Source organism: Hyperoodon ampullatus (assembly GCF_949752795.1).
Source record: "Hyperoodon ampullatus genome assembly, chromosome: 3".
NCBI classification, from domain to species: Eukaryota; Metazoa; Chordata; class Mammalia; order Artiodactyla; family Ziphiidae; genus Hyperoodon; species Hyperoodon ampullatus.
In genome coordinates, this window is record NC_136916.1 from 101657538 (window position 1) to 101801716 (window position 144179).

The 144179-nt window shown below is 37.5% G+C and overlaps 1 protein-coding gene across 1 annotated transcript; it reads left to right on the top strand.

The window, feature by feature from the left end:
- Positions 1-6867: 6867 nt before the first annotated feature.
- On the top strand, positions 6868-111142 carry AQR (aquarius intron-binding spliceosomal factor; the record flags this gene model as incomplete). Its single annotated transcript, XM_079700477.1, has 35 exons — positions 6868-6942; positions 9382-9438; positions 11753-11793; positions 18190-18225; positions 22071-22191; positions 24212-24352; positions 26059-26127; positions 27184-27284; positions 29667-29743; positions 33161-33225; positions 34357-34473; positions 36221-36334; positions 38043-38146; positions 44193-44295; positions 47074-47194; positions 50054-50199; positions 53533-53707; positions 57216-57383; positions 58743-58912; positions 62169-62410; positions 64851-64997; positions 65784-65853; positions 68351-68461; positions 71460-71569; positions 83567-83702; positions 85861-86070; positions 87892-88029; positions 92173-92244; positions 93608-93795; positions 94503-94674; positions 96847-97017; positions 99847-99932; positions 104519-104693; positions 107998-108111; positions 110824-111142. 35 exons carry the CDS (start codon positions 6868-6870, stop codon positions 111136-111138), a joined length of 4458 nt encoding a protein of 1485 aa, XP_079556603.1. The 3' UTR covers positions 111139-111142.
- Between the last annotated feature and the right edge of the window lie 33037 nt (positions 111143-144179).

A 144179-nucleotide genomic window follows, 5' to 3' on the forward strand; every position in this document is an offset into this window, starting at 1 on the left:
CACTCTCAACATTCTCCCAGCATGACCTGCTTTTATGGCTTTATCTGTGCTATGACTATACTAGAAATATTGTCCCTGATGTTTTTGATTATCAAAATCTTATCTACCTTTCAAGATTCATCATATGATCTCTCAGCAGAAACTCTACAAGCCAGAAGGGAGTGGCAGGACATAATTAAAGTGATGAAGGAGAGAAACCTGCAACCAAGATTACCCAGCAAGGATCTCATTCAGATTTGATGGAGAAATTAAAACGTTTACAGACAAGCAAAAGCTGAGAGAGTTCAGCACCACCAAACCAGCTTTACAACAAATGCTAAAGGAACTTCTCTAGGCAAGAAACACAACAGAAGGACTATACCTACAATAACAAACCCAAAGCCATTAAGGAAATGGGAATAGGAACATACATATCAATAATTACCTTAAATGTAAATGGACTAAATGCTCCCACCAAAAGACACAGAGTGGCTGAATGGATACAAAAACAAGACCCATATATATGCTGTCTACAAGAGACCCACTTCAGACCTAGAGACACATACAGATTGAAAGTAAGGGGATGGAAAAAGATATTCCATGCAAATGGAAATCAAAAGAAAGCTGGAGTAGCAATTCTTATATCAGACAAAATAGACTTTAAAATAAAGACTATTAGAAGAGACCAAGAAGGACACTACATAACGATAAAGGGATCGATCCAAGAAGAAGATATAACAATTGTAAATATTTATGCACCCAACATAGGAGCACCTCAATACATAAGGCAAATACTAACAGCCATAAAAGGGGAAATTGACAGTAACACAATCATAGTAGGGGACTTTAACACCCCTCTTTCACCAATGGACAGATCATCCAAAATGAAAATAAATAAGGAAACACAAGCTTTAAATGATACATTAAACAAGATGGACTTAATTGATATTTATAGGACATTCCACCCAAAAACAACAGAATACACATTTTTCTCAAGTGCTCATGGAACATTCTCCAGGATAGATCATATCTTGGGTCACAAATCAAGCCTTGGTAAATTTAAGAAAATTGAAATTGTATCAAGTATCTTTTCCGACCACAATGCTATGAGACTAGACATCAATTACAGGAAAAGATCTGTAAAAAATACAAACACATGGAGGCTAAACAATACACTACTCAATAACGAAGTGATCACTGAAGAAATCAAAGAGGAAATTAAGAAATACTTAGAAACAAATGACAATGGAGACACGACGACCCAAAACCTATGGGACGCAGCAAAAGCAGTTCTAAGGGGGAAGTTTATAGCAATACAATCCCACCTTAAGAAACAGGAAACATTTCGAGTAAACAACCTGACCCTGCACCTAAAGCAATTAGAGAAAGAAGAACAAAAAACCCCCAAAGTTAGCAGAAGGAAAGAAATCATAAAGATCAGATCAGAAATAAATGAAAAAGAAATGAAGGAAACGATAGCAAAGATCAACCAAACTAAAAGCTGGTTCTTTGAGAAGATAAACAAAATTGACAAACCATTAGCCAGACTCATCAAGAAAAGAAGGGAGAAGACTCAAATCAGTAGAATTAGAAATGAAAAAGGAGAAGTAACAACTGACACTGCAGAAATACAAAAGATCATGAGAGATTACTATAAGCAACTCTATGCCAATAAAATGGACAACCTGGAAGAAATGGACAAATTCTTAGAAATGCACAACCTACCAAGACTGACTCAGGAAGAAATAGAAAATATGAATAGACCAATCACAAGCACTGAAATTGAAACTGTGATTAAAAATCTTCCATCAAACAAAAGCCCAGGACCAGATGGCTTCACAGGCGAATTCTATCAAACATTTAGAGAAGAGCTAACACCCATCCTTCTCAAACTCTTCCAAACAATATCAGAGGAAGGAACACTCCCAAACTCATTCTACAAGGCCACCATCACCTTGATACCAAAACCAGGCAAGGAAGTCACAAAGAAAGAAAACTACAGGCCAATATCACTGATGAACATAGATGCAAAAATCCTCAACAAAATACTAGCAAACAGAATCCAACAGCACATTAAAAGGATCATACACCATGATCAAGTGGGGTTTATTCCAGGAATGCAAGGATTCTTCAATATACGCAAATCAATCAATGTGATACACCATATTAACAAGTTGAAGGAGAAAAACCATATGATCATCTCAATAGATGCAGAGAAAGCTTTCGACAAAATTCAACACCCATTTATGATAAAAACCCTGCAGAAAGTAGGCATAGAGGGAACTTTCCTCAACATAATAAAGGCCATATATGACAAACCCACAGCCAACATTGTCCTCAATGGTGAAAAACTGAAACCATTTCCACTAAGATCAGGAACAAGACAAGGCTGCCCACTCTCACCACTCTTATTCAACATAGTTTTGGAAGTTTTAGCCACAGCAATCAGAGAAGAAAAGGAAATAAAAGGAATCCAAATTGGAAAAGAAGAAGTAAAGCTGTCACTGTTTGCAGATGACATGATACTATACATAGAGAATCCTAAAGATGCTACCGAAAAACTACTAGAGCTAATCAATGAATTTGGTAAAGTAGCAGGATACAAAATTAATGCATAGAAATCTCTGGCATTCCTGTACACTAATGATGAAAAATCTGAAAATGAAATCAAGAAAACACTCCCATTTACCATTGCAACAAAAAGAATAAAATATCTAGGAATAAACCTACCTAAGGAGACAAAAGACCTGTATGCAGAAAATTATAAGACACTGATGAAAGAAATTAAAGATGATATAAATAGATGGAGAGATATACCATGCTCCTGGATTGGAAGAATCAATATTGTGAAAATGACTCTACTACCCAAAGCAATCTACAGATTCAATGCAATCCCTATCAAACTACCACTGGCATTTTTCACAGAAGTAGAACAAAAAATTTCAAAATTTGTTTGGAAAAACAAAAGACCCCGAATAGCCAAAGCAATCTTGAGAACGAAAAACGGAGCTGGAGGAATCAGGCTGCCTGACTTCAGACTATACTACAAAGCTACAGTAATTAAGACAGTGTGGTACTGGCATAAAAACAGAAAGATAGATCAGTGGATCAGGATAGAAAGCCCAGAGATAAACCCACGCACATATGGCCAACTTATCTTTGATAAAGGAGGCAGGAATGTACAGTGGAGAAAGGACAGCCTCTTCAATAAGTGGTGCTGGGAAAACTGGACAGGGACATGTAAAAGTATGAGATTAGATCACTCCCTAACACCATACACAAAAATAAGCTCAAAATGGATTAAAGACCTAAATGTAAGGCCAGAAACTATCAAACTCTTAGAGGAAAACATAGGTAGAACACTCTATGACATAAATCACAGCAAGATCCTTTTGGACCCACCTCCTAGAGAAATGGAACTAAAAACAAAGATAAACAAATGGGACCTAATGAAACTTCAAAGCTTTTGCACAGCAAAGGAAACCATAAACAAGACCAAAAGACAACCCTCAGAATGGGAGAAAATATTTGCAAATGAAGCAACTGACAAAGGATTAATCTCCAAAATTTATAAACAGCTCATGCAGCTCAATAGCAAAAAAACAAACAACCCAATCCAAAAATGGGCAGAAGACTTAAATAGGCATTTCTCCAAAGAAGATATACAGACTGCCAACAAACACATGAAAGAATGCTCAACATCATTAATCATTAGAGAAATGCAAATCAAAACTACAATGAGATATCATCTCACACCAGTCAGAATGGCCATCATCAAGAAATCTAGAAACAATAAATGCTGGAGAGGGTGTGGAGAAAAGGGAACACTCTTGCACTGCTGGTGGGAATGTGAATTGGTACAGCCACTATGGAGAACAGTATGGAGGTTCCTTAAAAAACTAAAAATAGAACTACCATATGACCCAGCAATCCCACTACTAGGCATATACCCTGAGAAAACCATAATTCAAAAAGAGACATGTACCAAAATGTTCATTGCAGTTCTATTCACAATAGCCCGGAGCTGGAAACAACCTAAGTGTCCATCATCGGATGAATGGATAAAGAAGATGTGGCACATATATACAATGGAATATTACTCAGCCATAAAAAGAAACGAAACTGAGCTATTTGTAATGAGGTGGATAGACCTAGAGTCTGTCATACAGAGTGAAGTAAGTCAGAAAGAGAAAGACAAATACCGTATGCTAACACATATATATGGAATTAAAAAAAAAAAATGTCATGAAGAACCTAGGGGTAAAACGGGAATAAAGACACAGACCTACTTGAGAATGGACTTGAGGATATGGGGAAGGGGAAGGGTAAGCTGTGACAAAGGGAAAGAGAGGCATGGACATATATACACTACCAAACGTAAGGTAGATAGCTAGTGGGAAGCAGCCGCAGAGCACAGGGAGATCAGCTCGGTGCTTTGTGACCGCCTGGAGGGGTGGGATGGGGAGGGTGGGAGGGAGGGAGATGCATGAGGGAGGGGATGTGGGAACAGATGTATATGTATGACTGATTCACTTTGTTATAAAGCAGAAACTAATAAAAAAAATAAAAAATAAATAAAAAATAAATAAAATAAAAAAGATTCATCATAAAAGCTATTCAGAAAATCTTATTTTACCTCTTGTTGTATAGACTCCATTTGTAAATAAAGTGTAATTAGATACTTTATGCATTCAAAATCTGTTGCATTTAAAATTAGGATCATGCGGGGCCTCCCTGGTGGCGCAGTGGTTGAGAGTCCGCCTGCCGATGCAGGGGATACGGGTTCGTGCCCCGGTCTGGGAGGATCCCATATGCCGCGGAGCGGCTGGGCCCGTGAGCCATGGCTGCTGAGCCTGCGCATCCGGAGCCTGTGCTCCGCAACGGGAGAGGCCACAACAGTGAGAGGCCCGCGTACAGCAAAAAAAAAAAAAAAAAAAAAAAAAACAAATAAAATTAGGATCATGCAAATTTTCATCTTTAGCTCTATAAATAAAATTTATACAATAGCAAGTAGAAGGAAAAAAGGATTCCACATTTAATTTCTATATCTACAGACACTTTTTTGTTTTTCCTTCGCAACTGTTTATTTTCAAACGGGCTATAGATGTTACAAAATTCAAAAGTTTCAAAAGGGTGTAAAATGTAAAATAAGACTTCCCTTGCTCCTGTTCTCCCCTCCCCCAGTTCCTCCTCCCTAGAGGCAACCATGTTACCTGTTTCTTGCCTGTGTTCATCCAGGGAAAGTTTACTAGAGGTACATGTTTAATTTATATATGGATTTGGGAGTGGTAGAGGTATGCATTCAAACTCAGTAATAAGAAAACATGCAATTCAATTTAAAAATGGGCAAACAATTTGAATAGAGGCTTCCACAAAGAAGATATATGGATGGCAAATAAGCACATGAACAGACATTCAACATCATTAGTCATTAGGGAAATACAAATTAAAGCTACAGTGAGATATACCACATAACTATTAAAATGGCTAAAATTAAAAAGACTGACCATATCAAGTGTGGGTAAGAAGGAAGAAAAACTGGAACTCTTATATACTACTGGTGTGAATATAAAATGGTACAACTACTTTGGAAAACAGTCAGTTTCTTAAAAATTTAAACATACACATACCATTTGATCCAGCTATTCCTCTCCTAGGTAGTTACTTAAGAGAAAGGGAAACACATGTCTACATTAAGACATATATACACGAATGCTCTTAGCAGCATTATTTGTAGTGGTCAAAAACTGGAAACAATTTAATGTTCATCCATAGATGAGCAGATTAACAAACTATGGTATGTCCGTAAAATAGAATACTACTCAACAATAAAAAGGCACCAACTATTAATACATGCATCAACATGGATGAATCGCAAAATCATTATGTTGAGTGAAAGAAGAAAAAATGTACATACTGTATTATTTTCATATTTATAAAATTCTATAAAAAAGGATACTAATCTATATATCTATAGCGACAGAAAGCAGATCAGTGATTGCCTGAGAATGGGTGGGTAGAAATGGGATAGGGATGGATTGCAAAAGGGACTAGGAAAATTTTAGAGACATTGGATATGCTTATTATTATGACTTTGGTGATGGTTTCACATATGTATGACTATTTAAAAAAATAAAATTTTACACCCTATGTGCAGTTCATTATATGTTAATTTATATTTCCATGAATGTTAAAAAACAGTTAAAATCGGGGCTTCCCTGGTGGCGCAGTGGTTGAGAGTCCGCCTGCCGATGCAGGGGACACAGGTTCGTGCCCCGGTCCGGGAAGATCCCACATGCCGCAGAGCAGCTGGGCCCGTGAGCCATGGCCGCTGAGCCTGCGCGTCCGGAGCCTGTGCTCCACAACGGGAGAGGCCACAACAGTGAGTAGGCCCGCGTACCATTAAAAAAAAAAAAAAAAAACAGTTAAAATCAAGCCTCGCATTCCCCGTTTAGTTTTTTTTTCACTAATACTTTTTATAGGGTTGAAAGAAACTCCGAGTCTCCCTCTCCCTCCCCGACCCTACCACAAGAAAACCTTAACCAACACCGTCTACCTGGTCACTGAGACATCAATCCCGTCTCCCTGGGTGTTTTCTCTCAGCTTCCCGCTGGGGGGCAGGAGCGGTGAGGGCGAAGCCCTTGCCTCTCTAGCTCAGAGCCAGCGCTTGCATGCACTTCCGGCCCCGTTCTGTTCCGCTTCTCGAAGGATGTACAAGCCGCGGATCGCGTTCCCTGTGGTCTGTAAACGTTGAGGATATTCTGCTCCGCGGGTTTTTGCATCTCGGAGTTAGGCAGCCGCAGTCGCTTCTTAGGGGGAAGTGTATCGGGTTCACCGCTGCTCGGAGCGGTCCTTTTTTTCCCACTGGAGCGGAAGGAGAGTGCTGCCATGACGGCCCCTGCTCAGCCCAAGAAAATCGTGGCCCCTACGGTATCCCAGATCAACGCGGAGTTCGTGACTCAGGTGCGCTTGGGCGAGTCTGGTGTGTGTGAAGGGGTGAGGACGCTGAAGCCCTGAGGCCAGGAGGTGGGATTTTTCTTGGGAACGGGAGCACCGAGGAGGCATTCGTTTGTCAATTCATACACTCAAGTCTTTTTACTAAAGAGTACGTGCTGTGTGCCAGCAACTGTGCTAGCTGTCGGGGAGACCGTGGTGAAAGAGGCTCTGCCCCGAGGAGTTCATGTTCCAGGGGAGACAGACACATGAAAAGCGAGCTTTGCTATGTTAGAGTTCGTCGCAGGAGCGACGGATTCACAGAAGGAACACCCCAGTCACGTGAGACTGTCAAGACGTTATCATAGCAGAGGTGATACTGAACTGAGGGTCGAAGGAGGGATAGGCTTATTCTTAGCCTTAGAGTAACCTAGATCTTTGAAAGGAATGGTGAGGATCTGACAAGACACCTGCTCCAAATACATGCATCTACGAAGAGAGCAATCCCGTGGTCAGAGAGCGTTCATTTAAAACCTGTTTATTGTGTTGCATGGTGAACCGCGGTTGGCTTTGAATAGGGAAACATAGCCCTGTACCGCTGAGCAACTTTCCTCTAATCCTTATTTGTTGCTTTGAGTGTTGGATAAGAGTGCAAGTAGCTCTATGCAGAGCTAATTACTCACTTGCTTCTTTCTTCTCTGTGCCCTGTTTCAGAAGATTTGCCAAGGCAGAAGCATAAGAGTCATTTTGAATCCTTAAAGAGTTCTAATTGCCCTTAGGATAATGACCATGGAATCATTCACCTTGTTTTGTGATCTGGCCCATGCGTATATCCAGTTTCCTCTCTTTTTTCTCCTTTTCTAACAATGTTTAGCCATACTGAACTGCATTTATTTGTGCCATGCAATCTTCCACCTCCTGGCACCTCCTTTCAACATTGTTCCCTCTACTTCATTTTTTCCCCTACCTTTTCTTATGTGGTTAATTCATTGTCATCCGTCTACATTAATTTGGAGAGGTTTTTCTGGACAAGTTAGACTAGAACTCCCTTTTCCCATATGCTTGAATTTTTGTGGTAAAAGTTATTAGTTTCCTCCCCTCAGGGGTCTTACATTTTAGAGGGATGAGTGAGACAAATGAACAGGGTAGTTTCAGACAGTGATTATTGCTATCAGGAAAATGAAACGTCATTGTGGCAGACTGGGTCGGGTTTATGAAGAGCAGTCAGGAGAGTCCTGACTAAGACCCGAATGAGCTAAGACCTGAATGCAAAAGCTAAGACCTGAATGCAAAAAAGGAGCCAGTCTGGGGAAGAGCAGGGAAACAGTCCAGGGAGTAGCAAGTGGAAATGCCTTATGGTGTGTATGTAAAGAAGCCAGGAGAGCAAACTTAAGAAGTAAGAGGGAGAATGGTATGAGATGAGGGCAGAGAGTATGTAGGGATCCTACCATTTCCCTGCTCCTCCTCCTCCATTATTTCTGAGCACCTGGCACACCTGACCAGAGAAGGGGCTTTTTAATTATTATTGAATGAGTGAGATGTAGAGGTTAAAATTTAGTTTTAAGAAGATCAAATATCTGAACTCTGTGATCTCACTTTCTTTAATGATGGTTAGCATTTTTTAGCAGTAACGTATTTTTAAATTAAGGTATGTACATTGTTTTTTTAAAGACATAATGCTATTGCCACTTAATAGACTACAGTATAGTGTAAATTATAACTTTTATATGTACTGGGAAACCAAAAAATTCATGTGACTTGCTTTATTGAGGTAGTCGCTTTATTGTGGTGGTCTGGAACCAAACCTGCAGTATCTCTGAGGTATCCCTGTATATGTATTTAAATTCACATTTTTCAGGTAAAACCTGCTTTGCTGAAATATAACATACTGACTCTTTTATTCTCGGTAATAACCCACTGATAAACTACAATTTTTTTTTAGGTTTTGTTTAGGTGTGCCTGAGTGTATACTAATCACTTAAAGATTATTGTTTTGCAAATCAACATTCCTGAGGATTTTGAATCTGTTTTTTAGTACTGGCTCACCTGTTAACTAATTGTAGTCTTGGGCAGCTCATTTAATCTTTCTAGACTTGGGTTTCGTTAGCTCTATGCTGAAGATGTTTGACTGTGGTTATTAACTTCACCCTATTGTTTCCATAGGAGCAGTTTAAAAAGTATGCTTTGTTCTTTTTAAATCATAGTGGCAGGGTGCCATGCAGGGCATTACTGGCATTCAGTGGATTGGGCCCAAAGATGCTAACTGGTCTGCAAGCCCATATAGTCCCCTTAATAGGTAAATTACTCTATCTAGTCCCCTTAATAGGTAAATTACTCTATCGCCTCGCCCTGCGCCAGTAGTGCCCTGTTAGGAAACAGCTTGTCACTGAATGATCTCAGTCTGTTAGTGGTATGAATCTACAGTGGTATGAATCTATGACTTACTGTTTATACTGTTTACTTTTGCAGTTAGCATGTAAATACTGGGCTCCCCATATCAAGAAAAAATCACCTTTTGATATAAAGGTAAGTATTTTTGGTTTGCAACGTCCCTTTTGAATAGGTATGCTCTTTGTATCTTTTTCAAGAGCTAATTCGACAGAAGCTCTTCATAATTTTTTTAAAAGTTAAAATGAATGGTTTTCTAAACTAACAATTACTCATAATAGAAAATTTGGAAAATACAGAAGCTACACATAAGAAAATAAAAATAACTACCCAGAGATAACCTCTACTATCAGTTGTTTTATTTCCTTTAAGCTTTTTAAAAAATGTGTGGGGATTTTCCTGTTTATAGATTCTTAGATTGTTCTGATTTATCATTATTAGGTGATCATGTAATGAATATCTTTGTAAATACACATCAGTTTTCCTACAGTTTTTTAGACAGTTCATGTAGGATAAAATCTATTGTTTTCTCTTTTATTTTTAGGTTTATGAACTGATATAAAGATCTGTAATAATGGTGGAAGAGGTGGGAGTTGTTTAGAGAATTAGATGACTGAGGGCCAGTCATATTCAATTAGGGAAGGGACTTAGGATTCAGGTGACACAATTTAGAATAAACGAAAGGCAGAATTCCTAATGGAGGATTAATTCTCATTGACATAGGTTCTTAAAGAGAGGTCTTATAGAGCTAACATACACGTGCCATTTAACAAGTAGTGAAGACTCGCTTTAAGTTTGCCATTGTAAATTGGATTGTGATACTCTAGGCACTCTTATTAAAACTGAACTTAATCCCAAATTTCTCACATTATTTGAGCTTAAACGTTTTATTTATAAATATATTTTTGTTTTGCCAGCAATCCCATTTTATTCATCAGGAGGATATTCACAAACTTGACATACATTAATTACTCTTAATTATCAGCCAGGTTGCTTTATCTTACTATATGCTGTTTGTGTATGTTTGTGTTTGTATATGTTGGGTCTGGGGGTTCCTAGGGTCATTTTTCATTAATAACAAAAATATCTTTATGACACTACTAGATTGAGTTGAACTTAATTAGATCAAGGTTTTTAGAGATTAAATTTATATTCAGATCATTTTAGTTAACACTAGATGAAGCTATGTATAAGTTGGTATTTAAAGAAGATTATACCCTTCATTTTATTATTTAATTTGGATTTTGATAAACAGGAAAGCAATGACAAAATTTCATACAAATTCAAGACTTGCTTGCCTCATTGTCTTTCCCCCTTTACCACCCACAAACATTTATTTGAGAAGTATACTTTGAGCAGTTAAAAGACATAGTTGCCATAAAATAATATTATATTATACCATGTTAAACTACTTGATAATTTTAGAGTTTTTTTTTTAACTACTCTTGTCACTAGCACTACTATTACTTCTGCTACTGATAACTATTATTAAAGGCTTGCCATGTGCCAGGACCTGTACTGAATTCTTTACATGTGTTGTCTTATAGCAACCCCATGGGGTACTTCTTATTATTAGATCCTTTTTGTATACTGGGAAACTGAGCCTTAGAGCAGTCATGCATTTGCAAAGGTTGTAGTCTCCAGCAGTAAAGGTGGATGGTTTGAACCAGGCTTCCAACCCCAGAACCTGAATTCTTATGTATTATACCATCCTACCCACCCTAACCCAAGTAAGTGGAAATTCTGAGGTTTTATCATATGTGCTTGGAAGACAGGATGTAATGATTAGCATTTGCTTCTGTTATGTCTTTTCACTTTCAGTTTACTTTTTGGTTTTTGAAAGCACTTTGTTAAAACTCTTAGGTGGAGCCTGATAACATTTATATACTTTGTTAAGTTTTAAAAAATATCCTGATCTTGTGAATTTTTATTTTCCCTAGAAATGAAATAAATACATCATTTTATTTTTATTTATTATTATTTTTTTTTTGCGTTACGTGGGCTTCTCACTGCTGTGGCCTCTCCCGTTGTGGAGCACAGGCTCCAGACGCACAGGCTCAGCGGCCATGGCTCACGGGCCCAGCCGCTCCGCGGCATGTGGGATATTCCCGGACCGGGGCACGAACCCATGTCCCCTGCATCGGCAGGCGGACTCTCAACCACTGCGCCACCAGGGAAGCCCAATACATCATTTTAATAATTATTTCTAGAATTATTTTTATTTAGATATATTTTATTATTTATTTTTTTCTACTACTTTGCTTTCTGTTATTTTACATTTTGAGGGATATAATGGGATTATAAAAAATCTCAAGTATTATTTCAATAGCAGTGATATTTGATAGCTTTCCTAAACCACCTTGTTTTGTGTAATCTCAGTAATTGAAAACTCTCAATTTAGAGTCTGAAAAAAAGTTATTTGAGATATTAAACATTTTTATATTTTTAACAGGTGATTGAAGATATATATGAGAAAGAAATTGTCAAGTCAAGGTAGGAATGAGTTTAATTTTCATACATAGGAAGTAGATGGGACTAACTTGGATCTCATCTGAACTTCTAAACTAAGTGTAATCATAAACTTGGAACTTTCCTTCCTTTTTCTGATTTGGTCATCAAGGAGATGGTGACTAGAAAAGCTATATCTAGCTGCTGAAGATGCATAAGATATTTTTTTGCCTTTTAATTTTTGGCTCAGATTAGAGGGATTAAGTTCTTTAGGGTTTATTTTGTTTTTGAAGGAACGTGAGGAAGAGTAAATATGGAGATTTAAAAATTTCAGTTCAACTAATACTAATTTTCTTATTTTCTGATAAATCTTTTTGAAAGCTTATTTAAAAATTGGAAAAGTAAAATATACATGATAATAATTAAATACAAAATAATAAAATATGCATTTTGTACATAATGTATAAACTATATATATAATAAAAAATAAAAATTATTTTGAACAGTACCCAGAAAGGGTAAGTTTCAGTACATCTTCTTCCCTGTCCCTTAACCCTTAGTTTCTTTATTTATGTATACATCTGTTCCAGTTCTCTACCCCTTTGATTTTTTTTTTTTTTTTTTTTTTTGCGGTATGCGGGCTTTTCACTGCTGTGGCCTCTCCCGTTGCGGAGCACAGGCTCCGGACGCGCAGGCTCAGCGGCCATGGCTCACGGGCCTAGCCTCTCCGCAGCACGTGGGATCTTCCCGGACCGGGGCACGAACCCGTGTCCCCTGAGTCGGCAGGCGGACTGTCAACCACTGCGCCGCCAGGGAAGCCCCCCTTTGATTGTTTTTTTAAACAGCAAAGAGTTTATACTCTACATACCATTCTGCATCATGACTTTTTTTTTTTAAACAATGTGTCTTGGGCATATTTCCATATCTGCACCTGTAGATATATATGCCCAATGAGTATTTTAAAAGGTAACTAACCGTTTTAATATGAAATAGAAACATTTGTGTTATGAATGTCATAGACCTTATAAAATCTCAGATTTTATTTTTTTCATGTGTTTGAGTCTTAGGAGGTAAATTTTACTAAATATTGTAAAGGCAGTGTCAAAATAAGAGGCCAGTCGTTTTTTTAAAAAATTTATTTATTTATTTATTTATTTATGTTTGGCTGCATTGGGTCTTCGTTGCTGCGTGCAGGCTTTCTCCAGTTGCGGCGAGCAGGGGCTACTCTCCGTTGCAGTGCTCAGGCTTCTGATTGCGGTGGCTTCTCTTGTTGTGGAGCACCGGCTCCAGGCGCGCAGGCTTCAGAAGTTGTGGCGTGTGGGCTCAGTAGTTGTGGCTCGCAGGCTCTAGAGCGCAGGCTCAGTCGTTGTGGCGCACAGGCTTAGTTGCTCTGCGGCATGTGGGATCTTCCCAGATCAGTGCTCGAACCTGTGTCCCCTGCATTGGCAGGCAGATTGTCAACCACCGGACCACCAGGGAAGTCCCTGTGCAAACTATTTTAAGAAACAAGTTTTCGGGCAAAATGAAGACAAGAAGAATCTAAGAATGCAAACAACATAAGAAAAGCACTTAAAAATAAAAGACTATTTTACTGACATTGATGATTAATGTCAGCACGTGGGATCTTCCCAGACTAGGGCTCGAACCCGTGCCCCTGCATTGGCAGGCAGATTCTTAACCACGGCGCCACCAGGGAAGTCCCCTAGTTGTTTTGTTTTAGCAGTCGATTCTTGAGCCTGTAGAAGTAGGTAGGGCCAAAGACCATGTTAAGGTTTGTTTGTTTGTTTGTTTCTTTGTTTTAAATTTGAAGAGAAATAGGAAACGAGTGAAGCATGATGGTAGTATTTTTAAATTTTGGAGGGAGCAAGAGGCAGGAAATTTGGAGAGAGCAAGAGGCAGGTAAATATTGTTGTAGTCAGATTGAAGATAATGATGGCACGGACTAGCATGGAAAGTCAAGATAGAGAGGAGTTACCAATCTGAGAGATAGAAGTGGTTGGATGTGGTGAATGCAGGAAGGGAGGAATCAAGGATGGCTCCAAAATTTTTGGCAAAGGTTGTCAGGTGATTAGGTGCCATTGCTGACTTTTGCTGTTGTTGGTGGTGGGATTGGGTGTAGATCACTAGTCACTTTTAGAAATGTTGAATTCTAGCCACTGAAGAGCTATAGAGAGAGATGTAGAATATGCAGTTGGGTATTTAGGTGTAGAGTTCTGAAGAGAGGACTGGGTTGAGCCTACTTTGTATCAACCACCACTTCAATGCTAAGGGTGCATCAGTGAACATGGCAGATGAAGCCTCTACTCATGAAGCTGTGTTCTAATTCTTATCTAGACAGACAAAATATATACATATATATATATATATATATATATATATATATATATATACAGTATCAGCAGGTAGTAAGTGCTATGAATTAAAGTGGGATTAGGGTATAGCGACAGGACTGCTATTTTAGTTTGATGATCAGGCAAAGATCCTCTCTTAGAGTAAAGTAAGTCAGAAAGAGAAAAACAAATATCGTACATTAACACATATATGTGCAATCTAGAAAAATGGTGCAGATGAACGTATTTGCAAAGCAGAAACAGACACACACACGTAGAGAACAAACGTACGGACACCAAGGGGAGAAAGCAGGGGTGGGATGAATTGGGAGATTGGGATTGACATATATACACTACTGTTTATAAAATAGATAACTAATGAGAGCAGAATGTGTAGTACAAGGAGCTCTACTCAGTGCTCTGGTGACCTAAATGGGAAGGAAATCCAAAAAGAAGGGGATATATGTATATGTATAGCTGATTCACTTTACTGTACAGCAGAAACTAACACACATTGTAAAGCAACTATACTCTAATAAAAGAAGAAAAATTTGAGCAGATATGTAACAAATGACTTGTTGGTGTGAGTGTGGGTATGGAGGAAATTGCCTGAGGAAAGTTAACTGAAGATGAGTGGTTAGATAAATTCTAGGACCCTTTTTTATTATATATTAAGGATAAACCAATCTGGAATTTACCTTGAACCTTCAGAACTAGTTCTCTGCCTCTTTGTAGAACAGGGTTTCACTCCAATGATTGCTTAGTGTTTGGGGGGTATTTAATTAAGCCTTTGCTACTAATATTGCTTCCTTGAATATAATTTTTATATAATTAACAACTAAAAGCTGCTGGTGATTTTTAAGTTACATAGACTTGGCTAAGTCATTTTTAATTGCTGAAAGTAGTAACAGTCGTTGGCGGGCCTCCCTGAGTCTTATCACGGCACTCTTAACAGCCATATTCTCATCTTGTACATATTTAAACACTTGAATAAAAGTGAACTGATTGCATCTTGCCCCCAAATCTCTAAGTTCAAAAAGTTAAATAATGCACCTGTGTAGCACAAAAACTGTAGTGTATATTTTAAAATTTTAATGACCTTTTTTTTTTAGACTAGTGCCTTGTGGAAGCTGTTTTGCAGAGTTATATGCTCGTAGCTTCTTCATTATTGGGGAATGGCTTAATGTAAGATTTATTAACTTGTTTGTAGGCTATCAAAATAGGCAGTTTATAGCCATAAGGCACTCTTAATATGATACATTAAGGTTCTTATAATATACATTTTTTTGTACATCATCCCTGTTTCCCTAGAAGGCATCTGGGAATTAAATCAATCAGTTCTTATATTCTTATGGTATAAATGATCACTTCTAGAATCTCAAAATTAGATAGATCTTAAAATACCATATTGTTCAATCCCCATTGTAGTATATTACACAAAAGATTCATATTTGCTATCCTTACCATTATCAGATTTGGTGAATTTGTCTTAATGCATTTTATCTGTTTGATTTTAAAATATTAAAAGTAACAGTAATTGTCATTTCTGGAGTGCTTACTATGTGCCAGATTCTGATCTCAGCACATTGTATATAGCAGTGTATTTATCCTCACAACAATTCTGTGATAGTTACTGTTATCCTCATTTTATGGATGCTGAAACTGAGGTATAGAGAGATTAAGTAACTAGCCCAAGATATTTTACCATAGATACAGACAGCGCCAGGTTGTTAAATCCTTGTTCTCTTGCTCTTATCCAATACTCTGTTCTTAAATAGGACAGGGTCCATTTGCCCTTTAGGACTCTCTTAACCCACACACTTTGGTATGATGATTAATCCATCCAAGTGATTTTTATACTGAAAGAAAAAAAGGGATGGCTTTTAGAGCAATTTACTTTTGCCAGTGTTTATATTTCTTTTTATTAAAAATGTTTAAACCTCTTTACTATGAAATTAACAGAAAGCACATAAAATGTACAGAAACATTTAGCCTTCTGAATTTTTACCACCACTGAGGTAAAAAAACCAACCTTTTAGCATCCCACAAACCCTTATGTGCCCTTTGCTTTACCATTTAAATATGTAAGTATGCAAACGTGAACACTATAGTTTAGTTTTGCTTGGTTTTCAACTTTAAATAAATGGAAACACATGGTATGTACTATTTTATGGCTGGCTTCCTTTGTTCACAATTATTATTTGATTTTTTAATCATCTATTTAACAATAAATCTGGAGTAGGTAGTTCAGAAGTTCATAATGTGAGGATCTTTGTCAACCTTTTAACAAACTTTCTGGCTTTCCCTATGTGGTTGCAAAGGGGCTGCCACAGCTCCAGACCTCATGTTTTCACATATCCCAAGAGAGATAGCAGAGGGCAATTATAGCAGCAAAAAAAAACCCCTTTACCTACCCCTCCCCACTCTTTTTTTTTCCAATCAAATTTAATCATCTAGTTAACAATACAGTTAATAGACCCGATGTATTGTATATAAATTATACAGCTTTGGGAGGATTTAATGAAATGCATGTTAAACCCTTGACCAGAGTCAGGCTTTACAAAGCATGCTCTCAGTAAATATTGGTAACTTAATAAAATAACCATCCCCAAATCCTTTATTTATATTTCTCATTATTTCTTATAACTTTTCATCCTTATCTTTAAAGATTTTCTGGTATAATATCTAGTCTCTAGACCCATTTTTGTATCTTATATGTATACCTTTAGTTAAGTTCTTTATCTGTCTCAGAAAGTTTACTAGCAGAAGTGTAAAACCCCCAATTTAATGAATACTGCCAAGATTGCTATAAGAGAAATTGAGTGTTTTTGCATTATCTTGACCCATCAAAACTGATTTTTCACTTTTCCAGTCATCCATAGGAAAAAAAAATTGACCACTTCATCTCTTTTGTACATGAGGAAACTGGGTCCCAGGGTGTTTAAAGATGTTGCCAAGGTAACGCTAAATCATGACTAGAATACTGATCTATCTCGCGAGCCAAGATTTTCTTTCTTTCATCAATGAGGTCCTATATGTGGCTGAAGAAATTAAGGGTGCAGGTATTTGCATAGCAGGCCCTGAATTCTGTTGTCCAACACACATATAAAGTGAAATGCCTGCAGCTGGAGATCTAGAGTGTACCACAGAAGCTCTTGTATCCTCTCAGTGGCTTGGCTGGCTGTAGAAGCCAGTGCCTTGGCAGTGTTCTGTCTTTGTGCAATTGCACAATTAAATCCTTCATTTCATTCTCACTAAAGTTCTGACATTGCTTGCTCAGTGAAACTAAGAGATCAGAAATCAGTGGAATAGGATTTTGACAGGATAATGGTCTCTTGGGGTATTATAAATTTATAATGCATACTCATTTTCAAAGCTGGAGGCTAATATCCAGTGGCATGGTTCTGGTCTGGCTACTTTATTTTCAATATGCAAAATGATAAAACTAAATTAGTGGATGTTTGAACCTACCTTTGGAAGGATACCCTGTAACTACTGCATCATTTATCCATATAAAACAAAACACTCTGATTTTTAAAGTATATAAAGAGATATCTGATATTCCCTCCACAATTTTCTAATATTTTAAACTTAATGTCAGGGCTACAGAAGCCTGATTCCCATGTTTGTGATATAGATACATGTGTCCCTTGTGCTTATAGGAGGGCATGACTTCAGCAGAATGTTTTCATTTGATTATTAAATGGAAGAATGTTAGTCAGTGCTTAAGAAATTGAGACAGGCTAGCTTTTGGCAGTTGTGATCTAATATTATGAATATTGATGAGCACTTGTGTTTTGATTAAAATTACTTGGCTTATTAATCTATGTGTTGTATCCTTGTATGTCATGGTGCTGATTGTGTTTGTTATATGGGTAGGATATAAGTAACTCTTCTTAGACAGTTTTTAAAAATAAAATAAACTATATGAAACAAAATACAAACAAAAAATAAAAAGAAAATTTGCTTTTTTCAATGCATAAATAAATATAATTATTCTGATATGTGAGTCAATATTAAAACAAGATTCCAAAATACATCTTCATTAGTAACTCAGATATGTTTACTTTCTCTATTTAAATATTTTTACTATTTATTTTTCTATTTTTAGATTTGCCATCAGAAAGATAATGCTCTTGGAATTTAGGTGAGTTTAAAGGCTTTACTTTGATGAAGTTAAAGATGACAGTGTGACTTAACTTTTAGCTAAGTTTTCTGTACATTTCTGTGAGTGGATAAGAAAATAATTATAAATTTTAAAAGATTTATATTTTTGTGATTGGCTTATTTTGGAATACGTGTATGATAGCCTTTGTTTTCAAAGATGATGTTCCATTATTAGTGTAACTTGTATTTTGAGTTGTTTTTCACTAATTAAGATAGTGTGTGCTGAGCAATTTCTGAACTCTTCTTTGGTTCCTCTAGTGATAATGGGAGTAAGTTGGAATGCATTCTGTAGCCATTTTTTCCTTCCAGGCTAACTTTTTATTACTAAGCCAGCATTGTTCTGACCTAAGCCACTGATAAATATTTCAGACAGAAGAGAATATATAATTTTTAGGTTACAATTTAGATTATATGACAGCCAGGTGTGGCCAGTAGGCTGGATGTAAAAGCCAAGGTTGCTGTTGATGATAGTAGTATCTGCCACTTATTGAACCTTGTGCTAGGCACATTGATAAACATTTTACATACAGAGCACTCACAGAAACCCTGCAAAGTCAGTATTATACTCTCCACTTAGTGAAGGAAGAAACTGAGGTCAGAGCAGTTATTTGTTAAAGAAAATCCATTTAAGTAATTGGCAGAGCTGGGATGCCAATGTCTGATGTCAAAGCTCATGGTTTTTCCACTTCTCCACACTTCTTGAGGTCTAGTCTGCATCAGAAGTCAGTCTCTATTAACAACTGTTTCTCCCTACATACACTGATATGATCTTCACAAAAAATGTCATGATGTAGGTGTTCTTATTATTTTTATGGAGAGAAATTGAAGTTTATAGCTATGAATTAACTTGTAAGTAGACTCCTACTGTATCCTAAGGACTGTATTGTCACTGAATACTTGATCTCATTTAATCCTCATAATAATCCCAGTAAGAGCTTCCTTATTTTATAGAGAGCACTGAGGCTAGAAATTGGGTCCATCTGGCCCTTAGATTAATATGCCCGTTTCATCATATCATGCCATCTTTCAGAAGAAAAGTAAATAAAAATCAAGAGGATGCTGATATATGATTAGGATAAAACCAGAATTCTATGGTCCTGGCAAATATCAGATACCAAGAGAATTGCAGGAACTGAAGGAGAAAGCAGCAGAACATATTGAAGGCACCAGTGACAGTGAAAGATTTTTAATAACTGAAAAAGGGGGTTGTTACCTTCCAGGAACTTTTATGTATAATAATTTCTGAGTGAGAATGCCGTTTTCTCTGTGCCAGCCTCCAGACAATGAGTCTCAAGTTTGTAGTAGAGATAATTGATGGTCTCTTGCTAGAGTGGAAAGTGAGATGGCATGGAGGAGGTGCCTGGGTACAGGAGAGTGAACTGAATCTTTGATGAAATGCATCAGAGGAACATGTTATTATATAGATTACATTTGCTGTGATTGCCAAAATAGAATCAAGGAATTATTGAACAGTCCTTAAGTTGGGTTTAAAGAGATGTAGTTTGGAGTCAGGTGTGTATCATCTGTATATCATGGAGATAACTGCATCATCTTGGGCAAATCATTGACTCTAATATTCTCAGATTCATCATCTGAAAAATGTAAAGAATAGGTTTGCAGTTTGCTGTGTAGTCAGATAATACCCAAGACATTACTGTTAAAAACTGTGGCAAGCCAGTGATATCTGTGGGGCATCTGGCAGGAACAAATATAAAGATACTCTGAAAGGATATGTATTCCAACTATACTGCAAAAAAAATCCTATAGCTAAAACCCTGGTAAAGATGAGTTCAAACTCCCAATTACAAAGCACATTAAAGCAAGATTTAGTTGAAACAATAAAGAATAGAATTAGATATCCCCCAGAAAATCCCAGGTAATTATATAATTGATACACACTGTCAAATCATGTTTAAAATTATTATGGGCATAAAAAACCAAATAGAATATGTGAACAAGAAACAGGACACTAAATATGGACAGTTTGGGGAAAAATGAAAATAAAAATCATTGAAATTAGAAAACTCAATGGGCAAATTAAGTAGATTAGACACAACTAAAGAGGGAATTAGTGAATGGGGATTTAGATCTGAGGAAAGTAACAAATAATAGCAAAGAGAAATAGAGGTGGAAAGTATACAAGGCAATTAAGAGATCTAGATGCTAGAATGAGAAGATCCATTAGGAGTTTCAGAAGACATTTAGAGAGAATGAGGGAGTGTCATTTTAGAAGAGATGATGGTTAAGAATTTTCTGCAGTTGAAACATGAGTCTTTTAGATTCAGGAAGTATATACAGCAAATGGTGAACAGAGCAACAGTGACATAGTAAAGATCTTAAAATCTGCTGGAGAGAAAAAGATTACTCAAAGAGGAAGAAGAACAAATTGATTGTAGACTTCTCAATTGTAATGATAGAGAAGATAGTAGTATGAGACTAGTACATAGAAAAAAAGTAGGAATCTCAACCTAGAAAGAATTCTATCACCAGGTAAACTGCCATGAAATGAAGAGATTTCACACAGATTCACACTAACAGACTTGGTAATGGAAGTTCTAAAGGGCATAATTCAGGAAAAAATTTAAGCTTGTAAGAAAAGAATGATATGAAGTTTCATGCATTTTATTTATGAAAGAGTAGTCTCTAACTTGGAGCCTTTTAGCCATTGTTTAGGATAAAATACTATTTATCAGTTTCCTAGGCTCTTGCAAATTAAGCAAGAATGATGGCTAAAGATAGACCCATAGAAATACCAACGTAAGCAGACCTTTGAAGCATAAGAGAAAGTAGAAAAATTATATGCTATAGCAGAATCTAAAATGCATAACTGTGTGTGTGTGCATGTATGAGCACGTGCACTTGTAACCCATTGAAAAGTAATACGTGTGGAGTGATTTAAAATTGGAACAAAAGTTCCTTTTTTTTTTTTTTTTTTTTTGCGGTACGCGGGCCTCTCACTGTTGTGGCCTCTCCTGTTGCGGAGCACAGGCTCCGGATGCGCAGGCTCAGCAGCCATGGCTCACGGGCCTAGCCGCTCTGTGGCATGCGGGATCTTCCCGGACCAGGGCAGGAACCCGTATCTCCTGCATCGGCAGGCGGACTCTCAACCACTGCGCCACCAGGGAAGCCCCAAGTCCTTCTTTTTTGCATTAGTACTTGAGAGTATTTTACAACCCCGTACAGTAATTGATGTTTATAATTACTCTGAATAAGAAACGGCTAAGCTTTGTTTTAGAAATCAGAAATACTTACTTTGTTTAGGAATATTTTCACCAAAGTCTCAGAATAATAATTTTGGCATCTTGAGGGGGAAATGCCAGTTACCTTGAAAACTGACTTATGTTGAATACCTTGTAAATTAAGTAACAAATCCTCTTTTTGATTAAGTCTCTTAGTTTCCAGAAATCATTTGGTCCTGATGTGAGTTCATGTTAATTTCTCAGATACATTTATCTGTGAAGCTGCCCATCATACCATTTCATTTTAGAGCTGATATTTGTCAGATATTTTTATTTTTTACTCCACGAAATGCCCTAGATAAGGGACTATCCAGTGCTCTAATGGTGATAATTATATATGTCAATAACCTTTGAGGTCTCCCTCTTTGAAAGTATAAGGCTGTCATTCTCCACAGCCACATTTGCTACATATGTTTGTAGTTGGTAGCACTGACCTACATTATAGGTAAATTTGTGAAGGATTCTCAAACTATAAGTATAGATTTTCAAAAAGTTATAAATAATTAAGCTTTTTCAGGGGAGTGATATATTACAAAGAAGTGGTGGTAACTAATGAAATATTCTATGACTTTTCATTCTTCCACAGCCAGTATCTTGAAAATTACCTCTGGATGAATTATTCTCCAGAAGTGTCCAGCAAAGCCTATTTAATGTCAATCTGCTGTATGGTGAATGAGAAGTTCAGAGAAAATGTCCCTGCATGGGAGGTAACAGATTTAAATTACTTCATAGCTTTCTTACTTTGGTCACTTAAGCCATTACGAAGTAGCAGACTTTTTGCCAATAATAAGTAATGTTTTTAGAACAGAACTTTATCCAATAATAAATTAAATTTTGAGAAAAAGAATGGATGTATGAAAAATAATATAAGATTTCTTTCGGTTTCAATACTTTCTTTAAGCTAATTTACTGTGAATTGAAAAATTATGAATGTGGAGTTATTTTTCTGCTTTGAACTTAAAACAGAGTGGCATGAGTTATAAAGACTTTTACATCAGATAAAGTAAAATTTATATTAAGTAGCACAAATAGATAATGCTCAAATGAGATAATATTTTTCAGTGCCTTGTTTCACAGCAGGGAGTATATATTTGTAGTTTTATGTGAATAGTGTTTCCAAAGTCGAGACAGATATATTGTAATTTCAATTTTCTCTTTGTCTCTGATTTGGGATCTGTTTTCCCTTTTTGACATTTCTAATTGACTGACATTTTCTCTTTGTGCTACAGTAGTAGAGGCTTGATCAGCTAGTAGAGGTCCAAAATCTTGGCTTTCTTTGGCCACCATGAAATGGTCAGCTCATCGAAAGAGTTTCTTCCCCTCCAGTCAGACTTTTTTAAATGAAGGAAAGGCATGGATATTTGACATCTTTTTTGAGGGGATAGTCTCCAAAATGAAAAGGTGTTAACATTCTTTAAGATAAAACCATAGACACTTCACTCAAATATTCAATAAGTGACTACCATCGTATGGCAGATTAGAACCCAGAGTAAACTAAGGGCCTTGTGTCTTATTGAGACATCTTAGGGATTTCTTGAAGTTGCTTCGAACTACCAAAGGAAGGGAAAGGGAAGGCAGAGAATGACTTGATCAGTTTGCATGTTATAAAGACCACTTTGGTGATTAGAGCTTGAAACAGAGAAAAGATAGTACAGATAAAGAGAAGAAGTTACACACAGATTTGGAAAATAGAATTGATGGGACCTGATAACTGAAGTAGCTTTAGCGGGGAGAGGTATTATTTCCAATAACCTTCCAGGCTTGGGCAACTGAATGTAAAAGATGAGAGTGCCATTTATCAAGATAGGTAGAAGAGGGTTGAGGAATACTTTGGAGGGTACAAAATTATTGAATTGAGTTTTGGACTTACTGAGTTTAAATTGCTTTTGGAATATCTCGGTGAAATTGTCTAGTAGACAAAGGAATCTAAGGGTCTAGAGAAACCTGGACTGAAAATGTGTATTTAGAATCATTAGCATATGGTAGTTGAAGTAATGGGAGGGGGAAAAGAAGAATGAGGCTAGAACCCTAGGAACACTGGTCTGTAAAGTGACAAAGGAGGAGGAGCCTTCAGCACATTGAAAGGGGGTTGAGTGTTGGTAAGAGTCCTTTGGGCTTGACAGCTGTAACAACTTAAGGGAGTGCTGTGGGTGGAAACCTGTTGTAGAGAAGTAAGTGAAAACAGCTAGTGCAGGCCACACATTTGGAGCACATGCCTATGAAAGAAGGGAGAGGTAACAGAAAGAAACTAGGTGGGGAGGTAGATCACAGAGAGGCTTGAACATATTTACATTATTTACCTTTTTTTTTTTTAACATTATATGTTAAGAGTAAAGAGACAATATAAAGGAAAGGCTGTCTTTGAGATTAGAGTGGGAAGACTTTAGTTTTTGCTAAAGGTGTTGTTTCTTTTGTTTAAATTAGAAGAGTTAAAACACTTTAGATCTTTAATAAGAAAACAAAGCCTAAGCTAATTACCAGCCTAATCCTTGAAGAAAAAATAAAGGAATTGAAGCCATTATTTTATTAGCTGAACGTTTGTGCAACTCTCACATAGTCCTGCCAGAAACCTATATTTGACTTGCTACCGTTAATAAGAAAGCAAATAATCTTTTTGTAATTATTAGGTATTGTTAATGGACTACTAAAAAGTCTACCAGTGTTTGCTTAAAGGAGGAAAAGAGGTGAGCAAGCCATTTCAAAATGAATTTTTATTTTTCTTTTCAGACTTTTAAGAAGAAGCCAGATGACTTCCCATTCTTTTTCAAGTGTATCTTGAAAGCGGCATTAGCTGAAACTGATGGTGAATTTTCACTCCATGAACAGACAGTCTTATTGCTTTTTCTTGATCATTGCTTCAATAGTTTGGTAATTTTACTTTATCTTTTGGGGAAACGTTCAAGTTTTCTTGTTCTTTTCAGTTGAATGTAGATGAGATTACCTCTGTAGCCAACTCTTCATAGTAGTGGGGAATGAGGATAATGCTAACAGCTTGATTTCAGCCCCTTCTCAGTAAAATCTTTTTATAAGATCTGTTTGCTTTTTAATAGATTTAGACTTGATCCCTCCTTTTCTCTATCTAGCCTCTAAGTAAAATGATAATAAAAACTGAAGTTCTCCAGACGTAGAGCAACAAAGAGTCTAATATGAACACTGAGTAATGAGATCTGTGTGTGTAAGCTATACACAAAAACATGGTTTCATTACTTCTCAGGCATACTTCATGCATAAGCTGGCAGGTCAGCAGGAGAGTTATGTTTTTAGTTGACTGTTTAGGGGTGGTTATGGATGATCTTTGAAAGTCTCTTGGGTTGTGTATGACACTTTTCATTCTTCATAGGATTATCTTCTGAAAAATAAATATTTACCATAATTACTATTTCGTTCGTGCTTCTCTCCTGTGGTTATCTGAAGGTATATACCTATTTATTTAAAGATAGGTGCTTCTGAATTGATAGTGCATTTAGACCCATACAGGAGAATGCACGGGGTTTTTTCTTTCCCTGAAAACAGTCTTGGTAGATGGATGATTATTATCTATTTCCATGTAGTACCTCACATGGATCTTGTAAAGACATAAGAAAAAGATTTATGATATGTCACTATTATCTCTTTAACATTTATTAAATTTAAAAAAGCAAATATAAATAGATGTGATTCCTTGTCAGCAATTGAACAAAACCAAGATTTAATTAGTATTAGTAGATTGGTGCTAGGTTTAATTAACTTAAAAGCTAGCTTATTATTGAAATACTTTGTTTTTTTCAGCTTACCATCAGTTCTCATTATTTGAGGTAGCTACGCTCTATAAAGTAGCTGCGAACACTGAATTAGCTATAACTGAACCATTGCTCTTGGGGAAGATACAGGGTTAGGTTTATGCAAGCCTCCGGTCACAACAAACTGATCAGCGTCTAACTGTTTTATGTGTTTCTGTTTAAAGTCACCTTACGTAATATATGTTGTTGATTCATTAACATTGAACTCGTGGTCAACAGTGCTGTAACTTAGAATAAACCTTATCTAACACACATATTTCCTCTGTAAGGCACATCGCAGCCTTCTAATGCCCAGGAACACTGGACGACACTTCAGTCCTGTGCTTGGGGCCATTTTAAATAGCAAAATCACCAACAAAAAACACAATAATGTGAAAAAGTAGCACTAAATAGACCAAAAAAATATGCTAGTGTATAATATGAGAGCTGAAGCAAGAAGGCAGAGCATCACCTTGTCCAGCCTCAGCTGGAAATGTGTGTGTTGGGCAGCTCACATTTTTCTCTGCTCTGTGCTGACAATGAATGACAGCAAAAGCATCAGGAATATTGAACTGGGGATTACAAATACATTTTTTCAAGTGGATGAATTCACAAATGTGGAATCTACAAATAATGAGGCTTGACTGTATCTTTTTTAAAAAGTATTGAACTTCTTAATAATAAAATATCATTAATTTGAAAGTACTGATAGCATGTTTTCCCCCAAGACTTAAAAAGACAGTACGCGCTTTATGTAAAGACTTAGGTTAAAGTGCTGGTGTGTTTATAAACTTGGTTTCTTCATGCTTTAAACAGGAAGTAGACTTGATACGGAGTCAAGTACAGCAGCTTATCTCCCTCCCAATGTGGATGGGCTTACAGCCTGTAAGTATCTAATTTCAGAAACTTACATATATTTATGAGTGGAACATGTGGTTTTAGACTGTGTAGCTTTAATACGGATATAAAATGGTAGCTAAAAATCCCCTTTCCTGCTTACAAAATTTGTCTAATTTACTATGCATTAACTTATCATAGATGTAGTTTTTTCCGTTTTAAAGTTTTTATATGTAAGCTAGCATACGTTTCACCTGATTTCATTATTGTAAGGTGAAATAAGGTAATATCTATTGTGCTCAGAGAGGAGTTAATTTAGTAAAATATTATTACTCGTATATATGTCTTTGGATGAGACTAAATACAGACTTGAATTTTTTATTTTCCTTGATTGGAATGTACATACAGCTATAGGAGAAGATCAGAATTATGTTTAGTATTAGCAACTTCATTTTTCTCATCAAATTCTCGTTGGATAATATGTGCCAGTATCAAATTAACAGATCTTAGGGAATAAAGTTAAAACTATCAAATTTCAGTATAATACTGTATTCAGAATTCCATTTCCTGCTCTTGGGTGATTTTGTAGACGCCCAGATATGCAAGCTCATTCATAGGTACCAGTTGATGAAGGTGAAAACAGGCACGTATAAATAATTAATACTAAGTTAAAAATAGATAAGTGTGGTAAGAAAGAATGTGGTGGTGTGGACATTTCCTTATTGTGGTAGCTGTTTTATGTTCATTGTTTCAGACCCTTTTTTTGAACTTTAATGCTCCTAAATGTTAATGCTCATATTTTTCAAATTGAAGTCCTTAATTTTAGAAATAAGAAAAAAATTTATTATTGAGCTTAAAATCTTGACTAGAAAAGGCAGTTTCTTTTGTCTTATTTTTTTCTATTAACAAGTGTCAGAATTGAACAGTTCTTTAAAATATAGGTATTTGTTTCTTAGTTTTCAGGTTTTGTCATGTTGCTTTCTGGTTTTATCCCATTGCTCTATATTATATCCATACATTAGAAAACTACCTAATAGTTGATCTAATCTTTATCCTTGTAAGCTTTGGGGTTACTGATGATTTAATGTCACATCACTCTTTCAGGCACGATTGGAATTAGAATTAAAAAAGACACCTAAACTAAGAAAATTCTGGAACTTGATTAAAAAGAATGATGAAAAGATGGATCCAGAAGCAAGAGAACAGTATGTTGCCAAAGCTTTGTTCCATGTTGGTTTCTTATGCTGGGTTGTGAGTCTTAGATATTGCTGACTTGATTTGTTTTTTCCTTTACATACTGCTGAACCAAATAAATGATTAAGAAGCACTTAAACTGTCATAGGAATATTTTTCTCAAAGGTCCAAGGGAGAAGCCAAAACTTCACCACGTTTTTCTCCTTTCCCTTATCTCTGCTCCAGTCATAAGTGTATCACTGGGTCTTCCCCTTGCTTGTTGTCCATCATAGTCTCTGTCATGGATGGTTCTCAATTTTCTCCACAATCTGCAGGCTATCATTCCAACTTATCTTTCTTTTTCTTACTCCTGCACTCTTAACAATGACTAATACACTCCATTTTATACACAGTTCATTCATTCCATAAATATTGAGTGTTTATTATTTTGCTGAGTACTATTATAGGTATAGGGGTTGTGGCAGAGAAGAAAATGGAAAGTAATTCCTGCTCTTGTGGAGCTTACATTCTAGTTGGGGAAGGCAGCAAATAACAGATGAATTATATGGTATATTATATGGTGGTCCATGCTAAGGAGAAAAATAAGTATAACGATTAAGGAAGCAGATGAGGGTTGCAGGGTATTTTCATAGTAATTATTACCAATTGGATAAAAGTCTAGTAGCAAGCATTTATTTCATCAAACAAAGTGCTGTTAGTATGACATGGGAAGAATCTGTATACTCTAAGAGATTTATTCCTCTCTCTCTTTGAGGCTAGCTGGTCAAATGTGCTCTTGCCTTATTTACTCTCTGACTCTTCCAGCAGTGATCCTTTTTCTTTCTTCATCTTTAAGTGCTCTTTTCCACTCACTGTTTTTTCCCTCTGCTTATATGCTTGGGACTCGCTTCCCTTGGGCCTATGATAACTTCTTCTGACTGTATTTTTTCCTCCACTTAGGAGAGTAGTCTGTATACACCTGTAGATAGTAATTGAAGTCATGAGTATGAGTGAGATTATGTAGTGAGTATGTAACCTATGAAAAGAGGGTTGAGGACAAAAAGAAGTGAAGCTTGGAGTTATGCTGGTGATTACTGAAAATGAGAAGAACTGAAAAAAGCTGGATATCAGAGAAACAAGTTTGGGAGTAAGGAAGCGAGAGCTATAAGGACAGGATATTAGGGTCAGAATAGGAATATCCTTTCATTAACTTCGAACTCCAGTCTCATCTCTTCCATGGTATCTTTCTAACCAATAGCCTCTTGATTGGGCTAATTACATGATATCTTTGCATTATTTGACTACTTCCAAAAATTTTAAACTGTCTCTTGCCGTTACCTCAATATGATTTAATTCCAAATCGATAGACTATTCGTTGTTTTGTAAACATTCCTTCCCTAACTACCCTTTCCACTCTACTCCACTTAATTGAAGGGTAACCTTCTAAATGCTCTTCCACACCAACTACTTTAGGCCACAGTGCTTTCTTCTTCTGAACTCCTAAAACAGACTGTGTGTCTTAACATCAGGTATTTTCATAATGATTAGACTATGTATAGTTGTTCAGAGTATAGGTTCTACAATCAGACTTAACTAGGTTTCACACTCACCTGCCATGTAACTTTGGGCACGTTACTGCACCTCCTTGAGCCTCAGTGTGAAATCAAGACAATAGTACCTGTTTCGTAGGACTGTCGTCAGTATGGGACTATTTTGTATGATGTACTTAACACAGCTCACATCCTGGCACAGTAAGTGCTCAGTTAATGTCAGCCAGTTTTATTAATTGGTGGCTTGTGCTATTAATTATATTTTATGACTTGTCATTTCAAGTATATTTTAGTCATTCTCCTCCTTTTTATTTCCACCAGGACTGGCATAATCAGTTGTAGCCATCCAGTACCTTATGATTGTTTTTTGATTAGTTGGTACATAGTGCATCTTAAATTAGTAATGAGTAAAAAGTTGTTTTTTAAATTAACATTTAATTTTTATACATCATAATACTCTTATGTTTAATAGTTTAAACATAGTAAAGTATGTAATTGCTTATCTCATTTTAACTACATACTTAAATGTTAGATATTTTATGTTTCAAGAGCAGACTGTAAATGAAATTTTGAAAACTTCTAGTCCTGACCTTTAAATCACAAGTGAAAACTTTTACAGTAAGAAGATAGAGATGGTTTCTTGGCTGGTTTATTAGGCCAGTAATGAGGCTCTTCTTTTCTTCATGTACTGCTGTATTTACATTCAAAGAAGAAGCTATGTGTTTAAATTATGGTCCTGATTTCAGAGAGAAAAGTAACATTTTGAACAGTGTAAGAAAGGCTGTTCAGCATTTAAATTTTACTTTTGAAATAATTATTTCTCAAAAATAATTTGGTCACTGTTTGTTTTCTCTCTGATTTTAGAGCCTATCAAGAAAGAAGATTTCTTTCACAACTCATCCAGAAGTTTATCTCTGTGCTGAAATCAGTTCCACTTTCTGGTAACTGTCTTCCTCTTCTCAGCTCATTTGTGAAGTTACCATTTAGATGCCCGTATAGTATTTACTAATCTTTAGTCTAAAAACTGCTCTCAGAGTGATTTTAAATTATATTGACAAGAGGTTACGTCCTTCCCTTGTCAAATAAGTTACCAGTCTGAGTATCGTGGCTGCCTTAGAAATTCATGTATTTAAGGGCACCAGCATGGTTATTAAAAATGTTCATTTATTTATTTTTGGAGCTTGCTTATAAGCCACAGGTCCTGAACCAGGTTCTGGGACATGGTGAACAAGACACTCACAGACCCTATCTACATGGCATTTACAGTTTGCTGAGTAGTGCTTTCAAGCAATATCAAATATTGTTAGGAGGGGAAGAGGAGAATTATTTTGAGATATGAGCTACAAGATGAGATGGGTAGGATTTTCCTCCATCGTGGCCTCCATTTATTGATGAAACAAATATAAATATATGCTATGTAGAGTATAAATTTCAAAATATATCATAATTTTACTATATATAGATAGATGTGTGTGTGTGTGTGTGTGTGAGTGAGTGTGAGACCTATGTACTAGGAAGAGCTAATTACATTATTCTGGGTTCACAAGATCTTTATAAGCATTTATATATGCTATGTATGATATGTCATTGGTTGTTAATATTTTATTTTCTAACTGGAATATAATCTAAGAACAATGCTGTAGGTGTACCATATTTATATGCACCAGAGATTATAGCATATATATGAATCAGATTGTAGCTTTGTTTAAACTGAAATACAACAATTATTTACTTATAAATGTTGCCGCCCTCCCCCCCAGTAATAGTTTACAACCGAAAATCACACCTGTAATTCAGTGATGAGTAGATACTAATGCTATAAATGCTAATTTATGGTACCTGATTTGGGGCATAATATCAGTATTACTACCAGCATCAGTATAAAGAAAAAATTGTCATATGCTTGTAATCTATGTCACTTAATATTTGTGTATTTAAATATTTCAGTTAAGAACCTTAAACCTGGAAAGAGGACTTAGGTTTGGTTTCCTTGGCACAAATAGTAATAATGAGGACCAGTAATGTCTGTAACAATTAGGGTCATAAAAATTGATGTCATCTTGGGAATTCCTTCATGGTCCAGTGTGTAGGACTCAGTGCTTTCACTGCCGTGGGCCTGGGTTTGATCCCTGGTCGGGGAGCTAAGATCCCACAAGCCACGCAGCGTGGCCAAAAAAAAAAAAAATTGATGTCACATACAAAGGTTTGAAAGTCAAGTAAATACAACAATATAGGACCTGCAGTGATTTTAACATCCTATAAACTACTAACTGTTGCCATTGTCATAATATATTGTCAGAAAACAAAATTTCTTAGATTGATCTTGAGCTTTAATCAAAATTTGTTAACTTTCTGGCAAAGGAACCAACAAGGTGATGAAAATAGTGTGCCAGTTCAGAGAGGGCATAAAAACAGATAGAATATATAGTTAGGAAACAGAAAACTAATTTATAAAAGAGTAAAATAGATTGTGTGTAGTTTCATTTTACAGGATCATTACAGACAACCTGTCCATATCAGTTGTTATAAAGGAAATCTGTGTAGGATGGTCTGAGATGTCAGGACTGCTATCAGAAGAAAGGAAAAATACACAATACACATAAAAAGCAAACAATAAGGATATATTGATGTCTGAAACTGAAATAACAGGGCTTCAGCTCTGAAGAATTATGCCTAGTAGGGCCACTTAGTGTAAAAATATGCTGTTTTATCCACCAGAACTCAGAAATTGAGTACCAAGCATCACGTTCTAATTTTAAATAGGCCATTGCCAGTAATTTTCTCAAGCAATAAATAAAAATACAAATACAGCTCTTGTTCACTTTTAAAATTTTGGACAAAATTATTTTCCTTTGACAGTAATAAGGAACAAAAGATACAACAGAGGACCGATTTGAATGGATTTAATTTAAAAGTCGCTCCTTTGGACATATATACACTACCAAACGTAAGGTAGATAGCTAGTGGGAAGCAGCCGCATAGCACAGGGAGATCAGCTCGGTGCTTTGTGACCGCCTGGAGGGGTGGGATAGGGAGGGTGGGAGGGAGATGCAAAAGGGAGGGGATATGGGAACATATGTATATGTATAACTGATTAAATTTGTTATAAAGCAGAAAAAATAAAAAAATAAAAATAAAAAAATAAAAGTCGCTCCTTTAAATTCTTTAGTTTTAGTGGCTGTGTGACCTAGACTATGTCTCAGAAAACCTGGATTCCAGTTGTAACCAGCCATTACTTTGTTCTATACTTTTATCAAGTCATTTTCCTCTGGTCCTCAGTTTCTTACCTGGAAAATGAAGAGCTAGTACAGATGTTCTCTGAGGTCTTTTCCAGCTGTGAAATTCTATAGTTATGTTATTTTAGGGTTTGGATTATGGGCATGTGTTAGTTACAAAAGTATTCATATTTCTTTCTTCACATAAAGCCTTCTATTTTCCTGTATGCTACAAGTAAAAGAGTGGATTTATTTAAGCATTTGTAGGATGCCTTCTACAGGTCTAGCACTGGTTTATTTGCTGCTGGGAGTCCTTAGCGTGGGGACCCTGAAATTATCTCCTTTGCAATTGAAACAGTCTTGTCAGGTTGGTTTCAGCTGGTAAAATAGCAGAACATTTTCTGACATTAGAAAAAAAAGACATTTGTAATCTGAAAGCATGTCATGTCACAAAGTTGTAATTCTTTTAAAAACAAAAATGTTTTTAAAAATAGTACATTAATGCTCATGAATAACACAAGATAGTGATTTTAAAAATATTTTATTGCTCTGTGTCATTGACATTTTAATGTCAAAGTTAATACATGTACAGTGAAAAGTCATAAAAATTGTCCCTTTAATTAGTTTGTTTTGTATCTTCCCCACCCATTTTCTGTGCATTTTAAAGATACATATATATATATCTTTGTGTGTATATAGGTACACATACATGTATGTGTTTATGCATATGAAAGAAGTTCTAGATGTTTAATATGTGAAGAAAATAAGGAAAGTAGGTCAATAACTGAGATAAAACTGCCTTTCTAGTTTTTCTATTCAAGTTTTTTCAACATCTAATCACTTGGTACAGATTTTTAAAAATTAACACTTTAAAAATATTTTTGCACGTCTGATTTTTAAAATGTGTCTCTCATCTAAGGTACATTTTTCATTTTCTCATATTTACAGAGCTTACTGTAAGGGTAAGGCCTGCCCTTTTTGAAATATATGTGAGGTCTGTGCTCTGAACTATAGTTAGTCCAATCCTGATGAATGAGACAAATAACCTTGTTTAAATAACTAAATAACTGCCAATTTTAAGATATAGTACCATAAAACGCCCTAAGTAAGAAAGTTTTAACATGTTTTCTCTGTTATGTCTAGAACCTGTCACTATGGACAAAGTTCATTACTGTGAAAGATTTATTGAACTTATGATTGATCTAGAGGTAAGAAGTGTGCAGTGACTTTTCTGTTACATAATCATTAAGGAGGCTAAGATTAAGCCTATGACTATATATGAAATATTTCTTTATCACCTCAAACTGGCCTTAGTTTGTTTGTACCTATTTCAAAATGTCTCATAGAGAAGAAAGTCAAAAGTGATTGACCCTTGAAGTTTTCAGATGACTGTCAAATGGCTGCATTTGTATAAAAAACATTATTTAGTATAGTTATTAAACATGAGTCCAGCAATGGCAATTTATTTTGTGTCATATTTAATACCCCTACGTAGAGTTTTAAAAAGGGCTGAAGTTATAGATTTATGGCCATCTCTTTAATAATCTCACTTTTCTAAATGTGCCTAATATTATTGATGAAGAAAGATATAGCTGCTTGCTATAGTCAATTTTTAAAATTAAGATTTTTAAAAAAGATTTCATGCTACTAGGTACAAGATTTTGATACAAAGTTCAGATGCAGAGTTGGTATAGTTCAGATTGAATTCATTTCCTTTCCTTTCCTCTCCCTCTTTAATGCAGGAAATTGAAAGAAAATCCTTTCTGTTCGTTCCTTATCAGGAGAGCTAGGGTGTTTTCTAGACATGAGGATTAGAGTATTGGACTAGCAGTCATTCATGAGATCTTCATTGAGATTCCAGCTCTGCCAGTAACTATAATCTGACGATCTCAGTAACCTCCCCTTTAACATGAGGGTATTTGACTAGATTAGTGGTTTCCAAACTGTGATTGTCATAGTTTCTCAGTATTGTCTTTCTGACTGTCATAGAATGATATGGGAAGAGGAAACTGAGAAAGGGATCTCCATTTAGGGTTTTCCACTCCCTTTTCCCCATTTTTAAACCTGCACACAATACATATTGGGATTTCATATAGGATTTTGTTTGAAAACTGGTGGCCAGGGTATCTGAGATTTCTTCCAGTGCTGGATTTTATTTAGAAACATTACCACTGAATTTATTTACAGCATGGACCAGACCCTTTACTTTGTGCAGAGTGTCTTTTGGGGGGCTGAGGGTACTTTGTATGTGATTAATACTTCTGCACTATGTATCAGTAGACTTCACCTGTAGCTGGGAGAGCATGCAGACTTATTGCTGTGGGGATTATTTTCTCTAGGCCCTACTCCCCACAAGACGCTGGTTTAATACCATCCTGGATGACTCCCACCTTTTGGTTCACTGTTACCTTTCCAATCTTGTTCGTAGAGAAGAGGATGGCCATCTTTTCTCCCAGGTGAGCACTGGTGGATCTGCACATATTTATTGTTTTCATTTCTAAGTCAATCTTTTCTTTCTTTGCCATGCACCTGGGAGTACTGGGGCATGGTACAATGTATATTTTGCTAAATACTGAATTGAATGATGTAAATTCCTAATTAGTCATTTTAAAGTAAAACCAAGTCTTAATATACAAAATGGATGCCTTCTTGTATAGGTGGCCTATACTAATTTTATATTATAGCCTTTTTTTGTCTTCTGAATATTCATTTTATTAATGTAAACAGTAAAACAAGCATTATTAAATTTGAGGGGATTAGGTAATTTAAATAAACGTTTTGTTAATCATATGTGATTTTATTATTGGACTAAATTATGTGTGATGTAGTCCCACATACTCATATATATTTTGATTCTATGTCAGTAACCACTGTGGACTATAATAGATGATAAGCATTAATTTCAAGTGAAATATGCCTTAATATCATGGCTCTCTTTGCATAAGACGAGGGTGACAGAGGCAGTTGATAGTGTGGAAGTACATATACACTTAGACTGCTGCCTTGAGTTGGAAGGCAAGTGAACTTTGTTTACTGCCTTGGGTAGGAAGACACACTATTAAGGTTTCCCATTTCCTGTAATGTCATCCAGAAGAAAAGTCTTCTAACAAACTTCTCACACTCGCCTTTCAGATCACAGCTGGAGATAAAATTTTCGTGTGTGTATTTGCACACTGTCCTAAGAATTCTTTTATCTTGTATCTGTGAGCATTCCTTTTTTTCCTATTCTCTTACTAAATTTTACCCAGTGATTTGTTGCATATATTAAAGTACATTAAAATCCTAATATCTGGGGGGGAGGGATAAATTGGGAGATTGGGGTTGACACATAGACACTACTATATATAAAATGGATAACTAATAAGAACCTACTATATAGCGCAGGGAACTCTACTCAATACTCTGTAATGGTCTGTATGGGAAAAGAATCTAAAAAACAATATATATATGTATATGTATAACTGATTCACTTTGCTGTACAGCAGAAACTAGCACAACATTGTAAATCAACTATACACCAATAAAAATTAATTTAAAAAATCCTAACATCTGATCTGCCATAGATTAGAATTAAGAATAATAAAAATTTGGGGCGAATGCAGCCCCAGATTCTGTTGATTCTGTTGATACTGCCAGCACAGGGGGAAAGCAGGCCTTCTTAAAGCACCAGGAACTAAGCCAAAGAAAGCTTGATGGCCATGGAGACCGAAGAGAGGAATGAATAGCTTAGCTTTTCCCACCTTGCTGTTTTTTCTAATAGAAGCATAGAGAAGAGTATCTGTAATTGTGAATTGCAAAACCCTCATCAGAAAATTTTAAGTGGCATAAGACCTCAGGAGTTCCCTCTAATGGTATAGTTCTATGTAGACAGATTTTTTTTTCCATTAAAATGATTGACTTCCTTTGATTAGTTCCTTAATGTCTCTTTAGTATTGGGATTGCAGTTGAAGTTCTTTCCTGTAGAAGTAGACCATGTGTATGAGATAGACTTTAACAGTTTGTTCACAAGGCATATACTTTATGCTCACATAAATAAAACACGTTTGTATATGTGCTGAAATGTTTGTTGCAATGTTTACATTCCAAAGCTTTTCAGTACCTCTAAGAAGGTATGTGGACTTGTTTATTATTTTTGATACTGTCTATTTTTGCTTTCTTGTTCTCATGTTTACACAGTTTATTAATTTAAATGTATCCTTTCAGCTTTTGGACATGCTTAAGTTCTATACTGGTTTTGAGATTAATGATCAGACTGGAAATGCTCTGACAGAGAATGAGATGACTACGATTCACTATGATAGAATTACTTCTCTACAGGTAATTGAAATGCATGATAGCCTTTGCGTCTGCTCCATGAAGTTGAGTCATAAATAATTTAGGTTTTATATAGTACAAATAGGAAAGGTACTAATTTGATAGTCTGTTCATCTTGAATTTTTAAAATATTGCTAATTATGATGGATTCATGAAAAATAATGCTTTCTTTTATAGTTCTCAATCTTGAGACTCAGTATATATTGATATTTGACACTCAAAAAATATTAGTTACTGGGCCAGTTTAGTGTGTTTAAGTATCAGTTTTATTTTATGAAAGAGTATTTCAACTTGACAAAGTTGAAAGTGTAAGTGCTTTGTACATTTTAAAGATAAACACAGGTAATGGGACTGAAATTTACCAATGCAACTCAGATATGCCCCCAAAGTACCTTTGTTTCTATTACTGAGCTCATTTTGCTCTTGAACTCAGTTTTTTCTGGTGGCAGCTTCTATTTCTCAATTTAAAGTAATTCAGTTCTTTACATTTTCAAGAGTCTCTTTTTGGGTAAAGACTCAGCCAAACTTAAGTTCAAATTGTCTTTCATAATCAGCTCAGACATGTTTTCCTGCTTTTCTCAGAACATCAGTGTTTTTGTCCTTCTGCTTCTGCCCTTGAAGTGACCACAGCGGGTGTGGTGTGTGGCTGTTCTCTTGGCCACCAGCAAGGCACAATGACTGCTCCCTTGGAGCTTGGTTGTCAGCCTACTGACAAGGCCCCAGCCATTGTTCTTTTTTTTTTTTTTTTTTTTTGTGGTACGCAGGCCTCTCACCGTTGTGGCCTCTCCCGTTGCAGAGCACAGGCTCAGCGGCCATGGCTCACGGGCCCAGCCGCTCCGCGGCATGTGGGATCTTCCCGAACCGGGGCACGATCCCATGTCCCCTGCATCGGCAGGTGGACTCTCAACCACTGCGCCACCAGGGAAGCTCCCCAGCCCTTGTTCTTGATGGTGCTGGAGTCCTCCTGGGAGCTGACTTGCCTCCATTTCCTAGCTCAGGCAGCTCACTTTCAGGCTTGGTTTCAGGGTCATTTTGCCATTGCCTGTAGTTGTTTCATGGCAGGCTCATCGATAACCTTGGCAACTTTCTGTGTCATCCAGTACAGAGCACATGAAAACTTGTGGATCTTCCCAGTGCTACATGAGCATTATGGAGGACTAAGAATGTTATTTCACACACACTTAATCAAATCAGCATAATGCTGCTCTTTCTGTTTCCTTGCAGCTTACCCCACGTTGGTTAGAGGTGTTACCTTGCAAGGTTCTCTCTTTCCAGAGTTCCAAAGTAAAGCAGGGCACAAGCACACTATGCTGTAGGCCTCTCCCTTGAGATACATCTTCACTGGGAGTTGCCCTTGAGACTTTCTTATAGTTTTGTTAGGCCAATTCTTGATCATAAAGTGTTTTGTTTTGTTCTTTCTCTTCTCCTGTCAGTGAACCTGGCCTTCCTGGCTATTTTCTTTTATATTCAAAATACAGTTTTAGAAATCAAAAACTGAACATTGATTCTTTCTGCTCTCTGGCTAGAACAATTCTGTTTTTTTTCCCATTGTATCTAATGCTTTTGAATAAGGCAGAGGTCACATATGAGAAGCATATAAGAAAGAGAATTGCATTAATTAAAAATAATTTTTTTCCATTATGCAGTATATAAGTTGTAATTTATTATATAAATATGTAGGCATTAATAAATTAATTCTCTTCTTTTCTAGAGAGCTGCTTTTGCACATTTCCCTGAACTCTATGATTTTGCCCTCTCAAATGTTGCAGAAGTAGATACTCGGGAATCCTTGATCAAGTTTTTTGGACCTCTTAGGTAAGGCAATATGAAAGGACAACTGAATTTTAATTTTCTTTTTTGGTTTTAGTTATTTTTGCACTACTTTAGGTGATGTTACTTGTTACACTACTGTTTATTGACAACTAGAACTAGTGCTTCTCTCTAGCATTTGTTTTCTTTGAGTCACTTAAATATAATTATACATCTTCTCTTTATTTTGGTAAAATTTTTATTTTTCGTAACATATATTTTTCCTAGATCTCAAATTTTTTTAGAGTAGAATATAAGCTGGCATCCCATCAGTCGTAAACAACATACAACAGAAACCAGTAAATGTTCATCCTATGTGATATTAGAGGTTAGGCATAAGAAAATTTTTGCATGTTTAAAATTTATTAAATTATAATGTTCTCTGGCATCTCTGTGAGTATACTTTTTTGAAAATAGCAGTAATAGCATACATTTATTTACTTTGTGATAGATACTCTACTAGTATGTAAATAAGTTATTCTCAAAATATTCATGTGAGAGGAGTAGGTACCATTTTACATACAAGGTAGTCGAGGCACAGAAGAGTTGGGTACTTTGCCTAAGTCACACAGCAAGTAAGTGACAAAGATAGGATTTTTTTTTTAATACATTTATTTATTTATTTATTTTATCTTTGGCTTCGTTGGGTCTTCGTTGTTGCGTGCGGGCTTTCTCTAGTTGCTTCGAGTGAGGGCTACTCTTTATTGGAGTGCACAGGCTTCTCACTGCGGTTGCTTCTCGTCACGGAGCATGGGCTCTAGACGCACGGGCTTCAGTAGTTGTGCCACACGGGCTCAGTAGTTGTGGTGCCTGGGCTTAGTTGCTCCGCGGCATGTGGGATCTTCCCGGACCAGGGCTGGAACCCGTGTCCCCTGCATTGGTGGGCGGATTCTTTTTTTTTTTTTTTTTTTTTGCAGTACGTGGGCCTCTCACTGTCGTGGCCTCTCCCATTGCGGAGCACAGGCTCCGGATGCGCAGGCTCAGTGGCCACGGCTCACGGGCCTAGCCACTCCGTGGCATGTGGGATCTTCCCGGACCGGGGCGTGAACCCGTGTCCCCTGCATCGGCAGGCGGACTCTCAACCACTGCGCCACCAGGGAAGCCCCATGGCAGGCGGGTTCTTAAGCACTGTGCCAACAGGGAAGCCCCAAAGATAGGATTTGAACCTAGGTAGTCTGACTTCTGAGCCCTAATTTTTTTTTTTTTTGAGGTATGATTGACATAAAACATTATATTAGTTTCAGGTGTATAACACAATGATTTAATATTTGTATTTATTGTGAAATTGATCACCACGAGTCTAGGTAGCATTTATCTCCATATATATAGAACTTCTTGGTCTTGTGGTGAGAACATGTAAGATCTACTTTCTTTGCAACTTGCAAATATGCAATACACTATTACTAATTACAGTCACCATGCTGTACAATTACATACCCATGACTTATTTATTTTATAACTGGAAGTTTGTACATTTTGATCTCCTTTATCATTTCACCCACCTTTGCCTTGGGCAACCACCAATCTGTTCCCTGTTTCTGTGAGCTTGGTTTTTTTTGGGGGGGGGTTGTTTTAAAATTCCACGTATAAGTGACTCATTAAATTCCACATATAAGTGACCCATACAGTATTTGTCTTTCTCTTTCTGACTTATTTCACTTAGCATAATGGCCTTAGGGTCCATCCATGTTGTTGCAAATGGCAAGATTTCATTCTTTTTTATTCTGAGCCCTAACTTTTGACCACTGTGCTCTGTTATCTCCTCATTTTCCTTAACTCTGGGGAGAATTTATGTGTAGTTAATTGGCTATTTAAACTGAAACAAACTGAGATTGGGTTGGTCATTCATTTTCTTATGAGGATATGTAATATAATATAATATAATATTATAATAACACACAGGTCTACTTCTTTTAAATAATGGCATTGAGTTCTGTTGAACAGGTCTACCATACTATTTTTTAATCATTCATTTTTAATCATTCACCTGTTGATGGATCTTTAATTTTTAAATTTTTGACTATAACAAACAATTAGGCAATGAACATTCTTTTTACTTCTGTTTTAAAAATTTTAGTACTGATTCCCAGAAGCAGAATGGCTGACTCAAAGGGGTTATGTGTTTGAATTTTGTTATATATTGCTAAATTATCTTCCAAAAAAATGCCAATTATACACTTACATCAGTAGTGTTTGAAGATTTATTTCTCTCCTTCCAACACTAGGTAAATTAGTTTTTCATTTTTGCCAGTCCAAGGACAAAAAAATTCTCATTGTTTTACTTGCATTCTGTGATTATATGTTACTTTCTGGTTGTTATCCTTTGCTATTTTGTATTCCATTGTTTGTCATTTTACTGATTTTTTTAAGTAAGGAACCTTTATTCTGGATATTATTATTTTGTCTAGTTCTGTTGCAATTATTTTGTCTCAGTTTCTCCCTTTTAACTTTGTTTATGGTACATTTTGTTATTACAGATGTTTTAATTTTTTTTTTTTTTTTTTTTTTTTTTTTTGCGGTACGCGGGCCTCTCACTGTTGTGGTCTCTCCCGTTGCGGAGCACAGGCTCCGGACGTGCAGGCTCAGCGGCCATGGCTCACGGGCCCAGCAGCTCCGCGGCATGTGGGATCTTCCCGGACCGGGGCACGAACCCGTGTCCCCTGCATCGGCAGGCGGACTCGCTACCACTGCGCCACCAGGGAAGCCCTGTTTTAAATTTTTAAACACATCTTTCAATCTTCTTTTTAATAAAAATAACAAATGTTTTATTTTATTTTATTTTATTTTATTTATTTATTTATTTTTGCGGTACGCAGGCCTCTCACTGTTGTGGCCTCTCCCGTTGCGGAGCACAGGCTCCAGACGTGCAGGCTCAGCAGCCATGGCTCACGGGCCTAGCCACTCCGCGGCATGTGGGATCATCCTGAAGCGGGGCACGAACCTGTGTCCCCTGCATCGGCAGGCAGACTCTCAACCACTGCACCACCAGGGAAGCCCACAAATGTTTTATTTAGAAGGCCTTCTTCACCAAAAGATTACAAAAATATTATATTTTTTAAGCACTTTTGTAGATTTTTTTTCTTACATTTAACAGCTGTATAGTCTGTCCAGGGAATTTATTTTTGTCCATAGAGCTCCTTTATACTCTTACAAATCATTGAGGATCACAAAGAACTTTTTTAATGTGGATTATAGCCATTATGTTTACTACATTAGAAATTAAAAGTAGAGGAATTTTAAATATTTAATTTATTTTAAAAATCAAGTAAAAATCCATTGTATATTTCATACATATTGTTAATGAAAAATATATACTCCATAATGAAAAAAAAATACATGGTGAGAAGGGTAGCATTGTTTTACAGTTTTGCAAATCTTTTTTAATGTCTGGCTTAATGAAAGACAGTTGGATTTGCAGATCTGCTGTTGGTTTCAGTTTGTTTTAAGATGTTATTTTGCCTGAAGTAAATGAAGAAAATCCACTCTTACACAGAGGGAAGTTTATTTTAAAAGCTTTTTCAAGTAATTAGGAATATTATTCTTTGATACATATCAAAACTTGACAGTTGATAGATTTCTTGAAAGTTAGTTTCATTGTGGTATCTGAAACCATGTTAAGGAAGTCTGTGCAATTAAAGTGAATTGATTTTAAAAATGGAGAGATACACCTTGTTCATGGATGAGAGGACTCAGTTAAGGTGTGGATTCTGCCCAAATGGATCTATAGATATAATTCAGTTCCAGTCAGAGTCCCAGCAGGATATGTTATAGAAACTGACAAGCTTATTCTAAAACTAATATGGAAAGGCAAAGGAACTAGAATAATCAAGACCATTTTGAAAAAGAAAAAAGTTGGAGAATTTCCACTACCTAATTTCAAGACTTACTATAAAGTTAAAGTAATCAAGACATTGTGGTATTGAAAACAGGGTAGACATTATAGATCACTGGAACAGGGTCAAGTTCAGAAATAGACCACATGTATACGGTTAGTTGGGTTTTGACTAAGGTGCCAAGGCAACTCAGTGGAAAAGAGATAATTTCAGCAGTGGTACCAGACAGCCATATGCAAAGTATGAAACTTGACCCATTCCTCACATCTTATACAAAAATTAACTCAAAATGAATCATAGACCTAAATATCAAAATTAAAACTTAAGAAATATAGGAGAAAATCTTTGTGATTCTGCTTTGTGCAAAGATTTCTGTAGACACCAGGGCACGGTCTTTAAAGGAAACAACTGATAAATTGGACTTCATCAAAATTAAAAATTTCTATTTGAAAGACATTGTTAAGAGAATGAAAGACAAGCCCCAAACTGGGAGAAAATATTGGCTAAATACATATCTGATGATGGACTGGTATCTGGAAGTCTCAGAACTCAATTATAAGAAAACAGCTTAATAAAAAAATGGCTATAGATTTGAATAAGCCTATAGAAAGATGCCTAACATCATTAGTCATTAGGAAAAGCAAATTTAAATCATAATGAGAGGGGTGCTTCCCTGGTGGCGCAGTGGTTGAGAGTCCGCCTGCCGATGCAGGGGACACGGGTTCATGCCCCGGTCCGGGAAGATCCCACATGCCGTGGAGCGGCTGGACCCGTGAGCCATGGCCACTGAGCCTGCGTGTCCGGAGCCTGTGCTCTGCAACGGGAGAGGCCACAACAGTGAGAGGCCCGCGAACCGCAAAAAAAAAAAAAATCATAATGTGATATCATTATGTACCTATTAGAATTGTTTATAAAAACAACAGTGTATTACCTCTTGACCGGTATGTGGAGCAACTGGAATTCTCATATATTGCTGATGAGAATTCAAAATGGTAGTGCCACTTTGGAAAAATTTGATAGTTTCTTGCAGAAACATGCGCTTACTGTGCGATCTAGTGTTCTCACAGACATACCCAAGAGAAATGGAAACTTACATTCACAGAAAAATCTGTACAGAAATATATATAGTGGCTTTATTTATAGTTGTCAAAAACTGGAATATATAAATATGCTTTAACTGGTGAGTAAATAAACACATTGTGAAATATCCATATAATGAAATATTACTCAGCAATAAAAAGGAACCAACTACAGATACACACAACAGTGTGGGTGAATCTCAAATGTATTATGCTGAGTGAAAGCAGCCAGCGTCAAAAGGCTACATAATGTATGATTCCGTTTATTTGACCTTCTGGAAAAAGCAAATTTATAGAGATTGAAAACATGTTAGTGGTTACCAGGGACAGGGATAGAGAGTTTGAGGGGCTTTGGGGGGTAATGAAACTGTATTTGAGTGGTTGAAAGCTGTCCGGTAAGTAGTGGCAAATGCAAGTTTTTCAAAATTTCAGTTTTTCACTCTGAAATTCAAATTTTATCTTTGGCAACATATACTGTCAGTTATTTTCCTTGAAGTTAGGTTTATTTTGTTCAGATTTTTTGCTGTTATTCAAGTCTGAATAACTGTAGTTTGTCAGTCGTTCTGACAAACATTCTTTTTACACAAGTAAAAATTGTGTGCAAAATGTGTACTTCCCACTCTGTCACACAGATTTTTTAAAAAACAGATACTCAAGTCCAAATTTAATAATCTTAATAATTTTTTACTGTTTCATCAAGGACATTTTTAAACAAAACTGGTGGGGGTTTTTTGTTTGTTTTAATAACTGTGTGTCACAGTGAGGAATGCTGTGACCACTTATTGTACTGGTTGGTGCCACTCCCTTGATTCATGCCACCAGTTTTACCCATTATCGCACTGTCACTGTATATGTAAAGACAGTGAGAAAAAAACTTAATAATATCTTGGTATTAATATGAAAAAGTATTGTCCTTGTAGCTTCCCTGAAACCATCTTGGGGCCCATGAGAGGTTTGCAGAAGACAATTTGAGAATTCTGTATTAGGGGTTTAACTCTTTGCTGATTTCATATATTTGTTGCTTGTGTCATAGGATTATATTTTCTACGTAAAAATTTTTAAGCCATCTGTAAAATTATGTTTCAAAAATGAATTGAGTTGTAATAAAATATTCTGATCTGAATATTCTTTATTCTGCAGTTCAAATACACTCCACCAGGTGGCATCATACCTCTGCTTGTTACCAACTCTTCCTAAAGGTGAAGACACAACTTTTGATAAAGAATTTCTTCTAGAATTGTTGGTAAATATTAATGTTCTTTGAATTTTGCATGTGGTTTTCCCTACTTTTTTGAATCATTCTTAAAGATGTAGGTTGGTACAGATTTTTTTCTGGGCTAAAAAATTGGTAGGTAATGCCTACTTGTTTGGGAACTATATCATCATTTGATTTTGTCAGATTTCTTTTTCATGTCTTAGATTTCTTTTTTCAAGTCTCTTACCTCTTAAAACTGCTTTATAGCATGGATTTGTTCCATGCAGATATTTATGAGCAACATCTGTGTCAGGCACTGGATTCAAGCACTGGGGATACAGAGATGGCCGACACTGTTCCTGCCTTTAACAGATCACAGATATACCTACACACACACACACACACACACACACACACACACACAGATAATACGTATGTATTCATATCTATTTATCTGTTTATTTATTTATTTATTTATTTATTCTTTTTTTGTGTGTGTGGTTCGCGGGCCTCTCACTGTTGTGGCCTCTCCCCTTGCGGAGCACAGGCTCCGGACGCGCAGGCTCAGCGGCCATGGCTCACGGGCCCAGCCACTCCGCGGCATGTGGGATCTTCCCGGACCGGGGCACAAACCCATGTCCCCTGCATCGGCAGGCGGACTCTCAACCACTGCGCCATCAGGGAAGCCCTGTTTATTTTTAAGTTATTATTTAAATATAGTACCTTGAATATTAAGCCATACCTTTATCACTGGAGTGCTCAGGAATGTTTAAAAATAGAAAAAGTTATTACCGACTTAGTGGTTTAAGAATTCTAAGGGATTTCTCAATCATTTTGGGAAATGAGTATTAGTTTGAACGTCAGCTCTTAAACTAATACTTTGTGTGAGGTTTTATTTTTTTTAGTACAGTTTCAGGTTCATAGCAAAACTGAGGGGAAGGGATATACTTTATTTTTTAAACTTCCGTGAGATATTTCATAAAGTGGATGAGTATTTAACTGTACGCCACTATGAATATCTAGGTTGTTTGCATGCTCACTAGTACAAATAATGATGCAGTCTTAATACATGCCTCTTTGTGCCCATATGTGGACATTTAGGAGAGGTACCCAGAAGTGAAATTATTTGATGTGCTTATTTAAAAGATAAAAGATGCAGCCAAACTGTCCTCCAAAAGCTGTATGTTCCCATCAGCAGTGTATTAAAGTATGTTTCCTTAAGCTTTTATCGGCATTGGATGCTGTGAGTCGCCTCAATTTTTCCAGTCTCATGGGTTAACAAAAAAAAACTTGTTTTAATTTTTTGTTTGCTGACTGCTGTAAGGTTGAGTTGTCTTTTATATGTTTCAGACATTTTTTATACCTATACAAATGCATTTGTAAACACATTTTTTTACACATATGGAACAATAATGGGCACATGTTTTTGTAACATATTTCAAGCTAATACTTCTAATACGGGGTATAAAATACAGTTCCTTACTGTAGAGAGGAAGATAATACGCTTATTTTGGGGTAGTAACAGGAAACTATTTGTAGCAGGTGTTTTAAGCCTGGTGACAGGTGTTTAAGTGCCATTTGGAGAGAAATCCTTGGGAAGCGTTTTAAATTAATTCAAGTATAGAAAATACTTTTTTATCGATATATTTACTTGCATGAAATGTATGTCTTGGGTCAGTATCTTTCCCTTCCTTCTTACAAATCACTTTTTGTTGTCTCTGACTACAAGTGCTTTCTAAAAATTCCTTGTCCTGTTTTCTGATAATGTAAAATCTTCTCTGGTAAGTCAGGTTTTGGAGATTAATAATAAATCCTTACTATAGAAAGAAATGAGGACTTTTCCAGGAACCTTTCTAATGGAAAATAGGTTTGAGTATAAAGTTGATCCTATCTATGCTTTTTAGGGTCTTATAGGTAAGATTTCATCCTTAAAATTTAAATAGTTATGTGAAAAGAAAACAGTTTTAAAAATTTATAGTGCTACAGCATTATCTTTCATTTCCTCCCCCTCTTAAAGGATTTTTCAGGCTTTGGATTCTTCTAATATCCAACCAAATATGATTAAAAAATTCAACTATGCATATTGTTTAGATGATATCACACTGTCTTCTTTCCTAAGACAATACTATCTCTACTGAAAAGAATGTGACACATTTTTCAAATATATCATTATTTTGGTATCTCTTAATTAGGTAACAAACTTATTTCTGTATTTGAGATAGATCACTGTAGTATTAACAATGGAGGGGTACATAGAGAACATCAAGTACAACTCTCTCGTTTTACAAAGAAGCCTGAGGCCAGGTTATTAGTAAACTTATCCAGATTATTTAGCTAGTTAGTACAAGAATGAAAACTGTAACCTAGGACTTAGGGCTCCCATTTTTTTTTCTTACATTGGTGAATGCTGTGTTGCTGTGGGTTTTAAGGTCTTGGCATGTGCCAGACACTTTGACATTATTTTACAATATTCCACTTCATTTTCATAAGAAACCTAAGAAGGGAGTGACATTTTAATCTGCTTTACTGAAAAGGAAACTAAAATCAGGGAGTTTGAAGTAACTTGCCCAGCTTTCACATAGCCCATAAGTAGAGGTGCTAGGTGTTGAACTCAGATCTGTCTGATTCCAAAGTCCATCACAATCAGTACCTCTTCTTTGATTTGTGGAGAGCATGAAAAAAGGAAAAAAAAAAATCTCTTTTAAGTGCTACAATAACTCAAAGACATGAAACTTCTCATTCCATACTTTGTGTTGAATTTCTCCATAAATTATTTTGATTGAAAAAAGATACTTCTCACTTTCTTTCTAAACCTGTTTCTTTTAGGTATCTCGTCATGAGCGTCGAATTTCTCAGATTCAGCAGTTGAACCAGATGCCTTTGTATCCAACCGAGAAAATCATATGGGATGAAAATATTGTCCCAACTGAGTACTATTCTGGGGAAGGTATGGTAACGAAGTAGAGTATTCAGATGTAACATGAAACTTAGTTTAGAATTCATCATATATAACTGAACATACTCCTATCTGCTATATACATTAGGGTAATTTTCTTGTACCCTCAAGTTCAACTTTAGAAGCTAGAAGCTATTCAGTGTTTTGAATGCTTAGCATTAAGGATTTAAATTTAAGCATTGCCTAATGAATATGTGTGTTTGTGTGTGTATCATCCTGTATAAAATGTGCCCGTAAGCTGTGTGTTCAGGAGACCTAATAATACAAGAATTGTAGCTTTCATTATGTCATTGTAACAGGCTTTGTTTGGTAGTGTTTTATTTTTCAAAGCCTTTTCTAGAAGCTCTTTTGAATTCCTTGTAGAGCCAGCTAATGACCTCCAAAAGAAAGACATTGTCATTAGTTAAGATAAGCCCTTAGTTTTGATCCAGAGTAGTATTGCCTAGTATGTTCATCTACCTCTTTCAACAGATGTTTCTAAATGCTCATCCTCTAATGATGAGAATTTGCCACAATTGAGTATATGCCAAAGTGCATTCTGACACATTTTGAAGGCATATTTCAAAAAAAAATTTCTGGAAGTTTTTTGAACAACAGTGTCATGATTAGTGGAGATGTGGCTATTTTAAAGAGATCACCAATATAGGTATTGGTATATTTATTTAAAAGAAAATTGTTTCTTCAGAGTCATGTCCTGGAGCCATAATTCCAATAAACCCAGTGCACTAAAATTGTACTAGATTTCAGAATAATCAGGCTTCATACCTTTTTATATTCTGACAGTGATTAATGCATTGTTTTCTCACTTTTCTAATTTGTTCATACTAAAAGCATTTGTGACCATATATGTATGAATAACACTTGAGAATATTTTGTCTTTTTAATGAAAAGTTTGTGTCCTTGAAAATGTAAACAGTCTTATATCTAGCTTTTGGTACTATTCAGTGATGTTGTTCTGAGTTTAAAACATACTTTGCTTAGTATAAAGGGTTGCTTTTCTTTCGCTCCTATGATTAATGAAGTTAAGTGAAAAGAATTACTTCTCAAAATTTGTCTTTGTACCTGTCTTGCCATGGTTCTTCACTGACCATGGGTGAAACTGTGCTTGTGGGGCTCGGTATTCAATGCTGTGAGATAGGCAAAGATCAAAGCCAATCCAGCACAATTATGCAAGCTGCTTCCAGCTCCCAAGGAGAGAAAATAAGTGTGAAATTGGGACAGATATTTTAAAAATATAGTATAAGAATTGTAAAGAAAGTCTTTGTAAAGTGTTGCCTTTTTAAAACCTTTTTATTGTAAAATAAACACAAATATAGAAAGCCCACACAAAATATAGAGCTTTACTAATTATCTTAAGGGAAATATCCTAAAACCCTTACAATCACCTTGTCAGCTATCCCAGAATCCTCCTGTGTACCACTTCCTACTTACTGCTTTCTCCCTCCACCATAGTCAGTCCTGTACATTTTAAGATGCCTTTTATTTTACAGGTACCCACTGTATCCCTTTCTTTTCTTTCTGTTGAAGACCCTGAGTTGTTTGATCTGTATAGTTTTCCACAGTCTAGATTTTTCTAATTGACTACTCACAGTACAGTTCAACATGTCCCTCTGCTCTTTATTTATTTTTTCTACAAATTGGCTTGATCAGGCAGAGGTATTCTCTCTTTGGCAAGATCCTTGGTGGTGGTGTATTCTTTCATCAGGAGGCACATGATGTCTGGTTGTCTCTGTTTTTGTGGTATTGCTGTTTAATACCTAGATTTGTTAATTCAGGGAGGGTTACAAAATAGTGATATGTTAATTTTTTTTAATATAAGTATGCTATCAAAAGAGATGCTTTCAGCTTCTGGCTTGAAAGAAATTGAATTAGATTATAAGACAGAGTTTACTAACAAATGATGTGAAATTTTTGTACATTGATGTTTCTTGCTTTTAGGTGCATTGTTTCTTTGGTAAGTATGGATAGGGATGATGAAAATAATATGATTTGCTAGTAAAATGTGTTTGGGGGTTCTTTTTTTTTAAGATTTTTTTGATGTGGACCATTTTTAAAGTCTTTATTGAATTTGTTACAATATTGCTTCTGTTTTCTGTTTTGGTTCTTTGGCTGCAAGGCATGTGGGATCTTAGCTACCTGATCAGGTATCAAACCCGCACCCCCTGCACTGGAAGGCGAAGTCTTAACCTCTGGACCACCAGGGAAGTCCCTGGGGTTCTTCTTTTTTGATCTTTTTGATATTGGTTCTGAGTGCTTGGTTACTTATTATCCCAGGGAAATAGTGTTAGGTGAAGGTAATGGAAAGAATATGGTTCACTAATGTTGTCAGAGAAGGGAAATAACTCCAGGAATAGCCTTATCCTTAAAGGCTAGCAAAACGGCAAAGGTTCAGAGCACAGTAGTGATCACTGAAGACAGAGTTGTGTAATGTAATATACTAATTCAGTTTTCTTGGTAAATTTGGTCATGGGCTGTATTTATGGTAGCATTATTTACTTTGAGATTTGCCAAATACAAATTAGGTGGTAAAGAAAGAATTTTTAAACTACTTGTGTTAGTTTTAAGTATCTTTAAATACTTTTTAGAAGCACTGTTTCCATATGAGGTATTGATGTGCAGATTACATGTATTAATGAAATTCATCCTTTATTCCCAGTCTTAATAGATGGCATTTGTTAACTTGGTTTCAGTTTCTGTGTGGAAATAAGAATACGACCTTATCAAATATGCTGTATTTTAGGCACCATTAAACTAGATTCTTAACAAATTTGTGCTGCCTTTTTTTAATACATAGAGCAGATGTCTGATTAAAAAAAATAATTCATATATGGATGTTATTTTCCTTTTCAGGTTGTCTTGCTCTTCCCAAGTTGAATTTGCAGTTTTTGACTCTTCATGATTACCTCCTAAGGAACTTTAATCTCTTCCGCTTAGAATCAACATATGAAATTAGGCAGGACATCGAGGATAGTGTCAGCAGAATGAAGCCATGGTTAGTAAATTGGTTCCACTTGCAATGAAGAGATGCAAACAGTGACTGACATACTTCTGTCAGAAACCTCACACGTGTAATTAGAAATAATATATCTGTCATGAAGATGCCCTTTAAAATATGAGATATTTACTCTGTGAGAAGTTCTTGAATGTGAATTAGATATATCCAAAGTGCTAAATAGAAAATATGTATCTGGGTCATTGTAAGTGGGGCTGAGGGTAAGGGAAGAGAGGTCATTGTTCTGGGAAGTGGGGCGGGAGGGAGAAATGTAGCAGGGAGGAGGTTGGGCATTAGTAAAAGGGTAAAGAGGGAAGGGTATGGGCTGGCCAGCAGGCCTGTATTAGGCAGTTTAAGTCCTGGGAGAAGCTTATGATAAAGGGGTATTCTGTTACCCCAACCGCTCTTGTGGCTGTCACCACTAGTCTCAGTCAGCCTCTCTAAAGGACCTGGCAGGAGATGAGGGGCATAGCTGAACATTGCACAGAGTGGAACATTGGAACATCTTCCCTGCCCTCCATCCACAGGTTGCCTTGAAGAGACTAAATCATCAGCGTTTACTTTTAAGGCCTGTTGAGTAGGTTTCGTTATTTGAAGAACTTTTCTGCCTAAACTCAACTTTCCACCTGCTAGCTTCTGTCTGGAACTCCTTTAGCTAAGAAAAGACTTGCATTCTATTGTAGGCAGCTCTGCATTATAAGATTTGTGAAGGTTCATTTTGCTTTTTAGACATGACTAACTTTGGGTAAATGCCCTTCATTCACTATTTCATTCTGGGTATGAAATTATTGGAGATAAGTTATATATCACAGTTGACTGTAAATGAGTAAAATAATTCTGTAAAATGAATTTTCATTAAATTATTGTCACACCATGCATACATATGTACAATTATACTGCATTCTATGTGAAAAGCTTAACATATTTTCAGTGTGGACTGATTCGGGTATCTTCCAGGCTTCTCTCCTTACTAATTACAGAGAGCTGCATGGACACTGTGATTATGATGTTTTTTTCACTTCCATATTTTATTTCATACACAGTTCTAGTTTTTAATTATTATGTGAAAAGTTATTCTGGGTGAGAATCTAAAACACAACAAAGTATTTTCGACTTAATAATCAGTTGAGTCAGTGGGCAGGCTTACACTGTGCAATTTGTATACCCACTGGCTGATCGTCTCTGCCCACAGCTTTGCTGAAATTATTGCCCATTGTTTGGACCCCAGGGGGGTGCTTGATCAGAAAGCTGCCTTACAATTTATGGTTACCTTACACTTATATGCTCAGATTCTGGACCTAATTTTGGTCGTTTTGTAAAGTAGGGACTTAGTAACTAGCAGCTCATCAAGTAGAATTCATTTATATTTTACTTAAATGCCAAATAAAGCAGTAATACTTGGAGTTCTTATGGTTTATTAATAAAATAATTTTTTTTTTTTTTTTTTTTTTGCAGTACGCGGGCCTCTCACTGTTGTGGCCTCTCCCGTTGTGGAGCACAGGCTCCGGATGCGCAGGCTCAGCGGCCATGGCTCACAGGCCCAGCCACTCCACGGCATGTGGGATCTTCCCGGAGTGGGGCACGAACCCGTGTCCCCTGCATCTGCAGGTGGACTCTCAACCACTGTGCCACCAGGGAAGCCCCAATTTTTTTTAATTTACATTATTTTCTGCTAGTGGAAGAAAATGTTACATTTTGGAGATAACTATTGGTAATAAATTTTTCTAAATTTTCATTCCTAATTGCCCATTATTGGAAATTGTTAAAAATAATGAGATCGGGCGTCCCTTGTGGTGCAGTGGTTGAGAGCCCGCCTGCCAATTCAGGGGACACGGGTTCGTGCCCCGGTCCGGGAAGATCCCGCATGCCACGGAACGGCTGGGCCCGTGAGCCATGGCCGCTGAGCCTGCGCGTCTGGAGCCTGTGCTCGCAACGGGAGAGGCCACAACAGTGAGAGGCCCGCGTACCGCAAAAAAAAAAAAAAAAAAGAATGAGATCTAGAGGGGTAGGGCTTCCTTCTGTTTCATGTCTTGAAGGTGGAAAAGTAGCAGAGGCACTTTTACTTATTGCATAGTTCTAATCATGTTTTCAGGCTGCTGAAACTACTGAGCAGTGTAAAAGAGGATGTGCTTATGAGGATCAGAAATCTATACTCTTTTAATGCCTCATGTTGCAGGTAGATTTTATAAAGGAGGAAAGAATTGGGGAGAGTAGATTAGTGGTTGCTTGGGAGTAGGAAGGGTTGACTGCAGGTAGACAAGAGGGATCTTTTTAAAGTATGATGAAGATGTTCTAAAATTGGATTGTGGTGATGGATGCACAACTTTGTAAATTTACTAAAAGTTATTGTACATTTACAGTGAATGAATTTAATGGTATATAAACTATATTGTAGTAAAGTTGTGAAAAATGGGGGAGGTGATAGAAAGTTATTACAAAAGCTTTTAGACACAAGGTAATGCCTTTTAGAAATTGTTTTAGTACTGACCAAGTCATTGGATTGCGGAACTTTTATTTTTAATTAGTTTCACTCTTTGATGTTATAAAGTTTTATATTTTTTTGTTATTTACAAAAGCATTTACTTAGGATATAGGTTTTCTTTATCTCTGTAAGCATGTCATTTTTAGCAGTACTTTCCAATTTTGGAGTGTTGCTGCAGTTTTTATATTACAGATTTCCCCAATACACTATTTAATGTAAAAGCTAAAGCACCAATATAAGAAGAAAGAATGAATATTTGCTTGTTAGTGGTTCTTGTTATTACAACTAGCTTGATGATTCCCCACACTCCCATCCATAGCAGTGTCTTTTCAGTGTTTTAAATATTATGCCCTGAAGAAAGCATTTGCATAGATATTGTCATTTGCTTGTTTTTAATTTCTTAAAGTCTAGCTTGTTCTAAAACATTTTTGAAGCAACTTATAGAAGTATTTATAATACATAAGATAAAATGTAAACAGTTGAGGCTATCTTGATGAAGAGGGGAAGAGGGGAAGAATACAAAATAAAACTGAATGTGCTGGATTATTTCATTCTTTGACAAAATGGCTCAGCTCTTATGTACATAGAGTTATGTGTTTTTCTGGGGATGTGGGGGACATTCCTCTACTTCCCTTTCTTTGCTGGACCATGTTTGCCTGTTTCATCCTACCATATATACTTCCTAAATATTGAGACTTAGGGGGTTTTTTTTAGTTTAGAAATAAGAGTTACTAATGTGAGGGCTTAAATACTAGCTAACCATGTATTCTTAGTTACTAGTCTAACTTGTCCAAAGTTGGGCAGAAGTTATTTTTTGCTTGGGTAACCAGTCTTCTGCTTCTGGTTTCCAGGCAGTCTGAGTATGGCGGGGTGGTATTCGGTGGCTGGGCGCGAATGGCCCAGCCCATCGTGGCGTTCACCGTGGTGGAGGTTGCCAAACCCAGCATAGGCGAGAACTGGCCAACCCGGGTTCGCGCAGATGTCAGCATCCATCTGAACGTCAGAGACCACATCAGAGACGAGTGGGAAGGTAACTTTGCCTTTCAAGAAGTGGTCACCTTTTGCTTTTTCAATTTATAGACTTTCACTTAGAGCATTAGCAAAGCACATTCACCAGATATTGCCCTTTTAAATTTATTAAATTTTATCTTTAAAATTTGTTTTAAAGAATGGCAATTGATTTATAGTTATTACTAGTAAAAATACCAAAGATCATACAAGAATAATTAAATACCTTCATACTCTATTAAAAGGCATAAAATAGCACGTATATCAGTGTTGTGAAAATTGCAGTTGGCAGAGCTGAGAGGAGAGCATTTTAAATTGTAAAATTTAGGAAGATAATGTTTATGAATTTATAGGATCACTATAAAAAAGAATAAAATATTTGTGTTCACTAAAGAAAGGGGGGAAACCCACATATAACTTGAACACATGCAAAGCAAGTAAGGAAAATTAGTATTTTTAAGAGATAAAAGCAGCCAAAGTAAAGTGAATAGGGATGCATACAATTTGTGGAAAACACAGATACAAAATCAAAATTAGACAAACTCAAAAGGATATTAGGAGGAGCTAATAAAGCAACTCAGAAAGAAGCAATAGTTTATTTGTACCAAAGAGAAGAAGTCAGATAAAAAAATCAGTGAAATCAAATGTATTCAAGGATAAATAATAATTGCAGGGAAGTTATTTTCCCTATTCTTTACTAAGCAAGATTTTAGGGACGGGAGTTCTATGTCACAATTTTATTTAGAGGCAGATATGTTCTAAGTTACTACCTCAAATGGAGTTAAAACATCAATACCACCTGTGCCAGAAATGGCATGTAAACTGATTTTTAATTGGCACTTTTGTATTTTTCTCCCAGCTGTCTATGAGAGCTCTTGCTGCCCCGTTATGAGAAACAGGAGCTGGTAGGTTTTATCTCCTTCTACCTTCTTGGCATGCCAGAAGGAAAGGGATAGTCCCTTAATGGATCAGTTTTCAGAAATTACTGCTCTCAATATAGCTGTTTATAACCATAGGGTCTGTATGATATATTTATCAAATAATTCTGAAGGAATCCAGCAACAAAGCTGGCCAAATGTTTAACAAATGGCCACCATAGTTGGTATGGTTTGTGACAGATTGTTTTTGTGGCTCTTGTATCCTTCAAAATTGTTCAAATCTGGTGCATTACACATCTAGAATAATATGTACCTTTATTATTGCTGAATTGTGAGAAAGTCATTCAGTTGCTGAAGAAGGTTTTACATTTATTGCCCCTTGGATCTTAAGGAGGTATTAAAATAAACACTGTTTTACATAGTGGGTAATGAACTGAAATAACTTATTGGCCACCCCTAGAAGCAGTGATGGCTAGAAGTAAAACTTGAAGGAAACAAAAGACCCTTTGTAGAAATATATAGATGACAGATGACAAGCCTGCATTATAATGTTAAGGAAAAAAAAAGGATTTGTTACCCCAAACCCCTTACGAGTCTCTTACCTCCATTACTTTGGAGACTGGTAATGAGAAGGCCATCAAGTAGTCTTTTTTGTTTTTTTAAACATAGGCCTCTGGTAGATGAGAAATAGAATGGGTAAATTTGGATGGGCAAGATAGGGAACAATAGGGTATTGTGGGACAAGCAATTCGTCTGGGGCATGGTGGGGAGAAGAGTGTTTTCTGGGAGGCCAGAGCCAAAATGCAGGCCCTTTATTGATTCCAGATAGAGCAACCAAGTAAAAAATGAGAGGGAGGTTCTGTAAATAGCAATGAACACTGTCCTGTAAAAGCAGAAAATTTTTGAAGAATTTAAGCTAAATGCTGTAAAACATTGTTGTCCCTTCAAGTAGGTGTGAAGCTCAGGCCCTTATCCTCTCCATTACCCCATTTAAAATTAAGGAAACAGAATTAGTGAAACTGAAATGTTGGATCCTGCCCTAGAAGGCACAGCCAGGAGTAAATGCAAATGGTTGAAAGGAGAGTTCACCTTATTGTAATACAGGTATTTTTAATGTGGATGTAAGACATCCCACAGCATCCCTCTGATGCCAAAAGGTAACATTGGTAGGGATTAAATTACTTCTCAGGGCCACTTCTTTGGCTCTGAGACTGGGAAGTTTTAATGAGTTGTGCAGATCAGAAGTCATATAGGTGGTACAACTCACATAGTAGATCATTTCCCCTTAGTTTTCATTGTTCTCCTGCTTCTTCGCATAGAATTTGTTGGGAAATAAACAAGTCATAATTATGAATCAGTTACTATTTCTAGCACACTTAAACCCTATTCCATATTGAAACAAACCAGAATGGTGCTAATTAATACTATTAGCCACGCACTTACATGGCTGATTTGATTTAGCTGTATCTCTTATTACCAAGGTTATGTGCAAGCAGACTGTTTAAATTTGCATTTATACTATACAATGACTAACAGAAGTGACTTGGGGGACTTCCCTGGTGGCACAGAGGTTAAGGATCTGCCTGCCAATGGAGGGGACACGGGTTCCAGCCCTGGTCCAGGAAGATCCCACATGCTGTGGAGCACCTAAGCCAGTGCACCACAACTACTGAGCCTGCACTCTAGAGCCTGTGATCCACAACTACTGAGCCTGCTTGCCACAACTGCTGAAGCCCGTGTGCCTAGAGCCCGTGCTCTGCAACAGAGAGAGGCCACCACAATTAGAAGCCTGCAACGAAGAGTAGTCCCCACTCACTGCAACTAGAGAAAGCCCCTGCGCAGCAACGAAGACACAACACAGCCAAAAATAAATAAATAAATAAAACTAAAGAAAAAAAATGAATCGGGGGAAACAAATGAAGATTAAGTGGTGTAACATTATATGCTGTGTGGTCTAATTTTGTGTCCCTCGTCTTCCAGTGTGTATTTTTAATAGAGCTGGGAATCCAGTTGAATCCATTATTTGAGCCAATGACTGAGAAACTACAGACTTTGGCACAAGTCTCCTATTTCTTGACATTTGCTTATAAAAATTTCAACATTTGCCAACTGAAGCAATATATATTCAGCTGCCTTCTCAAGATGCTATCTATAAACAGTGCTTTTGTGCCTTGATGAATTATTCTAGACTTGACCTCTTCTGGTGAAATACAATTAGACTGTTGTTGAAATGACACTGATGGACAATTTAAACTGATGTTCGAAACGTGCTAAATATGATATAGATGGATTACATGCCAACTATATTTTTGGTTACTTATTAAGAATGTTATAAATAAGAATGATGACAAGCATCCAGTTTTGGAGCTGTAGCATGATCTGGAGGACTTATTCAGTAATGTATATATGGCATAAAAGTTTCTAATTTTAATATAAAGAGAAATTTTTGTTTAATTATTGCTGTCAAACATTGAGTATTGAAGGTTATAGGAAAACTCATAATTATATTACAAAGCACGTATTATCATTGATCACCTCTGATATTTTAAATGTTTTTTATACCTTTTCAAAAGGTAAGAGGATGAGAATTTGCCAACAGGAGACAATGCAATGTCATTCTAATAAGTGGAAATGTCTTTTGTGTTTTACTAGGACTTCGGAAGCATGATGTATGCTTTTTAATTACCGTGCGTCCCACAAAACCGTATGGTACCAAGTTTGACCGGAGGAGACCTTTTGTTGAGCAGGTTGGCCTGGTTTATGTCAGAGGCTGTGAGGTCCAAGGCATGCTGGACGATAAAGGGCGTGTCATTGAAGACGGTATGGTGATCTGCATGTTTGAAAGAGTGTATATATGTAATGATAAATGTCTTTGCTGTTTTTCCTTTTTGTGTCCTAGGTGATTTTTTTTAGTTTTATATACTAAATCAACACGAAGAATTATATATAAAAGTGTGTAGGGTATCTACCACCCAGTTTTAGAAATAAATAATATGGTTTCTAAACTTCTGTTTTAGATATTGGACAGGATCTTTTGGAATTGCCAATATTTAAAATTCTTCCTTACATGATACTTTACAATATTGCTTTTAAAAACCTCTAAACACCTCTTACAGTTGTTCAGTGATATATTTTTCTCATTTTTCCTTTTTAAGTTTTACTGATTTGATTCATGAGAGCAGTGGTTCTCAAATGGAAACAGCACTACCCTGTGTTTCAAAATACATGGTGGTATGTCATATGACTGGGGTAGAGGAAGGGGATGGTGAGCTCTTGGTGTTTGATGGATGGGGGTCCAGGATGTTGAGTATCTTAGCAGAACAGTCTTCTAGAAGGGACTGTCCTGCCCAAGATGCCAGCATTACCCTATTTAGAAATGCAGTTTGATTTCTTAGACTTAACTGATTGTTTTTTGAAATTCTTTCTTTTGTTGTCCTGACATTTTTGATAATACTTACTATTAAATTATAACTGCATCTATGTCCAGTGCTTATTTTACAATTTGTTTATGAAACTTCTCTCAGAACTTGAATCAGCTTCTACTACCTGTGATTTCAAGATCGAATTATTGCTAAGGGGCTGAAAATTAGGCTACTCTTATCACTAGAATAAAAGAAAATAGGAGAAGAGAATGGAGGACAGGTAGAATAAACATAAGGCCACGTCCTGGGACCAGAGTTGGAGGTCTAAGGCAAAAAGAAAGGGGAGAGGACAAAGGGGCAAGAAAAAGCCTCTGAGCTTTCAGCCACTAGTATATGAAATTTCCTGTTATACTAGTGATGTTACATGGAATATGGAAGGACAAAAAGAGTAATCAGCCGAGTACCTACTATATGTAAGGTGATAGGAGGAGCTATGAGTAACTGACACAAGTAAAGTTCTTTGACCTCTAAGGATCCTATCCTAGTTGAGGGCATACACAAATAATTGCAATTCATGGCATTGCACCATAAACATCACATGACTGTTCTGGGAAGAAAGAGTGACAGTTTAGAGAAAGGAGAAAATATTTTCAGCTTGGAACTCAAAATGGATGAGTGGAAGGCATTCTAGTTGGAGGAATTGCTGGAGTCAAATCTGGACACTTTACTCATCATTTCTAGAAAAGGAGTTCTGCTAACTTACTATGATATTTGAAAAGTATATATTTCATTTAACAAACTTCTAAAAAATGTCTAGGACCTGAACCCAGACCCAATCTTAGAGGAGAATCAAGGACATTTAGAGTGTTTTTGGATCCAAACCAGTATCAACAAGATATGACCAATACGATACAAAATGGAGCAGAAGACGTGTATGAAACTTTCAATATAATAATGAGGAGAAAACCGAAGGAAAATAACTTTAAGGTAATTTGAGGGCTATAAACTAAAAGTAGTATTTCATAATTTGAATAACTTTTAAGACATAAATATGTAGATCCTAGGTTAAAAAAGATTTGTTAAAATAACGATCACTGCGTTTGTTTAGATTCTAAACAAATCTCTTAAATTCTTAACATATAGATTAAATATAAAAACTCAAGTAAATTTATTTGCTAAATCTTACTTTGTCTTTTGATGAGTTTGGAAATTTAAAATATAAATTAATCCAGGTGTTATTTTAAAAATCAGCCTCCCTTCTTACTTTTTGTATATTAGATACTCAGTTTATGCTTCAGTCTGAGATGAAGAAAACTGCTTGTTTGTTTACTGAGACTTCTTTTTTAAATCAAATGTAGGTGTATTTTCAAATTACTTTAAGAGTACAGATGTGGAACCTCAGGGTTCTAAATTACTCTGTGATATTCTGTATTTATACTTTACTCATTAGTGGGAAAAGGGAAGTTTGGGGGCTAGAGAGTTTTACCTTTATAATAACTTTATGGAGAGAAAAGGAATTTTAGTAAGGAAGAATTTGAAAGTATTATTTGAAACTGTATTATAAAACTTAAACATCGAGCAGTTCTAGCATTTCATAACACAAGCTTTTGCACAAAGGCCTTTCTTTTCTCTCTCCCCCAAAACAGTGCTTCTTATACATTATCACTTTATTACCGTTTTTAAAAAAAGAAAATCTCATATACAAAGGAACTTATTTTCTATCTCACACTCCACATCCAATCCATCAGTCAGTCTAATTACCTCACCACCTCCACTGATGCCATGTGCAAGACACCTTCATCTCTCACATGCCTGCTTCTCTTCTTGACTGCTCCTCCCCTTATATTATTCTCCACATAGTGATTGAATGTGAATTATACCTTGGTACCCCTGTTCACACTCTTTAGTGGTCTCCCATCACAGTAGAAAGTTGTTACCGTAATCCAAAAGTCCCATTGTTATCTGTCCTCTGGCTGCCTCTCCAACACCATTTTCTAACACTTTTTCCTTATTCACTCCATGCCAGTCACACTGACCCTTTTGCTCCTCTTTAATAATGCAGGCTTCTGTACATGGTATTTCCACTTACCTAGACAGTCTTCTCCCAGGTATCTACATGGTTTTTCCTTTCACTTTACGTGGGCAGCTCTGTTTAAATGTCACCTCCTAAGAGAAGTCCTCTCTGACAACCTTATCTAAAGTAGCATTTCCCTTTCTCATCGTTCCTTATCCAATTATCTTTATTTTTCCTCACAGCTTTTATTATACCTGATGATTATATATTTGTTAGTTATCTGACTTTAGAAGGACTTTATATTTGTTATTTCTCTAGCATTAGAACGCAAACTTATGCAGGCGGGGCCTCTGTTTGGTCTGTCTCTGTTTTATTGCTCAGTAATGAGTGAATTTCAGTTAGTTTACTAAAAGAAAAATAGTTCCTTATATTCATTTCTTTCACCATTTTATTTAATGTCTGTTGTGTGTCTAGTATTGTGATAAGTTATATGGAGCTAATAAAGATGAGTAAGACACAGCTTATACCTTTAGGGAGCTTAGACTACTAATAAGAGAAGTTAGAAATATAAACGGGTAACTACTGTGAAAGTTGAGAAGTCATAAGAAGGATGCATGGAAGTTCAAAAGAGGCATTCAGTTTCTGATTCAAGGAAGAGAGGGAATGATTAACTTGCCTATGTTGGGAAAAGGAGGAACACTCTTTTGGTATCTTTGGTGTTTCACTATATAGCTGGGCAACATCCCTCATCTATTTCCTTCTCTCTTTCAGTATCCTGTCTTAGCCTGGATACTCTACCTCTTGCCTAAGTGGTTGCATTAAATAGCCCCCTCTGTCTCTGCTCTTATTGTCCCATAGTCAGTCACCTGTTTTACATTCGCTTCTCCTGATCATTTCACTCTGCTTCTCAAAACATTTCTGTGACTATCCATTAATGGTGAAATAAGCTTTTCCACAAATCTTTTACTTGAACTAAATTGAAATGCCACTGTCCTGCTTGAGACCTTTCCTAATGTCAAAAGGCTCCACTACATCCATTTCTCACCCACTTTGAACTGTTTTCCTATTGTATTTTGTAATATTCTTTACTGTTTGCCACTTTCTGCTGCTTTGTATCATTGTGAAAGACATATTTTATCTCCCTCCTAGAATCGTAATGACCTTAGGGAGTAGAGCCCTCATCTGGGGGCTCCATTATGTGAACAAACTCATTTATCTGTCCATCTGTCCATTTACCTATCCCATATTTAAGCTGTTCTAGATCCCTGCCCTCATTGGAAATTGTATTCTGATGGGGATTAGACAAATGATAAACAAGTAACCAGTTCTCTTATGAGTAAGAGAATTTTAGGTAGAGGTAAGTGCAAGAAAATAAAATAAGGCAAAATAAGTGTGATTAACATACACTCTCCTGTTATTTTATTATCTTGTTAGATGTGTAGCATTTATGATATAAAAATGTCTGGTTTGGTTATTTTATTCTTTGAAATTAATAGCCTAGCCTTCTGATTTCCATAGGTGGCATAGATCACTTTGTTGAAATAATTATTGGAAAGCTTAAGAATTTGCCTTAGCTTTTAGCAACTACTCTTGGCAATGTATATATTAACTGCTATAATGACCTTTCATTGTAGTTCTAATTCTTTCATTCTGAAATTTTGACATTTCATTTTTATCATTGTTCACTTTATTTTTTATTTCTTTTTTCTAACAATGTTAACTTTAGTATTTCTAAATCGTGGTGTGTTTCACAATCAAGGCATACATTAATGTGCCTCTGGTTGTATGTGGTCTTAGCATTGAGGAACTATGGGCTATAAAGAGGAGAAAACTCCAGTAATTTCTAAGAGGAAGCATTTTTTAAGGGTTTGTTCTATAATGGTCTATAATTATAGACCACATCAGGTCTATAATGTGTAGACCTGATCAGATTTTCATCCTACTCAACAGAAGTCAAGTGGTAAACTCATCTATGACATTCTGTCTAAATGAACTACTAATGGATAAACTGTTCTTGCTGAGTTTGGTCTTTTCTTTAACTCAGTGCATGGTATCAGCTGAAAATATAGCTGTTGATTCAGTCTAGCCAAGCACCTGTCAGCAGAAAATAGCTTCTTGCCCTGAAACACTCAGGAATTCTGGTTAGTACAGCCAGCTCGGCATTCCATTGAAGTGCAAATGTTTGAGATGTCTTCTTCACAAAATCCGTTTTTGTCCTCTTACTGACAGGCTGTGCTGGAGACTATTCGGAACCTGATGAATACTGATTGTGTGGTACCTGACTGGCTGCATGACATCATTTTAGGTTATGGGGATCCAAGTAGTGCACATTATTCCAAAATGCCCAATCAGATCGCCACCCTTGATTTCAATGATACATTTTTCTCCATTGAGCATTTAAAAACCAGCTTTCCTGGTCATAATGTTAAAGTAACTGTGGATGACCCAGCTCTACAGATACCCCCTTTCAGGTAAAGTCAAAACTGGATATACTCCTTTTAAGCTTTCTGTAGTCGGTCTGAGTTAGGCCATCAGGACTGTAGCTAAAGTAAGTTTTGAGTATTGTATCTGGATTATGTTTGGGTAGTCTTTACCCTCACCATATAATCACTGGGATAAATTTATTTTATTTGACTCTATTTCTAATTCTTTGTATAGTAGCTATTTTAAGACCACAGTAAAAGTAGCCTCATGTCTTACAAGGGTTCAGTAAATGCTTTTTGTCTGAAGAGTACTATATAAATGTAGCTGTAGCATTTGACTGAAGAAATATGTGCTAATTAATACACATAGCCATGTGATTTTGAACTTTCTTTTGTTTTAGGAAAAAAATTCTTTTTTTCTTTTAACCCTGATTGCTTTTACAAATTTTAAATATTCATAATATAGTTATACTCAAAGTTAAAGGAGCTTTGGTTTAATTTGAGTAGAAAAAGAACAAAGTACCTGAAGTGCTGATTGCTTCATGAATTCCATCATATGGATTAGTGGCGAAGCACTAAGTATACCTTGGTGGTAGCAGAGGACTTAATTACTTTCTTAGCTGCAAATTAGTATGTTTTTAATTAACTGTTATATATAAATATAATAATTCTGCATATTAAAAGCATGTATGCTTTATAACTCCCAAACCTAGTCTTCCTCTGTACTTTCCTCATCTTGTTAATGGCAAAATCATCTTGAAATCTCAGCAGTGTTTTGTAATCTTTCTATTCCATAACTCCTGCTGTGTCTTACAGTTTCTGCCTTAAAGATACAGTTTTTTGCAAATGTTAGTCCTGACTGCTACCTCTCTAAACCCTCAACACTTCAGTCCTTTTGTTTTTTTTGTTTTTTTTTTGCGGTATGCGAGCCTCTCACTGTTGTGGCCTCTCCCGTTGTGGAGCACAGGCTCCAGACGCACAGGCTCAGCAGCCATGACTCACAGGCCCAGCTGCTCCGCGGCATGTGGCATCCTCCTGGACCGGGGCACGAACCCGTGTCCCCTGCATCGGCAGGCGGACTCTAAACCACTGCGCCACCAGGGAAGCCCAACACTTCAGTCTTTATAATGGCAATGTCTTTGCTCCCTCTGTCTCCTTGCTTAAACCCATTACATGCCTTACTGCTAGAATCATTCCATTGTCTAACTAAAACTTTGATTTTTCCTGTTGCTTATCAGAATAAGAGCTGACCATTTAGCTTCTTTGGTTCTTAGCTTTTTTTTTTTTTTTTTTGGTATTGTCTGTTTTTTCAGAATGTGAACAAAGACTGGTAAAAGTACAGAGAGAGAATTAATTTTTTAGTTTAATTTTAGGGTATTCATCGACTTCCTCAGGTACCTATGGGAAGTTGCCTCCTGAGGTATCCCTGACCCCAGGCTAAGAACTTCTGCCTTAAAGGCTTGATATTCCAAAGGTGTCAGAACAAGGCTCCAGCCTTTCTCTCTAGCCTTATTTTCTCTATTGTATCCTACGCTTCAGCAGAACTGGCTACTTCTTTCTTCCTGGAATATCTTTTGAAATTCATTTTAGATGCCACCTTTCCCATAAAGCCTTTTCTGATTAAATGAAGGACTGTGTAAGGCACTTTACGGTGCATGTGCCGTAAGCATATAAATTTTCTTTTGTAAACATGCTAAGTGAAAGAAGCCAGACAGAAGAAAACAAATATTGTATGATTCCATTTACATGAAATGTCCAGAATAGGACAATATAAAGACAGACTGATTGCCAGAGGCTGGGTTTAGGTTGGAATACAGAGTGACTACTTAATTGCCTGGGTTTTCCTTTGGACTGATTAAAATATTCTGGCATTAGAGAGTAGTGATGACTATACAACATTGTATAAAACCCATCGAATTGAACCTTTAAAATGGTAAATTTTATATTATGTGAATATTATCCCAATTAAAAAAATATTTATTTCCCCTAAAAAAACAAATATATAAATAAATGTTTCTTCTTTGATTCTCCTTTAATCAGATGACTTTTTTCTTAATCTAAACACCCTTAACTGCATTTTTTTGTTTGTTTGTTTTTTTTGTTTGTTTTTTTTGCGGTATGAGGGCCTCTCACTGTTGTGGCCTCTCCCGTTGCAGAGCACAGGCTCCGGACGCGCAGGCTCAGCGGCCATGGCTCACGGGCCCAGCCGCTCTGCGGCATATGGGATCCTCCCGGACCGGGGCACGAACCCGTATCCCCTGCATCGGCAGGCGGACTCTCAACCACTGCGCCACCAGGGAGGCCCCCTTAACTGCATTTTAATGCTTTTAAATATACTTTTTTCAAAATTTATATGCAGATAGTAAGTTCCTTTAAACTATAAGTGTTTCTTACTCATCTGATTATCCTCTGTACAATGTCATGCACAAGATAGGTGATTGGTAAATTGTTGTTAATTGTAAAAATGAACAAGGTTTTGGTCTTGTAGGATAACTTTTCCAGTAAGAAATGGAAAGGGGAAGAAAAGGAAAGATGCAGAGAAGGAAGATGAAGACACTGAAGAGGCAAAAACCTTAATTGTTGAACCTCATGTTATTCCTAATAGAGGTCCTTATCCTTACAACCAGCCCAAACGGTAACTTCACTATTTCTGCTAATTGTAATAATGAATAATAGTTTGCTATTTCAAGTGGATTAGTAATATTTAAAAACTTTTCTGATTTTAAAAATTATTTAGAAACTTCTGTTTCTGGACCCTGTTTACTTCTCTTCTGTTAGTTTTGGCCATTTGTAGTAATATTTTTGGCCATTCTGTAGTAATATTTCAAAAAGAAACATTTTCAGGTACTCTGAGAAATAAATATTAACAGTCTACTTTAATGTGAGCACAAGGTTCTTACTTCATGACCGTGTGTTGCATTTAGCAGCTACCCTTGTGCTTGTGTGCCATGACTAATAAAGTGGCATTGTATTTGGTGTTAGATTTGGAACTAGAATTTTGACACTCCTGTTAAGATCTGGGCTGGGCTAAACATATTGAAAAATAACTGTAGTCTTTTCTTTCCACAAAATTCATTCAGTTTTAATTGGTCTGTGGAGGGGTGGAGGTAAAGAGAGTCATTCAGAAGAGATTGGGTCAGTCATGTAGGATGTAAAGTTCTTGAGATGTGCTATGCAACATTGTGCTTATAGTTAACAACATTGTACTATACATTTAAAATTTGTTAAGAGGGTATATCTTATTTTATGTACTTTTTACTGCACACATACCCACAGAAAGGGCTGGATTGGGAGGAGGAAGAAATTGGGAAACAAGGGGCAAATATAGAGCAAATGTTCAGACCTCTGGTCATTGTTGTCTAAATTCTTACTAACGTCATCCATGTTTATTTTTAATGAACTTCTTAACTCTTATTTGAAGGAATACAATTCAGTTCACTCATACGCAGATAGAGGCCATCCGTGCTGGAATGCAGCCTGGGCTAACTATGGTAAGAGAGTTACTGTTCTACAAGTTCTTAAATGGATTCAGACTAGAAGTGTCAGATTTTCAGCATGTATTCTGTTTTAAGCCCAAAAACCCAACTGAATTAAGTGTTTATAAGAAATTGTGGCATCTTATGTGTATGGATGCTACTCATTTCAATGTTCATAAATAAAGTTTTGTTAGAACCTCGCTGTGGCCATTCATTTATGTATTGCCTATAGCCATTTTTGTGCCACCACAGCAGAGTCTAAATACTTGCAGCAGAGACTGTATGGGCCACAAAGAGTAAAATGTTTACTTGCTGGCCCTGTACAGAAAAAGTCTGTTGACAATGATTTAGAAATGTGTTTAATTTCCAAGCATTTGAAGGTTTTTACTGATTTCTGGTCTAAGTCCATTATGGTCAGAGAACATACTTTCTATGATTTCAATTTTTTAAAATTTATTAAGGTTTGTTTTATGGCCCAGGATATGATTTATTGGTGAATATTCTGTGTGCACTTGAAAAGAATGTGTGTTCTGTTGTCTTGGGTGGAGTGTCCTGTTTATGTCAATGAGATCCATTTGGTTGATGCTGTTATTCCGTACTTCTCTATCCCTGCTGGTATTCCACATACTATTGCTGTTGCTGACTGAGAGAGGAGTATTGAAGTCTCCAACTATAATTGTGAATTTGTTTCTCCTTTCAGTTCTTTCCATTTTTGCTTCATGTATTTTAAAGCTTTATGGATATGTACATACATTTTCAGGGTTGTTGTGTCTTCTTGGTGAATTGACACTTTTGTCATGTATAATGTCTGTCTTCATCACTGGTAATTTTCTTTACTCTAAAGTCTACTTTGATATTAATATAGCCACCACAGCTTTCTTTTGATTAGTGTTTACATGATATATCTTTTCCCATCAGTTTACTTGTAACCTACCTATTATATTTGAAGTGAGTTCCTTGTAGACAGCATATAGTTGGTGCGTGGTTTTTTTCTCCATTCTGACAAGTCTCTGCTTTTAATTGGTGTGTTCAGTCCATTTACATTTAATGTACTTATTAATGTGTTCGGGTTTAGGCCTACCATTTTATTATTTGTTTTATGTTTGTTCCATTTTTTGTGTGTCCTGTTTCCCTTTTCCTGCCTTCTTCTGAGTTATTTGGATAGTTTTTAGTGTTTCATTTATATTTATCTATTTTGTTCTTTTATTATATCTCTTGTATAGGTTTTTCTTAATGGCTGCTCTAGAGAATTACAATATACATACTCACCTTTTCACAGCCTACTTAGAATCAGTATTCTGTCTCTTAAATTGATTGGAGGATCCTTGCTTCTGTATAGGTCCCTTTACCTTCCCCTTTTATGTTGTAGTTATCATATGTTTTACCTGTAAATACACTGAAAATACCATCAGGCAATATTAGAATTTTTTCTTGCAGACATCAAACATATTTTAAAGAACTCCAGAGGAGAATAGTATGTTATATTTACCATTTGTCCTTTATTCCTGATATCTCAAGTATCCTCTGCCATCATTTCCTTTGTCTGAAGGATTTCTTTTACCAGTTTTTGTTTGTTTGTTTGTTTGTTTGTTTTTGTGGTATGTGGGCCTCTCACTGTTGTGGCCTCTCCCATTGCGGAGCACAGCTCTGGATGCGCAGGCTCAGCGGCCATGGCTCACAGGCCCAGCTGCTCCGCGGCATGTGGGATCCTCCCGGACCGGGGCACGAACCTGTGTCCCCTGCATCGGCAGGCGGACTCTCAACCACTGCGCCACCAGGGAAGCCCCCTTTTACCAGTTTTAAGAGCAGATCAGCTAGCAATGAATTACCTTTATTTTCCTTCATATGAGAATGTCTCTAATTCATCTTCATTCTTTAAAGATATTTTCACTGGATAAAGAATATTGCATTGATAGTTTTCTCCTTTCAGCACTTTAAAAATGTTATTCCACTTCCTTTTGGCTTCCATGGTTCTGATGAGAAGTCCACAGTCATTTGAAACATCTTTTTGCTTATGTAATATATCGTTTTTCTCTGGTTACTATTAAGATTTTTTTTCTCTGTCTTTAGATTCCAACCATTTAATTATTATGTGTCTGGCCTTAGATTTCTTTGGGATTATTCTGTTTATGGTTAAATGAGCTTCTTAAGTCTGTGATTTATGTCTTTTGCCAGATTTGGGAAATTTTCAGCCATTATTTCTTTAAATACTTTTTCTACACTGCATGCTTTTCCCCTTCTTTCTAGGATTTGAAAGATATGTTATACCTTTTAATATTGCCTCATAGATTCACAAGGCTGTGTGTATTATTTTTTTAATCTTTTTTTTCTGCTTGTTCAGGTTGGGTGATTTCTATTGATTTGTCTTCAAGTCCACTAACTCTGTCTTGTCCATTCTGCATTGAACTTACCCAGCAAATTTTTAAATTTATTTTATCTTTCAGTTTTAAAATCTCCATTTTCTAACAATGTGATAACTTAGTAGTTTGCTATGTGTTCATCTGCTTTTTAGGTTGTGGGCCCACCAGGTACAGGAAAAACAGATGTGGCAGTCCAAATCATATCCAACATCTACCACAATTTCCCAGAGCAGAGGACTCTCATTGTTACTCATTCCAATCAGGTAAGAGAGAGAGTGTGTATGCGCGCGTGCATGCATGCACGTGCACACATGCATGTATGAAGTGGACATGCGTGTATGGAGCGGGAGACGCATGAAAGCACAATGGAGATTTCTGCTTATATGATTACCTGATTATGGGCTCACAGAGTACCAGGAAAGGCTGATGAGCATAGTGTTTGTTATTGAGTTAATCTTGGATTATCACTGGTCATGACTAGACCATATTGAGAAAAATATAAAAACAATCTTTTATTTCGAATAGAGGCAGTCCAAATGTGGAAAAGCTGAGAAGAATATTTGGATATGTGGTAATTGCCTTTTTCTCCCATCATCCATGCTAAGCTAGACCTTTTACTTTGAGATCAAAAGCATTACCCCTTACTAGTAGTATTTTTCTACTAGTAGAATGGGTATTCCTAAAAGACGAAATCCAGATCATATTAATACTGGATTGAAATTTAAATCCTTATAAAATATGTATATGAATATGTATATTACATGGAAGGACAATTTTAGGTTTCAGGTCCAATACATAAGGCATTTATAAATAGCTCAACAAGCAAAACAAACTCCTTTCTTGTAAATAATGGATGAAAAATGGTCTTTACATCTGTATGTGTGCTGAGGTAATTATTCTGAAGCTGTCACTACCATAGAAATGAAAAAGAACAAGTGACATTAACTCTAATGTAAAATGTGACAGGGAGCTAGCTCTTAGAACATTCTGAAACATGTTACGAAACTCACATGGTAGTGTGAATCTCCAAAGGTGCTTGTTTTCTCTGAATACATATTAACAATAGTGATTTCAGTTGACCAGTTCTTTAAAAAAGTTGGTCTACAAAGAAACACTGAGTTTTTAGAATGCTAAATGTTATTTACGGTTATTCATCAACTTAATCTCAGGATTTTAAAATTAATACTACCCAATTCATTCACTTATGTTTTCATTTCTTTAAAGTTTATAAGTAACTGGCCTGGTGTACTAAAATTGTGTGCAAGAGAGGGTTAAGACTTTATCTTGCTAAAAGAAACAAACTGTGGGGCTTCCCTGGTGGCGCAGTGGTTGGGAGTCCGCCTGCCGATGCAGGGGACGTGGGTTCGTGCCCCGGTCCGGGAGGATCCCGCATGCCGCGGGGCGGCTGGGCCCATGAGCCATGGCCACTGAGCCTGCGCGTCCGGAGCCTGTGCTCCGCAACGGGAGAGGCCGCAACGGTGAGAGGCCCACATACCGCAAAAAAAAAAAAAAGAAAAAAAAAGAAACAAACTGTGTAAAGACTTTTTTCTTCTATTTAATAAAATTCAGTCTGTAATAATGTTACCTATTTGCAGATTCTTAGAATGAATAAGGAATTATTCAGTGTGTTTTAACATAATATTTTATTTATTTATTTATTTATTTTTGGCTGTGTTGGGTCTTCGTTTCTGTGCGAGGGCTTTCTCTAGTTGCGGCGAGCGGAGGGCCACTCTTCATCGCGGTGCATGGGCCTCTCACTGTCGCTGCCTCTCTTGTTGCGGAGCACAGTCTCCAGACACGCAGGCTCAGTAGCTGTGGCTCACGGGCTTAGTTGGTCCGCGGCATGTGGGATCTTCCCAGACCAGAACTCAAACCCGTGTCCCCTGCATTAGCAGGCAGATTCTCAACCACTGCGCCACCAGGGAAGCCCATACATAATATTTTTTAGTAAATTTTGTCATAACTTGATAATGACTTTCTATAGTATCCTCTACTTATGACTGTCTTGTGTAGCACAATTATAGAGAAGGTTATTTTGCAAAAATAGCCAAAGATTTCTTTGCTCCTTTGATAATCAGACCATCCTCTTAAATGCAAGTTGTTGATTTTTCACAAATGTTTTGTTTACCAGATCTTGGTTCCCATCTTTAATTCAAGCAGTTCTCCAACATCACTTTAATTCATGATGAAATCTTGCAGTTTTTTCTGAGATTGCAATGTGCTAGTATTTTTTTGTCCCCTAAATCTATGTGGTTCGTGAGTTTGGATAGGAAAGGTTTGGACAGTGAGTAATGCCATGTGGTCTGATCTATTGCATCTCAAGTTTTAGATGGAAAATATCAAGAGTTTAGATAGCGTGAATTTTTTCCTGAAGATTTATGTTTATCTCATCAGTTTCTGAGCTCTAATTGCTAGAATTTTGATAGCAAAGGATATCTGTATACCTTATGTAGCCTGGATGTTTACAAGACTGGATGTTGACCTCCTGGGCGGGGTTAAACTAGTGGTAAATTGGCAGAAATATTTGAGTGGGGGCTAATTTTTAAATGTCATTTTATTAGCATATCTTTCCATGCAATGAAACTTTTGACTTTCTGCAAAACCTTATAACTGCAGATGTTCCGGTAGTAAATACTAGGATTTCAGGGAGCCCCAAATGCGAACATTTCATAGGGAAATGGCTTTCATCAGAACAGTTTGCGATGAGTGCTCTGCTGCTTATTGTATAGAGAGCTAATTTAGACTTTCAGTCTAAGATTTGAATGTTGCACTTTACCTTTCCTCTCTGTGATCCGTTTGAAGTATTCTACCCCCACATCTCCTAAGAGGACTTCTTCAACCACAAAAACTTTTCAGTTTTCTGCAACTCGTGGAAATTCTGTTAAATAAAATGAAACTTAATGTGATTGTTAATTATTTTACTAATTTTTGCTACTTGAGAGAAATACATACTGAGCCAAAGCCTTCTCTTTTCATAAATTATCAGAGATGTAATGGACAGATGGTTTTTATGATTTCCAGTTACTAATTTGACCAAGTATACGTATGTAGCAATATCAGAAATCAATAAAAATACTGTTTTGTTTAAATTATAAATGGCCGTAATATAAGATGTTTCCTTCTGTGTTTTTACTTTGATTCTTATCTGACTGAGCAATGCTCATTCCTTTCTATCCTTCTGATTGTTAGTTTTTGTTACTTTTAAAGCAGCCTACTGATTCTATAAAATTCTCCATCATTCTTTTTTTTTTTATTCTCCAGGCCCTGAACCAGTTGTTTGAGAAAATCATGGCTTTAGACATTGACGAGCGTCACCTCCTGCGTCTAGGTCATGGAGAAGAAGAGCTGGAGACGGAGAAAGATTTCAGCAGGTGAGCAAATGGGGATTAGTTTTGAAACAGTATACAAAGAATTTTTAACCTTCTCCTCTTTTTCTTTAATAAAGGACAGGAAAAGAGAGCAATGAATACTCCAACTGAATTCTGAAGGGTTCTAGTGTAACCTACTTAGGCTATACTAATTGAACCCAAAGTCTGTTCAGGATTTCTCTCTGCTCCAGTTCTGCATGTTTATGCCATTTTTTTCCTCATACAGTTATTTCAGTGAAGAGAGTTATCTTTTCCTCTTGTTTAAATTGCATATATCCATTTGCTCTCTATTTATTGAAGTAATTTTTAATGTTGCCAAACCCAAACTGTACAACGTTACACAATTCCTGTTCACATTTCATCTACACATTTAATTTGCATATATTTTAGACACCAATTAACTGGATTCATTTAATGAAATGCAGTTGGAGATTAATGATAATATAAGCTTTGGGGTTGTAAATATTACTTCAGGAACTTATTGCCAGTTTAGCTGGACTTTATGCTTAATATTACATATTGTAAGGTGACTAAAACTTTAGAAGTCACATTTCTTCTGCTGTTAGTATTTTGGGTTTTTCCTTTAAAGTTGCTTTATGATAGCTCATTTCATTTATATTTAAATTCATTTTTAAAGCATAATTTCAGTCAATAGGCATAATTAACAGCTGTATATAATAAATACAGCCTTTGACTATTGAACATTACTTTTGACTAAATAGATTATAGACATCAAAAGAGCTAAAAGAGTGTTAACTTATTATGTTGTATTTATTTTGAGTTCTTGTATTAAAAAGATCTCGCAACAGTTTTTTTTTTTAACCTCTTTATAGAAGTATAATTGCTTTACAGTGTTGTGTTAGTTTCTGCTGTATAACAAAGTGAATCAGCTAAATGTATACATATATCCCCATATGCCCTCCCTCTTGTGTCTCCCTCCCACCCTCGCTATCTCACCCCTCTGGGTGGTCACAGAGCACCGAGCTGATCTCCATGTGCTATGCAGCTGCTTCCCACTAGCTATCTGTTTTATATTTGGTAGTGTATATATGTCAGTGCTACTCTTTCACTTCATCCCAGCTTACCCTTCCCCCTCCCCAAGTCCATTCTCTACATCTGCATCTTTATTTCTGTCCTGCCCCTAGGTTCATTAGAACCATTTTTCTTTTTTTTTTTTTTTTTTAGATTGCATATATATATATGTGTGTGTGTGTGTTAGCATATGGTATTTGTTTTTCTCTTTCTGACTTCACTCTGTATGACAGACTCTGGATCCATCCCCCTCATGACAAATAACTCAATTTCGTTTCTTTTTATGGCTGAGTAATATTCCATTATATATATCTGGCACATCTTCTTTATCCATTCATCTGTCGATGGACACTTAGGTTGCTTCCATGTCCTGGCTATTGTAAATAGCAGTGAACACTGTGGTACTCGTCTCTTTTTGAGTTATGATTTTCTCAGGATATATGCCCAGTAGTGGGATTGCTACGTCATATGCCAGATCTATTTTTAGTTTTTTAGGGAACCTCCATACTGTTCTCCATAGTGGCTGTATCAATTTGCATTCCCACCAACAGTGCAAGAGGGTTCCCTTTTCTCCACACCCTCTCCAGCATTTATTGTTTGCAGATTTTTTGATGATGGCCATTCTCACCAGTGTGAGATGATACCTCATTGTGGTTTTGATTTGCATTTCTCTAATGATTAGTGATGTTGAGCATCCTTTCATGTGTTTGTTGGTAATCTGTGTATCTTCTTGGGAGAAATGTCTATTTAGATCTTCTGCCTATTTTTGCATTGCGTTGTTTGTTTTTTTGATATTGAGCTGCATGAGCTGCTTGTAAAGTTTGGAGATTACTCCTTTGTCAGTTGCTTCATTTGCAAATATTTTCTCCTATTCTGAGGGTTGTCTTTTCGTCTTGCTTATGGTTTCCTTTGCTGTGCAAAAGCTTTTAAGTTTCATTAGGTCCAATTTGTTTATTTTTGTTTTTATTTCCATTTCTCTAGGAGGTGGGTCAAAAGGGTCTTGCTATGATTTATGTCATAGAGTGTTCTGCCTATGTTTTCCTCTCAGAGTTTTATAGTGTCTGGCCTTACATTTAGGTCTTTATTTCATTTTGAGTTTATTTTTGTGTATGGTATTAGGAATTGTTCTAATTTCATGCTTTCACATGTAGCTGTCCAGTTTTCTCACCACCACTATTCAAGAGGTTGTCTTTTCTCCACTGTATATTCTTGCCTCCTTTATCAAAGATAAGGGGACCATACCTGTGTGAGTTTATCTCTGAGCTTTCGATCCTGTTCCATTGATCTATATTTCTGTTTTTGTGCCACTACCAAACTGTCTTGATTGCTGTAGCTTTGTAGTGTAGTCTGAAGTCAGGGAGCCTGATTCATCCAGCTCTGTTTTTCTTTCTCAAGGTTGCTTTGGCTATGCGGGGTCTTTTGTGTTTCCATACAAATTGTGAAAATTTTTTTTCTAGTTCTGTGAAAAATGCCATTGGTAGTTTGATAGGGATTGCATTGAATCTGTAGATTGCTTTGAGTAGTATAGTCATTTTCACAATGTTGATTCTTCCAACCCAAGAACATGGTATATCTCTCCATCTGTTTGTATCATCTTTAATTTCTTTCATCAGTGTCTTACAGTTTTCTGCAAAGAGGTCTTGTCTCCTTAGGTTGGTTTATTCCTAGGTATTTTATTCTTTTTGTTGCAGTGGTAATGGGAGTGTTTCCTTAATTTCTCTTTCAGATTTTTCATCATTAGTGTGTAAGAATGCAAGAGATTTCTGTGCATTAATTTTGTATCCTGCTACTGTACCAAATTCATTGATTAGCTCTAGTAGTTTTCTGGTAGCATCTTTAGGATTCTCTATGTGTAGTATCATGTCATCTGCAAACAGTGACAGTTTTACTTCTTTTCCGATTTGGATTCCTTTTATTTCTTTTTCTTCTCTGATTGCTATGGCTAAAACTTCCAAAATTATGTTGAATAATAGTGGTGAGAGTGGGCAACCTTGTCTTGGTCCTGATCTTAGAGGAAATGGTTTCAGTTTTTCACCATTGAGAATTATGTTGGCTGTGGGTTTGTCATATATGGACTTTATTATGTTGAGGTAGGTTCCCTCTCTGCCTCCTTTCTGGAGAGTTTTTATCATAAATGCCTGTTGAATTTTGTCAAAAGCCTTTTCTGCATCTACTGAGATTATCATATGGTTTTTATCCTTCAGTTTGTTAACATGGTGTAACACATTGATTGATTTGTGTATATTGAAGAATCCTTGCCTTCCTGGGGTAAACCCCACTTGATCATGATGTATGATCCTTTTACTGTGCTGTTGGATTCTGTTTGCTAGTATTTTGTTGAGGACTTTTGCATCTATGTTCATCAATGATACTGGCCTGTAGTTTTCTTTTTTTGTGAAATCTTTGGTATCAGGGTGATGGTGGCCTCATAGAATGACTTTTGGAGTGTTCCTCCCTCTGCTATATTTTGGAAGAGTTTGAGAAGGATAGGTGTTAGCTCTTCTCTAAATGTTTGATAGAATTTGCTTGTGAAACCATCTGGTCCTGGGCTTTTGTTTGTTGGAAGATTTTTAATCACAGTTTCAATTTCAGTGCTTGTGATTGGTCTGTTTATATTTTCTGTTTCTTCCTGGTTCGGTCTCGGAAGGTTGTGCTTTTCTAAGAATTTGTCCATTTCTTCCAGGTTGTCCATTTTACTGGCATATAGTGGCTTGTAGTAATCTCTCATGATCCTTTGTATTTCTGCAGTATCAGTTGTTACTTCTCCTTTTTCATTTCTAATTCTGTTGATTTGAGTCTTCTCCCTTTTTTTCTTGATGAGTCTGTCTAATGGTTTATCTTTTTTTTTTTATCTTCCCAAAGAACCAGCTTTTAGTTTTACTGATCTTTGCTATTGTTTCCTTCATTTCTTTTTCATTTACTTCTGATCTCATCTTTATGATTTCTTTCATTCTGCTGACTTTGGGGGGGTTTTGTTCTTTCTCTAATTGCTTTAGGTGTAAGGTTAGGTTGTTTATTTGAGATGTTTCTTGTTTCTTGAGGTAGGAATTGTATTGCTATAAACTTCCCTCTTAAAACTGCTTTTGCTGCGTCCCATAGGTTTTGGGTCATTGTGTTTTCATTGTCATTTGTTTCTAGGTATTTTTTTATTTCCACTTTGTTTTCTTCAGTGATCTCTTGGTTATTTAGTAGTGTATTGTTTAGCCTCTGTGTGTTTGTAGTTTTTACAGTTTTTTTCCTGTAATTGATATCTGGTCTCATAGCATTGTGGTCGGAAAAGATACTTGATATGATTTCAATTTTCTTAAATTTACCAAGGCTTGATTTGTGACTCAAGATATGGTCTATCCTGGAGAATGTTCCATAAACACTTGAGAAGAAAGTGTATTCTGTTGTTTTTGGATGGAATGTCCTAAATATCAGTTAAGTCAGTCTTGTTTAATGTGTCCTTTAAACGTTGTGTTTCCTTATTTATTTTCATTTTGGATGATCTGTGCACTGGTGAAAGTGGGGTGTTAAAGTCCCCTACTTTTATTGTGTTACTGTTGATTTCCCCTTTAATGGTTGTTAGCATTTGCCTTATGTATTGAGGAGCTCCTATGTTGGGTGCATAAATATTTACAATTGTTATCTTCTTGGATTGATCCCTTGATCATTATGTAGTGTCTTTCTTTGTCTCTTGTAATAGTCTTTAAAGTCTGTATTTTCTGATATGAGAATTGCTACTCCAGCTTTCTTTTGATTTCCATTTGCATGGAATATCTTTTTCCACCCCCTCACTTTCAGTCTGTATGTGTCCCTAGGTCTGAAGTGGGTCTCTTGTAGACAGCATATATACAGGTCTTGTTTTTGTATTCATTCAGCCAGTCTGTGTCTTTTGGTTGGAGCATTTAATCCATTTACATTTAAGGTAATTATTTATATGTATGTTCCTATTACCATTTTCTTAATTGTTTTGGGTTTGTTTTTGTAGGTCTTTTCCTTCTCTTGTGTTTCCTGCCTAGAGAAGTTCCTTTAGTGTTTGTTGTAAGGCTGGTTTGGCAGTGCTGAATTCTCTTGGCTTTTGCTTGTCTGTAAAGGTTTTAATTTCTCCATTGAATCTGAATGAGATCCTTTCTGGGTAGAATAATCTTGGTTGTAGGTTTTTCCCTTTCATCACTTTAAATATGTCCTGCCACTCCCTTCTGGCTTGCAGAGTTTCTGCTGAAAGTTCAGCTGTTAACCTTTATGGGGATTCCCTTGTATGTTATTTGTTGCTTTTCCCTTGCTGCTTTTAATATTTTTTTCTTTGTGTTTAGTTTTTGATAGTTTGATTAATATGTGTCTTGGCATGTTTCTCCTGGGATTTATCCTGTATGGGACTCTCTGTGCTTCCTCAACTTGACTGACTATTCCCTTTCCCATGTTAGGGAAATTTTCAACTATAATCTCTTCAAATATTTTCTCAGGCCCTTTCTTTTTGTCTTCTTCTGGGATGCATATAATTCGAATGTTGGTATGTTTAATGTTGTCCCAGAGGTCTCTGAGACTGTCCTCAATTCTTTTCATTCTTTCTTCTTTATTCTGCTCTGTGGTAGTTAATTCCATTATTTTATCTTCCATGTCACTTATCCTTTCTTCTGCCTGTTACTCTGCTATTGATTCCTTCTAGAGAATTTTTAATTTCATTTATTGTGCTGTTCATCATTGTTTGTTTGCTCTTTAGTTTTTCTAGGTGCTTGTTCAACATTTCTTATATTTTCTCCATTCTGTTTCCAAGATTTTGGATCATCTTTACTATTATTACTCTGAATTCTTTTTCAGGTAGACTGCCTCTTTCCTCTTCATTTGTTTGGTCTGGTGGGTTTTTACCTTGCTCCTTCATCTGCTGAATGTTTCTCTGTTTTCTCATTTTGTTTAACTTACTGTGTTTGGGGTCTCCTTTTCACACGCTGTAGGTTCATAGTTCCTGTTGTTTTTGGTGTCTGCCCCCAGTGGCTGAGGTTGGTTCAGTGGCCTGTGGAGTGGTCTGGTGCCTATGTTCTGGTGGGTGGGGCTGGATTTTGTGTTTCTGGAGGGCAGGTCCGTGTCCATTGGTGTGTTTTGGGGTGTCTATGAACTTAGTATGATTTTAGGCAGCCTTTCTGCTAATGGGTGGGTTTGTGTTCCTGTCTTGCTAGTTGTTTGGTATGGGGCGTCCAGCACTGGTGTTAGCTCGCTGTTGGGTGGAGCTGGGTCTTAGCGTTAAGATGGAGATCTGTGGGATAACTCTTGCCGATTGATATTACATGGGGCTGGGAGGCCTCTGGTGGTCCAATGTCCTGAACTCGGCTCTCCCACCTCAGAGGCTCAGGCCTGACACCAGGCCAGAACACCAAGACCGTGTCAGCCACATGGCTCAGAATAAAAGGGAGAAATAAATAAATAAATAAATAAATAAATAAATAAATTTTTTTTAAGTTACTAAAATAAAGAAAATAATAAAAATAAAAAAGAGAGCAACCAAACCAGGAAACAAATCCACTAATGATAACAAGCACTAAATACTAAACTAAGATAAACATAAAAATCAGAAACAAATCAGTTGCAGACAGCAAACCCCAAGTCTACAGTTGCTCCCAAAGTCCACCGCCACGATTTTGGGATGATTCGTTGTCTATTCAAGTATTCCACAGATGCAGGGTACATCAAGTTGATTGTGGGGATTTAATCTGCTGCTCCTGAGGCTTCATGGAGAAGTTTCCCTTTCTCTTTGTTTGCACAGCTCTTGGGGTTTAGCTTTAATTTTGGCCCACCTCAGCATGTAGGTTGCCCTCAGGCATCTGTTCACCGCCCAGACAGGAGGGGGTTAAAGCAGTGGCTGATTAGGCGGCTCCTGCTTATTCAGGCCTGGGGGAGGGAGAGGTGTGCTAGTTACAATTGGAATATGGGGTGAGCCTGAGGCGGCAGAGGCTGGCGTGACATTGCAACAGCCTGGGTGCACCATGTGGTCTCCCAGGGAAGTTGTCCCTGGATCACGGGACCCTGGCAGTGGTGGGCTGCACCGGCTCCTGGGGGTTGGGAGGGGGAGGCAGGTGTGGACAGTGACCTGTGTTTGCACATAGGCTTCTTGGTGGCTGCAGGAGCAGCCTTAGTGTCTCATGCCCGTCTCTGGGGTCCATGCTGATAGCCGCGGCTCACACCTGTTTCTGGAGCTCGTTTAGGTGGTGCTCTGAATCCCCTCTCCTCTCGCACCCCAAAACAATGGTCCCTTGCCTCTTAGGCAGCTCCAGACTTTTTCCCGGACTCCCTCCCAGCTGTGGTGCACTAGCCCCCTGCAGGCTGTGTTCACGCCGCCAACCCCAGTCCTCTCCCTGTGCACCGACTGAAGCCTGAGCATCAGGTCCCAGCCCCGCCCGTCCTGGCGGGTGAGCCTACAAGCCTCTTGGGCTGGTGAATGCCGGTCGGCACCGATCCTCTGTGCGGGAATCTCTCCGCTTTGCCCTCCGCACCCCTGTGGCTGTGCTCTCCTCCGTGGCTCCAAAGCTCCCCCCTCCGCCACCCACACTCTCCGCCCACAAAGGGGCTTCTAGTGTGTGGAAACCTTTCCTCCTTCACAGCTCCCTCCTACTGGTGCAGGTCCCGTCCCTATCCTTTTGTCTCTGTTTATTCTTTTTTCTTTTGCCCTACCCAGATATGTGGGGGAGTTTCTTGCCTTTTGGGAGGTCTGAGGTCTTCTTCCAGCATTCAGTAGCTGTTCTGTAGGAGTTGTTCCACATGTAGATGTATTTTTGATGTATTTGTGGGGAGGAAGGTGATCTCCAAGACTTACTCCTCTGCCATCTGAAGGTCCCCCTCCCAAAATATTTTAGCTTCTGAAAAGTCAGTGGGCAAGATCAACACACATTAATTTATTTAGGGCTGTAGATTCTTAATTTTGGATCAACTTGCAATGCTTCCCTGCGTTCTTCCCATGGGTATTTCTTATTATTAAACCTAACTTACACAAGTGGGCTCAACTCTAAAATCTACCAATCCATAATTCATTGAATATATGGGTGCTCATGGTATGCTAAATAGTGTAATTATAAGTGTGGTGCAGTTCAATTTCTGGTATTTAAAGGTATTATAATAGAAAAGCAGCAGAATTTTAAAAATGATTTCAGGTACTACCATGTTTCTCAGGAAAAAAGTACTTTTTGCTTTCTGATAGGCAAGTCAAGCTCCAGATCTTGTTAATAATGTGTGTGCTTGTTTGATTGTGCATTTATTTCATATTTCTCTCTTTGTCATAATTAAAAAGAAAAATAGTGAATATTGTTTCACAATAAAATTAATATCACTTTCCCTAAACAAAAATTTTTGTATCTAGTAAGATAGTGGAGAGGGAGTGATCACTCATAATGCTACTTCTCCCAAACAAGTTTTTATTAGTCTCTTTTTCAATAATCATCTGTAACTATGTATTATATATAATTGTGTACAGGCATACCGCAGAGACTTTGCAGATTCAGTTCCAGACTATCATAATCAAGTGCATATCACAATAAAGCGAGTCACGTGGATTTTTTGGCTTCCCAGTGCATATAAAAGTATTGTTTACACTATACTATAGTCTACTAAGCATGCAATAGCATTATGTCTAAAAAAACAATGTACATGCCTTAGTTAAAAAATGCTTTATTACTAAAAAATGCTAGGCATCATCTGAGCCTTCAACAGGCTGTAATCTTTGCTGGTGAGGGTCTTGCCTCAATGTTGATAGCTGCTGGCTGATCAGGGTGGTGGTTGCTGAAGGTGGGAGGGGCTATGGCAACTTACTAAAATGAGACAGCAATGAAGTTTTCCCTGTGGATTGAATCTTGATTTCTCTGTAGCAGGCAATGCTGCTTGGTAGTATTTTACCCACAATAGAACTTCTTTCAAAATTAGAGTCAATCCTACCAAATTCTGCTGCTACTTTGTCAACTAAATGTATGTAATATTCTAAATCCTTTGTGGTTATTTCAACAGTCTTCATGTCATCTTCACCAGATGGAATAGATTCCATCTCAAGAAACTTCTTTCTTTGCTCTCCCATAAGAGGCAACTCCTCATCTGTTAAAGTGTCATCTTGAGATTGAGGCAATTTAGTCCCATCTTCAGGTTCTACTTCTGATTCTAGTTCTCTTGCTACTTCCTACCACAACTACAGTTTTTTTTCCTCCACTGAAGTCTTAATCCCCTGAAAGTCATCCAGGAGGGTTAGGATCAACTTCTTCCAAACTCCTGTTAATTTTGATGTTTTGACCTCTTCCAGTGAATCACGAATGTCCTTAGTGGCATCTAAAATGGTGAATCCTTTCCAGAAAGTTTGCAGTTTACTTTGCCCAGAACCATGAGAGGAATCACTGTCTATGGCAGCTATAGTCTTACAAAATATATTTCTTAAATAATAAGACTTGAAAGTCGAACGACTCCTTGATGCATGGGCTGCAGAACAGATGTTGTGTTAGCAGGCCTGAAAACAACATGAATCTCATTGTACATCTCCTTCAGAGTTCTTGGGTACCAGGTGCATTGTTGATGAGCAGTAATATGTTGAAAGGAATCTTTTTCCTGAGAAGGAGGTGCAAACAGTGGGCTTAAAATATTCAGTAAACCATGTTGTAAACAGATGTGCTGTCATCCAGGCTTTGTTCCATTAACAGAGCACAAGCAGAGTAGATTTAGCATAAGTCCTCAGGACCCTAGGATTTCTGGAATGGTGAATGAGCATTGGCTTCAGCTTACAGTCACCAGCAGCATTAGCCCCTAACAAGAGAGTCAGCCTGTCCTTTGAACCTTTGAAGATGGGCACTGACTTCTCCTCTCTAGCTATGGAAGTCCTAGATGGCATCTTCTTCCAATAGAAGGCTGTATTTTTTCTACACTGAAAATCTGTTGTTTAGTGTAGCCACCTTCGTTATCACAGCTAGATCTTATGTATAACTTGCTGCAGCTTCTACATCAGCACTTGCTGCTTCACGCTGCACTTTTACGTTTGGAGGCAGCTTCTTTCCTAAAACCTCATGAACCAGCCTTGGCTAGATTCAAACTCTTCTGCTGCTGCTCCCTCACCTATCTCAACCTTACTAGAATTAAAGAGAGTGAGTTATGGCCTTGCGTTCTCTGGATTAGGCTTTGGCTTAAGAGAATGTTGTGGCTAGTTTGATCTTCTGTCCAAACCACTAAAGCTTTGTTCATATCAACAATAAGGCTGTTTTACTTTCTTATCATTCGTGTGTTCACTGGAGTAGCACTTTTTAAAATTTTTATTTATTTATTTATTTTTGGCTCCGTCGGGTCTTTGTTACTGCGCGTGGGCTTTCTCTAGTTGCGGTGAGCGGGGGGCTACTCTTCATTGTGGTGCTTCTCTTATTGTAGAGCATGGGCTCTAGGTGCACGGGCTTCAGTAATTGTGGCATGCGGGCTCAGTAGTTGTGGCTCATGGGCCCTAGAGCACAGGCTCAGTAGTTGTAGTGCACAGACTTGGTTGCTCCGCGGCACGTGGGATCTTCCCGGACCAGGGATCGAACATGCGTCCCCTGCATTGGCAGGCGGAGCTTTAACCACCAGGGAAGTCCCTAGAATAGCACTTTTAATTCCCTTCAAGAACTTTTCCTTTGCGTTCACAACTTCACTAACTGTTTGGTGCAAGAGACCTAGCTTTTGGCCTGTCTCAGCTTTCAACATGCCTTCCTCCCTAACCTTAATCATTTCTAGCTTTTGATTTGAAGTGAGACATGCAACTGAACACTGAGAGGCCACTGTAGGGTTATTAATTGGCTTTAACTTCAATATTGTTGTGTCTCAGGGAATAAGGAGGCCTGAGGAGAGGGAGAAAGACGGGGGAATGGCCAGTTGATGGAGCACATCAGAACACACACACAACATTTATCAGTTAGGTTTGCCATCTTGCATGGTCATGGTTTGTGGCACCCCAAAACAATTACAATAGTAATATCAAAGATTACATATCACAGATAGCAAATGTAATAATAATGAAAATGTTTGAAATAGTTCAAGAATTTCCTAAATGTGACACAGAGACATGAAGTTAGCAAATGCTGTTGGAAAAAACAGCACTGATAGACTTGCTCAATGCAGGGTTACCACAAACCTTCAATTTGTAAAAAATGCAGTATCTGCAAAGTGCAGTAAAGTGAAGCACAATAAAATGAGGTGTTCCTGTACCTTGCTTTTTAAAATTAATTAGTAGACTTTTTTTTAGTATAGTTTTAGATTTACAGAATAATTGAGCAAATATTACATAGAATTCCATTGTATGTTGCTTCTTTTTTTTTTTTTTTTTTAATTAGTGTTAAAGGATTGAAGGAGGCACTTTTTATGGTGGAAAGAGTGTACATAGGCTTTGGGATCCAATTCTGGTTCCACTTTTTTTCTTAACTACCTATCTCTGGGCCGGGTACTCTCCAAATTTTAGTTTTCTTACTCATTCAGCAAACATTTATGAACATACTTGGTCCAGATGCCAAGCTCCATGCTCTATGCCAAAGAAGGATCAAATAAATTTTAAAATTACTTTTCAAAACCTTTAGAGCTAATCTACTTTTATGATAGTGCTATTCAGAGTAGCCGATCTGTAAACTGTATTCTGGTCTGTTATGAGATGAACTAGCACCTGATTGCACTGTAGTGTTTCCTTTTTTGTGAAGGTCTTTTTATGAAGAAAAAAAAAAGCCGAACTAGAGGTGTGTTTGGTAATGTAGTTGATTTTCCTGTCTCACAGACCACTAACACATTTGCAGATCAGCCCTGATCCATAGGGTACATTTTAAGTAGCTTTAGTATAAAATAACTCAAGAACTGTTACTTATAGTAAATATAAACTTATGTTTTCTACCGTTCTTTTTTTCTCTTTGGCCATTTGTCATTTCTATTATGATTTTCTTAAATATTTTGCTGACAGTTTCCGTGCAAGTCTCTTCATTATGTAATTTTGCCTTTTTGCTTAATTGAAATTTTTAGGTATGGAAGAGTTAATTATGTCCTAGCTCGAAGAATAGAACTTTTAGAAGAAGTCAAACGATTGCAGAAGAGTCTAGGGGTTCCAGGAGATGCTTCATATACTTGTGAAACTGCAGGCTATTTCTTCTTATATCAGGTAAGAGATCAAGGGTTTTAAAATCATACTTTATTGTAATATGGTCTTCAGTTGGAAACTGTGATGGGTTCTGGAGATCCTTTCTTGAAAGCTTACTTTTTTGTTGAGTAGATTAAAATATATGCTATTGGGCTTCCCTGGTGGCGCAGTGGTTGAGAGTCCGCCTGCCGATGCAGGGGAGATGGGTTCGTGCCCCGGTCTGGGAAGATCCCACATGCCGCGGAGCGGCTGGGCCCGTGAGCCATGGCCGCTGGGCCTGTGTGTCCGGAGCCTGTGCTCCGCAACGGGAGAGGCCACAACAGTGAGAAGCCCACATACCGCAAAAAAAAAAAAAAAAAAAAAAAAAAAAGAAAAAAAAAAAGAAAAAAAAATATATGCTATTGCCAAAGCTATATTTGTGAGTGTTAAATGTTTGTATTTCCTATGATCTTCACTTTTCTTTGCTAAATAACTTTGCTTGATAACTCATTCAGTGAAAGGCCAATGTTGCTACTTTAAAATCTTTTTTCTTCTTTTTTTCTTGCTGTTGACAAAGTTTCTAGTCTCTCTCTCTCTTTTTTTTTTTTTTGTTTTGTTTGCATTTTTTTCCATTACTATAGAACTATAACCAAACAGTCTAGCTACCCAGTGGTAACAAATACAGTTCTTTAATTTGCTTTTGCTATGCATATTAATCAAGTAATGAAGAAAAACATACTTTCTTTTTAAATTTCTAGAAGTACATTTTGTTTTAGAATTAATTTCAAAGTAGGAGTTTAAGTTAAAAATTCTTTGACTTCAATTTAGAGACATGTTTTTGCTTTTGTTTGGGGGTGAGAAAATTAATGAGAAGTGTAAAGCCAAATAAAATAAATAAAAATAAACTTTAAAAGTCAACTGGTTTACTAATAATTTTAAATGGATTAAACATAAATAATGAAGATTTTTGTATAACTGTATTTGTTCTCTTTGTTCTAATGCTATTTGTATGTTTTAGGTATAAATCATAACACTGAAATTGTAAAATATATATGAAAAAAAGAGTTTATGCTCATTATAAGCAGATAAACCAGTTGAGTCCATTCAGAATAAGCTGATTTCATGGTTCCTTGTGAAACACAGGACATATGCATGATCTTGCAAAGTTGTCTGCATTAGACTCAGACTGTTGAGAACTTTGAATAATGGAGTAAAGATCATGCTTAAATGCATGTTTGTCACAAAATAAAAATCACTAGGCTCTCAGTGAAAACTAGTTTTAAAAGTAATAGAAATAATATATAAATTGTAGAACCTTAAGTAATAAATTTGAGAAATACGAACTTGAGGCCTCACAAGGCCTCACAATTTTGAACACACAATAATCACATTGGGAAAGTTGTTTAAAAAGAGAATTCTCAAGCTCTGTCCCAGAGACTTTGTTTTAGTAAGGTGTGGCATCCAGGTATCTACATTTTTATTTAGCTTTTCAGATATTCTGCCTAAGGACCATACTTTGAGAAACACTGAAATTATCACAGAAAAATTGAGAGAATTACAAAAATGGAGATTAGGTAGGAACTGAGTAGAGCCATAGTTAACATTTATAGCAGGAGGTAGTTGAACTACCTATGTCACAAAAGTCATAAAATGAGCTTTCAAATATATACGCAGCTTGACCAGAAGTTCTTTATAAGTATATTAAAGAGAATTGGAAAAATTATGAAGGCCTAGGAGAAGGGTTGACAAGTGCTAAATTGATTAAAAAGCTACTAGAGCTGAACTTAACCATATATGGAGAGAAACTGAGATAGTGAAAAAATGAGGAATTTCTTTGTCCAGAGAGGTTTGGTTTTTATTTTGATCATCAATCATAAATTGTTTTGAATATGCATAGAGAAGCTGAAATGTCTGAGATAAAGTCCCTTGAGATGATCCTGAGGTTCTTTCCCATCCCATCCGTACATTTTTTATCAAAGAGGTTTTTTTCCTACAGTCTTAAAGGTTACTTTTAGAAAAGAAGGGCAGTCTGTCAGTGACTTGGATAAGAAATAGTCCTGTTGGGTCAAAGGTTGCTTTTCTTTTCCTTTTCCTTTTCTTTTACCTACCAAATCTTATTTTTACTCAATTCATTTTTTATTTTATTATTTAAAACATAACAGCTGTCAGATTTAACCTCAAGTCTCTTTTTTTCTTACAGGTAATGTCTCGTTGGGAAGAGTATATCAGCAAAGTGAAAAATAAAGGTAACACGTTGCCAGATGTTACTGAAGTCTCCACTTTCTTCCCTTTTCATGAGTACTTTGCAAATGCCCCTCAACCCATTTTTAAAGGCCGATCTTATGAAGAAGACATGGAAATTGCTGAAGGATGTTTCAGGCATATTAAGAAAATCTTTACTCAGCTTGAGGTAAGGGTTCTCAAGTTCTTTTAACTTTCCTTTAAAGGTTTTAAGCTTAGTTTGTTGGGTTTTTTTAAATGTAGTAAGTGGAATATTCAAATCTGGCAAACCCCAGTTTATTACTTTTAAGTGAGATTATTGGAAGCATTTATTTTTCTAGTTGAAGAAGTAAGTAAAAATTAAGATATGAATTGAATCCCCATTTTTCTGGCTTTTTTGGTGTGAAAGTCTTAGTATTTAAGAAAGGAATGCTTTCATTAGGAGATTTAACAATGGTTCTTTGATTTGGAATTGGGCCATTCTAAGTTCTTCATGCCTTTGATCTGTAAACAAAAAATGAGGTTGCCATGTTAGCCAGGATGACTGTTCCTGATTATTAAGGTGAAATAAGAATCACCACTATATAAAGGGGACAGAGAAGAATATGTTTGGAACCCAGGGAGCCCTGGGATGCTTCATAGTTTTCTCATTCCTTATTGGAAACATCATTGGAAGACTACAGCAGGGCTGTAAAAGGATCGCATTCAGGCTCAGATTCCTCAGTAAGAACGTTTAGGATTACTTCAGATAAAAAGGGCAAAGACTGTGTCTTTTTTAAAGTCTTTGTACCTTTTAGATATGATTTTATCCCTACTTCCTACAACAATATCTGGCACATAATAGATGTTCAGTAAACACTGATGTATGGTGTGAGAAGGTGGATAGAAATGGATGGATGGTAGGTACAGAATAATAAATATATAATGTATATACATATGTAGTATATATGTAGTATGATAATGATAAATAAAATTTTAAAACCTGCAAAACAGTATTATAGTATGTTTCTGATTACATAAATAGAATGTAAAAGGATAAAAACATATAATTTATAATAGCTGTCTGGGGAGAGAGTGGGAAGAAGGATATATACAGGATACCTCCACCTGTACCTGTGATGCTTTAATTATTTTTAAAAAAACAAAAAACTGTTTAAAAGTCTGAAGCAAGTATGATACAATGTTCCGATGTGATAAAACTTGATATTAGGTGCTCTGCACGGGCTCGTTTGCTCCTCACGTCCATCTGCTGTCCACTCCCCTCCTCTCCTCTGTGGGGATCCTCTGCCATGGTCAGGGCTGAGACTGGTCCTTGGAGTTTTAATTTCCCAGCCTCTCATGTCAGCTGACTTTTGTCTGGGTTTAGCCAATGAGAAATGTGGCAAAAATAGAATAAAGAGAGAAGCCAGGATATTTCTGCGCCAGTTCTCTCGGCCTGAGGTTTCGTCTCTTCCATGGCTCCAGTTTCTGCTGGCCTGGCCCACCGCAGTTCCAGCTTATTCTGGTACCCCAGTTTCTGGGCTCTGATAGCACTTCCTCCTCATTATCCTTCCTAGCCTAGGAATGGTCATAATTTCCTGCTGTTGCCAGTCTCTGGCTTACTTTGCCATTCCCTGGTTCGCTTTTCTGCTCCTCCATCACCTGTATAACGAGCTCCCTGCGATAAATTCCCTTTGTTATGAATGCTTGAAGAAGTTTCTGTTTTCCTGGAGAGACCTTGAGTAATATAGACACAATGGTGATGGATATTTTATTCAGTATTTTTGTTGATACTGTAAATACTTTATCTTATACCAAAAAAAAACAGTCCAAATTGTAGCTTGACTGTCAGTTATTATTTGAACTCAATTAGTACCTTATTAATTATGGACAGAATTACAATTCTTTAGGCTTAGTTTATGAGATATTTATATTAATTTCTCATATTGTCTCATAAACTAGATTGTACGAATGTATGCATGAGCTGTTTATTTTCCTAAAATAGTATCTCATTGTTCCCCCACTTCCATAGGAGTTTAGAGCCTCCGAACTGCTTCGAAGTGGACTAGACAGATCTAAATACCTTTTGGTGAAAGAAGCCAAAATCATTGCTATGACCTGTACTCATGCTGCCTTAAAACGACATGATTTAGTCAAGTTAGGCTTCAAGGTAAAGACTTATATTTTAGTTCCTTAATTCATCTATGCAGCTGTTAGTTCTCTTCCCTCCCCCTCCCCCTTCCCCTCCCCTCCTCTCCCCTCCCCTCCTCTCCCTTCCCTTCCCCTTCCCTTCCCCTCCCCTTCCCTTCCCTAGGCCATTTCCCTTGGACATCTGCTTCTTACTGAAGTTTGCATTTATAATTACTTTAAAATGTCTCTTTTAAAAGTGATGATAACCTCCCATGTTTATATGATTAGTAAACTCTAAATCTAATTTTTCTAAATTTAGTTATCAGACATATGTCCTTTAAGTAACATTATAACCACATGATTGTCTAACTAACTTCTAATACTTGTTAAGGTACATTAATTTATTTTCACTATGTTAAAAAAAATCTCCAAACAGAAGTAAAAGCTTTATACAAATAATATTTGACAACGTTTTTCACCTATTAGAAATCTGTACACTTGTTTACCTTTTAAGCACACATCCACTCCCAGTTATTTGTTCATTCAGTAAATAAAAAGCCATCTATGTGAGGATGTGTAATACAGTTATTTATACTGTCAAAGGAGATATTTAAATGACTTCACCTTAAGATAAGGACTGGAGAGCTAAAGGGCAAGACAGCCTGTTACTTGTTACTCAGTTGAAATGGAATGTAATAATTGAGCAGTAAATTTGAATTTGCAGACACTTTGTGACTTTGCTATTGATACTGACTAAACTCTGATTTTAATGCACATCATTTAACTTCCCTGCAACTGTTTTATCTGTCATTAGTTATAGTGTTTGTGTACTGGTTTGAATTTAAAGTTAGCGAAAGCATTTGTTGTTGATGAAAATAACTGACAATTTTTAAATGTTATGAGCTCACTGGAAGATAAGTGCTAAATAAATTCAAGGTGATAGAATTATTGTTATCTTGGATGAAAGTTTCCTCAGTTGCAAGGTAGGACAAATATGATAATTTATTAAAAGGTAGTGTGAACTTACCTAGTGGTGTAAACTTAGCTTTTGCAAATTAGTGAGAATTTTTCACCTAAATATTTTTTTCTTGGGGCTGACACATAAAATATACTTTGGATTGATATTAAATTGTATCAGTTTAATAATACAGGGAAATGATGCAGTCTAAATAGAGCATTTTATGCTTTCATGCAGCTGTTCACATTCCTATTCTACAAAACATTACTTGTAGCTTATCACATTTTCATTGATCATTTTCTTACATTGTGCTATATACATCTAAAGATAGTTAACATGAGTGCTGATAGTATCCCTTACATCTTTTATATTTTTAATTTTGAAGTTTTATTTTTATCAAACTAACACATGCATCTGATGTAAGAGCTTAAAAACTTTGTAGCTCTACTTAACGTTAAAAAAAGGCAGTCCCGGGCATCCCTGGTGGCGCAGTGGTTGGGAGTCCGCCTGCCGATGCAGGGGACACAGGTTTGTGCCCCAGTCCGGGAAGATCCCACATGTCGCGGAGTGGCTAGGCCCATGAGCCATGGCCGCTGAGCCTGCGCGTCCGGAGCCTGTGCTCCGCAACGGGAGAGGCCACAGCAGTGAGAGGCCCGCGTACCGCAAAAAAAAAAAAAAAAAAAAAAAAAAAAAAAGGCAGTCCCCTACTCCCCTGTTACTCTCTAATTAATCTTTCAACTCTTCTAGTATTTCCTTTGTCCTTTCATTTATATCAATAAAGAATGTTAAATTTCCATTAGGCATATGTTTTGATTCTGTGCTGTCCCCAAGGAGACATGCAAGTACGTTTGTGTACTCTTTTCCTTCCTTAAAACACCCAGTATAGTTGTGTCATAATTTTGCTTTGTGATTAAAATCTCCTTTTTAACAGAATCTATAGATACGTTTTTTTTTAATTAGAAATAATTTTTTAATTTTCAAAGCAGAGCCACAGTAAATTCCCATAAAACCTATTCATTAATCATCCAAGTTTAAGCAAAGACAGCTTCTCAGTAAACATTCTAGGGTGTTAGTTACTTATGAAATGTATCTGGTGCAGAGAATTTTTATTTTTTAATTTTTTTTATAGATATGTTTTTATAAGTTAAATCACATTAGATTTGCAGAACTATTTCTCAGGAAAGAGGCTCTTTAAGCTGTCGTTTTTGAGCTGCTCCCACTCTGTTTTCCCTATTGTGTCTATCACCTTCAGAGTCCATGTGAGAACTTCTGAGAAAACATGGCTTTTTGAACCCCTCCTTCTCCTAGGTTCCTACCAGGATGACCTAGTTAATCATTGTAATAGGGGAATTTAACATTAGATAGAGCTGGAGAAGACACTCATCCACATGCCTAAAACTTTCAGGTAGTTTCGATAGAAACAGTGCAGAACTGAACCTTAACTTTATCATGTACAGTGGAAATCTAGCTCAGCTACTAGTCTTGAACAAATATAAGCATATTTTGGTAAAATGAGTAACACAGAAATTAGAGAATATATGAACACAGTTAGTTTAAAAGAGTTAATTAAGTATTAAGAGCAAATATGCTCCCCCTACCTTCCACTTCCTTGGAAAACAAAATAAGAGGAGAAAATTTTGAAAATAGAAAACAAAGGAACTCTAATTGTACTTAGTGAAAGTCTCAAAGAAAGTATTTTACCGATAAAACAAGGAATAGGATATCATACTATCATAAGTAGCAATCAGAATTAGAAGTGGAAGGGAAAAGATAAAACCTGTTGAGAATAAATCTAGAAGAAAATTGGGCACATAGAAGAGGAGGTACATGAAAGAAAGAATGAAATTTCCTTAGGTTGGAGAAAGACTTGACTTTTCATTATTTTACAAATGTGCAGTGCCTAACATTCCTGGAAACTGGGCTAGAGGGAAGATTCAGGCATCAAACAAGTACATAAATATACAGATAGAATTATAAATTGTGATGTGCCATGAGACAAAGGCACAGAGTACTGTGAAACCTGTTTTAGATTGAGAGGTCAGAGAAGGCCTGGATAAAGTGGGTTTTAAGCTGATACTTTAAAAATGAGAAAGAGAGCTTCCCCGGTGGCTCAGTGGTTGAGAGTCTGCCTGCCGATGCAGGGGGGCGCGGGTTTGTGCCCCGGTCCGGGAGGATCCCACATGCTGCGGAGCGGCTGGGCCCGTGAGCCATGGCCACTGGGCCTGCGTGTCCGGAGACTGTGCTCCGCAATGGGAGAGGCCACAGCGGTGAGAGGCCACAGCGGTGAGAGGCCCGCGTACCGAAAAAAAAAAAAAGAGAGAGAAAGAGCCAAGCAGACAAAAAGTGAAGAGAAAATAACATGTTCAGAGGGCCTGAGGCATGAATGGTTTTGCAATTTCTGAGAAAATGAAATAGGTCAATGTAGTTGAAGCTTAGTGAGTAAGTAAGAAAGTGACATGTAAAGTATGAGAGGAAGGCAGGGGCCAGATTGAATACAGGCCCTAGTTAACACATCTCTTACAGTCCACATTAAGGGTCCTTTTTTCCTAGGACAGATGGAAACCAATGAAGGGTTAGAAACCAGGTGACGTGATGTGATGACTTGTTATATGAGTGGTTTAGGGGAGGCAAGACAGGAAGAAGAGGGACTAGTAAAGAAATTGCTGGCAGTAGTCAGAGTAACAGCTTGGATTAGAGTGGTGGTGGTAGTAGAAATGTAGAAAAACGAATAGATTCTAGAGGGAGTTTTGAAGGTAAAATTGACATGCTTTGGTGATGGATTGAATGTCGGGGGTGGGGAGCAAAAGGAGATTGTTGAGTGCCAAGTAGGATTCATAAGGGAAAAAAATTACTGCAAAATACTACCTAGGATAAGAGTACCAATGGAAATGACCTCATATAATCATAGGTTGATTCTTGCTTATATAGAACTTCAAAACTGAACTGAAAATAACTAAATTGATAATCGCAATCCAAGAAATGATAAATGAGGCTTCCTTAATGTAGAGTTGTATGTTTAGGGCACTTCCTTAAAGTTAAAAACTTGAATTGGAGAAGCGGTAGCATAATGGTAAAGAAAATCATGAACTTTCTGTTTGAATAATTTGTTGTTATTTTGATCTGAATTATTTGAGGGGTTTGGGGATGCTTATTACGGTCATGGTGGTAGCTATTTGGCTTTCAAGCTCTCTTTTTGACAAGGTTTCTTTTTTCTCCCTTTCTCAGTATGACAACATTTTAATGGAAGAGGCTGCTCAGATTCTGGAGATAGAAACTTTTATACCTCTTCTTCTACAGGTAAGATACTGAGATAGAGACAAAGAAAGTAGAGTTTTGCGCTTCCCTGGTGGCACAGTGGTAAGAATCCGCCTGCCAATGCAGGGGACACAGGTTCGAGCCCTGGTCTGGGAAGATCCCACATGCCATGGAGCAACTAAGCCCGTGTGGCACAACTACTGAAGCCCGTGCGCCTAGAGCCCGTGCTCTGCAACAAGAGAAGCCACCACAATGAGAAGCCCACGCACCACAACGAAGAGTAGCCCCTGCTTGCTGCAACTGCAACTAGAGAAAACCTGCATGCGGCAACAAAGACCCAACACAGCCAAAAATAAATGTATTTTTTAAAAAAAGTAGAGTTTTAAGAATTCTGGGGGGTAGCATCAGAAAACTACACAGTTTGGGGGTGCTAATTGCTATGATTATGTGTTCTCCTTAACTTCATTATGTTTGGTATTCTATTTTAAGCATGTAAACTTCCTTTAATCTATTCAGTGGTTATTGAGTAGTTTGTATTGTTTGGGAGCACTATTTAAAAATTCATAGTTTATCTCTAAGTTTTAAAAAGACTTAGTAATTTTAATCAAGAAAATTACATTGTTAGGCAGTTTGGAGGGAAGATGAGCTCCTTTTTCATTTCTTTTATTTAGAGTTGTTTCTGGAATTGTTTTTGATCCCTGGGTACGTTGCTTATTTTGTGCCTGAATTTTTTTAGATAAATGATGTTTAAGAATGTTTTCTTATTGTACAATAGTCTTTACTATGGAGCATAAAAAACAATATGTGGAATTCCTAATTGAAGAATAGAGGCTACTCTAATTTATAGATAAATTGGGTTCTGAAAGTTGTTTTATAAAGCCAAGTTATTTGGGACTTGTATTTTTTCAGAATATGTTACAAGGAACAAGGAGACAGGTAGAGCAGGAAACTGAAGTATTAGTGTAGGAAATTAAAGAAGGTATATTTTCTACTGCTCTGGGGTGTTCGCATACTGGCTCTTGGCGTAATTATGATACAAGGTATTTACTTTGACATCTTTCCATTTCCCTGCTTGGGCATCTGTTTCTTTCTGTGCCCCCTTTGCCTAATTATGACCTAAGTCTCCCAGACCTCTTTGGGTTACCCTGCATGTTAAAGTACGGTAATTCCATGCTTGCCTCTCAGTCCCTCCATCCTCCCTCACACACTGTCAGCCAAGAGCAGCGGTACCCATACAAGTCGCTCTATAAATTTGCCAGATTCTTTTCTGTGGAACTGGGGAAGAGCAAGAATTAATAAGCTGTTAAAGCCATCTTGTGAATAGCAAGAATCTTGTGCAATAAATTGGAGATTAACAGGATAATATATTAGAAGATTTTGCCATGTCCTCACTTTTTATTTCTAGAATCCTCAGGATGGTTTTAGCCGACTAAAACGTTGGATTATGATTGGTGATCATCACCAGTTACCTCCCGTCATTAAGAACATGGCCTTTCAGAAGTATTCAAACATGGAGCAATCTCTCTTCACTCGCTTTGTCAGAGTTGGAGTTCCTACTGTGGACCTCGATGCCCAAGGGAGGGCCAGAGCAAGGTAAAGGAGACAGCACAACGGGGGGCAGGGAGGGTGGATGTTAGGGATATTACTTCTATTTAAGGACATCATTTTGATGATCCAAGTATTCAATAACATCTTCTGTATAGACTCTTATCTGTTACCCAGGAACTTGCCTGGATACAAATCTACAAATTGGAAAGTACCTTTATTACCTTCAGCATGGGGTGTGAATTGACCAAATTATACCCTTCATTTTATTCATTGAGATTAATTTAAGTGACTTATAAACTAAGAGCTTCTTTTCACTGTCACCTCCCTTTTCTTCATGCCCCCAAAAGATAAACGATTAATATCATTTCTAAATCTAAAACTAGAGGTGAACAAGAGGAGAACACACTAATTCTTACTTCATAAAATGTACAGGTCCCCTCTCATAGTTACCTCAAAAATTTTTTCACTGTGCAGACTCTTCCCTGATTTTTTTTATTTAAGGAATAAAGGTAGCATTTAGCTCAAGAGAACGTAATGGAGCTATCATTTCTTGTAATATCATCAATCTTCTGATTTAGTTACTTACAGGGAGACAAAGGTTGCAAAAGCATTATTGCTAAAAAGAAGAGCACAACGTGGATAATATGAAAATTAACAGGAAGAGCCCATCCCTTAGAAACCCCCTTATATATATTAAAAGGGGATTTACAATGCTAATATTTCCTGTTTGGGGGGGGATTTGTCTTTGAAAGCTTGTGCAACCTCTACAACTGGCGATACAAGAATCTAGGAAACTTACCCCATGTGCAGCTCTTGCCGGAGTTCAGTACAGCAAATGCTGGCTTGCTTTATGACTTCCAGCTCATTAATGTTGAAGATTTTCAGGGAGTTGGAGAATCTGAGCCTAATCCTTACTTTTATCAGGTAAGAAAAAATAGGAAACTTTTAAGTTTATTTTGCATTTTCCTGGCTGAATTACTACCTAACTCAGTATTACTGAACCACTTGGACAAACCATTAAATAAAGCAAAGTTAGATCTCCACCTCACACACAACACAGAAATTTCCATTTCAGATGGATTAAAGATATATACACCAAAGAAAAGAAACTTATATAAACATACTAAAAAAGAAGAAAATAATGATGAATATATAATGTTGGGGTAAGAAAGGTCTTTTTAAGCTCATTACCAAAATCAAAAATCATAAAAATATTGCTTGATTGAGAGCAAAATTTATTTTCAGCCTTTAAAAAACAATGGGTTGAAGTCTGGATGTGTATAGAGCTCTTTAAAATCACTTATAGGGGCTTCCCTGGTGGCGCAGTGGTTTAGAGTCCACCTGCCGATGCAGGGGACACGGGTTCGTGCCCCGGTCCGGGAAGATCCCACATGCCGCGGAGCGGCTAGGCCCGTGAGCCATGGCCAATGAGCCTGCGCGTCCGGAGCCTGTGCTCCACAGCGGGAGAGGCCACAACAGTGAGAGGCCCATGTACCAAAAAAAAAAAAAAATCACTTATAAAAGAATCAACCCCCCAACAGAAAAATGCAATAAGGACTAGAATATGCAATTCACAGAAAAAAAGATATAGATTTGTAGCAAGTATAAACCACTGGAATATATTTTCACCTCTGTTGGGTTAGGTTTGGGAAACTATATTCATGCAATGCTCGTAGGAAAGTAATTTGGTGAACATACTGTTAGTATGTATTAAAAGGAATACTCTCACTTCTAGGAATTTATCCTTAAAAAAATGGACAAATTTGCAAAGACTTATATGCTAAAATGTTCATCACATCTTTTTTTTATTGCAAATTATTTTTGAAAGGAGAAACAACCTAAATGTCTTATCAGTAGGGATTAATTTCACTTTTACCTATTCCATATAATACTGAATAGCCACTAAGAGTAACATTATAACTTGGTTTACTGACAGGGAGAATTTTTATGCTATATTAATGAAAAAATCAGCTTGCAAAGTGTTATCTATAGTATCCCGTTTTGCTTTTTAAAAAGCAAAATATACATACAGAAATATGTACAGGTAATCTCTACAAAAAGATCTGGCAGCATATGCACCAAAAGATTTGTTCTTTTATCTATATTAGCTGATGCTTAGATAAATGTAGTTTGTTATCAATATAGAAAATGGAAAGATTTACACAGTCACGTGGCTCCTGTCTTCCAAAGAATGAGAAAATTTAGATGAAGAGTTAACTGAAGCTGTGTGTCACCAGAATACAAATGATTTTTCTGAAGGTCTTCCTGTAATTTTCCTATTGCCTTTACATGAAATCCAGCTTCTTGTCTTTTTTGATTTTCATGTTATGTTTATGTTCTCATTTTACTTTTTTCTCTCATCTGTTACTTTCAATTTAGTCTCTGTTGAACTGGACTAAGCAGCCTTGTGTATGCTTTCTCACTCTCCCAAGTAGTGTATTTAAGTCTTGGTCTTAAACTCCTTCCCATCCATCTTTACCTAGACCCCCTAAGGTCACAGCAGGCCAGAATGATCAATTTGAGGCCACATCCTCTTCCCATCTGAGGTGGTCTGGTAGAGGGGGCAACCATTAGTAAGAGAACGAACATAATACACACACAAAAAAACTAAGAAGTATGAAGGAAAAAGGAAAAACATTGTGTAAAAATTGAGAGCCAGCTACGGTACTGCTGGATGTATATGTTAGACTGGATTTTCTACTGGCTTCTAAGATAGCTACCTTGCTTCTTTATGTTAATATTTCTTTCCATAACTATAGTTGCAATACACAGTAACAGGATATTATTGATCTGTATTGTGATTGTTGTGGTCCCAGAAATATTAAGCCTTTAAGTTGGTGACTTTTATTTTATGATTGTTTCATGTATTGCAAATATATTGCAAATGTTAAAGGGAAGTAATTACCACATACTCTATTTTTATTTATCATTGTTAATTTAGGATAAGTTATTGCTCAGTTTTATGAGAGGTATTCACTTGTCCAAGATATTAACTGTTCACTTCTTGAGGTGTGATAAATGAACAAATTGTGCTAGTTAACTGTTTTTTCTATAAAGTGAAATAAATACACAATCTGATTAATGTTTTCATTACAGAATCTTGGAGAGGCAGAATATGTAGTGGCACTTTTTATGTACATGTGCTTACTTGGTTACCCTGCTGACAAGATTAGCATTCTAACAACATATAATGGACAAAAGCATCTTATTCGTGACATCATCAATAGACGATGCGGGAGCAATCCATTGATTGGAAGACCAAATAAGGTAATTTTACAAGTATAATAGGTTCTCTTATTCATGTTGTTGGCAAGATGGAAAGATTTATTTTTATTATGAGTTATTTACGTTGTTCTACCTTGTCTCTTTGCTATCTCCTTTTAAAATATGTGAGAAAATGAAATAATAGGAACTCTATAAATTATTCTCTGGCAATTCTATCTGACAGTGTTATTGGTGTGCTGTGAACATCTGTCTCAACTATCACATTGAAGATTTTTGTTGACAGTAATCAGAAATGTTTCTGAAACTTTTTGTTGGTAAAATGATGTCTAATGAAACTATTTATGTCCTTTATAGTAGAAATAGGAATTGTAGCATTTTTTTATTTTGTTTGTTTTACAAAGGTATAATTTGTACTGCTTCTTATTGTGTGTGTGTTTAGGAGGGTGTTTTTTCTTGGGGATAAAGGAAAATCATAAAGTACATTCAGACCTTAGGATTTTTTTTATACTTCTTTATGTGATATGATGGAGTAATTGCAAATAAAAATGAAGATGCTTGATTTTGTCAATACAGGTTTGAAAAATTAGAGAGAATAACAAAACATAAATATAGTATTAGTAATGATGCAATTAGGACTTTGGTTGTGAACATAGCTATATAAAAGCTCTTTTACCTTTTCTTGGAAATCATCCACAAGTAAGAGAAAAATGAGAGGAAGAAAAAACAAATTACATTTTTAGTGAGAGGACATGTGACTAAGGTCAAGAAGAAAAAATGGGAAGAGAATTTAGGGGACCAGTCTTGAAAGTGCCAGCAAAAACACACTTTCTGAAAGTGGTGGCATACTTTGAAGTATAAGAGCCATATCCCTATTATTCAACAATGGATATGGGTATTGGGGTGAGCAGAAGCCTTCCTGGTTCCAGACTGATTCAAAGAAGACTACAGATGAGCTATATTTGAAAAAAATACACCGTCTCTATAGTAACAGTGAAAAAGAGAACCATCTGTTGTTAAAATCACTGAGCGTTAAGAAGAAAGTTCTGCTCACCCTAACCTAACCTCTTGTGCGTAGCTAATCTGAGAAACCTGCCTAATCAATGGTAAAATAGAGGAGAAAAGGAAACTAGCACAAGCTCAATTTATAAATGAGGGAAAGAGCATCCAAACAAACTAACTGACAAGATAACATACTCCAGAAAACATGTTGGCCTAGAACAGATGAAAATTTCTAATGCATATTTGGGTATGAATTTTAAAATACTTAATGAAGTACGCATTTCTGTGAGGGAAGGCTACAAAACAGAGAAATTGAAGAACCCAGGAAGAGATGAAATGTGAACTGGCAGAAAATAAAACAAAATCAAAGAAATGGAGACAAAATTAAAAGGAATGGGGAGGAACAGGCACTGTAGAACACTCCAAAGGGATATAGAGAGTGAAAATGAGAAACTAATAACTTTGAAATATAGTAAGTTTAGAAATAGAAGAACCTCAGTGTCTGAGTCCTTTTATTTATGAGTAACAGAAAAACTTAAACAATAAGGAAAGTTACTCTCTCTCATAACAAGATGAAAGTCGTGTGACTCCAGGTTAGGTTACAGTGTGACTCAATGATGTCATGAAAGACCAAGGTTCATTTCATCTTTCTGCTCTGCTGTCCTCAGTCTGTGAGCCCAGTTCTCAGACAAGCTCTCCACATGGTCAGGATGACAACAGAATTTCCAGGTATAATATCCACACATAAGAGCAAAGGACTATATCCAGAATATATGAACTCCTATAAAAGTCATTGTAAAATATAGACAACCCAATACAGAGTTGGCAGATGAATTGGACAGCATACAAATGGACAATAAACACATGAAAAAGTGCTTACCATCACTAGTTGTCAGGGAAAATGCAATTAAAACTACAGTGATGTACCACTACACATCCAATAGAATGGCTAAAATTATAAAGATGGACAGTATACCAAGTGTTGGCAAGGATGTGGAGCAACTAGAACTCTGGAACTGGAACAGTGCTGGTGAATGTGTGTGCAGCAACTTTGGAAAACAGTTTGACAGTTTCTTATAAACACCCACACAGTCCAGCAGCTTTACCCCCAGATATTTATCCAAGAGCAATAAAAACGTATTTACACAAAAATATTTATACATGAATATTCATTGCAGCTTTATTCAAAATAGCCCTAAACTAGAAACAACCCATATTCCGTGAACAAGGGAATGAATAAACAAATTGTAGTATATTCATTCAGTGGAATACTATTCACCAGTAAAAAGGTATGAACTTCTAATTTATGATTCCATTTTTATGGAATTCTAGAACTGGCAACAAAATAATCTATAGTGACAGGAAGCTGATCAGTGGTTGCCTGGGGCTGGGGGATACAGATTTGATGACAAAAGGGACTGAGGTAATGGAAATTTTGATTGTGGTGGTGGTTATTTGGGAGTATATATTGTCAAAATTTATCAAATTGTACATTTAAAATGTTGCTGGGCATCAAATTGGGATATTAGGTATATAATTAGCTGAACAACAGTCCCTGCTTTCATGGAGCTGAGTAGTCTAGTAGGGGGAAGATTGTTAATTCCACAAATGGAATAGTTACTTAAGTATCTGCAGAGTTAAAGATGAGTGCTATAAGTGTGAATAACATAGGGGCATAGCCGAATCTGGTTACCATGGTTTATTTCATAGTGTTCATTAACTTACTCTTTCAATTCCAAGTATATAGTCATGTTCTTTCAGGATTGATTATTTTAAGGATAAGATTTTTATTTCTAGTACTTTATTTAAATGATCTCTCTAGCGTTTTTGCTTTTGAAAATATACCATATTCCCCCCTTTTTTTTGCCTCAGGTGACAACCGTTGACAGATTTCAAGGTCAACAGAATGATTATATTCTTCTTTCTCTAGTACGAACCAGGGCGGTGGGCCATCTGAGGTATGTAAGGAAACATTTTCATAATAGTGTTGAACTTTACTGTATGCTTTAATTTTGAGCTTCTGTGGCAAAGTAGTTTTAAATTTTATGTTGAAAGTTTAACTAATTGTTATGGCAACTTTTGGTGCTTTTTGTTGGACTGTAGCAGTATCATATTCTTTGTATAGTTAGTTAATCATTGCCATTGCTTCTGAATTTTTTGAATCTTAAATGTTTTAGTAATTTTAACTTTTTTACTCTTCAGGAACAGTCAGAGATAGCATTTAATCATTATATATATATGTGTGTGTGTGTGTGTGTGTGTGTGTGTATGTATCTCCTATGTCTGTTTGAAACTTAATGTCAGAAATTAAAGGAGGTAAAGTGGTAAAAAGTGTAAGAGTAAACTTCTCATTGCACAGGATTTCTCACTTTTCCCTACACAGTCTTTTTGCTTCAGTGTTAGGATAAAGGAACCATTTGTTCTCCCAGGATAAGAATTGTCAAAACGAACAGTAATATATTTTTATCATTTATTGTGATGTATTTATGTGCTGGAGATTTATGGGAATAATATCTCCTTGTTACAAAGCAGCCATTTAGTTTTATATAAACCTTCATCTCACTTACTAGTAAAACTATAAGGAGAGTTCATTTTATTATTTTATTTGATGGATATAAAAAGAAAATTCTGCAAGCTCTCATAATGTTGTCATTAAGTCAAGATCTATTTGGTGCTTAACCCAGAGTGATCAGGTTCCATTAGACCGATAACTTTTACGTAAGAGTAAACAAAGATGTAACGTTTCAAGAAATTGTTTCAATACTATAGCATTCTAAAATACAGTGTGTTTTTACTTAAGTGTCAAACATGTTTTGGAGACTAACTTTTCTAAAAAGCGGTTTCATTTCCACATTGAAATTTATAGCTGCTGCTGCATAGGGTATCATTATGATTTACATAATTAAAATCTCTTACCCAAACTCACAGTATGAATACGTGAATACTGCTTCCTCCCCTTCCCACCTTTTTTCATACTCTGTAGTGCTTTTTTTGTCTTTTTCACATTCCCATGACTTTATTTCTATGCTGTTTTTTACCTGACTCTGGAAACTTAAAAAAATAAAGAGAAAGATAATGATAATAAAATGCTTAGAAATGAAGGCTTAGAAAAGAACCTGATCTCATTGTTGTCTTACATATCTAAATTTTCTTTATCCAGATAAATTAGTCTTCTTTGTATTTGCCAAACTTCCCTTTTGGAAGTCTCCCTTCTTCTTCGGGGGCTGCTGGTGATGGTGGTAGTGTTATTAAAGCATAGAGGGGAAAAAGTCAATTGACCTATGATTTACGATTCAACTATCCAGATAGGTTAGGTATCTTAGCTAGAATTTTATCAAACTCCTCATAGAATTTTTTGGTTTGTAGATACAATCTTTCATATCTTTCTTTTTCTAGGAAGTAGTAAAATATTTTGTTTTTCAAGTTTCAAGAGACCAAGGAAACCTACTTTCTTCCATATTTCTCTTTTTAATAATAGCTTTATTGGGATATAATTCACATACCATGCAATTCACCTGTTTTAAGTGTACAGTTCAATGATTTTTAGTATACGCATTGTTATGCAGCTATCTTCACGAGTTTAGAACATTTTTATCACCCTGTACCTGGCAGCACTTACTCCCCTCCCCTCTCCCCTAAGCCCTTGGCAGCCACTCTTCTACTATATGTCTATAGATTTGCCTATTCTGGATACTTCATATAAATGACATTACTTAGCATAATGTGTTCAAGGTTTATCCATGTTGTAGCATGTGTCAGTACTTCATTACTTTTAATTGCTAAGTAATATTTCATTATTTTTTGTGTGAACTTTTTACTTTTATTTATCCTTTCATCAGTTGGTGGACACTTGGGTTGTTTCTACTTTTTGGCTATTAGGACTAATGCTGTTGTGAACATTCATGTACAAGTTTTGTGTGGACGTATGTTTTCCTTCCTCTTGGGTGTAGACCTTGGAGTGGAATTGCTGGGTCACATAGTAACTCTATGTTTAACCCTTTAAGAAACTGCTAAGCCGTTTTCCCAAGTGCCTGCCTTTCTTCTTTTACCCACGTCTTTTTTTCATCCAGGATAGACTAATCAGGTGATTGTTTAGGAGCCAGGCTATTCAGCGTCAGTTCCAGAGACCTGTTTTAGGACACTGTGGAGCTGTTTAGAAGCTAGAGTAGTGAGACATTTCTGGTTCCTTTTCCAACATTCATTGTTCTTGTCCCTACTGACTTGAATAGCCCAGCTACAAATAGAAATGCTTGTGACTTGTTCAGAGCAAAGCAGTGAAGCTGTAACTTTCCTGTGTTGTCTCCTTGTAGGGGCTCTGTCAGAGTGATGGCTTGTTGTTTAACAGTGCTCTTTCTGTCCAGCCGTCTTCTGGGGACTGTGAAAGAAGGTGGTAGTTCTCATTGCTCTGGTTTCAAGATACAGCTCCAAGGAACCCTGGCTTTTCATGCGGCCACCCTTTACTTTTTTTGCCTGGTAGTTATGTTTATAGTGTTTGGTCATTCATTTAACAGATGTTCTCAGATCCTTCTATTATTTGGCAATGTGATGGGTTCTTGATATATAGTAGTAAATCTAACATTCGTTATCTCTGTCCCCATGGAGCTTAGAATCCAGTGGAGGAGACATTAAACATGTCCTTGGAAAATACCTACATTTGATTCTGCAGAAGATTTTAGTCTAACTCTCCTCATGTACAGTGGAGATCGAGCTTAGTAGAGCCACTTAACTGTCCTACAGTACTAAGGACTGCAGGGAAAAGTTCCTCAGAGGAACAGGTTCATTGTCACTGCTCTGCCTAGAGACAGAGCCTTCTGGATGAGAAAGGAAGAACTGAGTATCGTAATACAGGGATTACCATGAAAACTTAAGTTTATAATACTTGGGTGAGAACTCATGCTAAGTATTTCCAGCATTGTACATCCAATTACTAGTTTTGGAACCACCCACCTATAACGTGACCCCTCGGGCTTCTAAGGGATGTGGAGGAAGTGAAAACAATTTGGCCTGCAGTGACCTAGAAGGTGACATTTCCTTCGTGAATCCAGGGTGTCACAAATGTAGAAATTCCTCAAAGCTACTGCAAATGGGTATGCTTTCTCCTCATACCTAAATGAACTTCTCTTAGTTTGGGTTGCTGGGAGGCGGGGATACCCCCTCAACATAACTGCTACTATATATGATGTTGCACAGTCCCTCCTGATAAGGGAAACTAGATCCTTATCAAGACCATAAAACACAATAGAAAATGAGGCTGAATTAGAGATACTCCCCAAATATCTTGCATTATGCAGAGACAAAGAAAAGCCATTTGATAAATATTCCAATTCCCGATTCTCTGTCTGGTTATTATATGATCTTTGTAACATTTGATCTCTGTAACACTCTTTAACACTTTCTTTCGGGAGTTAGGGATGACTGTACCAGATTTTATCATTATTCATGAAAGTCTTCTCTTTTGTAGAATACTCGCAAATTTAAATAGCCATCTAAGAGCATCTCAAGAAAACAAGCTGTCCTCTGTATTTGAAACCAAAACTATATTTTCTTACTAAAACACATTCTAAACTAATAATGAAGTGAAATTAAACTTACATAGCCACTCTTTTATAATTTTTTTTTTCCTTTTACACATAGCCACTCTTTTGTAATTTTTTTTTCTTTTTTACATGGTCCTTGTTGGTTATCTGTTTTAAATATAGCAGTGTGTACATGTAAATCCCAAACTCCCAATCTATCCCTCCCCACCCCACTTCCCCCCTGGTAACTGTAAGTTCATTCTCTAAGTCTGTTTCTGTTTCGTAAATAAGTTCATTTGATTTCAAGTAAATTCAGATAAAGTTTTAAGAACATATTCTTTCTGAAAGATAAAGAAAACTGCCATCGTTCATCAGATAGCCAGCTACATGTATAGCTGGATCATGCATTTTGGCATTTTTATTACTGTTTATGTGAACACTGAGACCTAGTCTAGTCCAGCCATTAGGCGTAGGTACTAGAGTAAATGCGTGAATAAGAGATGGTATTATGTTATATCATTCGTCATACTATATTTCTGTTTGTATTTGTAATTATTATTATAAATAAGTATAAAACAGTATGATAAGAGTTATTTAGGAAATAAAATTTGACCCATTAACCTTGACAGCATGGGAATTTGGTAGGTGAAATGGAGCAAGGGCTGGTTTGAATTGACTCAATGGTGGTGATACAGTAAATTGGTAACTGACAACCGAACTCTATCGTAATACTAGTATAGCAACTTACACCTTTTTAATCAGTCATTGGTTATTTTGCGATTCTCCCCACCCTCTCCCCGCAAAAAAAACATAGAAGTTGGTAATAAAGCATTAACTTCTTACTTGGTTAACTAGTTACATAGCATTGATTAACTTAATGTTTATTCTCTTAAGTTTTTAAGAAGCTTAACTCTTTATTGCCACAACTTAACAGGAATATTTAGTGGAGTATGTTTTAAAAATAAAAGTCTGCATAAATATGTTACTAATCTTGATATGTTTTAATTCATTCTGTTTGTTTCTCAAAGGGATGTCCGTCGCTTAGTGGTGGCCATGTCTAGAGCCAGACTTGGACTTTATATCTTCGCCAGAGTATCCCTCTTCCAAAACTGTTTTGAACTAACTCCAGCTTTCAGCCAGCTCACAGCCCGCCCACTTCATTTGCATATAATTCCAACAGAACCTTTCCCAACCAGTAGAAAGGTAAGCCTACAGGTGACCACATTAACAACGAGCATCATCACATAAATCATCCGAACACTGGTTTAGAGTGCTCCTTATGCTAAGGAACTGAATTAAGATTTTCTATGTAAAAATAATAACACCAGCTAACATTTACTGAGTACTCACCACACATCAGGCAACTTCTCTGATCCAGTTTCCAACATATGGAAAATGGGGTTAATAAGAAAACCTATTGAATAGGTTACTAATAGGAAATAAAATAATGTATGTCAAAGCTAATAGCCTGATACATGGTGGGTACTCAATAAATGTTACATTACATACATTATCTCAATTCATCTCAGTAACAGCCCTGTTCAATAGGTTTTCTTATTAACCTCACTTTCCATATGTTGGAAACTGTGGATCCGAGAAGTTAAGTCGTTAAGCCACACATCTGAGTAGATGGAGAGTCCAAGATTTAAAAACCCAGGCAGCCTGACTCCAGAGTCCATGTTAATCATCATCATACTATACTGCCTGTCTTCAGCTTTGTAAGGAGAACTTAACTAATTACTTGATAACAGAGTAATAACTGGTTTAGCTCTTGGAGAACCCTCAAGAAGCTTGCATTCTGAGGGAAGGTGCCAGGGAACAGCACAAACACTTAACTCAGAGAAGTACCACTCTCTCCTCATCCCTGCTACCCATCTCCTATCTCCCCTTCTTTCTTCCATTTCCCACCCTCAGCTCCCAGAGGTAACATTATCTCTTCAATTTCTGGCTTAGCCTCACTTTTGCACAAAGGAGCAGGTAACTGTTTATTTTCTTATGTTGTTTTCTTTCTTACATGAAGGTCTGCATACTATAGACTTTTGGGCTTTGTGTTTTTGATTTAATGAAATGTCTTGGAGGTCCACTGAATTTTAGATAAAACTGTCTTAAATGTTCACAGTATATTTCTTTTCCCCACCTCTCTTTTTTTTTATTTTTAAAAAAAATTTTTTTAAATTTTTTATTTTTTCATTTCTTGGCCACACTTGTATGGCTTGCAGGATCTTAGTTCCCTGAGCAGGGATTGAACCCAGGCCCTCGGCAATGAGAGCATGGAGTCCTAACCACTGGACTGCCAGGGGATTCCCCCCACCCCTCTTTTAAAAAAAATAATAAAGTTAAATTCTGTGTGTTTGTTTTGTAATAATGTTAAGAACTTCTTTTTTAATTGTTTTTTTTTCCTTTAAATAAAAGAAATGCTGCTGTGGAGGAATAGAAGGGAAAGGATGGAAGGATACAATGGGGTGGGGCCATATGCAGCCTTGAGTGTCAGGCTCTGAGGTCTGGACACAGTCCTATAGCTATGAGGTTCTCAATCTTTTGTGGACTGATTATTAAACAGGCACATTGCTGATGAGAAGTCTGGGGCAGAGGCTAGGTGTCTTCAGGTTTAACACACTCTCCAGGTGCTTTCTAGCCAAGGGCTGCAGACACACCTGGAGGCAATACCAAGGAACAGAAGGTTTGGAAAGCAGTGCTCTAGGCAGTACCATGGACTCAAGCCCTGAGGGCTGAGGGCTGGGAGCATCTCCCCATCCTCTGCTCAGGAGACAGTGTGAGGGGTGAGGAGGACTGCGCAGCCCTGAATCTCAGGAGAGGCTGTTCCAAGCAAATCCACCAGAAAATATGCAAGTACAAACAAACAGAAAGAATTCCATGCTTTAAAGGCAATATTCCATAGTTGTAATAGCATGGCAGTCTTTGCACACAGAAGTTGTAACCGTTACAGAAAGTGACCACCGTCCAAAGAACACCTGCTTATGTGCAATACCGCCGTCCTGCTTAATTCTGAGAAATGCTATTTAATGTACTAAATATTTCTAACTTTATGTGCTTCAAATAATTTATCACTTTAAGGTAAAATCCTTTTTCTTGATATGTTTTTTACCTCTATGATTTTCTGAATTGTACAGTAAGATAGGATGAGACTTTATAAAAATTTTACAATTGACTTTAAATAGGAAAGTTCTTAATCTTTATTCTCAGATGGTTTAGAAGAAGTGCAAATTTTCTGTTTTCTTCATTTGCTTTACCACTTTACCTATACCGATAGAGTGGTGTTTCTCAGGTTGTCAGAAGCTACTGCATCAGAATCACCTCATTCTCCCTCAGACCTACTGACTCAAAATCGCTGGGGGCTACAGCCCAGGCCTATGTTATTTAACACTTTCCCCACATGGTTCTGATGGGCACTACAAAGTTTACACCTGAAACTACTATTTGCCAACATTTTTGACCATACGCTTTATTAGTAAAGAAAAAAAAAATCTTGCCGGAATTCACTGGCGATCCAGTGGTTAGGACTTCATGCTTCCACAGCAGGGGGCACAGGTTTGATCCCTGGTTGGGGAACTAAGATCCCACAAGCAGCATGGCATGGCCGAAAAAAGAAAACTGGCAAATATTAACCCTCATGACTAACAGTCTATATATTAAGCAATAATAAATGATAGCTTCTTATTTTTTAGAAAAACATAAATGGGAAGAATAATTTTAATATTTTCTTTGTGGATAGCCCTGAGACTTGCCTTTGGAGCATATGTGGTATTGGAGACCACTACTTTAGACCATGTTGATGTTTTTTTCTATTCAAATGATTGCTTATTTCTTATGAATTCTTCTACATTAGTTAGTAGACCAAAACTCATGTTTTACTTACCAACTTGAAATTATATTAAAAGCTAGTGACTCTTAGCTCTCTCCTCATCTCTACCTTTTCTAATTTAAATTGAATCACTTCTCTTCATGAAATCCTTATTCGACTCTAACACTTACATCTTAATGTCCTCTTACTGTTCTTATTTCCTCCAAACCCTAATAGTCAAATAGTGTTCATACATAAGATGGAGACATGGGCTTCTGTTGAAGTGTTAGCTTTCAGTGTCTTTCACTCTATACTTAACTTTCTTTTTTTAAAAAATTTATTTTATTGATGTATAGTTGATTTACAATGCTGCGTTAGTTTCTGATGTACAGGAAGTGATTTATACAAATATACAATCTTTTTCATACTCCTTTCCATCATGGTTTATCAGAGGATATTGAATATAACTCCCTGTGCTATACAGTAGGACCTTGTTGTTTATCCATTCTATACATAATAGTTTGCATCTGCTAATCCCAAACTCCCAATCCATATCTCCCTTACCCACCCCCCCACATTGGCAACCACAAGTCTGTTCTCTATGTCTCTGAGTCTGTTTCTGTCTCGTAGATAAGTTCACTTGTGTCATATTTTAGATTCCACATATAAGTGATTATACTTAACTTTCTTTTTGCCGTCTTCTAGAATGGAGAGAGACCATCTCATGAAGTACAGATAATAAAGAATATGCCCCAGATGGCAAACTTTGTATACAACATGTATATGCATTTGATACAGACCACACATCATTATCATCAGGTAAGTTTTCTCAAAATTGACTCTTATTTTTCTTGCTGTAGAATCTTCTCTGTTGCCGAATAAATCTTTAACGTACTTGATTCCTTGCGGGAAACCAGCTAAACCAAAGTAGATTACTATTCATGTAACATCCATATTTTAAAAACATCTTTTGTAGATATAATTTGGCATACAATAAATTCCACATATCTAAAGTATACAATTTGATATGTTCTGATATTTGTATATATCCATGAAACCATCACCATAATCGAGATGATGAACATATCCATTATCCCCAAAAGTTTTCCATGTACACCTTGATAATCCTTCTCGTCCCTCACCAGTTCCTTTTCCACCTTCTCCAGGAAACCAAGGATCTACTTTATGTCACAATAGATTAGTCTCCATTTTTTAGACATTTATGTAAATAGACTCATACAGCATATACTCTTTTTTCCTACTTTTATTCAGCATTATTTTGATATTCATTTATGTTTCAGAATGTATCAGTAGTCCTTTTCCTTTTATTGCTGAATAAGTAATCCATTATACAGATTAGCAAGTTTACCCATTCATCCACTGATGGACATTTGGGTTGTTTCTAATTTTGGCTACTACAAATAAAGCTACTATGAACGTTCTCCTACAAGTCTTTGTACTTTCTCTTGGGTAAATTTCTAGGAGTGGAATGGTTGGATAGTATGGTAAGTATGTATTCAACTTCTTTTAAGAAACTGCCCACCTGTCTTACAAAGTGGTTGTACCATTTTATATTCCCACCAGCAATGTATGAGAGCTCACACACACTTACTACGTTTGGTCTTTTTATTTTAGCATTCCAGTAGGTGTGTAGTGGTCTCGTTGTGGTTTTAATCGGCACTTCTCTAATAACAATTGATGCTGAACATCTTTTCACGTGGTTATTTACCATCTGCATATCTTTGAGGATGTGTCTGTTTAGGCCTCTCACTCACTTTTTTGGGTTGTATTATTGAGTTTTGAGAGTTTTAAAATTTATTCTGACTACAAGTTCCTCCTCAGATGTTTGTTTTACGAATATTTTCTCCTAGTCTGTGACGTGTTTTTTCATTTTTAAGTGTCTTTCAAAAAACAAGTTTTAAATTTTGACGAAGTCCCAGTGTATCAAGTTGTTCTTTTGTGATTCATGTTTTTTATGTTCTAAAAGAACTTAGCCTGACCCAAAATTACAGGGGTTTTTTTCTAATGTTTTCTTCTAGAAGTTTTATAGTTTAATTTGCTATTTAGAGGTATGGTACATTGTGGGTTAATTTTTTTTTAATATGGTGCAAGGTAAGGTTGCATTTTACTCATTTGCGTGTGGATATCCAGTTGTTTCAGCACCATTCCCTGAAAAGGCTATTTTTTCCCTCTGTTGACTTGCCTTGTCATTTTTTTTTTTGAGATTAAAAAAGCAGTTTTTCAAATTGAGATATAATGGACATATAATTTTATATTAGTTTCAGGTGTATAAAGTAATGATTCGCTATTTCTATATATTGCAAAACAATCACCACAATAAATCTGATTAACATCCTTCACCACACAGAGTTACACATTTTTTTTTTCTTATGTTGAGAACTTTTAGGATCTCACCTTGTTGTCTTAGTAGAAAAATCAATTTGCCATGTATGTGAGAGTCTACTTCTGGGCTTTCTATTCTGTTCTGTTGATCTTTGCATCTTTCCTTTTTGCCTTTACTACACTACCTTTATTACAGTTTCTTTATCGTAAATCTTGAAATTAGATAATGTGAGTCCTTCAGTTTTGTTATTTTTCAAAATGGTTTTGGCTGTTCTAGTTCCTTCGCTTTTCTGTATAAATTTTAGAATCAACTTGTCTATTTCAACCCCCAGAAAAAGCATGTTGAGGTTTTGATTAGGATTTTGGAGTATTACTGCTTAGGATCAATTTGGGGAAATTAACATCTTAACAATATTGAGTCTTCTTTCCATGAATATGATATCTCTCTCCACTTCTTTAGGTCTTCTTTGAATTCTCTCCTCAGTGTTTGGCAGTTTTCAGCATACAGGCTTTATAAATATGTTGTTAGTTTTATGGCTAAGTATTTCATATTTTGTGCTGCCATTGTGAATACTACTTTAAAATTTTTTCAGTTTCCAACAAGAGAAAGAGTTCCTGAAGAGAGAAGCCCAGCTTTAGCTCCAGACTGCCATGGGGTAAAAGGGAAGCCAGGCATATGTAGAGCTGCTCCAATGTTCTGGTTAAGTGGGACAGAAGCCTTGTGCCCTGCTGCTCTCTGCCTGCCATGGCCTTGTCTCAAGGCTTGGTTCCTTCTCACCCCTCACAGGGCTCCTTGATTGAAGTTGGTCCTTTCTTGAGTTGGTGTGGCAGTCAGTCCTAATCAGCCACTGTTTTTCCAGAGTGTTACAATAAATTCCTTTGCTAAAAAATTTAATAGCTTTTGATATTATTTTTCTCCCTGAGGATGTAATATATGATCTCATCATTATTATCTGATATCTAGGCAGGCATATTCCATGGAGTCAGTAAAACTTAGGCCCATTATCATCAGAGTTGTTACATCTGTAATATAAAATGGCCAGCAGTGTTTTGGAGAATTCTAGAGTGACAGTATCAATTAGGAAGATAATGTGAGAACTTAACTTTATAAGCCAGTGTCTTTTTATTTGGATACATTGATGTCTTCTCTCTCTCTCTCTTTCTTTTCTTTTTTTTTTTTTTCTTTAGACTTTTCTACAGCTACCACCTGCTATGCTAGAAGAAGGTGAAGAAGTTCAAAGTCAGGAAACAGAATTGGAAACAGAAGAAGAGGCCACGCCTGCTCAAGCTGACATTGTACCTAGTCTAACAGATGCCAGCTCCAGTCAGGAAACCTCAGCCTCTCAGACTGAGACCATCCCCAGTCACACAGGAGACAGTTCCAGTTCAGAGGCCATCCCTACAGAAGCCGAGATCACTGCTACTGTGGCAGAACCTGTAGCTGTACCAGTGGAGAATAACACCCCTCAAGATGCCACATCCACCCCCAGAGAAACCAAGTAGCCAAACTGTAGCCCTTCTTAGGGAGGACATTTCATTTATAAAGTCTAGGTAAAGTTACCTTTTGTATTTTACATATGCTTCTGCCATTTTAATGGCACTAATTAATATTCAGTCCTTATTTTTGTTAGCTGATCTCAGTGTTTGTCTTCTTGTATATATGAAAAAAGAATGTGTGTGAACAACTCCAATTTTATTTGTTCAGTCAGAAGAGTAAATAACCATTCCTTTGATATTTTGATTATTAAATAACTATATCTATAATCATACCTACATTAAAAGAATTTTCTACAGAGTAATATTTCACATTTTTAGTGAACTTCTCTAAAGAAAAGGACAAAATATACTGGAATTAACTACAAATGACTTCAAGCAAGTGTCCAAATTGGGGAGGAAGTCATTTCTTCTACCATAATGTAAGATGCTCAAGTCATGTTTCTTTCTATCCCTCCTTTCTTTGCTGTCTTCCTTGATGGAAAGGCATCAACACCATAGGATATAAGTTGCTCCGATCCATTAAAGAAGACATGCATTTCCTTCCCCCAAATCTCAGAATGTGTAAAATCACCTAGAATGTCTCTTTATTTTGGGGGCCACTCCAGGCCTAATGAATCAGAATCTCAGGGTTAGAGCCTAGGAACCTGCATTTTTATTTTTGCAGGTGCTACACAATTAATGTTTGAGTTGCTGGCCGAATGATATCAGATAAGGCTGGTGAGGCTGGGCCAAGATTTGTCATTCATCTAAGCAAGAAGGATCTGGCAGATCCATTTGGGCAGGAACAAAGGTCCAGGGTCCGGGCAGTGAAAATCAGTGAACTTAATTAATTCCTGTATTCAGGATGGATTTCTTCCAATGCAGAGCTTCTGAGTTTTCTGCCCTGTTTAGTTCTCTTGATAGATAACCAGCCATAAGGAGACCTTAAGGTAAAATGTGCTCCAGATTTGGGAAGGCATCTGTACTAGGACCTTGCTACTCAGGTGTGGTTTGCAAATCGGCAGCATCAGTGTTGCATTGAAATTTGTTAGAAATGCAAAAGTTTGGGCTCTACCCCAGATCTGTTAAATCTCAATCTGCATTACATCGAAGTCCCCAGGTGATTCATATGCACTTTTGTAGTTTTAGAAGCGCTGTACGATTACTGTGCTGTCCTCACATGAATGAGAGGTAGAATGGTGATCCTGTGATGGTAGAGTTTACAGTGAATATGACTGTTTTCTGACAATGGACCTCTGCTTATAAGGTCCCTGCGCATGGTGACCAGAGAAGAGATGAATATGTGTACGTGGGGAGGGTGAACTTGCCCGTTGTTCTCTTCCCCATTCCCACATCTGCTAGAGTGGTTAAGGGGAGCATTTCCCCAAATCTAGTGCATCTACCTTTAGGCTTGACCGTGTCCAACGAACTTTTGAAGAATTAAGCAAGAGTTGCACACTGCCAGTGACAAGACCAGTGCTTCTCATCTTGATATTTTGAAGCAATGATGAATTCATAAGGAAATTAAACCCAGAAAGTCAAGTCAATGATATTTTTGAGTGACTAATGTTTGCTTAAGTTTACCAGTCTGTGGTGGGTAAAATTTAGACTCCTGTCTTACAGTGCTTCTTGCAGCATCAACAATTGTGTTGGGTGGGGAAGGGGAAGGTGAAAGTGATGGGATAATAAGGGGAGTGAAATGCCAAGGAAACGAACGTAGGAAACCTAGGTCTGTTTGTTATCAGAGTTAGGATGGAGCCAAATGGTCTGTTACATAATTTCTCTGAGTATAAGAATTTGAAAGCAGGTATTATGGGCATCTGTATGAGGACTTGCACTCAGAATTATTTTCATTTGTGAATATATAGTATAAGGCTAAGCAAGAGGGAAAGAAGCTTTACCATATTACTGTCTTTCCTGGAAAAGATTGATTTTTCCCTCTGCCCTTTAGAGGAAATGAATCATGATACCTGCAACCAAAGTAAGCAAAATTGTTGTGCTGCTTTCTCCTTAAATAAACCATTTTCCTAACACTGTATATCACTCTGTCTAGCTGTGTGACTGAACTTTTTTCTCTGCTGCTTGATTTTCTATCCCACTAAAAAGAAAATTTTAACTGGAAGATGAATAATTCCTTTGCCTTTGTCAAATTAAGAAAGGGATGATGAAAGTGGGACTTGCATTATTTTAAATTGTTTATTCACTGGAAAGGCCAGTGAACTGCAGTTGACTATAGAATTGTGGAATTTTTAAAGGAACTTAAGAGATCTCTTCTAATCTTAAATAATGAGGAAACTGAATCAGATGGTCTTAACCAGGGTGGCAACTGTGGGAGACTGGAGTAGAATCCAATCTATAGTCCAGGGCAGTTTTGTGCTATTTTTTTCTTTTAATCAACCACACATGAGTAATTGCTTCATAAATTCAAATTTTTTCTATTTAATTTGGGATTACTACAGACACAGGTATTCTAGCCAGGTGACCATTTCAGATTTGTGTTCCCATTGCTCTCCATCCTGTTTTTCATATCTGAATATGTCATGATTTTGGAGTTTATTTTTAAAAGCAAACCAAAAAGACACATGCCAAGTGAAAGAGCATGAAATGAAGCAATTCAAGTATTTAGACTTTTTTTCACAAAATGCTGAGTTAAGAAAGTACATTACCAGCAGTTGAGAATAAATAGCTCTATTGATTTGGGCAAATGAATGAGAAGATCTAAATATTATCAGGTCTCTTGAAGTTAGTGTGATGATAAAAGTTGATATTTTGCTAGATACTGAGAGAAATGGTATAAATGGGCCATTTGTGCTCCTATAAAAAATGAAGTTTTTATGATCAGGGGACAACATGATATTGTAAAACAGACTTTGGACTCATCCAGACCTGACTCACATTTTACGTAATTTGCTCATCAGCATTTGGTTTGACCTTGACAAGTGTTATAACCTCTCTAAGTCACACTTTTATCTACAAAATGGGGAAAAGATCTGTTTGTTTGTTAATGGTAATGTTTATGAAAACATCTGGCACCTGGGTGCTCGGTAAATACCAGTCCCACCCTCTGCATTTTCCCCCAAATCTTTGAGACAGTGTAGGATATGGCCAGCCAGTCCTCTGACTTGAGTGCTTAGCTATGCCCCTATCCAGGGAGCATGGATGAGGATTAAGAAGGGAACACGTGGTGGCAGTTGACCTTTGAAGATCAAGGGTCAAATTTACTGATTGGAAACCTCGAAATCAGCCTATGGCAGCATTGAGGATGGTCTCTGCTGAAATTAAAATTTGTAGCAGAACAGCAGACCCAGATGGCGATAGTAGGTACCATTGTGCTTGGGATATATTGGTAACATCAATTCTGTATCCTATACTCCCCCACCCCCAAGATCATCTATATTATTGCACTTACCTAGCTGAATGTGCTTTTTCCTTTTTATCTTGTACTCACATGGTATTTTAGAGGTGTTTCTTCAATTAAAGTAAGATAAAAAAGATTTTTTAAAGAACGCTGACCCTTTTGCATGCACCAGAAGAGCAGTTAAAAACAAGCAGTGCCTTGCTTCCTGTGAAAAATGCTTGGCAGTTAGCCTTTGTAATTATGAAGCAATCATGTTAATAGATGTTTAAGAATAATACAACTGGAGCTGTACAGAGCCAAGGATGGAAATGAGCACATGAGACCATTTTTTCTTTATCCATTGCTATTCTTCAGTACCCGAGAAGGGGTTTTAATTCAGCGGTAGCCAGAAGCTTTGGACACTTTTTTTCTTCAGAGGGACAACCCTGAGCTCAGTCCCCTGGAGCATGACTCAGAATGCAGCACAGTTACTGCTGACTGCCAGCTTTATTGCCAGCTCTACCTTTTGGCTTACACTTATTTCATTAGCTACTTAAACTTCTGCACTTACATATAAAAGATGGCTAATCCCAGTATTTCTCAACATATGTTACAAAACCACCCGTCTTCAAAAATACTTTGAAAAACATGTTCCATGGTCAAATAAGTTTGAGGAACACAACTAATTATCATTCCCCATTTGCAGAATAACAATGCATTGTTAGCTAATTAAAGGTTCTTTCCTGCAGGAAAAAATCATGTTAACTTCGTTTAATCTAGCATTTGATTATTCCAAGCTTATTTGACCATAGAACTCTTTCTTTTTCTTTATCTTTTTTTTTTTAAATAAGACATTCTAGAGAACTAGTTCCTCAGAACAGTTTGGGAGCCAATATTTTTACATTAGCAAGTGAACTTTGATTCCCCCTTAGAAAATTAAGGGGATAAGAATATACCAGCCCCAATATGCTACTTTGTCATAAGGATTATTTTGAGCTGAAAGCAGTTGAGAAACAGCAGATAGAGGAAGTATTCTCTGTCCTTGTGCTTCTGCCTAAAAGCAGGGCATAAATTTCCCTTTGTAAAGATGACATAAATTTCCATTTGTAAAGGTATCCCCTCTCTCCTGTACCAGGAAGAAGACAACAACCCTTATCACCAGACACAGAGATGATGCTGTGAAATGAGTCTGCATAAACAAACCTTACTAAAATGACCCTTATCTTCCATTAATTTCCCCGTGTATTTACTTTCCCACAATCTACCACCCCAAAAGCCCAAACTCCCCCCCCCCTTTTTTTTTGCCTATTTACTTCTCCATAATTTATTGTCCTTTGTTAAAATGATATATAAGCTTCAAAGCCTAACAGCTTTGGGGGGAAATTTTTACTTTTCTGTGTAGCCCCCTGGAAGTAAAGTTAAAAACATCAATTAAATTTGCATGCTGTTTCTCCTATTAATTTGTCTTTTGACAGTTTAATTCACAGGCCCCAGGTACAGACCTAAGAAGGTAAAGTCTTCCCTCCCCTACAAAAATAAGACTTTAATACATCATTTTTCCATTAAGTAAACAGAGGCTAAAGTAACACAGCTGAAGAAGAATGTAGAGGTGAAGTGATTTGGACAAAATGTCATATTATAGTATAATTTGTTGAGTGTCACATGGTATTAATAGCAACATCCTGAAAATATAAATGAATAAAAGTTTGATCAATGTACTATGACATTCGTTCGTGTGAGCCTTCTAAGAAAAGGTCACTGAGCATTCTCTGTTTACATTTTAATTTTAGAGTCCAGGATTTCACACTAACCTTTTCTCATTTCTTACTGTGCAGTAAAAGAACAGTCCATATTTCCAGTGTGTCTTGTTTTCTCAGTTCTCTAAATGTTTGTTTTCTTTAAAAGTCTGTTTCAAAAAGGAAAAAGATTTAGCATGGTAAATAGGGGTGGACAAGAAATAATAGAAGAAAATTTAGGCAAATATGAAGAAACCTTAAAGAAGAATGTAAGATAAAGGACCCCAAAATTTACCTTGCATAGGACATGTTGAATTCTCTCTTGGTTGATCTCCAGAGATAACGGTCCCCACCATCCTCTTTCTCTCTATCTTTGACTTACCTCGTACATCCACCCAACACTCTTCTTGCAGTAAATCTAAGTACAAGAACCTCAATGGTAGCTGCTTCTCCTTGGGAGATACCTTGTTTAATATAAATGGCTCTTTTGAGAAACGGATTTTATTGACCTTTTTAAAAAAGTCAAGAGTTCTTGATAGGAAGTGGTCATATAAAATATTGTCTTTTTCTACTCTCATTCATTGGTTTATTTTGAGGGGAGTTTTCTTCTGGTTTTTAGTTCAGTTATTTACAATAAATGTGGTTACTGTATTGTGGTATTTTCATTACCCATTTTCTTCTAGTAGCACTTTCCAGTGCTGATTTCTTCTAATCCCAGACTTCCCCAAGAATAGTAGTGGAACAAGAATAGAGCTAGTTAATTTGCATTTTATTTTGGTGGTTGACTACTTTTCACAGAAGTGAATTGAATTAAAAATAGTAAAAAGTTGGAAGATGTCTTTGAAACTATCTAATTCTTGTGCATTGATAGACTGAGTACCTACTGTATGTCAGGCAACAATGCCATAGTTCATAGGTGAGAACACTGAGGCATTGGGTGGTTTGCCTAGGACACTATGGTTAGTTGAACTGGGACCAGAACCACCATCTGACATTCAGGCAAATTCCTTACCTTGCTGTTCTTTAAACTTATTTGCTTGAAAGAAATCAAAGTAGAAGGAGCAACACTTAATATTTCACAGATGAGTAAGGCAAACCTACTAAAGAATTCCTCTCAGGCTTAGAATACCAGAGAGGAGACCAGGTTGCCAAAATCAGGATAGGAGATAAGAGGTCTATGAAAAAATATGCTTTAATGTTACAGTGTTTATACTTACAGGTGAAAGCCAAATTAATACTTGTTTTGGATTGAAAAAGGTATGAGAAACATATAATGGGGAGTGGCTATAGTAAGTAGTATTTAAGTGCCAAAATGTGAATTATCCTAACGCTGTTTTAGTTTTAGGCCAAGTCAGAACAGTTTAAATAACAACAGTTTTAAAAGAATGTAATATATGATAAGGGAAAAGTTAGAATTTACCAAGACCTGTACTTTAAATTAGCATTATAGGCAAACCTCAGAGATATTGTGGGTTCATTCCAGACCACTGCAATAAATTGAATATCACAATAGAGAGTCACACTAATTTTTCAGTTTCCCAGTGCATATAAAAGTTATTTTTATACTATACTATAGTCTATTAAGTATGCTAAATAGTATTATGTCTAAAAAAGCATACATACCTTAATTTAAAAATACTTTATTGCAAAAAAAAAAATGCTAACCGTCATCTGAGCCTTCAGCGAGTCATAATCTTCTTGCAGTAATAACATGCAGGATCACAGATGACCATAATAAATATAACAATAATGAAAAAGTTTGAAATATCGTAAGAATTACCAAAATGTAACACAGAGACACAAAGTGAGTAAATGCCCATGGGGAAGTGGCGCTGATAGACTTACTTGACACAAGGCTGCTTCAAACCTTCAATTTGTTAAAAACATAGTATCTACAAAACACAATAAAGTCAAGTGCAATAAAATGAGGAATGCCTGGTTCAACCTTCCAGTTTAACTCTACCTGCCGCAAACCCAACTTTAGCACATTTGGGAGCTGGAAAGAACATCTGTGTGAGCTAAAGTTCCCAGGAGCAAACATCTTTTTCTAAAACAACTCAAAGCAAGATGCTCTTATGCAATTACAGAAATCATTGTGGTTTTTTAGAGGTCGCCATTGCAACTCTTGGTCTAGTTGGGCTCATTAAATGAATGGACTCATCTGAGCAAGTAGAGAATGTGTTTCCTCTGCAGAAATACAGTCGTAGCTTTGGTGAAAAGACTCATGAATGTCAACTGTCATTGACACTTGAGAAATTAAATTGGTCAAGTGGTTCTCTTAAATTGACATGGTACTATGAATATTGGGCATGGATAGTTTGGCCTGCTTTTGAGCTACATAAAAATGGAATCATACAAAATGTACTTTTTTTTTTGTCTGCCTTCTCAAATAGATTGTAATGACATGAGGTAGGGATCAAGATTAACTGAGCACTATTAGATCATTCTTTCCCTCAACACACTATACTGTAATCTTTGTCATACACCAAGTAATTGTATGTGTGTGGGTCTGTTTCTGGAATTGTTCCATTGGTATATTTTTCTTTTCTTCTGCCAACATTTAACTGTTTTAATTACTGTAGCTTTACATTAAACCTTGACATCTGGTTGTGTATTCTCAGCTATATTCTTCAAGATATTGGCCACTCTTAATCTGTGTATACACTTTAGAATCATCCTGTCAATTCTTAAAAAAAAAGCGAAAAAAAACTTACTTGGTTTTTTATTGGGATTGTATTGATTCTATAGGTCAATTTGGAGGAAAATTGATGTCTTTATAATTTAGGAATATGGTATTTCTTTCCATTTACTTAAGCATTCTTTTTTTTTTTTTTTTTTTTTTTTGCCTTACGCGGGCCTCTCACTGTTGTGGCCTCTCCCGTTGCGGAGCACAGGCTCCGGACGCGCAGGCCCAGCGGCCATGGCTCACGGGCCCAGCCGCTCCGCGGCATGTGGGATCTTCCCGGACCGGAGCACGAACCCGTGTCCCCTGCATCGGCAGGCGGACTCTCAACCACTGCGCCACCAGGGAAGCCCTTAAGCATTCTTTAATCTCAATAATGTTTTGTAGTTTTCTAGATAAAGGTTTTGGCCATCTTTTGTTAAATTTATTCATATTTGATTTTTTTATGCTACTATAAATGGTACTTTTAAAACTACATTTTATTATGTTTTGTCATTATTTGTTACTGTTATATAGAGATACAGTATCTTTCTTGTATGTTGCCCTGGTATGTCGCGATCTTGTTGAATTCACTTATTATAGTATGACAGTAGATTATTTTGGGTTATCTACATACATAATTATGTCATCTGTGAATAATGGTAGTTTTATTTCTTCTTCTTTGATCATTATACTTCTTATTTCCTTTTTAATCTCTGTGCCTTTTACTTCCCTTTTCCGCTTATTGGCTTATTGAAGTCCTCCAGTACAGTGTTGAATGGAGGCAATCAAAATGAGTATCTTTGTTTCCTCCCAATCTTAGGGACAAAGCTTTTAATATTTCACCTATTGCTATAGGTCTTTGTGACACCCTGTATCAGATTTTAAGAGTTTCTGTCTATGCCTAGTTTGCCAAGTGTTGTTGTCATTGTTTTTAACGTGAATGGATGTTGAAATCTCACAAATACTTTTTCAGTGTATCCTCAACATGATAATATGCTTTTTCTCCTTTATTCTCTTAATGTGGTGAGTTGCATTGGTTTATTTTTCAACCTTTTTTTTTCTTTTTTAATTTAGTTTTGGCTGTGTTGTGTCTTCGTTGCTGCGCGCAGGCTTTCTCTAGTTGTGGCGAGCAGGCGCTGCTCTTCATTGTGGTGCGTGGGCTTTTCATTGCGGTCGCTTCTCTGGTTGCGGAACGCGGGCTCAGCAGTTGTGGCTTGCGGGCTCTAGAGAGCAGGCTGAGTAGTTGTGGCGCACGTGGTTAGTTGCTCTGCAGCATGTGGGATCTTCCCAGACTAGGGCTCGAACTTGTGTCCCCTGCATTGGCAGGCAGATTCTTAACCACCAGGGTAGTCCCTTGGTTTATTTTTCTATTGATTTTTTTTTCTTCTCGTCATGGGCCAAAATTGCTACTCTTTACATGCCGAATAAATTTTTAGTTGAATATTGGAAATTACAAATGCTATGTTGTTGAATGTTTGGATTTTGTTGTCTTCCTTTAAAGACGAAATCTGTTTTAGCAGGCAGACTTGTGGGTATTAGTTGGCCTTTTTGATGTTTGGGGGGTTTTGTTTGTTTGTTTGTTTGTTTTTGCGGTACACGGGCCTCTCACTGTTGTGTCCTCTCCCATTGCGGAGCACAGGCTCCAGACGCGCAGGCTTAGCGGCCATGGCTCATGGGCCCAGCCGCTCCACGGCACGTGGGATCCTCCCAGACCGGGGCACAAACCCACGTCCCCTGCACCGGCAGGCGTACTCTCAACCACTGCGCCACCAGGGAAGCCCCAAATACTGTGCTTTTACATGCCTTCTCTCATTTAATTTTCTCAATAACCCTGAGACTTTGGTATTACTTTGAAATCTCCACGGTACAGATGAGAAAACTTCTCTAAGCCTTATTTGTCCAAAGTAACAAAATTTATAAGTGAGAGAACTGGGATTTGAGCTTCGACTCCAAAGTCCATCATTCTCTAAACTGTTTCAGAATATAACCACAGAGGCCTTGCTCAGAGGGGGGGTTGTACTGTCTGTGATGATACTGGAAACGTTGGTTTATGATGTGGAGTTCAGGACACATTTTCTCTCTGTTTGCTGGAGATGATAATGTTTTGCTTATAACAGCCACAGAGTTTGCTTCAGGCAGGTCCTCTTTGGTTCAGTCACCATGGTTATGAATTTATTTACATCCTTTGTATTTAAGCATTTTTTAGTTATTTGTGAATCAAGTGTCAGAGAACTCTCCATTGCCATTTATTCCTAACCTGTACCATAGTGCGCTTAATTTAAAATATCATAGAGGGATACAGACTCATGATCATTTCATTATTAATTACCAGAAGAGTCAGTATTCCTCTAGCACCAGAAGAGAAACCAAACAAACACTATTTCATCTTAGCAGGATGTGGAGTCGTACTGTTGCCTTTTGTCAGCTCTGCTTATGTAACTGGGAAGAAGAGCACTTACCACTGTTCAACAGACTTTTTCTCAGACAGGGCCTGGGTGTGCAGCACCCTGCCAAGTTTCCCATTAGTTATGGAGAAAAGCCATTCGTATTCTGAAATTGCAAATCAGCCAGGCAATCACCACACAGAAATAGCCCCCATGAAAATACAGCAGTGCTATATTTGAATCCTTAATCATGTATATTTATAGACCTGAGTTTAGTTCTATTTAGAAATTTTCACATTATACAGTAACATTGTGATTACCAACATGCTCAGAGGGTGAAGGGGGTGGGATATTTGATCCACTTAAATTTTCTGAGTAATGGGGAGTTAGTCACAAAGAACTTTTCTGTCCATCTTTTGCTGAATGCCTTTCAAAAATTGCTTTGGATAGGCTCATAAGGAGATCAGAAAGCCACCTATGAGGTATTGGGGGTGGGAGGGGTAGGGAAGTGTGTCCTCACCAGATTTGTCACTGACATATAGAAATCCACCATTAGAGATTCAGTTTTGTGGCTTAGGACCTGTTCCCACAGTGAGACGAAAAGTACTTGGGTTGGCCAACGCATTGCACATATTAGTGTTTATTAGCACATTTCCTGAGAGAAGATTTGAAAAGATGTAGGGTACCTGAGGGCCTGTGGTACCTGGAGTTAGAGAGCAGTTCACCTGTTTCCAAATGTTGCCCAGGGCCAGGCCTGTGGGCGACCATCTGCCCTTCTTCAGGGAATACTCATCCCTGATCTGTGTGACTCAGATTCTGTGGGCTCCTCAGACCTGCTTCTGTGACATTCACTGTCCTCCTGTGTCCTAGGCACTCACGCTGGTGAGGGAAGGCCCCACTGAGCAAACGCTGGAAAAGGGTGAGGCAGAGAGAATAGCAGTGGAAGGCCCTGACCCAGGACATGGCCCAGGTGTTTAAGACAGGTGTTGGGGGGGGGCGGTGCCAGGCAGACCTAAATTAGAAGTCCCTAAAGGAGCTCCACCGCTCGCTCACTGGGTGACCCTGACCCACATCGCTTTAGTTTCCTCATCTGTGTAATTGGGGTAATAAGACTTCCTTGAAGAGTTGTTATAAGGATTAAGTATGTGGAGATACAGGATTGACTAGTATAATGCCAGACCCATAGTGGGAACGCAGTAAATCATAGCTGTCATTACCATGATTATCATCTACCTGAATGGTGGCGTTACCACGTGATGGTATAGTTCCTTGCTTATGAATCTTCTTCTCTCCCACATTAGATTGGATTCCAGAGGGGCAGGTTTCAAGCAGGTCAGAAGCCACCTGATATAAAGAAGGAATATGTGACTTGGTTTGCTAGACAGAAACTTTTCAGGAATCATTTATTTGGCTAAAAATGTTTAGGGCATCCTTACGGTGTAGCAGCACCCTCTGTCAGACAGACCAGTAGTGTAATAAATATGTACGTCCAAACCTGCTGAGCAAGGTTTTAAATAGTTGAAAAGATCTGGTCAAGAAGGTTCCTTCTTAGTCCTGGCAGTGTCCAAATCCTCCACTTTTGTCATACGTTGGTTTAGCAGAACAATGTCAGAGAACAACACATGCGATGGGGCTGCTGTCGTCTGGCCCTGACACAGAGCAGGCATGATCTGGGGAAAAGCCCTGAGATGATGAGTGATGGTGATGAAGATGGCGTTTACTGAGTATTTATATATCAGATGCTGTGGTATGTGTTTTACACAGATGGTTACATTTGATTCTCACAACAATCCCAGGGCAATAGATTTCCTGTTTTATAGATGAGAACATCGAAGCTTAAAGAAATTAAGAAACCCATTCAAGGTTGACACAGCCAATAAGTGGTGGAGCCAGGATTTGAACCAGGATATTTGAGTACAGGCCCTATAACTGTGACTGGTTCGTGCATGGAGGTGCTACCCAGAAGGGCAGACCCACATTTTGGGAAAGGGGAGGAGGCGGCTGGTGGGTAGAGTTCTGTGCCGCCAGGAAACAAGGTGGAGGCTCTGGGGGTGTGGAGAGGGGCCTACTGAGAAGAAGCAGGCACGGAGCCTATTTTCATCTGTTCCTGAAATACGTGTAGTGGGTGAGCAGCTCCCTCTGGCCTGTCAAATGAGCAAAAGCACCACTTGGCTTTCTGAAATGTATTTCTAGTGGCGGTGGTGCCCTGACAAAGCCTCACGTGTTGCTGCTGGGCAAGCTCTACCTATGCTTTGGCACCATGGGCGGCAGCATCACTGATGGACAAAAGGTATTCAAGGAGCATTCATTCCCCAACCCCACGCTGCTCTTAAGACGTGATTGCTTTTATTAGTAAAACACATAATGGGTTCACTCACGTCCGTTCTGAAGGGGAAAAACCAGCTCCTCCTCAATCATTTTTCTGTTTTCAGAAATGACTAGAGACTTGGCTTCAAAAAAGGATGAACAACGGCCCAGTGCTGACTCACCGCTCAGCTGCAAGTGCCTGGCCGAGAGGGAGGCCGCAGGCATCCGCACAGGAGCTCATCCCACTAAGGTGGCATGTGCTGAGGGGCACGCAAAGCCTTCTCTTCTGCTTCTGGCTTACGGCCCAGGCCTCCCCTGGGTTCCTTTCCCCTCCTCCTTGTCAACATTTGCTGCGACTTCCAGTGCCAGAGGTCTTGAACTCTTCACTGCCCTCCCCAGGCCCATCCCAGTCACCATGCTCACCGGCCTCTTTCGCCTCCACTCCTGCCTTCCTTCATGGGGCAGGGAGCCTGTGCTCACCTCCTTTCCTTCCCACGCCCACCTTGGCCCAGCTGAAATGTTTCCTCCCTCCTTCCTTCGCTGTGGTGGAGAAGCTGTCCAACAGCATTTAGATGAAGACATTGCAAAGCACATATCCAATCCCAGTGGCCGTGCCCTGAGCTGTTCTGGTTAAACCCTGCCTGGAGCTTCGAGCAAAGAAGACCTTTGCCATCACGGACGAACTAAAACGTCAAACATTTGACCACTGGGAGGAAAGTGGTGCACATACTGACAGAGACCTTCGCATGGAGAGAGGAGCTGTGAGAAAGCGCACCAGCTAAGGTCACCTGTGTGGCATGTGAGCCGAGCTCTGCTAGGATGTTACCTCCTGAATTTCTTTTCAAGCCTGGGAAGCTAGCACAGCCCCATTTAACAACTCAGCAGGGACAGTGTACTGATCCTGTGGTCATGTGTTTGCAGCATCTGAAGGATGCCAGCCATCCTGCAGCTTTCTGGTTGCTCAGGGTCAGCATCAATCATTACCTAGTAAGCTCCAAATGCTCACTCACCTGAATGTAGTGTGCTAATGAAATCTTGAAGTGGTGGAATTTATAATTGGGTATCTATGCTTCTCCCCAGTCATTAAAAAAAATTCATTCCCATACCTGGAGAGCCAAAGAAAGGCCATAATATATTTCTAGGCCACTGTCATCACAACCACCTTTAGAATGAGTGAGAGGAAACCATTCAAGGGTCCCTCTCACAGCCCCTCACTGCTCCAGACTGCCTGCAGTGTATGTAATCCATGCAATTTGGGGAGTAAATTAAATAGAAGTTCTGTACTATTGTTGATTTGAGGAAGCATCAAGGTGTTGCACAAAAGCTTCTTCAAACAGAAAGAGACTTTTATGAGGAAACTAGATATGAAGGCCTTCCCATGTCTTTGTTCCAGGAAAACAGAATGAAACTTGCCGTGTCCCCGGCTCCTGAGAAATAGAAGACCCATCATACCCGTGTTAGAAACGTGAAGCTGCAGGGCTACTCAGGTTAACAAAATAATAATGACTCAGTGCTTGAAGACAGTCTATAAATAAGTGCATCCTGTGAAGACCAAATCTGGAAACTATGATCCTTGAAGAAAAAGTCAGCATTCACACACAGATCCATGCCTGCATGACAGATAATTTGCACCATAAAGGTGGGTCCAAATAGAGTCCATTCCCCATCCACACTGGTTAAGGGTTACCAGCAGCTCCTTCATGAGGCAGAACATGAGATTGATACTGGAATCCTCTGTATTCCCGTTACAGTACAGTAGGGTGTCAGTTGAAACTCTCCAAAAATACCCTTTGTCATTATCATTAGGTTTTGTCAGAGGTAAGCAACCCTTTTAGGCACAGTTATTTATAGATAGATAAATCTTCTTACCCCATTGTGGAAAGAAGCCTTACATAACAGAATACATATGTTATGATTCCACTTATATAAAATTCAAAAACATGGTCACTGGAATCTATGGTGATAGGAATCAGAACAATAATTGCTTGTGGGTATAGAGATTGACTGGAAGGGGCCTAAGAAAACTTTCTGGGGTGATAGAGGTGTTCTATATCTAGACTGGGGGTACTGGTTACATGGGTGTAAACATTTTTTAAATTCATCAAGCTACACAGTAAAATATGTACGCATCAGATTTGTAATTCTAAGGAAAATTTATAGAACTTTAAGTCAATCTAAAAGGAAAAAAATTACTCAAGCCTTTAGGTTACTGTAGTGGATAGCATTTTCTAGAATAGCCCTCAGGTTTTCAGTTGCCTCTTCCTTTTTTTCTTTTTTGCATTTTTTTTTTTCGTTTCTTCCCCCCATCCCCCCACTCTTCCCTTCTAGCATCTGGAGATTTTCTTTCTTTTTTTTTTTTTTTTACAAAGACTTCTATACACTTATTTAAAAATACTCCTATTTTCTATACAACATTTCTAGTTGTTTTTCCTAGGTTAGTTTAAGATTATCCTGGTATACTATCTGCTGGAACCAGAAGTCTTTACATTCTGTAATAACTTTGTAGTATCTTTTGCCTTGCATTTGAAATATATTATATATACATATTTATGTGTGTGTGTGTATATATATATATACACACACACACATATATATACACACACACACACACACTTATATGTAAAAAGTCTGTCTTCTCTATAGTAGCCTTGAGCTTCTTATCTTGGATTAAAACATGTGCTTTAAAACCATTGTCCAAAATCTGCTAGGGGACAAGCCAGGTTATATATCAGGGATACCTAAAGGCAGTCAACTATTATCAGTAGTGTCTGTCCCAATCCTATACCTGAATGTTGCTTACTGAGCAGCATGCTGCTGGGTAAAGCATTGAAAAAGAAAACAGAAAACACTGTCATGAAAACCAACATATCCTTTGGGAGCTGACAGATGGCCATGTCACCTTCTATTCTTGTTAATCTTTTCTCCTTTGCCATATACTTTTCTCCTGTGGTTAGGAGCCATGTTTAACTTCCCCCACAAATATCCCATCTAACTTCTTTATTGAGTTTTAGAAAGTGATTGTTCCTAAATAATTAAAATTATATAAATCAACATAAAAAGAATCCAGTCCCATATGTGATATGATTTAAATGCCTCTAAACACAATGAAAATCAGTGTTGGGATCACCACTGCTATTTATACTTAGCTGTGTTCATATGTGACGTTTAGAAGTTCTTCATCTGCTTTGGGAATTTCCTGACTGCCATAAATTTAAACTAACCATGATATCATCGCACTGAAATTCTCATTTGTACTGTAATATCTAAAGAAGGGAGAATGGCACCCAAACTGTGAAAATTGCTTCACTTATGTGAGAAGTGTGCGTCTACTGATGGCATGTGTTAATCAGGATGTGAGATTGAAATATATTTACTGTGATGTTGGAGGTTTTCCCACATAGATAATGATGACGGGTGTGTGTGTGTGTGTGTGTGTGTGTGTGTGTGTGTTTGAGAGAGGGAGAGATATTAAAATATATATATAGGTATGCTTATGAGAAAAAATACACATTATATATGTATGATATATATATGTATGTTTATAAGAAAATCATATTACTTGGATTCTAAGATGTACCTTTCTCTCTATTTTAACATTTATAACCATGTATACATTTTATAGATGTATATGGCTTCTTTTTTCCCAAATATCTATTGTTGAATTGATGGTGGATTTACAATCAATAGCCTCCTAGTCATGGGAGTACTGTGTGCACACATGGAGAATTGAGACTTTTGGTGGAAGGGGTGGCATCCAAGCATGCATTTCATCAGCACCCAGATGCTCATACCTACTAAACCAGTGGGGAACTTCACAGAATCAACATTTTCTGTTTATCAGGTTGTGCTTTCTGGGCACTACTTCGAACATGCTTTTCAGATCATTCAAGCCCCCTCCAAAATACCACATTTGAGAAATATTTATTTTAATTAAAAGTGAATTGGTGTGACCAACATTTCTTCAAAGAAGTTAGGTTAAATGAACAAATGTGTAACCATTTTTATGGCATTTTAATATTATAGATTGGATGCCTCTAAGAGAAACATTGATAGGTAGCAACAAGGAAATACATTTTAAAACTTAAGAAACTTGGAGAATAAATCTTCCACCTTTCATTCAACCTGTTTTATAGTAGCAAGCACAGTGTCTTGCACATAGTTGATATACAAGTATTTATTTAATGATTGCAAATATTTATTTAGTGAATTATATTTAGCTGTCAAAAAAGAATAATTTCAGTCTTTCAATGAAAAACAATCAGTCTGCAATGCTAATACTTTGCTTGATGCAGATATAATCTGAGATGCTTTTTCCAGTATCCTCTCTTCATAGTATTGGCTGTTACATTAAAATGTAGATATAGCTGAAAATTCTGGAATGCATGCATGCTGAGAAGTGCATTTGGAAGACCTAAGACTTGGCCCCTTATTTGAGATTCATTTCTTCCACTCTAGTTAGGATTACTGAGTTACCGAGCTGATTACTGAGCTGATGAAATCATGAGCAATATTGTTTTTTGATACAAACTTCATAAGTTGATTCAGTAAAGTAACAAAAGTCGATTAAAATGAAGTGTGGGCAATTTGAAAACACTAACTCCAAGTGGGAAATATAACTGTAACAGAGCGTAGGTGGTGGCTTTTCTTATTTCAGTGTTTAGTCCTAACTGCCCAAAATATCTACCAATATTAGCATATCAGAAATAAGACCATATGCTAAAATAACGTAACTTCAGACCTCGCTGCTTTATATGTAAATGTGGGGACTCTTAGCTGTAATGCTGAATAGAAGAAAAACACAGGCTGTTAAATTTCCAACAGTGATCCAGCTGACTATTACAAGACTCTAGAAAAATTCTGCCAAGATCCAGCCATCTTTTCTAGTCTGTTGCTTGCAGAGCTGTGCATTCTCCAGTTCATTCAATTCAATTCATTCCATTCCTCCCATATTTTCAGAACTTTCGAATGAGATTGTTAGCTTTGATTCCTCCTCCACTTCCACATAATCTTTTTGGTTTTGTGGTTTGTTTCATTCCTGAAATATTAACAAAGCAAGTCAGAAGTGCATCTGATTCTCTATTTTGGAAAGAATTAGATTTTTAGCAGACATTTCATAGTCACATCTTTTACTAGAATTTTCTCTTGTTGCCAGTTTTATAATCTATGTCACGAAAATATTACCCTTATCTTTATTCTGGCTCGATGGTCTGTAGCATATCCTGCAAAAATAGCATGTGTCTTTTTCTTTTCTTTTATCCCTAGCCAAGTGTACTCTGCTGTATGACTATCCATGACCATGGATTTCCATATGATTTAAATACGTTTTTAAAATGCATTTCTATACAATGCAATGGCAAAAAAAAAAAAAAATCTGATTTAAAAATGGGCAGAGGAATAGACATTTTCCAAAGAAGACATACAAATGGCCAACGGGTACTTGAAAAGGTATTCAACATCACTAATCATCAAGGAAGTGTGAATCAAAACCACAATGAGATATCATCTCATACTGTTAGGATGGCTGTCATCAAAAAGACAAGAGATAACAAGTTTTGGCGAAGACATGGAGGAAAGGGAACCCTTGTGTACCATTGGTGGGAATGTAAATTTGTGTAGCTACTATGGAAAACAGTATGGAGTTTCCTCAAAAAATTAAAAATAGAACTACTATATGATCTGTCTGTTCCACTTCTGGGTATATATATGAAGGAAACAAATCGCTTTCTTGAAGAAATATCTGCACCCCCATGTTCATGGCAGCATTATTTACACTAACCAAGACATGGAAATAACCTAAGTGTCCAACAATGGACGAACGAACCAAGAAGATGAGGTGTGTGTGTGTGTGTATGCATATATATATATATATATATATATATATATATACATACACACACACACACACAAGGGAGTACTATTCAGCCATAAAAAATAAGGAAATCCTGCCATTTGCAACAACATGGGTGGACCCTGAGGGCATTATGCTAAGTGAAGTAAGTCAGACAAAGACAAATACTGTATGATATTTATATGTGAAAACCAAGAGAAAATTAACTCATAGAAGCAGAAAGCAGATTAGTAGTTGCCAGAGGTAAGGGGCAGAGGGTTGGAGAAATGGGTGAAGGTGGTCAAAAGATACAAATTTCCAGTTATATGATAAATAAGCTCTGTGGATATAATGTACAGCATGTACATTACTTTCAGATATACAGTGTTTATCTTGTTATATACAACCATAGTTAACAATACTGTATTGTATACTTTAAAATTGCTAAGAAAATAGATCTTAAAAGTTCTCATCACGAGAAAAAAATTTGTAACTGTGAGGTGATAGAGGTTAACTAAACATGTATTATTTCACAATATATACTTATATCAAATCACTATGTTGTACACCTTAAACTAATTCAATATTTTATGTCAATTTTAACTCAATGAAACTGAAAAATATACAAATGCAGTTCTATTCCCCTCAGATTACTTTCAGCATCTTCTAGTTATGAGTTTTATTTCACCAAGTCCATGATAGCTAGGAGATAATTCCAAGTTTATTTAATTTATTGTCCACTAATGTGTGGAAATATATAAAGAACTCCCAAATGAGAACAGTGGCTGTTTTTTTCAGAGCTGTCTATAGTAAGGGACTCAGCCACCTTCACTGGTGTTTGGCAGAGACTCAAAGGCAGGTAGAAAGTAGAAAAGCTTCATAGTACAAAAAGGAGGAGGCCTCAGGTATGCGCTGATTGGAGGCTGTTCACCTGTGGACGCTGGATGCAGGCTAACTAGAAGCAGGGCAGCTTACGTGATTGGTCTGGGGAGCGTATTTGACTCTCTCTGGTTGGTCCTGCACTGGAAGCAGGGATTAAAGATAGGGAAACTGGCAGTCTTTGTCCAAGTCCTGATCCTTCTGGGCTGATTGCTACAGAGGTTGAGGTTTGGCTTCCTGGATTGGTTGCTGCAGACCTTGTGGGTCTGTTGTCCTACATACTGTCTTACTTTACCGTTGTCTGTTTACATACTCATTCCCTCAAATGTCAGAGTTTTGGCTTAGTAGCTGTTTGAATCAGACCCAGGAATGGCTGGTAACTGGCTGGGTTCACTAGGACATGGCATGCGAGTTGGAACAGGTAATGGAGCATCCCGACGTCTGACAGCCAAATTCTACATAGTAGACAATGGACAAAGGAGCACGGATGGGGGAACATATGTAATGACCCCAAAGACCTCCTTCAACTCTAAGAATCCCAAGATTCTGTGAGATAGTTGTTGAGAAATGCAGTCTTTCAACTCCTGCACAGCCACATAAGAATGGGCCTTGGCCCTGGAAACCTTCCTTAAGAAAATAAAAAGCCCTCACAGCCTGTGCTGGGCCTATTGCCTTGTGCGGAAATATCTTTTCCTGTTTTAGACTCAGATGTATTCCTTTTGTTCTGTGTAAGCCTGTGTGTCATATGGCACCTGGTTAACTCCTCTACTATAGCCATCACTGGTGAGGAGGGAGTCGGGTCCTTCCCTTGCAGCAGGAGAAGGGTGTGTGCAGACCATCACCCTGCATCAGCTGCAGGGTGAGACCCACTGGCCCTGGGGGAACCAATATCCAACCACTGAAGCTGATCTTGCTCTTTCTCTTCTCTATTTGAGGGAAACGTTGTTCCATCCAGTCCCTGCATGAATTGTGTCTTTCTTGGTGACTTTGAACCACGGAGTGGGTTAACATCCTGGGACTCCTCTCCTGGAGGTGACGGCGGGTGTCACTTGCCTGATAGCTGTCATCAAGGAAATCTGGCTGTAGAAAGAGGGAACCCAGCCATGAGAATAGGATTCCAGAGGAAGATTGAAACCCTAGTTCCTAGAGTACTACCAGGTACATAGTATGTAGATGAATGAAGGGAGGACTGAGAAGAAGAAAAAAATCAACCTTATCCAGCAACTTATGAGGATGAAAAACGGTGCTACATCTGGACAATACAGTTCTCAGCCAGAACCCAGGCACTATTCATAGAACGAGAACATGAGGTCCCACTCGATGCTGAGCTACTTGAAATTCCTCATTAGAAATTAAATGGGCCCCAAACAACTCTATGTGAAACTGTGGCTGCCTGCCAGGCAGCACCACAAGCCATGGGTCTCCGTTAAGCCTAGGGCCGAGCTGCCTGCAGGAGACTGTTGAGATTGGGTTATTCGTGCTGCTCCGCCCAGCACGCACCCTCTCTCCTTGCCTCCTTTCCAGAGTCTGCCTGTGCCTCCAGAGCATCCACCAGATCCCCAGTCCCCTCAAACCTTTTATTCAAATGTCTCATCTCTCCACCTCCCCTGGTTTCTCCCGGAGGTCTTCTGCCACCAGCCCATCAGAGGGGCAGCTACCCTCCTCTCACACTCACCCAGAGTCCTTTCTTTCCACTTGTCACCACTGCTGCCCTTTCTCTTGTAACCAACCTCCTTCTTGGAAGCTCTAGTACCCTCTTCCTTCCTCTAAATCCTGTCATTTCACAGTTTAAATGCTTTGATATCTTCTCATTTCTCTTAAGGTAAAGACCAACATCCTTAACAAGGCCACGTAAGGCCCTACGTGAGCTGGCCCTTGCCAACAGCGTCAGCTGAGGATGAATAAGCTCCCACAATGCACATGGATTTATGTAGTAGAGAGTTTATCTTTAACCTAAATGAATATGCTCCCTACTGCCAGGCATAGAGACCTCCACCTCAGATTCTTGAGCCTTACACTCATCCAACAAGTATTTATCAAGTGCATACCTGACACAGGACACTGAGGCAGACACTGAGGCTACAAAAAAAAAAAAAAAGCAGGTGTGATCCTTGCCCCTCAAGGAGTTAAGATTCTAGCCCATTGGCTCTCAAACTTCAGTTTGCATCAGAATCACCTGTAGGCTGGTTAAAACCCGGCCCCATCCCCAGAGTTTCTGACTAAGTAGGTCTGGAGTGGGGCTGGAAGATTTGCATTCCTAACAAGTTGATAGGCTGATGCTATTGGTCCACAGCCCACACTTTGAGAACTCCTGCTCTAGGAAGGCATAAAAGTAAAACACAATTAATTACACAGTACTTTATTTACTTACAGTATATGCTGAGGAGAAGCATAGGGTATTATGGTCTAAGTTAGCCAAGGCTTCCTTGAGAAGTCATTGAGCTGAACCTTGGGAATGAACCAGAATGGGATGGATGAAAAAGGAGAGGGAGTAAGATCATTCTAGGCAGAGGGCCTTTGTGAAGTTTTGATGCATTTGGAGAATTGAAAAAAGGCCTTGGTTGGAGGTCAGAACAAGAGTGAGCACCTCATGCCCTCAGATGAAGTTGGACTCTTACCTTCCTTTACCAATCTGCTTAACAGGTGGTGTTACCTGCTGGTCAGCTAACAGAGCACTTCTCAACCCAGGATGCACATTGGAATCACCTGGGGAACTTATAAAACTGCTAATGCCCAGAAATTCTGATTTAATCTGTCTAGGTTGGGACCTGGATTTTGATAATTTTTAAAATCTCCCCCAAGTGATTCTACTTCGCAGCCAGGGTTGAGAATCTAAGAAGATTGCAATTTGCATCTTTTGTATCCCTTCTCCAAAGGACTTAGGATTTCTTAGGATTTTCTTCTTTTCCAGTAGCTTGACATATTCTTGAATATGAATTCTTCACTCCCTCTTTAAGATATATCCCCTGAGATCCATTGTAAGATGAGAGAATGCAACACAAAATTCACTAGTAGTTTCTTCTTTTAAGCAATCAACAAAGTAAAAATTGAAACAGGAGAGAAAAAGAAACTGATTTTAGTCAGCTAAGAATATCATTTTAAGTCGTGGTCATTGGCTTTTAGGCCATAGAATTTCTGTTTGAGGTTGAAGTTTTCCGCAATTTAATCTTAATTAAAGTAAACGTTTTGTTGTTGCTCATACTTGTAGTTATAAACATCTAGAGAGAAGGACTATATCTTAGAGAGTCAGATATTTCCCACACAACACAATTTTCAATGACCGAATAAAAAGTTAATGTAGAAGTGGTCATTATTTTATATTTCTATCCCCATTTACCTCTAGGCTCATGGTTTTTCCCCATTACACTTCTTTAAGGGAGACCAATATTATCCCACTCTCCCCTCACACTGTCACTACAGTCAGTGAACACTTATTAAGGGAAAGAAGAGAAGGAAGGAAGCCTGAGAGAATGGGAGCAGGGAGAGGAGAGAAAAAGCACCAAGAGCAAGGCTGACCTCAGGATCCTGCCCACACGGCAGGAAAGGAGAAGCAAGGGGGCCATCTGTGGGTGGAGGGTTGAGGCACTCCGCACACGCTGCTTCATTTTATCTTCCCAAATACCCTGTATGATGGGTACTATTATTCTCATTTTGCCCCCAAGGAGCCAAGACTGAGAGAGTTTAAGGTCGCACGTTTTTTGTTGTTGTTTGTTTTGTGGTACGCAGGCCTCTCACTGTTGTGGCCTCTCCCGTTGCGGAGCACAGGCTCCAGACGCGCAGGCTCAGCGGCCGTGGCTCACGGGCCCAGCCGCTCCGCGGCATGTGGGATCTTCCCGGACCGGGGCACGAACCCGTGTCCCCTGCATCGGCAGGCGGACTCTCAACCACTGTGCCACCAGGGAAGCCCAGGATCTACGTTTTAACAAGATCCCCTGGTAACTGTACAAACATTGAAGTGTATGAAGCACTGAAGGAGAATTCATCAGGGATAAGAGCTCTTGCCTCCTGTCAGTGTGCAAAAGAACTCTGCCCAGAATGCTAAGGAACCAGAATTTCGTTGAAGAGGGAAGAGGCTTTTTAATGCCTCTTGTTGTTTAATGCTTCCCTAACATTGCCTGGTACTGCTAGAATATTGAACTTCATGAGAGATGAAAGGTGAGCCCTAACCCGTGGAACAGTAAAAGATGTGGTTTAGCATCCCACAGGTCTAACGTCAGTGATTTCAGGATACTTCAGCCAGCTGATCCTGGTTGCTGCGACCCTATTATGAAGCACAAAACCCCTACAAAGGCCAGAGAGTAGAGGCCCCTGGGAAGACTGGTCTGAGGAATGAGAAGGGAGCCCGGTGTGACGCAGGTGATCCAGAGAGCCAGACCTGCCTCCCAGGATCTTGGTGGTGGTTAAATATTTCAAGCTGGTGGTAGCTTGAAAGCAGCTGTGGTGGGAATCTTTATACCTCAGAAATCAACAAACGCTAACAAATCCAGGCTTTATTTCTTTCAGAGAGCCAGTTTAGCGGCACACCACTGTGGGAGAGTACATGTGGGAGGAGAAAAAGTCCAGGAGTTAGTACATGTAAAGTGTGGAGGGAGAAATTCAGGGAAGAAGACAAGTGAAATCCTAGGAAATGATGCTACTAGAGGTCCCTCATTCCAAACTCCTGGTAGTAACTGGGATTCATCCACTAGCCTCACTTCTTTTTTTTTTTTTTTTGTGGTAGCCCACTAGCCTCACTTCTAAAAGTCCTTTTCACAGGCCTGTCTCAAGAGTGGGAGTTCATTGAAGCTTTGAAGAAAGTGAAAAGGTGTGAACTAATGTGGAGAATCAAGTCATGAGCTGACTAAGGAAACGTATAAAGATGGCTGAGAAGCTAATGCTCTACGTGGGTAAAACGTCCTGGTAAGTTTTCATCTGCTGGGGTATAAGCCTGGAGAAGGTGCATGGTGGGTTCATCTAGGATGGGGGCTTTTTGTCAATCACATGGATGTGTGTTTCATTCTTATTATGTTTGCATCCAAACCAGTCTTTTCTGGTGACTTAGATGTACCCCTTGTGCTTCTGATATTATCATTACTTCTGGTTAAAAAACAAGTTTCTGATAAAGAAGCGTGTCATTAGAATGCATCTCTCTCTCTCTCCTTTTAATTAAGTTGTCAAATGCATTTAATAAACTATATCCCCAAACATCTCTGCTTCAACCAGGCCACGTTCCTTAGTTTCCATTGAAAATGTCTTGAACTTTCCTACCTCTAAGGCTTTGCTTCTTCTGTTCCTCTTGTTTGGGATGCCATTCCCTTTCCTGTCCTCCTTGTCAACTCTACTCAAACCTCAAGACCGAACACTACCTCCTCCAGGAAGTCTTCCCTGATCACTCCAGCCTGTAGTAAACTCTTTCTCCATTCAACACTAACTGTCTGGACAACGTCCTTGGGGATTGTGTCTTCTGTTTTTTCAAATGAATATCAGGAGGTATGGTCTATCCATTGCAGAGTTCCAGCTACGCAGACTTATGGCAGTCAACAGTTGCCTTCAGGAGGGCACTTGATAAAAATAATACACATTTTCCCCCTTCACAAATCTTCTCTCCACCATCAAGTTCCTCAGTAGTCTTCTAAGCATGCCTCCCCTGTGCCAGTTATCATTCTTCTCTGTCTGTTGTTCTAAAACTAGACATTGTGACAATACCAGTGGCACCGCTGCCGTTCCTTTCATCATACCAGCCAGCTCAAGCCAGCAAAAAGGATCAACTGACTTTGGTTCCAATCTAAATCTTTGCTTTTAGATGATCAAATAACATAAAACCTAATTTAAGTAAACAAGAATAATGCGTTTTTATAATACAATAGGCTTACCCTTACTGGGGCAAAGGGAAAAAAAGAAATACCTTGATAATCCCAACTGAGTCTCTAATTAGCTAAACAGAAAGGAATATAGTTTTAAGAACTGGGAGAAGGAAGCAGGGCAAATATTCCCAGACCCCCTCCCTGGCACCCTCATGACAGCACAATTAGGTAGTAGGGAGGCCTGATCGTGTAGGCACCTTTCTTACATGTACAGGGATTTTCCTTGAAGAGAGGATTTTTTTTGGCCTCCTGGGGCCTCATGAAATACTAAGACTGGATCGTGTCACACATGGACGTGACCAGATCTCTGGAAGAGCTCATTATAAACATGGTGTTTATTTTCTAGGCCTCGTGTCATCTGATTTTCTTTTCATTTATATGAAATAGGAAACATCAGCTTTGAAGACTTGCTGACACTTTAATGAAAAGAACTTTGGTTGTGAGTTGGTTGCTTTTTATTTCTGTTTCCATGCAGTCCCTAAATTGAATATCTCAAATTCACTTTGGAGGTGAGATTCACATCTTACTTTCTACTAGAGAAAATCCACAAATTAGCACAGGATAGGACTCTCTCCCTGACTCCGAAGGCAGGGCAGAGGGACAAGTCCAGTACAAGCCTCGGATACACTCATGATTTCCCCTCCTTTGTTTGGCCAAGGTTAAATTGTTCTATATTGTATTGACACAATGTTATACATAAACACCCAGGTTACAAACCCCTTCCTTCCCTTCCCCCAGTTTAAACATACCCTAATTTTTTTTCAGAGCAACTCAACAGAATCTGGAGATAATTTATCACAGGATAAGAATTCTTTCTCAGTTCATTGCTCAGAAAATTTATAATCCTTCGGTGGTTTTTCAAGACCATCAAAGAAGTAAGTTGAAAATAAGCAATAGCAAAGACAACTAAATTCTTAAATAGTTTTTTTCACATTCACATATCCTTAAGAGTCAAAATATAGAATAAAACTTCCTCCTTAAAACAGATAAAAATAACATTCTTAAAAACTGTTGTATTTTTCTTAGCTTCACTCAATCAAAACTATACCTCATTAGCAGGCTGTGAGGGAGATAATACACTATGGTTTCTGGACTTTGGAAGCCAACATTTCAAAAGAAAACGGATAAGCACAAAGAAGTTATTAAAGACATCTGACTGAAGTGCATGTGTTTTATGACCTGCAATAAACATAGAACAAGCAACCTGTATCCCTTAGAAGATGGGAGAGCAGGGGCTGGCTAGGGGTGACACACAGGAAGGAGTGTTGGGAATCAAGTTGGCTTGGCGTTGTGCTGGAAAGATCTTTTCAAAGGGAATGCCTACAGAGATTAGAAGAAAAGGAGAAACGATTTGGCAGGAAAGATTAGAGATAATACTTATGTAGTTCTTCTTTAACTTATTGTACTAATGTTTTCTAGTTTTGTGTATAGAGGTCTTAAATATCTTTAATTGGCTTTAATCCTAGGTATTGATGTTTTCTGATGCTATTTTAAATGGCATATTTTATTTATTTAAAAAAAATTTTTTATTGAAGTATAATTGATTTACAATGTTGTGTTAGTCTCTGCTGTGAAGCAAAGTGACTCAGTTATACACATATAAACATTCTTTTTTATATTCTTTTCCATTATGGTTTATCACAGGATATTGAAAATAGTTCCCTGTGCTATACAGTAGGACCTTGTCATTTATTCATTCTGTATATTGTAGTTTGCATCTGCTATCCCCAAACTCCCGATCCTTCCCTCCCCCACCTCCCTCCCCCTTGGCAACCACAAGTCTGTTCTCTATGTCTATGAGTCTGTTTATGTTTTGTAGACAGGTTCATTTGTGCTGTATTTTAGATTCCACATATAAGTGATATCATACGGTATTTGTCTCTCTCTTTCTGACTTACTTCACTTATTATGATAATCTCTAGTTGCATCCATGTTGCTGCAAATGGCATCATTTCATTCCTTTTTATGGCTGAGTAGTATTCCATTGTATATATATACCACATCTTCTTTATCCATTCATCTGTCGATAGACATTTACATTGTTTCCATGTTTTGGCTATTGTAAATAGTGCTGCAATGAACATTGGGGTGTGCAGGTATCTTTTTGAATTATAGTTTTGTCCAGGTATATGCCCAGGAGTGGGATTGCTGGATCATATGGTAATCCTATTTTTAGTTTTCTGAGGAACCTCCACACTGTTTTCCGTAATGCCTGCCCCAACTTACATTTCCACCCACAGTGTAGGAGGGTTCCCTTTTCTCCACACCCTCTCCAACATTTGTTATTTGTAGACTTTTTGATGATGGCCATTCTGACCAGTGTGAGGTGGTACGTCATTGCAGTTTTGATTTGTATTTCTCTAATAATTAGTGATGTTGAGCATCTTTTCATGTGTGAAATGGCATATTTTAATTTTTTTTAATTTGTTTATTGCTGGCATGTAGAGATAGAGTTGATTTTTGTATATTGTCCCTTAATTCACTGACTTTGTTATATTCATTTATTAAATTAGTTTGGCTATAAATCCTTTCATATTTTTTACACTCACTATTATTACAGCTTTGTTTTTTCCTTTCCAATTCTTATACCTTTTACTCTATTTCTTGCCTTAGTGCACTGCTTAGGGTCACTGGTATAATGTAGAATAGAAGTGATGTTACCAGGCATCTTTGTCCTCTTTACAGTCTCAGGGGACAAGACATAAATGTGCTGTCTGATTTAGCTTTGATGTAGATACTCTTTATTAGACTAAGGGTTTTCTTCCTATTCTTTATTTACTAGGAGCTTTTATTATGAATGGGTGTTAACTTTTATCAAATGTGTTTTCTGCATATATTGGATGGATCACATGATTACTCTCCTGTAGTCTGTTAATGTGCTGAATTACACAAACTAATTTTTAAATGTTAAACCAACCTTGCATTCTTTTGTTCTCTATGCTTTAGTTCTCTATCTTAAAGCTCATTAATCCTTCCTTCAACTGTGTCAGTCTGCTTTTCGGTTTATCCCAGTTATTATATTTATTATGTGCTTTAGTTTTACAATTTCATGTCATTCTTTTTCATAGATTCCAATTCTTTGATGAAATTCTCCATTTTGCCATTTATTTTCTTGAACATATTAATCAGTTTTTTAAAAAATATACTTAACATTCATGTCAGATAACTCCAGTGTCTGGATCTCCTAATGGTCTCTTTCCATTGTCTATTTTGTGTGTGTGGGGGGGGAGTTTCAATTATTTGGTCTTGCCAAGTATTCTTTTATTACATACCAGACATTATGTATGAAAAACCGTAGAGATTATTTAAAGCTCTGTAGTATATCTTCCTCCAGAGGTTATTGGCTTTTGATTTTGACAGATGGGGTAAGGCCAGTCACTTTAAACTATCCCGGGACTGAGCTGACTCAAAGTCTGTTTACTGTCAGTCTGGCTTTACTCCTGAGGAGTACCTCCCTGTGGGTCTCAGCTGAGGCCCGGACTTTTACCTGGGCCAGTCTTCCCTGGCACACCCTATACTCCAACTCTGCCTCTCCCCGACCCCAGCCCACGGAGACTGTTTTCATCTCTGCTCAGTTCTTAGCTTCTGGCTGCCACCTTCTTCTCAGCTTCTGCTGTAGCTGCCATTCCCCACCCCTGACAAATTGGCAAAGGCCTCAAGGGGAAAAGCAGCAACAAATATCGGGCTACACTCTTTACTTCCCTTCTCTCTGATGATCTTGGCCCCTAAAGTCTTCCCTACCTTGATAGTTCTTCAGTGCCATCAAATAAATGTTTTTTTGCGGTACGCGGGCCTCTCACTGCCGTGGCCTTTCCCGCTGCGGAGCACAGGCTCCGAACGCGCAGGCTCAGCGGCCATGGCTCACGGGCCCAGCCGCCCCGCGGCATGTGGGATCTTCCCGGACCGGGGCACGAATCCGTGTGCCCTGCGTCGGCAGGCGGACTCTCAACCACTGCGCCACCAGGGAAAACCAAATAAATGTTTTTTAAAAATGCTTTATCCAACTTTCCTAGTTGTGCTGGATGGGAACATGCTAGTCCATCATAGCCAGTGTGGAGGTTTATATCATTCGCAATTAAGTGTTCATTGACAACATAGAATCAGAGGAATTTTTCAGGGGGGAATGGTTTTCTGTGAAATGTCACTGTGTCAATAAACCTTATGTTAAAAAGTCTTAACTCCTCGGCTGTTTAAATTGAGGAGGTACAACAGGGAGGTCAGAAATATAGCTATACTTTCATTTTTTTTCTCTGAAATGAAATGATGTGCCTATTTTATTAAGTTGGGTTCTCAAGCTACCATACATGGTAATGGTCTAGGGTTTTTTTTGTTTTGTTTTGTTTTTATAGTTGTAGCTCGTGGACTCTAGATCGCAGGCTCAGTAGCTTTGGCATATGGACTTTGTTGCTCCACGGCATGTGGGATCTTTGGACCAGGGATTGAACCCATGTCCCCTGCATTGGCAGGTGGATTCTTAACCACTGCACCACCAGGGAAGTCCCATAATGGTCTAGTTTTTAAACCAGATATTTCATGCATTATTTTCTTTGCACACTTATGAAAACTTAAAGGGAAGACATATTATTTCTCAAACTATAGACCATTCTACTTGAGCTGCTCCAACTAATATAAATTCATAAGAAGTAGCATTGAGAGGAACACTAGAACAGTCTAAGACATAGGAGAATACAAAATATGTTCAATTTAAAGCATGGAACTCAGACTTCTGCCCCCAAGAGATTGTGATTCCATAGATTTGAAGTAGGAAATTTCCAGATGATTCCTTTGCAGATAATCTGAAGATATACTTTGAGAAACACTAGTTTGTAGATTTAACCCTAGTAATTCCCAAGGTCTACTGTTACTCAACTGTGTTATATTTGTTTCATGAAAACAAGAAACTGATCTGAAGTTTTTGGAATTCCATGTACATTTAATTTTTAATGTGATTACTGTCCAAAATAGTGAGTATTCATTGCACTAGTATAGTGTAATACTTAAGTGTATGAGTTCGGGAATCAGATTGCCTAATGTTCAAATTCTAATCCCTTCCTAAATAGCTGTGTGTCTTTGGACAAGTAACCTAACTTCTCTGAACCCTGGTTGGGGATTAAATTGTTGAAATATATGCAATGTGTTTATCATTGATAAAAGCACTTTTAAAATACTAATTATTACAACAACCTTATGAGTAGATGGCATAATTCTTCTTGCTTTCCTAATGGGGAAATTTAAGTCTAGAAAATTTGAGTAAACTATTTAAGCTGAAGTAGTTACAGAGTGGCAGAGGCAGTGGTGAGGCTCAGGTCTTTATGAGCCTATTCATTGGCTCTTAAAACTTCTTCCCACTATCCAATGTCCCCGACACCCACACCACCTGGTGGGTATAAATGTTATCTCAAGAAACATTTTCCCTAGCTCAGTGCCACTCAGAGTGTTCCTTCAGCATCAGTATCATGCAGGAGCATTTTAGAAATGCAAATTCTCATGCCCCACCTCAGGCTTACTGAATCAGAAACTCTAGGGATGGGGCCCAGCAATCTGAGGTTTACCAAGCTCTGTGGGTGATTCTGCTGTAAGTTTAAGTTTGAGAAGCACACAAGTAGATCAGTGGTTCTCATCTTTGGCTAGTCATTAGCATTACCTGAGGAGCTTCAAAAAAAAAAAGAAAGAAAGAAAGAAAAAAACCCAGATGCCAGGTGCAACCAGACCAATTAAATCAAAATCTATGGAGGCAAGACCCAGCTATCAGCTTCCCAGGTGATTCTATGTGTGGACAAGATTGAGAACACCTGGCCGAGATTTTTTTTTTTTTTTTTTTTTTTACGGTGAGCCGGCCTCTCACTGTTGCAGCCTCTCCCGTTGTGGAGCACAGGCTTCGGACGTGCAGGCTCAGCGGCCATGGCTCACGGGCCCAGCCGCTCCGCAGCATGTGGGATCCTCTCAGACCGGGGCACGAACCCGTGTCCCCTGCATCGGCAGGCGGGCTCTCAACCACTGCGCCACCAGGGAAGCCCGGCTGAGATGTTTTAAAGAGCTACCATACTATTAATCAGGAGCATCTCTCCTCTCCAATCTTCAGGTCCTATTGCTGAGCCTGCTCGTTGTGCCAGGTTCCACCTTACGTAGGGATAAACCCTCTTTCTGGAGCTCCTCCATCACACTGTGGTTTGCCTACTGTCATCAGCATCTTATTCATCAGACCTGCCCATGGACGTTGGAACCGCTTCAGCCTACATGGTGCCTAACTGCACCTGCCATATCTGTAAATTGGGCCAGCCAGTATTCTTGCTATAAATATAGGGAATGAGATATATTTAGTGAGGCTAGTATTTAAATTTCATAACTATGGTAACATGAACATAGGAACTAATTCATTCAGAATCAGACTGAATGGAAAACGGAAAAAACTGGAGTTTGGTGGGTGTACCTTATATTTTATTTTCAATACTTTTATATTTTGAGATAATTGTAGATTTGCATGCAATTATAAAAAACCAATTGAGAGAGCCCGCATAACCTTCATCTAGTTTCCCCCAGTGGAACTAACTATGGAACCATATCACAGCTAGGAAATTGGCACTGATACAATCCATCAACGACATTCAGAGATCACCAGTTTTAGTTTTACATGCACTCGTGTGTGTGTGTCTGTGCATGTATTTAGTGCTATGTAATTTTATCACACACATAGATTGATATGGCCACCAAAATACAGAACATTTCCATCACAAGGATCTCTCATGCCACCCTGCTGACACCACCCTGGTGGGAGAATAAGAGCATTGCCTGCTTCCAACAGGCAGGAAATGTAAGAGCAGCTCCCAGATCAGTCCTACTAACACCACCGGGCAAGAGAATTGGAGTACCACCACCTGACTCTGCATGGATGGGGTGGGGAGGAAGATCAGCTCCCAGTGAAGTGAAGGGTGAGCCGGATGAAATTTCCCCTTAGGGTCTGGCTAGGAGAGGGCGGGTATTGCCACAAAGGCTTTCCGCGTGAGGCTTCTCTTTTGTTGGTTCCTTGACTGGAGGAACAGACTTTTCTTAGAGCTTACTTGATCTGTGTCTGTTGGCAGTTCCAGGATGGAGGCCACTAGAGTTCCTGTCTGGGATTTATGGAAGGCAGTAAAGAAACTTAAAAAACTCATCCCTCATCACCGTCTCAAAGTCCTTAGCAGTCCACCTTCTTCTTTCCTCCTTGGAGTGTTCCTCTGTTTGCTTGTTGTGTTATGTCCACAGTTATAAGAGGGAGGACCTGGGAGGAATAGGATGCTCCATCTTGGCTAGAACCAGAAGTCTGATCTATACTTGATTTTTAAGAGGAGTAAATAGATAACAGGTATGTTGATACCAATAATGAATTCACAGAAGCAACTTTTCATGATGTTATCATTTTAGTTTCACTCAATACTCAACATCTGTCATAAATATTATGCCATAGTAAGTGACAAGAATTCATTTTCAAAATGAGACTCTTCTGTAAATAACTCCTTCAACATCAAAGAACATTAAATTTTCTCTGTAGTTTTGTGTGGGTATGCTTAGATGAGTTTAATTCTCCAAGCAATGGTTGTTTTCCACTTAACAAGAAACCTAATAACGAACCAATTTGGCTAAAAAGAGATTTTATTGCACATGGAAAACTTGGAGCAGAGTTAGATAATTGACGAAATATGAGGACAGTTTTAAAAATAGCACCACTGAAGATAAAGATCCTAAACAACACTCAGAGATGCAATGTCTTTCTTCAAGTATGTGGAGGTTATTATGTAGAAATATCCACTGGCTAAGCAAGACAAAAGCATTGATTGAATAAACTACATCTTGATTTCAAGGGAACCCCATTTAGCCACAAAATTGGATTCTTCCTCTTGTTCATATCTACATTTGCAAAATAAGCATCACTATTTTGATTCTGTTTAGTTAGAAATAATGCTTTTTCAAATCAGAGAGCTTATTCCTTTAAAATATTTTGGTAAGTGATTTGTAAAATGAAAGACTAAGAACACTTTTGAGTTTCCACATAGGTGAAAGCAAGGCTGAATCTCCCCAAATTATTTGAAGTCCTGTGTCCAGAATCAGTCACT